Source organism: Marmota monax, unplaced genomic scaffold, assembly GCF_021218885.2.
Source record: "Marmota monax isolate L192 unplaced genomic scaffold, Marmota_monax_Labrador192_F-V1.1 WCK01_AAM20220418_F8-fsc00148, whole genome shotgun sequence".
Taxonomy (NCBI): domain Eukaryota; kingdom Metazoa; phylum Chordata; class Mammalia; order Rodentia; family Sciuridae; genus Marmota; species Marmota monax.
This window is the reverse complement of record NW_026693034.1, coordinates 712,683-843,179: the sequence shown is the minus strand read 5'-3', so window position 1 is coordinate 843,179 and position 130,497 is coordinate 712,683. Positions and strand designations below refer to the sequence as shown.

The following is a 130,497-nucleotide window of genomic DNA, read 5'->3' as shown; positions in this document are numbered from 1 at the left end:
TTCATCTCCAATGATTCTTTTCTTGATCACTGTGCTCTGGACCCTTGGATTTTGTTGTCAAGTATTCCAAGTTTATCCCTACGAAGGGCCTTTGAACAAGTTGGTCCTCCCAGAATCTTACATAGCTGGCTCCTTTATATTCTCTCTCAGTTTCACACATAATCATCACTGAAAGCCTCTCTAAGAATCGAAGTCTCTTCCCAAACAGTCTATTTTCTTACCAACTTTTACCACTACCTACTGTTTTCTAAATTTTTAATTTGTTCATTTTAGGTATACATGACATTAGAATGTATTTTGACATATTATACATACATGGAATATAACTTCCTAATTTTTTCTCTATCTTCCTCCCCCTACTTCCTAATTTTTTTCCTCTATCTTCCTCCCCCTACTCCCAATAGGACCATCTGTGTCTTAGGTTCTATTAGTCCATTTTCCATTGCTGCAACAAAAGACCTGAGGCTGAGGTACTTTATGAAGGAAAGAGGTTATTTAACCCAGTTTTAGAGGCAGAAAGTTCAAACATCTAGCACTAAGGTGGAGGAACCATCTCAGACATCTCCCTATGTTCCCAGAGATGCAAAGTATCAGAACGAGAACTTCAGCCTGGATCTGACACAAGCATCCATCTTTTGACCACTAAACCTGGCAGCCGATAACCTGTAACAAAGTCTGATTAGGAAGGCAGGAAGTTATCCCTGTGAGTGGCCCTAGATATGCGGGGCTACAGGTTGGAAGATGGGAAAGTGACCATTTTAAGCAACAGGAATAATGGAATCCTTTTCTGAAAACTCTCTGCCATGTGCTGCCCCCTTGCCTCTCCCCACTGTTCAAGGTACTGCTCTCAGCTCCTAAGTATCCCCAAATGTGCATAAAGTAAGAGGTTAGTTAGGGACAAAGAAAGGCTTCTGCTTCTGGAGAGCCCCCAAGGCACTCATCCCCCTGCGCTCTTCTAGAAGGTGCAACTATAACCTTGGTGGTAGATCCAGAGGTTTAGGTGTTTCCCTCCTTCCTTTGAAACCAAATATGAGATAACACAGAAAGCTCATCTGCCAATCAGAGGGTCCTCCCCTAATCCTGGGGCATCTTTGGGGAGCATTTGAAAGCCACAGATCTAGCCAGATCATTTCCTGATGACAGGAGTAATATTAGCTGTAAAATCAGCTTCAAAGCCGATCCTTGCTCTCAGTTTTCCCTAGTTCAACACCTGTGTTCCTTGCCCTCACATTGTGATCTGCAGGCCCCCAGGACAGCTGGCTGTGTGCTTCCCCACCAGCACCATGACAGAGCCAAGGCAGAGGCTTTGAGACGCGTGCAAAAATCAGATAAGACCTTACTTCACCAGTTTGCCACTGTCTGAAATCCAGAGAAAGCCACACTGGTGACGCAGGCAAATGTCACCTACTGAGGGGCTCTCTACTCCTGGAGTCTTGGGCCAGCACTGCTGCTGGGTGGCAGGTGGCAGAGAGACAGCCAAGGAACCTTGGGCACATTCAAGGTCACCCAGGCACCCAAGCAGCTCTTGCCCTTTGAATCCTTTTGTATAAGGGGACATTGGGAACTTCCAAGTCTTATTAATGGCATTGAGTAACTCTCTGGTTGGGGCATTTCAGGCAGTTTTGTTTTTCCTGTACTGTTCTAAATTTAGCCAAGCTTTTACTGTGAGCATCTTTCATGAACCAAGAACAATTTTAAATTAAGACATGTCTCATCATCCAGGAGTTGGCTTCTATATAGTAATTTTTTTTTTAGATTTTAAAGTGATATACTCATGGCTTTAAAAGAATATAAATACAATACTCCAACTTACAATGGGCTCACAACTGAACAAACCCATCCTAAGTTGAAAATACACATTTAAATGCACTTTATAGCTGGGTATGTTGGCGCACGCCTGTAATCCCAGTGGCTCAGGAGGCTGAGGCGGGAGGATTGGGAGTTCAAGGCCAGCCTCAGCAACTTAGCAAGGCCCTAAGCAACTTAGCAAGACCCTGTATCTAAATAAAATATAAAAAGGGCTGGGGATGTGACTCAGTGGTTAAGTACCCCTGGGTTCAATCCTTGGTACCAAAATAATAATAATTATTATTATAATAATGCATTTTATACACCTAAACTTAGCCTAGCCTACCTTCAACTTACATTAGTTTGAATTAACAAAGTCTATTTTTATAAAAAGGATTGAATTTCTCATGCAATGTATTGAATAGAGTGCACTCCAGAATACAATGTCAGTTGTTTACCCTTACGATCCCATGTGCTGATGCCCAGGATCCCAAAGAAATGTTGTACTAAATAAAGCTGTCTAGCCCAAGGAAAGATTAAAATTCAGAAGCAGAGTTTTTACTAAAGGAGTAACATTTTTGTATCAATGTAAAACCATAGAGTTGAGACACTGCTAAGTCAAATCATCCTACATTGGGGACCATCTGTAGTTCAGAAAAACACTAAGCCTTAGGTCCCAATATCTCCACTCCTCCTGCAAGTTCACCTTTAAAAACTGCCAGCTGGGCTTGGTGGCGCATGCCTGTAATCCCAACAACTTGGGAGGCCAAGGCAGGAGGACCACAAGTTGGAGGTCAGCCTGCTTAACTTGGTGAGACCCTGTCTCAAAAGGGTTGGGGGTGGGTAGCTGATTGGTAAAGCATCCCTGGATTCAATTCCCAGCACCAAAATTATATAAATAAAAACCCGTGCCATGCTCTGCATGTGCTCATTGTAGAGGGGATCTTGATGGACACCCTGTTTTGCATCACATCTACTCATCTGTACCTGGGACGCTGTTTGACTTTAGTGTGTTCAGCTCTACATCACTAACAGCCATTTCTTCAAAGCAGGATTGGGTTTAATTAAGCTCAAGTCATCCATTGAGTGGGAGCCGGTGAGGCTTATTCCCCAGGAAGAAGAGCTTGCGGGATTCATGCCACCTCTGCTCCAAAGCCCCTGAGGTATACGGGTTCCACAGCTGGGGCTAGGTGGAGGTGGGGACACAAGGACAGCAACTGCCCAGTGTCAGGAGGGGTCCAGGGAGAGGTGGTGTCCCTGGGAAGGGAACCCCCTCTCATTGTTCTTTGGCTCCTCAAGGGGCTTTGCCAACATGGACAAGACACCCTGTGAGTTCCAGACACCTGGTTCAAGGCCAGGAAACACACAGCAAGCACCTTCCTCCAGAGCTCCCCAGAGGGGAAGCAGGTAATACCCAGGGAGGAGGGAGGAGATCAGGCCCTGTACCTGGGCAATTAGGCCTCCCGGCTAAGGGGGTGCTACTTGGGAGGGGGGCTGGATGAGTGGACACTTCCCACAGGTGAAAGTGTTCTGAGGAAAAATCTCCTTTCGAGGGAGCACAAGCCAAGGCCTTGCGCCAAGAAGCATTGTTCTAAAGCTTAGGAACTTTAGTAGTTTAGGAGCGCTCAGGTCTATGCTCGCTGTGGGTTAGACTTACTCCAAGATCCTTGCAAGCCCATGTCCGGGCTCAGCAAAATAGACACCTAACAACGTCTCCTTCCTCCATATTCATCCTGAAACAAAAGCCAAGAGCCACTTAGCATCGTGTCTATAAGTCAAGGCTGATTCCAACAAGGGGAGACGGCAGCCTGGGACTTCTTGGAATTTCCGTGTGGGTCAGGCTGCCCAGCTTTGGAGAGGACCATGAAAGCCACCTTCATTGTTAAGGGCAAGGCCACGGTAGCCTCCCTGGAGAACCCCAACAGCCACCTGGCTCACTGTCTGAACAAAAGCAATCAACACCCAGACAGAGGGCTCAGAGAAACACTCTGAGAGCCCCGACACCCATCCCTTACTCACCTGGCAGGAAACTGCTGCCTCTGGCCCCTGGGTCAGGCTTAAATGCCCTCAGCAAGCAGCAGGTGCTTCCGGGTGCTTGGTTCTTCCCCACAGGGCTGGCTGCTGCCCTGATCCGTGGTTCTTAGGCCCAGATGCACATTGGAATCACTTGGAGAGCTTTGAAAACCTTGCTCACCTGGGCCCAGGGACTGGTTGGGCTGGTCAGGAGTGGGAAGCCCAGGTCTCCCAGGTGATTCTCATGGCCAGATGAGTACCTAGGAAGCACCAGGGACCTGTAGCCCCTGCAAATGCACTTTTTGAAGCCCTCAAACTATCGAAGGAGGTATGTGTCTCTCTCTGGCTAAGGTTTGCCCCTGGAAGTTTAAGGCTCCTGACATTTGGCTTGGACCTCTTTGTAAAATTGGGTATTAGACCTCAAGCTGCCAGTCAATGAGCACTGACTCCCCAGCAGGCAAGGAGTTTGGGGGATGGTGAGAAAGTTTCAAATTGAAATGGAAATAGGAACAAAATTTCAGGTATATATTCAGCAATTTTATTTATTTTTTTATGGTACTAAAGATTGAACGCAGGGGCACTCGACCACTGAGAAACATCCCCAGCCCTATTTTTTATTTTCTTAAAGACAGAGTCTCACTGAATTGCTTAGCACCTTGCTGAATTGCTGAGGCTGGCTTTAAATTCGCAAGCCTCTTGCCTCAGCCTCCCGAGCCGCTGGGATTACAGGCGTGCACCTCTGCGCCCGGCTCAACAAATATTTTGAGTCCTTTCTATGTGCCACATGACCATGCGACAGCAAACAAACCCTCCCAGCCTTGGAAGACCAAGACAGCCATTGGAACAACACAGATCAGGGGAGGTCAGGAGGACTTCCTGGAGGAGATGATACCTGAGGCAGGTCCTCTGGAAAAACATGAGTTCGCAGGCGAAAAACTGAGAAAGATGCTCTAGGCGGAGGAAACCATGTAGCAAAAAGTACTGAGGCAAGAGAAAGGCCCAGGGCTTCCCTGGGAACAAAGAGCTGGCTCATGTTGCTGGAGGGATGATGGAGCCAGGTCTGGGCCAAAGATGGTATACAGGGGAGAAGGAGTAAGGGTTCACAGTGTCCCTAGGGATGTTAAATCAATAATGAAATCAACTGAAAGTCTGTTTGCTTTGTATTAACATCATGATCCAGGAATTTTGAGGAGTGTCTGGAAGATGCAGCCGCCTAGACAACACCCACCCCGCCTTGAGAATGTTTGGCTGTTGTCCTGAGAGCACTGGGGAACGCTGAGGTCTTCAGCAGAGATCCGGATGGTCATCTCTGGAGCCCTAGTCACTTGGCCCTGTGATCGAGGGCAAGCATCTGACCCGCTATGGTGTGCTGTGCTGCTCAGCGAGGGTGTCCAAGGCAGGGTATATTAAATGCATTTTTACTTATAATATTTCAAACTTACCCTGGGTTTCTTGGGATGTGACCCCATTATAAGTGAGAAGTATTGCATGTCTTTCTAGAATATCCAGGCTAGCCTTTCAGAGGTAAGGGGAGGAGTATTTCCAGGGTGGGGCTGGAGGAAAGGTAGGTTAGGAGGTAGTTGGAAATTTCTGGGTGAGGGATCTCAGTAGCTAGCAGAGGTCCAGGCTGGGAGTGGGAAAGAAGGGGTCTGGTCCCCGTAACCTTTGGTTCTGGATGGGGAGGGGCACGGGGTGGCCAGGACTCTGGGTGGAGCTGGAGCTCAGTGTCCCTCCTCACACCCAGCTACCTGGGGGACATAAAGGTGAGAATGCAGCAAAGCATTTGGGGTACTGAGTGGAACGGCAGAGATGTTTCAGCGGATGCTGTGGTTCCGGGCTGAGGTGGCAGCTGAGCGGTAGAGTCAGGAGGAGGGTTTGGGAAGAAGTAACCAAGCCCTGACCCCCAAAGGTTTAGCCCTGGAGGAGTCTCAAGGGATGACCCTATTCTTTCGAGGCATTTGACACAGTCACCATCTTCCCACCTCTGTGGTGACACATGCCCAAAGGTGTCCCTCTCCCCTCATATCAGGTATCCCTGCTTTGGCAGGTACCTCTGCAGACTATTTCCCACATGCAGCAAGAGGGATCTTACATACAATCAAGTCAGGTTATACCTTCTTGCAGCTGCTCAGCCACTCTAGTGCTTGCCAATGTCCCAACGCGGCCCTACAAGGCCCTTGATGCTCTCCTCACACCCGTTCTGTTCCTTCTGACCTCACCCCCCCCCAACACCCTGCTGTAGCTCCAGCCATTCTGCTGTCCTCACTGTTCCTCAAGCACACAGGGCCCATGCTGCCTCAGGGCCTTTGCACCTGCTATACCCTGTGCCTGGCACAGACCTCCTCCTCTACTTCCTTTAGGACACAGTTCAGATGTTGTCTTGTTAGAGATCACCCTTCATGCAGTAGGCAGTACTCCATATCTCTCAAACAAGCATCAGGCTGGGAGCCTTTGAGTAAATCTTATCAGCCAATCGTGGCAGTGCCCACAGCGGCTACCCAAAGGTGTCAGAAAAGCAGGAGGGAAGGAAATTTGGATGCATTCAGAGGAATCAAATGGAATCCGCTGCCCATCTCCTCAGTCCCTCTGGGTCTCTGCTCCAGGCTGAGTATTGGGGGCCCACATGCTCACTAGACTGGTGGCACTTCTGTTTGTTTAACGCCTCTCCAACAACATGTACTTTCTGTTCGCAAGAATGAATTATTGATCTCAGGAGCCATGGTACACCCAGTACTCAGGAAGTGGAGGCAAGATCCCAAGTCCAAGGCCAGCCTCTGCAACTTCACAAGACCCTGTCTCTGCGCAGAGAACCCCCGGGCCCAAACCCCAGTGCTGGAAAAAAAAATGATTACAGGGAGTTTATTTTCCTGGTTTATTTACCAGCCTCGACTCTTTTGCTGTGGTAGGAATTTGCAGTCTCACTTTACAGAGAAGGAAATGGAGGCTGTGAACGTCAAGGTGAGCAGTCCACAGTCACAGGATGAGGGAAGGCCGGACCTGTGTGGTCCTTCTTCACCCTGATGCTCTGCTGCCCAGTGCTGGGATTGTGCCTCCCTCCCTTCCCTCCTTCCTTCCTTCCCTCCCTCCTTCCTTCCTTCCTTCCTTCCTCCATCATTGAAAAATATACACACAATCATTTTAAAGTGGACATGCTGGTGGCATTAAGGACATTCTTTGTGCAGTCATCGCCACCATCCACCTCCAGAATTTTTCCATCTTCCTAAATTGAAACTCTGTCCCCATCAAACTTCAAGTCCCTACATCCTCTGTCCTCTGTCTCTAGGGCTGTGGCTGCCCTAGGGAACCTTCTAGAACAGGGAAACCGCATGAGGCTTGTCCTTTTGTGTCTGGCTCGTGTCATTCAGCATGACATCTTCACGGTTCGCCATGTTGTAGATGGTGTCAGAATTTGCTGCCTTCTGATTTCTTTCTTAAAACCACATTTTTTCCTGTTTCTGTGGTTTCATTAATACTGTTATTCACAGTGGTCTCCCAAGAGGGGGCTGGGGAGTTGCTCCTCCCCAGCAGGGAAGGATATTTATCATTGTCATTGTTCATAATTGCCAGAGCAGGGCAAGTTAAAAAAAAAAAAGCTGAATAATTTCTGCTGTTTTTAAAAATTGTCTTTAAATCCTCTAAAGCCAGTGTACCTCTTGACGTGCACAGCCCTGACCAACTACTCTTACTGTCCCCGACTTGGTACATCACTAGTTATTAACATATAAGCACCTTTTACTTCTATCATTTATAGAATAAAATGAAATTTTTTTAAACCTGAATTGGAGAGTTGATGTCATAATTCCTCAGGGGATTCAGGAAAGATTTTGTGCTTGAGGTCAGTCTTCGGGAATCTACTGGCTCCTGAAAAATGCAGCTGTCAACATCTTGGCCTCTGCTAGAGTGCGTGCGTGCGTGCGTGTGTGTGTGTGTGTGTGTGTGCACATGCTCTCACTGTGCCAGTGTCAGGAAGTCCCCAGGGTATGGGGAAATTAGACTTCTTGGGATGCTGTCCCTTAAGGAACTTATTTTAGATTCTTGGTGGAAGCCATTTGTCACAGAACCAGGAGATGGGGAGGAGAGGGGACATGAAGGGAGGGAAAAGGAGGAACATGGGGAAAGCCAGCAAGAGGAAACTAAAGGCTGGTTACTGCTTAGGTCTGTGATGTCTCATAAAACCAGAACCCAAATCCCTCAATATGGAAGTTATTTCTTAAGAATGTGTTTTAATTTACAGATTGCTTGACTCTTATTGCTCTGCCAGATTATCTGAAGCATGTTCTCTTTGGAGTGTAGAATCTACTCCTCGTGGAGGACTCGGAATAGCAGAAGCACAAACCATGCCCACGGTCCAGGGTCACACGTGCTTTCTCCTGTCCCCCTCTGACCTCAGACACTAGGCTGTGACAAGGATCCATCGGAAGGCAGGTCCTGGGTGCCTCTCTGTGCTGACCCCTGTGGGGTGTGGGACTGACCCAGATGTGATCACTGAGGCCAGGGAATCCAGAACTCACTGCTCCCTGAGCTTCAGCGCCTCGTCTGGGCTGAGGGTCACATAAGGGACTTATTGTTCATTGTTAACACATCTATGTAACAACTTTGTGAGGCAGATATTACAGGTGGTCCTCTGTGTATCCATGGGTTCCACATCCAAGGACTCAACCAAAATTAGATAAAAATATTTTTATATATGTCTGTACTAAATATATCCAGATTCCCCCCCTTGTCATTATTCCCTGAAGGATACACTATAACAACTATTCTGCCTTCTGATTTCTTTACATTGTATCTTGCATTATAAGTAATCTAGAGACAACTTAAAGTATACAGGAGGAAGTGCAGAAGTTACATGCAAATACTGTACAGAAGAAACTTGTGCATGCATGAAACTTGGCATTCGAGGTGTTTCCCAGAATCCTATGATACAGAGGGACACTGGATTATTATCCTAGATAAGAAAGTGGAGCTCAGGGAGGAGAAATTATGTCTCATATTCTGCAGTGAGTAGTTAAGCAAAGTTTCTAAAACTCGGGGCTCTTATCTAAAGGCCACGACATGGTGCTGGTCATTCTCAACCACATATACCCTAGGCTGCCTGTGCCCGTCACAGGGCCTGGGACGCCCCTCCACTCTCCTCTGTGCTGCCTTCTGGGTTCTCTCTGGGCTTTCTCGGCACACTCGTCACACTTTCTGCTGCTCCCTTGCTTCCTTGTCCAGCTGTTGTATCTGGTCCACATCTGTACCATGAGCACCTAGACATCCCAGGTGCTGGCCCCATCTGCATTTTGAAAATTTCACTGGAGACTCCAATGGACTTAGATCTGGGTAGGATTCTCCAAGTTCTTTAAAGGCAACACAAGAGCCCTGTGAGAGCTTAAGAGAGATGGAGAGATGAGAGACAGAGAGAGAGTACACGCCCCTGGGCTGCAGTCAGGGATCTGTCCAGGGTGGGTAGATTTTATCAGGCAGGACGTGCTGGGGACAGGTCAATTTTGGATGCACCTAGTGTAAGAGAACTGGACAAAGCAGAGGTCCTGTTTGAACAATGGGCAGCAGTTCAGCAAATACATTTGAAGAAGAGGGAAAACCTTGACTCTCTGACCCTGAATCCTCCTGTCCCTGATCTCAATAGGTAGTGGGAGCCATGGGGCCTGAAGCAGCAGAGATATATGGTCATTGGAGAGATGCTTCTGATGGGCAGCATGGAGGATCTGTCCACCCTGTGATTAACTCAACCTGCTCTCCAACAGATGTGCTCGCGCCGAGGAAAAGTGGTGGACAGGGAATCTTTTTTGCTCTCACAGAACTTAAGATCCGCTGGGTTTCCAGCCACAGCTAGACTGTAACAGAGGAAGTCCATAGGAATCTGGGGAGCTCACCTGGAGATTTTCGCACACTCCCAGGGAGACGATGGGGAAGGAGGGAAGTGTGTCCTTCCTGTAAAGCACTCCTGTTTGCACTCTAAGAAAATGGAAATTCAAGGGCTCCTGCCTTCCCTGTAGGGATGACAGGGAGGGGGCCTGGCTCCTTACTGAGGCCACCCCTGTCTGTGAAGAACAGATGAGCCAGAAAAAAGGTGGAGAAGGTGGAATTGATTTCCTAACCCAGATTGACTTCGCAGAGCATCGTAGTAAAGATGGGTCATTTACAATCTGGTCTCTTGAGGATTTTCAGCCTTCAAAAAGATGAACAATCTAGGGTCCTGCTCTCCAGCCCTGGGCTGCAGCCTGACATAGAGGGGCAAGGCAGGAGAAAAGGGGCATCAGAAGACCATGCCCAGCCAGCCCATGACACCAGTGAATACCAACACTTACCCAGCACTTACGGTGTCTGAGACAATGAACTTTGTCAACCACAGATGTGATACAGGTGATATATGTATTCTGCTGCTATCACAGGATACTTTGGTTCATGGTTCTGGAAGCTGAGAAACCCAAGAACATGGCACCTGCGTCCACTTGGCTTCTGTGAAGGGCTTCAGTACCTCTGTAGCTCAGAGTGGAAAGTGGAAGGACAAGGGGGCTTGTGCAGAAGAAGAGAAGAGAACCAACCTCCACAGCTAATCCACTTCCGCGAGAAGGGCATCCATCCACCCCAGGACCCAACGCTTCCCACCAGGCCCCACCTCTAACACTGCCACACTGAGGAATTAAGGTTCCAACACAGGAATTTTGTGGTGGGGGGTGGGTACACTTAAGTCATAGCAGGGTAGGGGTGAGAGTGTAGCTCAGTGGTAGAGCCCTAACCTAGCAGGTGTGAGGCCCTGAGTTTGATCCCCAGAACCGCCCTCCAGCCAAAAAACATGGCATGGTGATTCACGTACTTATGTCACAGATGGGGTAATGGAGGACAAGGAGGTTAAATAATATGCTCTGGGTCACAGCAAGGAAGATATAGGGCTGGGTCTTCAGGACAGGGCAATGGTCCTAACCCATACTATGTTCCATGGTCGTACCTGTCCAGGGCCTTACAATTTGCAATATCCTCTCATTCCTCTTCCTCCTCTTCCTCCTCCTCCTCTTCCTCCTCCTCCTCTTTCTTCTTTTTTCTGGTACCAGGGATTGAACTCAGGGGCACTCATCCATTGAGCCACATCCCCAGCCCTATTTTGTATTTTATTTAGAGGCAGAGTCTCACTGAGTTGCTTAGTGCCTCACTTTTGCTGAGACTGGCTTTGAACTCGCAATCCTTATCTCAGACTCCTGAGCCACTGGGATTACAGGAAAACCAGTCAGTTTTCACAAACACTCCTGTGAGGCAGGTCTTTAAAGTTTCATTCCCTGTGATGTCTCGTGGAGACATGGTGTCTTCATAGAGTACAGGAAAATAAAGCTAAAGTTTGTTCGAGTCTAGTCCCAGGCCCTAGATAGAGTGTCTTAAGTAGGCACTGGCTGGATGAATGGGAGCTCACCCCCACTGAGTGGGCGTTTGGATCCACTTAAGATTTCCAGACACTGGCTTGATCTGACCTTGAGAGATTCATGGGAAACAAAGAGACTCTCTCCTTTGAAAAAATAAGACTAAACACTTCCTGACAAACAGCAATGATGTTGGGCTGGTGGAGTGAAGGAGAAGAGGAAAGGTCATAAAAAATTGGAAAACTTTTTAGGTATTTTCAAGATAATAAAATGAAAATGGCAATCCCAAGTAAAATAAAATTGAGATATAGATTTAAATGTGGTATGGGGGGCCGGGGAGGGTGGACAGGAACAAGGTGTCTGTATACCTGAATAAATCTTCAGCAGACTTGATTGCCATATTTCTGGGAACCCATAGAATCCACATTCTTTAGGAAAACTCCAGTTAGCTTGGAAATCCTTCAAGCTGAAATGACATTGGAGAAGTCCTTGCCCAGATCCCAGGCTTGTCTCTGCCCTGACTTGGCTTCTGTGAAGGGCTTCAGTACCTCTGCAGCCCTTGTCCCAGGCCCCATTTTCCCTTTTAGAGCCAGGAAGGAAGTTTCCAGCAACCACCTGCTTGGCTCTTCCCTCTCTGAGATGACCCTGCAGAATTCCAAGGGTCTCAGGGGCAAGGGGCTATTTCTGGGCCCAGACTTTATGTCCATGTTTGGTCTTCAAGGAGCACACAGTGCACATGCCAAGGCTTCATCCTGCACCCCTCCTGGGAGGGCACGGATGCCCTCCTCCCTCCTTCACTGGGCAAACAACAGCTGGGAATGTGCCTTCTTGAGCTTGCCAGGGGGGACCCTCCCACTACCACCCCAGGGGTAGAAACCAAGGACAGAGTCTTGGCATCAACTGGTATTTCTTTCCCCCTTCATTAAAAATAATTTCAGATTCTAAAAATAGTTCTCATTAAAAAAAAAAAAAAAGCCATCAGGCAACATAGATACATAAAAGAATGTTTTTTAAATTTTTTTTTTTAAATCACCTGAAATCTCACCTCTCCTTGTCTCCCTGGCTGGGCACCCTTTCAAATAAACCCTCCTTGATCTTAGTTATCTTTCCTTATTTTGTTCTTCTTATTTTTACTTTTCTTGTGTTTATTTATTTCATTCTTATATCTGACCTTATCTTGGTTTCTAGAGAAGCCCCCACTGCATAAAAATGGATTTGAGTTGTTCTAGAGACCTTTGCTCCATGACAATGAATAGGAATTAACATCCTCAGTTTAAAAAAAAAATATTCCCCTCTATGGAGACACTGGCTTTTATATAACTAATCCCCTATGGATGGACTTGGGCGTTGTGGGTTTTTTGTTTTTGTTTTTGTTTTTAATTATAGGACCTTTTTTGGGGGGATAGGGCTGGTATTGAACCGAGGATTTCCCGCATGCAAACACTGAGCCACATCCCAGCCCTAATTACAGGATTTTTAAACTTATTTGTCTCTTATGAAACCTTGATTTTTAACAATAACCATACTTGAAGTTTCTGATTTTGCTTTATTTAGGTCCATGCCGCCAGTGTTTACATTTTCTTTTCTTTTTTTTTTTTAAGAGGGGGAGAGAGAGAGAGAGAGAGAGAGAGAGAGAGAGAGAGAGATTTTTAATATTTATTTTTCAGTTCTCGGCGGACACAACATCTTTGTTTGTATGTGGTGCTGAGGATCGAACCCAGGCTGCACGCTAGGTGAGCGCACTACCACTTGAGCCACATCCCCAGGCCAGTGTTTAAATTTTCAATGGCTTTAGTATGATGCAAACTCTGTTGGAATTTTAAATACCTAAACCATGGTTCACTGAATGAGGCGGTTAATTCCTGAGGATAAACATCTAGAAATTGAAGAGCTAAGGCAAAGACTTGATTCAGTACAAAAATATGGACATTGTTTCTAACTTTTCATTCCCACTCTTTGTTTGACAATCCAGTGCCATTTCCAGGAAGTTTCTCCTTCTGGTCCTTTCAGAAGAAGCCAGCTCAGAGCCACCTGACTCCATGCGGGGTTTCCCAAGGCTCATGGCAGCACGGGGTTTGGGCAGCAGCCCAGGGGTTTGAGAGATTTCAGCTGCCTGTTCTGTGCTTGAGCTGCCACTTGAATCCAGTAAACCAACTTCTAGAAACAACGTTCAGACAGACAGTGTTCCAGGGGAGCAGACTAGCAGGCAAGGGAGATTATTATTAAAATAATGTAACAATAGGCACGATACATTGAATATGGACTATATTCCAGGTATAGCCCTAGAACTTTCCCCAAAAGACCATGTCCCTGTGACATAGCCTGGAAAGGCCCCCTTTCTATGACTCTGAATGGAAGCAGTGGATGTTCCACAGGGCAGGCCTTTCCAGCCTAGGAAGCACGCCCCCCGCCCCCGACCCCGTACACTCCATTGTCACCCACTCCACACTCTTCCTGAGCATCCAACAGGGCCAAGCTCTAAGCAGGGTCCTACAGCTTCAAAGACTGACCTGTCCATCCAGGGTGGTGGAGGGTGGGATAGGAGCCTGGTCTTCTCTCCTCTCTTGACATCAGAAATGAGGCCTTGTCCAATGGCCTGCCAAATGGCTTGCTAAACGTAGAGACAAAGTCACTAGTCATGCACAGCCATACGACCCGCAGAGCATTTTCCAAAGACTGCCTCCTGACAGGGTGACCACTTAGGGATCACTCAGAACGTGTGAAAATACAGATTCCTGGGGCCTGTGTTACACTAGCAGAATGTGATAAGCTCCTAATCAGCTGCTGAGGAAATCCTGAGCCTTGCTCTCCCTCAATAATAATTGGGGTCTGGAAGCCCATTTTAAGTGGCAGGGGGTGGTAGACTCCAGCTTGCAACCTGGGGTCAGGACCCACTAGAACTGTGTGCTGAGGAAGTGGGGGAAGCTTAAAGGTCTGGGTCCAAGATCTGGACCTTCTGTGGTCCAGTCTAAAAGGGTCTTCTGTATCAAGACACTGTCACCTGACTATGTCTCAGCCTAAGACAGGAGTTGGACCACAATGCTCTGCTTAAAGCCCTTTAACAAAACTCCCATTAACTCCAGCATTAGCCCACGCTCCACTTGCCCTATTACCCCCACCTCTATGCTGTTTCCCCAGTACCTTGAGCACACTCAGACCCACAGTCCCAGGACCCTTGCACAGGTTGTTGATTCTGCCCAGGTTATCCTTTCGCAGTCCTTCCATCATTCCACCCAGGCCCCACCCAAATGTCACCTCAGAGAGGCCTGTTTAAGGTCACAGTGCATCCCCCAGCATGCTTACTCTCCTTCCCTGCTATACTGTCCCTAGGGATGTGGCTCAGTGGTCGAATGCCCTTGAGTTCAATCCCTGGTACTCCCTGTCCCCCCAAAAAGCATTCTCCAGACAGGCAATAGACCAGGAGAAAATGTTGACACATTACGTTCTGATAACGGTCTTTTTTTTTTTCTAGAAGATACTGTATAAAGAACTCTCAAAACTCAATAACAAGAAAACAAACTGATTTAAAAAAATGGACAAAGATCTAAACAGATACTTCGCCAAAAAAGATACATCAGTGGAAAGTAAGCAGAGAAAAGATGCCCAACATGGTTAGTCCCCAATGACAAGCTGAATTTTTTTGTTGTTGTTGTTAAATATTAGTTGTTGGTGGCCCTTTATTTATTTATTTTTATGTGGTGCTGAGAATCGAACCCAGTACCTCACACATGCTAGGCAAACGCTCTACCGCTGAGCCAAAACCCCAGCCCCAGGAGCTGAAATTTGTAAACAGCATTTTCAAGTCGGTCATCCCACTTGATCCCTTCCTTCATCAGGTCTGTGAGGTCAGCTATGGTTATTATATCATTATTCCCATTTTATAAGGAAGAGATGGAGGTTCATGGAGGTTGAGGCGTTTGCCCAAATTCAGAACTGAAACTCAAAGTCATACAACTCTTTCCACCTGGGAGACTTCTGGGTTCTAAGAAGGTTCTTGAAGCCAATTTAGCAGCCCATTGGACAAGGCCTCACTTCTGATGTTAAGAGAGGAGAGAAGACCAGGCTCCCATCCCACCCTCCACCACCCTGGATGAACAGGTCAGCCTCTTAGGCTGTAGGATCCTGCTTGGAGCTTGGTCCTTTTGGATGCTCAGGAAGTATGTGGAGAGGGTGGCTGTGGAGCGTCCCAAGGCAGGGGCTCCCTAGGCTGGAAAGGCCTGCCCTGTGGAACATCCACTACTGCCATTCAGATTCATAGAAAGGGGGCTATTCCAGGAGCCCTGGGGCTAGCACACAGGAGGAAATCTCCAGCTTTGGCTTCCTGGCTGTGGACCTGGACAGGGGTCTGACTTACTTTGAAACGCCTTGCCTGAGAACTGAGTTCTAGCCAAGGCTTAGGGCGTGGTTCAGCATGGGGCGGGGGTGGGGTAGAGCGGGGACCCAGGATTGATCCTCACCTGGCCACCTTTATCTCCCTGTCTCCTCATCCCTCCCCAGGCTGTCTTAGCTCAGCATTTCCCCACCAGAGGCCAAGAGGGAATTGCTACAAATTTTGGAAGGCAGAGGAAAGCATCCAGTTAATGTCTAGCAAATAACTGGCACAGAGCTCAACAAGGAACTGAAGAAAGACAGGAAGAAGGGAAAGGGAGGGGAGAGATGGACACCCAGGGGCTGCTAACAGGCCTACTTTCTGGTCTGGCTGTAGGGGCAGGGCCCAACCGTCTGCATATGCCAGGTCCAAGGGTTTCTAGATATGGGCACCAAGAACAATTCCTATCTTGTCCACCTCCCAAATGGAACAGTGCTTGAAGCCATTGTTTCCATCACATGGATCTGGCTTTCACTCTTTTTGTAAATATTCACTACTGTTGACCGGGTACTAGGCACGTCACATGTATGGACTCTTTTAATTCTTCTAACAATCCTATTTGATAAGCACTGTTGTAACCCCATCTTGCAGACAAGAAAACTGAGGCAGAGCAGTCACAGAGCTAGCAAGGAGCAGAGCTGGGGCTCAAACCTGGGGAATCTGTCTCCAGCTTCCAAGTTCTTGATCACCACATTCTCCTGCCTATCAGTAAGGAGATCAGATGTGACATTAAAAAAATAATAATAATAATAATAAAATATATATATATATATATATATTTGATCTCTGCCCCTGATTCTTAGCACAGAGCTCCTAAAGCCCTTGCAATTTCCTGGCAACCCTTGGTGGGCTTTGGATGGGGGCTGCTTCGAGGAAGACCACACCGTGGTCAGAAACTTGGAACTTCCAGCCCCATGTTCACCCCCTGGGATCCAGACATCGAGCTAATAATTGATCATATCTACATGATGAAGCCTCTGAAAATTCCTGAACTACTGGACGTAGAAATCTCCCTGGTTGGTGAACAGGAACACATTCACATGCAGGAAGGGTGATGGGCCCCAGCTCCACAAAGACCGAAGCTCTTGTTCCTGGACCCTTCTGTATGTCACCCCATGTATATTTTTGCCTGGTTGTTTATTTATGAACTTTTAAAATATCCTTTGTAAACTGAGTACAGTGGTACATGCCTGTAATCCTGATACATGGGAGCCTGAGGCAGGAGGATTGAAGGTTGGAGGCCAGCCTCGGCCATTTAGGGAGTCCTTACACCAAATTAAAAATAAAATTTAAAAAAGGGGGAACAGGGATGTATTTCAGTGGTGGAATTCAATTCAAACAAGCAATAATAAGTAAACTGCTTTCCTGGGTTCTGTGAGCTCCTCGAGAAAATAATTCAACTCAAAGAGAGGGTCATGGAACCTCTGATTTGTAACCAAATGGGACAGAGGCTGTGGGTATCCTGGGAACCTCTACTTATGATTGGCATCTGAAGTGGGGGGTAGTCTTATGGACTGATCCCTTAGCCAATGGGGTCTGTGCTAACTCCAGGTAGTGTCAGAAAAGAGGTGGATTGTAGGACCCCAAGTTAGTGTCTGCAGAGAATGGAGAAAATAGCCTAATGAGGGAAAAATGTCCCCATACAGCTGGTCACAGAAGTGCTTTGTGTTTAGTGAGTGTGGGAGGAAAAACCCCTGCCCTTGTACACTTACATTCTAATGAGAAAAGGAGTCGAGAAATGATCTAATGGATTTATCACGCATTGTCAGATGGTGATAAGCACTAAAAAGAAAAATGAAGCTGTGTCTCAGTGATGACTCACTGTGTGTCTTTGGGCAAGTTGCTGCACCCCTCTGAGCCTCTGTTTTCTCATCTGCTAAAAGGGAGCCCTTACTCACCTGCCCCATCCACCTTCCCAGGTTGTCAGAAGAATCCAAATGAGTTAATGGACCCAGGAACCCTTTGTTTTTACTGTTGTACCAACTATAACCGTGACTCCAAGGACTTTTTTCCTCCAGGGACCTAAGCTCTTGCTTTCTATAGAAGAACACTAAACTCTCCCCAGATACCATGAGCTGCAGGTTCCACCCAGTGCATGCTGTGTTTTAATTTTTTGTTTTTGCAATGCTGGGACAAAATACAGGGCTTCAGGCATGTTAGTCAAGCTCTCTACCACTGCGCTACATTCCCAGCGCTATCTATTTTTTACTTTGAGATAAGGTCTCACTAGGTTGCCCAGGCTGGCCTTGAATTTACAATCCTCCTGCCTCAGCCTCCTGAGTCAATGGGATTACAGGCATGGGCCACTATGCCTGGCTCTGACTGTGTTTTTGAAGGAGGAAAGTGTATGTTTGCCTACTTATTGGGAGGTGGTCATCATCTGACTGCTACCTTGGGAGCCTTCCACAGACCAACACATTTTCCAAAATAGAACTTTCTAGAATGCTGACCATAAACACCCCCACCCCACCCCTGTGAGAAGCTCAACCCCACAAGAGACTAAGGAGCAGGTTTTGCCACATTGACCACCCATTGGATGCTCCTGTTTCAGATTCGTTTGCCACCCTTGGCCCCCCTTGTTCTGTGTCCCAGGAGGCTGACATCTACTGGCACCTCCAGGACCCCACTCTCTGGCTTCTGGCTGGGTTTGGCCAGGGGAGATGCTGGGAGGACATGGGTGAGCAGGAGGGAGAGGCAAGCTCGCCCTGGGCTGCTGGCCTTTTGGGGCTGTGGCTGCTCTGTGCCCCTGAGCGTCACAGATTTCACTGCAGCCAGATCCAGGGTGCAGTGGCTTTTCCTGTCACTTTTCCAGGGACTGCCTCACCATCCCCTGTTGGATCCCCTTAACCTGCCCTTGCTCAGTAAATTCTCTTTATTAATTTGGTGACCCCACCAGAGTGTGCTTTTTCCCATGAGACTAGGACTGGGGCAAGAAGAAAACCTCATGCTCCTGACCCGGCACATCCCTTCCTAGGATCTTGGTGGGGCAGGATCCTGTTTCTGCTCACTGGCTCCTGCTCCAGGTGGGTTCCTTTCTCCTTTAAGAGTGAATTGTGGGGACTGGGGTCGTGGCTCAGTGGTAGAGCGCTTGCCTGGGATGGTTGAGGCCCTGGGTTGGATCCTCAGCACCACATTAAAAAAAAAAAAAAATACACATCAACAAATAAATAAAGGTTAAATTCTTGAAAAAAGAAGTGAATTGTGGGGGCTGGGATTGTAGCTCAATGTAAGAGCATTTGCCTAGCACATGTGAGGCACTGGGTTCAATCCTCAGCACCACAGAAAAATAAATAAATGAATAAGGGTATCATGTCCATCTACAACTGAAAAAAAAAAGGTGAATTATAAGATCAACAACCTGAATATAAAAGCAAAAAACATACAACACTAATAACAAAACACAGGAGCAAATCTTCAAGACCTTGAATTTGGCACTGTTTTCTAAAATATGACACCAAAAGTACAAGTGACAAGAGACAAAAATAGATAAATTGGACTCCATTGAAACTTACTTTGCCTCAAAAGATATCAAGAAACTGGAAATGCCTACGGAATGGGAGAAAAATATTTACAAGTCATATATTTGATAAAAGTCTAGTACCCAAAATATTAAAGACTTATAATTCAATAACAGAAGGACAAACAATCCAATTTAAAAATGGGTGAAAGAAGATGTATGACAGGATGTTCAACAGCATCAGTCATTAGGGAAATTAAAATCAAAATGAGGTACTTCTCTATACCCCCTAGGATGGTAGAATAAAAAGAAAGAAAGAAAGAAAAATAGATGTGTTGGTGAGGATGTGGAGAAATTGAAACCCTTGTGAATTGCTGGCGGGAGTGTAAAATGATTCAACTGCCGAGGAAAACAACTTGGCACTTCCTCAAGAAGCTGGCTAGAATTATCATACGATCCACTGATCCCATTCCAGATAAATATCCAAAAGAATGGAAAATGAGTGCTTCAATAATACAGGTTCATGTATGCTCATGGCAGCACTATTCACAGAAGCCCAAAGGTGGAAACTTACCCAAACATCCATCAACTGAAACAGCAGAATATCCACCAGCGGATTGTTATTTACTTTTATTATTATTATTTTGGTACTTGAAATTGAACCTAGTGGTGCTTTACCACTGAGCTACATCCCTAGTCCTTTTTGCTTTTTATTCTGAGATGGGGTCTCACTAAGTTGCTTAGGATCTCCCTAAATTGCCTAACCTCGCCTTGAACTTTGGATCCTCCTGCCTCCGCCTCCTGAGCCACTGGGATTACAGGAGTGCGCCACTGCACTTGGCCGTAAATGGATTATTACTCAGCCATACAAAGGGAAGAGGTCTCGAATTGTGCTTCAACGTGGATGAACTTGGAAAACATGCTAAGTCAAAGAAGCCAGGGACAAAAGTCCACATAGTGTAGATCCCATGTATCCAATGGCCAGAACAGGCAAATCCAGAGATAGAAAGCAGATTGGGGATGGCCAGGGTACTAGGTTTCCTTTTGGGCTCATGAAAATGTTGTGAAATTCGAGGTGGCAATTTTACAAAAGCGTAAATGTACTAAATACCACTTAATTGTTTGCTTAAAGTAGTGAATTTTATATTATGTAAATTTCACCTTAATTTAAAAAAAAGATTGAATTGAGGGATAGATATGGCTAATAGTGGATGCCAGGAGGAATGACCCCCAGGCAGTTCTTCCCTCCAGTCCCAGAAGCCATCTTTGAACTTGAGAGAGCACAGAGGACCCCTAGAGTCTGTAGGTCCAGCCACCCATTTTACAGATGGGAAAGGCAACCTGGGAGGGAGCAGGGACTTGCCACAGAGAAATCCATAGAGGACTTAGAGGCGGGGCTTTGGGGTTCGGGGCTGGCATTGAACCATGATGCCACATGGCCTCTACTGGCCACTAGGGCTGAAGGAGGCCCATGGCATGATCGGAGAAGTGAAGTCTGAGCTGACATGGGCCTTCGGCCCCGAGCATGTGGAAGGGACCAAGTCATCAGCCGGTTGGTTCCCTGGGCTCAGCCATGCCAAAGGCTGCAGCTGAGTCAACCCAGGTTTTGCCCCTTGAGAGTCAGCCCCTCCTTTGGTGCAGTTATAACTTTATCTTTGAGAGGAAAACTCATTACCCAGCTGTTCTATTTCTGCCCTCAGCCTGCACCCCTGGCTGAGGTCATCAGTTTCCCCACAAGGGCAATGGGAGGAAAGTAAATGTCCTGGATTCAGGACATTCACCGATCCCCCCACAGGGACCCAGGAGCATCCGTCAGGCCCTGGAAGAGGAAGCCAGCTGGGCCACTGGGGCCCTGAGGGGTTCTTTTCTTTCTCAAGATTTTGCTGGCTCAGATCTTTTGGGCAGGTTTAAAAGGAGATGGCCAGGCTCTGCAGGACACCCAGTCTCTTCTGGTGTGGTCTCAGGTAAGTACCGTGGGGCTGCTGGCGGAGACGGAAACCAGGATGGGGTGCGATAGAGAATGGACAGGAAGTTCCCAAGGAAAGGGGACATAGTGATGACAGGAGAGCAAGGGGCAGTGAGGATGAGCATTTTGGGAACACCAGCCTGCCCCAAGGGCTGCAGAGGGGACTCTCAATCAGTCCTCCAAGTGAGCTGCCCTCCACGTCCACTGGATATGGGCTACTTACTCTATAAGACATCTTTCCCTCTGAAGTCACTTTCATCTCATGAGCTAAATTTTTTTCTGTTTTGTGTTTCATGAATTTTAAACATGGGTCTTGGTTATTAGAGACACCTGCTAGAAACTATTTTGCTGGGGTGACAGGAGTGGTTTGGATGCAGGGGTCCCGGGAGGACAGAGCAGGAGGTCAGTGGCCACCGAAAGGAACCGAACATGATGTCAGAGACCTGCATGTCCCTCGGGGAAGTGACTGGCTGGAGGGATCTGTGTCCCAGGGGACAACAGCAATGGCATTTTAGCTTGTGGTTCATCAAAGAACTACAATTAAAAAGAAAATAAATATGAGCAAAGTGAGGCACAGTGGTGCACACTTGAAGCCCAGCTATTTGGGAGACTGAGGCAGGATATTGCAAATTCGAGGCCATTCTGGGCAACACAGTGAGACCATGTATCAAAATTATATATATTATTATATGTATATATTATATACACCTCCTAACTGGTATAAAAAAGGAGAATCTCTTATCCCCATTCTTCCCCTTAGAACAACCAAAAAGAATGTGGGCAGATGTTTTGTCTTTTTTTTTTTTTTTTTTTGTACTGGGGACTGAACCCAGGGACACTCTATCAGTGAGCTCCATCCACAACCCTTTTTTATTTTGAGACAGGGTCTCCCTAAGATGATGAGGCTGGCCTCCAATCTGTGATCCTCCTGCCTCAGCATCCTGAGTAGCTGAGATCACAGGCGTATGCCACCTCGTCCGGCTGTAGATATTTGGTCTTAATGACAAGTTGAGTGAACTTAACCTGACTTTGCTGATATGTGTATTTCCTTTCCATGTGGATTTTGGTTTCATCTATGTTTACTAGAACAGAGAAACTAGACAACAGAAAGATGATGTAATTGAGCTGTCCTATCAGGGAAGACAAATGACAAAGGGAAGTTTATGTTGAGCAATTGCAGCTTCCAGAAGGGGAATGGGGAGGGGGAAAGCCCAACAAGGGGACTGAGCTGCTCAAAGTGACTTTGAGGTCTGGATGGTGGGCCAAGACTCTTTGATGCCATCAGCAAAAGCCAGGGCTTTGCTCCTGAAGACAGACCCAGAGAGGCTGGCAGGAGTTCTTAGCCTGGAGTTTGGGGGTCTTCAATGAGAAAGTGACTCCATCATGATTTCTCTACCTTTAACTGAAATATATCCTATCTGCCACCCTCCATAGCACAGGCAGTAAATCACAGTCCCACAGCAGTACTTGTGACTTTCTCTGCAGTGGAAGTCACTATTTTTGTATCAGATTGCAATTGTTGCAGGTATCTTGAAATATCATTAATTCTCACCACTGCTTCAAAACAACAGCGTTTGTAGACCATGTTATTTGATGCATTTTTACAGAAGCATTTATATTACTATATTGTGAATTTTTAATACTTTGGTAATTGTATCCTAATATCCTTTGTTTCCTTGGTATTTCTATGGGTTTTATTACCCGAAGTTGAAACATTTTGTCCAATGAGACCACACTCATCCTCAGGTGGCCAAAGGGCTCCCTAGCCTGTGAAGGCACAAGCCCTCCACCCCCGCCTTCCTCTTCTCATGCAGCTGATCTGCCCAGCCTTGGAGGTGTGGGATTCAGGGAGATGAGGAGTCTGGCTTGACCTCCACACTTGCCTGTCCCAACTCAGCCTCTTTTGGAGACACCAAAAAACTCCATAAGAGAGGAGGAGGCACTGTAGAGCAGAGGTCCAACATTCAGCCAGAAGCCCTCAATCTTCCACTGGGTTATTTAAAGATGGAGGCTATACTCCTGGCCTTGAGAACAGCATTGTGGAAAAACGTCTCAGAACCTCACTGACTTTGAGATGGTTCTTCACTCCCAAGGTAAATTGGGGAGGCTCCTGGCTTCTCTGTCCCTAGAGCCCCTCCTTCCTAATCAAACTGGGCTTAGAAGCCAAGGGACCTAGGCATAAGCCCAGGCTGACCTTATTTTAGGAGAGACAATCATTGATCCAGGCCGCCATTTTGTACCAGAGAGATCCTTGACATCTGGTAAAGCCAACAGACCCTCAGACTAGAGAGGCTCCTCAATTTATGATGGGGTTCCACCCTGCCAAACCCATCACACATTGAAAATATCATAAGTTGAAAATACATTTAATACACCTAACCCACCCAACATCACAGCGTAACCTTAAACATACTCAGAAACCTTACTTTAGCCCACAGTTGAGCAAAATCATCTAGCACAATGCCTATGTGTTCCGGTTTGCGTCATCCCAAAGTTGAAAAATTCTAAGTTGAACCATCATAAGACAGAGACTCTTCATAAGTATTTTAAATGCATAAAATAAAACCCACAGGTCTGCAAAGGAAATCAATAGTATTGGAATGCTGCTACTGAGACATTAAAAATGAGTGTCCTTTATAAATAGATTTAAATAACAATATCTGAGGGTCTCATAGTTTGAAAGTTGAAGGGAGGGTAATATTTTGACATGTCTGTGACTTTTCTAAAATGAAAGGGAAACAGCTGTAATTTCTGTGAGGAGCAAGGCATAGGCCATGTGGTTTGTGGCCTCTGTTCGTATCTGAAGGAAAGTGAACACCTAGTGATCATTGTTTCTCATTGCATTCATTGAACCTTGATTAAAAACCTTTGATTTAAGCTGGGTACGCTGGTGCACACCTGTAATTCCAGCTGCTCAGGAAGCTGAGGCAGGAGGACAGCAAGTTCCAGGCCAGCCTGGGCATCTTAGGGAGACCCTGTATCCAGCTAAAAAATAAAAATGTAGCTCAGTGGTAGAGTTTCCCCTGGATCCAATCCCCAGTACAACAAACAAACAAACAGCAACAGCTTTGATTTAACCTCTCCCAGCCCAGTCTTCTCCGTATCCCTACCTCACAGCCTTATGTGAAGAACATTCGATAAAAGATGCAGAAGCATTTTGTGTTAGTGATAAGGATGTGACTGTGAGGAATTTAGCTTATGTTTTATTCTTGATTATGAAGACTTAATGTCACCAAGACACCCAAAGTGATGTAAGAGAAGCCAGCCCTACCTTTGTTAGGATATTCCTTCAAGCTGATCAATCAGCCTCTGCAGCCTGTCCCTGTTTCCCTCCACAGCTCCCGGAGAAGTCCTGATTCCGGCCATCAATTCCTTCCTGATTCTCCTTCAACTGAGCTGCCATGCCTGGTGGGTACAAAGGGGAATGTGGGGACGATGTGGACCCAATGCCCTTCCTGGCACCTCCTGACAAGGAGAGGATAGAAGCCATGAACAAGCCATACGATATCAAGAGGTCCTGCTGGGTCAAAGACGAAAAGGAGGGCTTTATTGCTGGGGAGATCCAGTCTGAACAAGGTGACCAAGTCACCGTGAAGACGATCACCAACCAGGTGAGTGGAGAATAATCTCTGGGAAGAAACCGAGCATTAGGGATGGCAGGGACCCAGGCCTCTGCTGCATACACTTTTACTCAGCAGGCAAAAAGAGTAGATGTCCCTGAGTCCCCCATCCTGGCTTTGAGTCCAGACTCAACTATACTCAAGATATGTGGCCCTGGGTAAGACACTTTCTGTCACTAAGCTTTGGCTCCATCAGACTGGGGATTCCAATGAGATAGGATATAGGAAAGTACTTGGATACATGAATGTAAGGGACTGTGATGATAGTCATTTATCTTTAAAGTTCCAAGCACCTCATACATGGAATTTATTTTCTAACAGTAAAAGTGAACATCCCACCAACATACAGTCTAACTGTGTGTTCCATGTCCCATGTTGACATAAGAAATGCAGGGCAAGGCTCAGACCACTATGGCTCAATGAGCTCTTCAGCAGCATGAGTGACAGGTGGTGGCTCCTGAGCCCTTTGCTGCTGCTGCTGGTGTGCTAGACCCAAGCTGGCTCACAAAGGACCAACAGGAAACATTCAAGGGCTTCATGGCCAGTTGTTAAAACTTTGGTATCTGATATCAACCATGGTGGAAGTATTTTCACCACTGAAATTGGCAAATGCTACAAAATCATGGATTTCTACATATATACCCTCCTCGGTTGGTTTACCAACACACCACTTTCTCTGCTAGTCCATACTATGTCTGATGATGAGGTATGACTTGAGAAAGTAGATAGAAAATTTGGTTTATTAAACCCCTAACTCACTACCTCCCGCTTGGCATATTCCTGGGAAGACACTTGACAGTTTTTGAAATCCTTTTGACAACTATATGTGGTAGGATTTATTGACGCTATTTTACAGGGGAGGGAAAAGAGGATCAAAGTGTCTTTAAGTAACTTAGTAACAAAGACAACAAGTGATGAGCTTAGAGTCAAACCCCCAGTATTTGGTTCAAATCCCCATGACCCCTCCATATCACTATGTCAGTTCTCCATGGTGGACTCCCAAGAGCAAGTGTGAGATCAGTCCTTGATTAATTTCTTAAATAAAAGAAGTCAGAGATCTTTGATGACCAGGACATGCCGCCCTTCTCTCTGTGCCTGCATTTGAGAGGCCTGGCACCAGAGAGAAGAGGCCATAGTTGGCATAAAGCGGGTTTGAAGGCGAAAGTCAAGATTGACTCTCATGGGAAACATTTTTCAGAAGGGAAGAGCATTGTAATGTTGCAAGAAATAATGGACAATAGGAGCAGGGCCTCTGGGGCAGTTTGGATGCAAATTTAAGGAAAACAATCAATTTATTTGAGCATCCGCAGTGGACAAGCCAGTCAGCCAGGTGTGGGGTAGAAAGAACAGAGCCTGTCTCACTACCTGGCCCCTAAGATGAAGCCAAAGTCCTTCTCCTCTGTTGGAGCTCAAAGCATGTGGGCGAGGTCCTTAGATCTGGAAACTACTGGACAAGAATTCTGATTAAAACCCAGCTTGATTTTCCAGAGGGGTGGTGTCCATTACTGGGCAGATTTTCCAGAACCGTCAAGACTTCAAATTATCTGCCTATTGTACTCATAAATTATTAAAAGTCCCAGAAATCCCAGTATGTATTCAGGCCTCACATCTAAGGCTGCCAGCTACCAAAAGATATTTGCTTTTTGGATCACGTGTCTTCCTCTTTGGTCTCAGATTCTGAAACTGAAAAGCTGGTGCTAGTTTTCATTTACAGATGAAAAAAATCAGGGTGCCTCACCCAGGAGTTAACATACCATTCAACAGCATTCTTTGCTGTTTTCATTTTTTGTCTTCTCTGCTTGCTTGTTTTCAGCTTGATCCTTCAAGGTGATTTGGTGGGAGCAGGGAAAGCCTCCTCCCCCCACTTCTCTCTCTCTCAATGGAAAGTTCTTTAAACTTGGTCTTCAGGGAGAGTTCCAAAAGACATCTCTACAAAGTGTCTCTGGGAGTAAAGAGCAAGCTCTGATCAACTCCCAATATGAATTTAGCTGGCAGAGAACGCATGGCCCAGAGGCACTCCGCACCATAGGGAGGGAATGTGATAGCTCACAAGGTCTTTTTTCATGACCCCACTTAGGTCTGTATCATTCTCCCAACAACCAGCTATTGTCTTCCCTACTTCAAAGGGGACACAGTTAAGGCTGCTATGGTCTCTGAAGTCCTTCCCCATCCCAAATCACACAGTGGGATGTGTCTGGATCAGGAGCTGGACCCCCTGGATACCTCACCCCAGCTCCTTCCAGGACACCAGAGGGTGTGTGGGACCCTGTGATGCTGTCTTAGCTATGAAAGCACTATTTCCTAATGCACATGCTGCTGTGTCTTGACCCTCCAGACACTCACTATGAAGAAGGATGACATCCAGCAGATGAACCCACCCAAATTCTACCAGGCCAGTGACATGGCAGACATGACCTTCTTGAATGAGGCCAGTGTCCTGGACAATCTTCGCCAACGCTACACCCACATGAGGATCTATGTGAGTAGCAGAGTTTGGGGATGAGGGTGGGGAGGAGGGAACGTGTCTTCCGCGCCTCTTTTGATGGGGTGGGGCAGCTACTATACTCTTCCAAGCTCCCAATGTACATTATGACTCAGAAGAGGGCACAGGGATCATAGTTTTGTTGTTGTTACAACTTCTGCCTCAGGCTTTCAGTAAACTCAGTGATGGCACTATCCCCATAGATAGCTGAAACCTTTCAGCCAGAAATCTTCTTCCTCATGTCCTCCAATCCCTCAAAAGCTCCAATAAAAATACCATTTCCCCCTAGTGATTTCAGACATTTTTTAAAAAAATTTTATTTTTTTTAGTTTTGGGTGGACATTTTTAATTTTATTTTTAATGTGGTGCTGAGGATCGAACCCAGTGTGTCATGCATGCTAGGTGAACACTGTACCACTGAGCCACAACCTCAGCTCCTCGGACATTTTATTAGAAGTCCTTTTCCCTCTATCCATCTGTCCACCCATTTATTCATCCATCCATCCATCCAATCACTCATCTATCCATCCATCCAGTCACCCAACTTTCCATCCATCTATCTATACATCTATTCATAGATCTATCCACCCATCCCTCCATCCATCTACCTTTCTACTCATTCATCTATCCATCCATTTCTTCAACAAACATTGAGGAAATGTGACTTAAATGCAGCCCTGGGTCAAGCATGAAGTGCATGCCTATAATCCCAGCAACTCTGAGGGTTAAGGAGGGAGGATCACAAGTTCAAGGCCAGCCTCTGCAACTTAGTGAGACCCTAAGCAACTTAGTGGAATGCTGTCTCAAAATAAATAAAAAGGGCTAGATATATGACTCAGTGGTTATGCGCCTGAGTTCAATCTCTGGTACAAAAAAAAAAAAAGTGCATTCCCCGGGGGACTTAGGAAGAACAACAGACTGCATCCTTGAAGAAGTTCAGTTTCTGTTCATCTGAGGTGATGAGAAGAGCAAGCTACAAGCAGTCTGCTGAGTGTGTCTAAAAAAATCCTCAGACAAAAGGATTTTTTTTTCCCTGAAAGTGTCAGTAGCTAAATTCCACAGTGGGTTGTCTAAGGAAGTTTGATGTTTTCCTCTTTAGATGTGGTAGGAATGAGTGAGGTGGGGCCTAATTGCAAAGTCAGGGTTGCTGGGGATCTCCCCTCCCCAGGTCTGTGGTTATAGCTAAGATGGCTGCTGTGCTCACCGGTCTTGTCCTACTTTAATACTATTTTGCTTCTGGATTCAGACCTGTAGAAGCACCTAGCCCCAAGTGGTACTGAAAGATCTCTGGGAAACTGTGACAGATATTTTCTGGGTCTGGAGGTTATGGAGTGTCCCTGAAACTTGGGTCTGGGAAAGAACTACATCCATCCCTGGCTAATCCTGGAGCCTGGGCTGAGGATGTTGGTGGGTTTGATGGTCAAGCTTGGGGCTGAGGCTTACTTTGGACCATTCTATAGTCAAGCCCTTGATCCTGGTGGGTAGACACACCATGTCATTGGGTTAAGGAACTATAGACTCTGTGGAATGTGTCCTGAGGGACTAAGGCAGGGAGACACCCCTTAAATTAAAGCACCCTTTAAATTAAAGGCAGGTGGGGGCTCAACCCCAACTACTTCCCTCGGGTAACCCTCCTGACCAGGACAGGGACACAACTGGCTTCTGGGCTGCTGCCTGCCCCACTCCCAGCTGATACAGAGCTGGAGGTAAAAAGTGACTCAGTGGCCACAGTTCCAACATGAGACACCGTGTGTCATGCTCTCGACACGTCAATGGGTTTTCTTTATCTCATTTCTTTTTCTTCCAGTTCTATTTAATATTTCATTTTAAAAGCTCAACATATCACAGCTATGCTAAAGATAAACTAGATTTTTTAGTATTTTTTAGATTTTATAGATTATTTTTAGATTATTTTCACTTGGGCTCAAGTAGAAGGTCAAGTAGAAGCAAATGAGGTTGAATTGAAAAGAGGCATAGAGTAGAGGCATTGGAGGTTATTGTGACCACCAAACAAAGGAAGGGAAAATTGGAGACCCATTGATTTGGCCATTTTCTGTCCTCATTTATTCTCCCTTCCCTCCAATAATTTCTTTTACTACATTGGGTTTTTTTGTCCTTTTTTTAAAAGTGGAACTATTTCTTACAAAATTGCAGTCTTGGAGCCAAAAGAGAAGTTGGGGTTTCTTTTCAAGAATAAATTAAACCCAGTTGCCCACCAAAAGGGACCTGGGTCTACAAAGTGCAGACTCTTGTGTCTGTTAAAAACACCAGAAATCTCTCAGGGAACTCTCATGGGAAATCGCCTAGATAATTAAGTGGGAAAAGCAAGACATAAAATAGCATTATAGAGCATTATTTTTGTTTGAAAAACAGGGAGAATGTGTCTCTGAGTTTGCTTGCATATACATCCACAGCCATAATGGAAAATATATAAAAAAGATTTAACAGCAGCACTTACCTGTGGCAGGAGAAAGTTGGGCACCCAGCAGGTTGGGGGGACTTTTTGCTGTGGATGTGTCCATAGAGTAACTGTGTTACCTATTTATATAATTAACCCAAAAGAAAATGAAGCAAATAAGTATTAAGGAGAAGTTTGGTTTTGCTTGATGAAGAGATTGATTTTTGCTCTCCACTTTATCTGTCTCAGAGAAATCAGTGGTTCTCTCAGTCTGCTCAGAGATAGATAGGCTGGGACCCTGGGGACCTGAGGGAAGAGGGTACCAGGAGGAAGGGTCAGCTAACCATCTTCCTTCTCTCTCTTCACCAGACCTACTCGGGCTTGTTCTGTGTGACAGTCAACCCCTATAGGTGGCTGCCCATCTATGGGGCCCGTGTGGCCAACATGTACAAGGGCAAGAAGCGCACAGAGATGCCACCCCACCTCTTCTCCATCTCTGACAATGCCTACCATGATATGCTCATGGGTGAGTGGGGTGGGGTCTTCTGGTACCAGGGGGGTGGGAGACAAGTTTTTCTTGGCCCTTGTGGCTCCAAGTACATTAGGACCTGATCCCAGCCTTGACCTTGAACTTCCCCCACCTTCCCATTCCAGTTGAGGTTCTTTGCCAACCTGGAGCAGCAGCTGCTGCCTGTGGTTTTAGTACTAGGTACCTGTCTGTACACTGGACACTCACCAAGCAGCAGCCCCAACTTATGCCCTGTCTTCACAAACCTATGGGATGCTGTCAACACTTTTTTTTTTGGGGGGGGGGGGTATCAAGGACTGAACTCAGGGGCACTCAACCACTGAGCCACATCCCCAGCCCTATTTTGTATTTTATTTAGAGACAGGGTCTCACTGAGTTGCTTAGTGCCTCACTAGTTGCTGAGGCTAACTTTGAACTCACAATCCTCCTGTCTTAGCCTCCTGAGCCACTGGGATTACAGGCTTGCGTCACCACGCCCGGCTAGGTTGACACTCTTAACCATTACCTGTATGATCTTTGCTGTTCTTTGCTGGTAGACTGTCTCCCTTAAGTTATTAAAAAAAAATTGTACTTGTAAATGGACAGCATGCTTTTATTTTATTTGTTTATTTTTATGTGGTGCTGAGGATCAGACCCAATGCCTCACACATGCTAGGCAAGCGCTTTGCCACTAAACTATAGCCCCAGACCCCTTAGGTGATTTTTATGGCCATTTATCTTGATGTTGATAGTGACTGGATAGTTTTCTGACTGAAGAAAGCAGCCTGGTAGAAATGGAGTGGCTGGTAAATTCTTCACCCTTTCCACAAGAGTATATGATGTAGAGATGGGCATATGGACTCAGATGCCACAGGATCCTGGGTTTTTGGCTTCCAAGTGTGGACAAGGCCACTCTCGAAGCTGGGTACAACCCAAAGAGGGCTGCTTGGTTAGGCTACTGTCAAATGCCTAGTTTCTAAATGTCTCCTAATTACATCTTCCTCCTTGCTGTTTTCTTCCCCACAGATCGTGAAAATCAGTCTATGCTAATCACGTAAGTGTCTCTTCTGTCTCTTAGTCTATGTACATATAATTAGGTCTGTGCCTTACACATATAATTAAGCCTTCTCAGAATTAATTGGGGGACTTTGTATGAACTCTGCAGGCAGTGAGTGGGCTTGACAGGGCCACCGAGGCTGTGCCTGCTAAACCTGTGGGAGGATCCTGTCCCCCAGGCCTCCCCACCTGCTTGAATGTCCAGGCTCGAGCGTGAGATGGGAATAGAATATGCACTTTTCTATGGTTTCCCTTGTCTACGATCAACACCCCTCTCCTACTTTCATGTGACCACTGTTGTTTTTCACCTGCAGTGGAGAATCTGGTGCTGGAAAGACTGAGAACACGAAGAAGGTCATCCAGTACTTTGCCAATATTGGAGGAACTGGAAAACAGTCCCCAGATAAGAAGGTAGGGCCTACCGGGTAAATTTGGGGTCAAGGGCACCATGTAGCAGAGCCCATTTCATTCTTCTCTGCCGTTTCACTGTTGATGAGACGGAGCTTAGAGAGAAATGACTTGGCTGGGGTCATACCAGGAGGAGGCAGCCACAGACCTTGGTTCCTGCCCCAGAAGGATAGAGGCAGAGGAGAAAGGGGAACACAGCCTCTTCATTAAGCTGCCTCCGTAGGCCCTGGCTGCCCCCAGGAACACAAGGAGCATTACCTGGGACAATGACTGCTTTAAAAATCTGACAGAGAATAGCAGAGCCTTGGAAGCAGAAATACAGAGAAGAAAGGTTTGGGGGTTCACTCAGTGGTGTCTTCACCATCAGCAAAATATGGGAACAATAGCTAAGAATCAAGGTTGTCAGTGTCCCCAGGCAGCCCCCTTCCAAGTCACAGGGCCACAGAGGGACAGGTTTTCCTCAGGAGTGGCCCTCCTCCCAGGGCAAGATCTATATCTGTCCCCAGCCCTGATTTCCCAGCCTCCCTATGGTCATTCCCCCTCCTTGGTTCTGTGCACATAAGCCATTGCCCTTTGCAAGCTCAGCCCCTCAGCCCTGGGTCCCCAGACAGCAGCTGACTGATCACCCCTCCTTGGGTTTCTTTCTGGGCCAGGGGTCCCTGGAAGATCAAATCATCCAGGCCAACCCCGTGCTGGAGGCCTTTGGGAATGCCAAGACCACCAGGAACAATAACTCCTCTCGCTTCGTAAGTGTGAGCAGTAGCGTGGGCTTCCCTGGGGTGTAGGGTGGGAGTGGTGAGCCCATTCCAGGTAAGAAAATGGAAAATTAAGGTGACAAGGATGAGGCAAGTCAGGGCATCTCCTTCCCAGAGGTTTTAGGGAGTACCGCTCTGGGTCTAATCAGCAAGAAGAACCCACTTGCATTTGATCAATGGCACCAGACTTGGCTACAGGGTGATAGATGGTCTCAGGAGTCATGCAGGAAAGCCAGAGATTCATAGCAGCAGGAAGCTGGGGGTGGGGGCCTTCCTCCAGGAATGGAGGGATCTAGGAGAGGGTCCCTGGTCAGACCCTGGAGCTAGTGGCTGTAGGGTTAGGGTTCTGTGAGCTGAGTCACTTCCTGAGGTTCCACTCACGGCAGAGCAATCCCAGCCCATCTCTCCTCTGCCACTCCAGCCTCCCAGGGGCCCCTCATTGAGCTGAGGGACCCTAGAAAACAGGCAGAGATGGGGGCAGGTGAGAAAAAGAGATGATGGAGAACAGACCCAGGAGAAGCCTGTTCCCAGGAATGTTTATTCATGGTCCTGACACAAGTCAGGGAGAGGAATGGGATGTCCCTTGATAAGGAAACCCCAGGCCACCTGGTTGGCTGGCCCTATTTCCACAAGGCCTGGCCTCTAAGGTAGAATTCCAAAGGGTCCCAGCCTCTCCTGCTGAGCGTGCCTCTCCCCAACAAATAACCCAAGACTCAAACCCCGGATCTAGCTCCAACCTGTCCAACTCCTTCTCTGCCCATTGTCACGGGACATCAGAGCTCCAGGAAGAGCCTGGTTACATCTCCCTGGGAATCCATAGGGGCTGTTGACAAGTGTCCCCAATCTGAGCCGACTATTGTCCTACAGTGTGAGCCACCTCCCTCACATCTTCTCCCCTGTCCTTCCTGCTCAGGGCAAGTTCATCCGAATCCACTTTGGGACTACAGGCAAGCTGGCTGGAGCTGACATCGAGAGCTGTAAGTCAGGCTCCTCCAAGGCAGGACCAGCTGTGTCATTTTTGAGATTCTTCATTTTTGAAGCCTTTCCTTTTGAGTACAAAGCAAAACTGAAAGATCATTGTTTTTGTTTTTTTTTTAAATAAGAAATTCAAAACAGCCACAGAGAAGCATTAAACAAAATGCATCAGAGGCCCTTTCTGAGGGCCACCTGTCAAGGGCTCTGGGCTCCCCTCTTTGGCAGACAGGCCCCCCCAAGGCTGTGTGTCTTGGGGAGAGGGAAGAGTGGGGCCCCCACGGGCAATTTCACTGGGCTCTATGGAGACGGGAGTGCCACTTTCCATGGACCTGAACTCCAGGTGGAATGGTCCTCACATACAGTGTCCTTGCTTTTCAGATCTCTTAGAGAAGTCTCGTGTCATCTCCCAGCAGGCAGCAGAGAGAGGCTACCATATTTTCTACCAGATTCTCTCCAATAAGAAGCCTGAACTTGTCGGTAAAGATCATGTGTCCATCTGCCTGCCCCAGAATTAGCGTTTCTCTCTTGTCCATATGAAAGGATTCCCATGTGCGAAAGGTCTTGGGTTGCCCCTGTGGTTCGTGGTGATCCTTTTGATTTAGTTACAGGAACCACAGGGAGCAGGGAGCTTCCTCCAGGTTCTGCTTGTACCTCTCATCCTTATAAGAGTTGAGGGTCACTGTACACCATGGTTGGCCCATTTCACAGATGGGACCTTGGCATGCCTGTGATTCATGGCCAAGGTGTAGACCTGGGAGATAAAACTCTAGACTCTTGTCTCCAACCTGCTGCCCCTGAGCCTGATGGTCAGACAGCAGCACAGGGGTCAGACTGGGACCACGCTTATCCCAGGACCAGTGCTTGCATGAGCCATAACCACAGACCCAGCCCACACTGGTGCACAGCTTAGAGAGCAGAGTAACTCACCCACTCAACTGGATGCCCTCATGCAGGCACTGACATGCTCAGAAATCCATGGCAGACCTGCTCAGGAAATAAGGTGGGAGGAGGGATGAAGACTTGATCTCAAACACACACTTTCTAACCCGGGTATTGGGTCCACAACCCACCCACAGGTAGGCTTTATGTGTGTTGAACCAAGTGGACTTTTAAATCAATGGATGACATTTTGAAATTGGGAAATTTCACATTAAAAAAACCAATTTTCTGGTTTCTCTTAGAACAGCAGAAGAGCCAGTACCTCAGAGCCTGTCCTCCTACTAATCTAGGAAGCTGAGTGGTGGTGGCCCCCTGGCTGCCGCACCAGCTCTCTCATTTACCATGCTCCCCACCAAGCCCTGTTGCCTCCCTAACATTGGAGCAAAGTGGTAGCCATCATTTATGTTCCTTCCTGTGCTATAATTTTTTTAATATAGTAGAGATACAATGAAAGGAGAATATTTATTGTACTAGCTCCTCTTCCAAAAGTGAACAATTAAAAATGTGAGACCAAGAGAGGCACACATCTGAAGGAAGCTAGAAGCGAGCATGCATTTTTGTAAAAGCAACAACCTTCTCATGTGCACTCTATGCGAATGGTGGTGTTGCTCAAGGTCGTCGTTGTGTTACCTTCTGCATTAGAATGTGACCTGCTTTTTATAGGAGAGGAGGGAGAAAGATATAAGTTTGTTTATTCCCCAAATTATCTACTGGGTGCCTACTAGGGGCCAGTGACAGAGGACACAGCCAAGTTCCTGCAACCCTCTCATGGCCCTAAAGCTCCTTTTGTGATGTTGTTCCAGTCCCTCTGTGACTCCGGGTGATCCCAGAGGGGCAGTACCACAACACCCACCATCATGGCTGGCCTGCAAAAGGCGTTAAGAGACAGGGATTAGAAATGAAAGAGAAGATAACCAGAGGTCACCAAGTTGCTAACTTGCTTTGCTGTTCTCGGCAGAGAGTTTGCTGCTGGTCCCCAACCCCAAGGAATACCACTGGATCAGCCAAGGTGTCACCATGGTGGACAACATGGATGACGGGGAAGAGCTGCAGATCACAGATGTGAGTGGGTGTGGCTGGCAAAGAGGAGGGAGAACCAGGACAGAAGCTCTAGGGCCTGGTATGCACCAGAGCTAGGTGGGGGTGAGGGTGGGGGTGTCAGACAGCAGCCCAAAGTCTTGCCTGTAGATTTCTGAGGTGGCACCTGGCATTCATCCCCAGCCTGTTGTAGCAAGTAGAGTTTCTCTTTCAGACTTGAACTAGGATTCCACAGGACTTAGTTGTCCAACTTCTCCTCCTCCCCAGCCCAACTGGAAGTGACTCTTCAGTCCTTCCAGTCCCCTGTGTGTCTCCTTTCAGGACACTAAGCACTTGGGACTCCTGTTAGGATTAGTCATACATTGCTTAACAATGGGGATACCTTCTGAGAAAGGCACTAGGCGAAAATGAGAGAGTGCTCTTGCACAAACCTAGGTGGCGTGGCCTAGCACACACCCGGGCTGCTGGTATTTACATAACGCATAGCTTATTGCTCCGAGGGACACGATAAGCAAAGTGATGTGAAATTAAGTCAAGCCAAAGAGAAACGAGGCAATCAAGACAGCAGTAAACACAGATGCACGAGGCTGCTACCAGCCTAACATACATACTGCTTCACAGAGAACTTTTTTTTAAATGTGTACAAGGAGTGCACTCCAAAATAACCGTGAAAGGATTTTTAAATTTTTAAAATTTCTTTGGTACCAAGAATTGAACTCAGGGGCGCTCAACCACTGAGCCACATCCCCAGCCCTTTGTATATTTTATTTAGAGACAGCATCTCACTAAGTTGCTTAGGGCCGCCCTAAGTTGCTGAGGCTGGCTTTGAACTTGCAATCATCCTGCCTCAGTCTCCTGAGCCGCTGGGATTACTGGTGTGCACCGCTGCATCTTTACAAATAAGTGAACAGCACATTGCATCACTGTTCCATTGGCTACAGTGTTACTAGGTTGCAGGAGATTTTCAGCCACACTATGATCTTATAGGACCACTGTCATATTTGTGATTTGACACTGACTGAAACATTATTATATGGCTCCTGACTGTATTGTGTAGAAGGTCCTCTTTCTGGCCATAGAATAGTTTCCCGATTCATCTTGACCTTCCTCTCTTCAGTACCTGGCATGAAGCCTTAATGACAATAACAGTGGTTATAATAATAATAATAATAAAATAATAATAATAATGTATCCCCTGATTCCAAACTTTCTGTGTGTCAAGAACCAAACTAAACATTTTACACATCATTCAGCTCTATGCTTATGACCACTGACTGTCACCATCTTGCAGATCGCTAAACAGAGAGTGGAGAGGTTAAATAAAGACCATATGGCCAGGCACGGTGGCATACACCTGTAATCCCAGTGACTTGAGAGACTGAGACAGGAGGATCACCAGTTTAAGGACAGGCTCAGAAACTTAGTGAGGCTCTCAGCAACTTAGTGAGACCCTGCCTCAAAAAAAAAAAAAAAATTAAGGGTAGCGGTTGTAGCTTAGTGGTAAAACACCCCTGGGTTAGATCATAATAATAATAATAATAATAATAATAATAATAAAAGACCATATGGCAAAGAGTCTGTTCTGAACTCCCTGGAGGAAAACAGACCTCTCCTCATTCAGGGTGTGTCTGACTCTAGAGCCCACACCCTGTGCAGTGACCCCTTGGGGTGGCCCTGCAGTGGCAGTGCCCCAACCTCCATGGTGTGGAATAAGAAGCCAGGAGTCTTGTGGTTTTCTCCGTCTGTTGCTTGGCAGGAGGCCTTCGATGTGCTGGGCTTCAGTGCAGATGAGAAGATTGGAGTTTATAAGCTGACTGGGGGGATCATGCACTTTGGGAACATGAAGTTCAAGCAGAAGCCCAGAGAGGAGCAAGCTGAAGTGGACACCACTGAGGGTAGGTGTTTGGCTGGGTCTGTACAGGGGTCAGGTGGCTGGTAGCAGGAGTTCTCTGCTCTCCCAGCTTGGTGGCCATTTCAGAGACATGTTGGGGATTCTCGGGCTCTCTGATGGCTGTAACCAAGACGTTCCTTGGACAGTCAGACATGGATCTTCTCAAAGAGGCAGAAAGAGTCAGAGCATGATTCCATTTTCTATCCCCTACTTTGCCACTTGACCCTGAGAAAGTAGGGAAACCATCTAAGAAAACAGGGACTCCCCCATGCTCCCTTTTCTCTTTCCAAGACCACGCAGGAAGGTATTGGGTGTCTCCTGGTCTTGGCGTCATCTTCCTTTCACTCATTCACTTTCTCCATCTCCACTCAGTGGCCGACAAAGTCGCCCATCTCATGGGACTCAATTCCGGTGAACTCCAGAAGGGCATCACCAGGCCCCGGGTCAAAGTAGGCAATGAGTTTGTGCAGAAAGGCCAGAACATGGAGCAATGCAACAACTCCATCGGGGCTCTGGGCAAGGCCGTCTATGACAAGATGTTCAAGTGGCTGGTGGTCAGGATTAACAAGACCCTGGACACCAAGATGCAGAGGCAATTCTTCATCGGGGTGCTGGACATTGCTGGCTTCGAGATCTTTGAGGTATGCCTGGCCTCCTGTTTGGTTTCTGCTTTGAGGTGGCCATCCTTTTGTGAGCTCCCCTTCACCATGGTTGTCTTGTTTCTTGCCTGGGAGCCCCAGGGATGGGACAATCTCAGATTGCCATTGGATCTCTGACTTTTGGACTCTAGAAATTTCCATCTCATTTCTATGAAGCCAAGTCATAAAGAATGGTATAGACTATGGGCTGGGGCTGGGGCTCAATGGCAGAGTGCTTGCCTTGAATGTGTGAGGCTCTGGGTTCGATCCTCAGCACCACATGAAAATACATAAACAAAATAAAGACACTGTGTTCATGTATAACTTAAAAAAAAAAAAGAATGGTATAGACTTAATGGATAGAATGAGTAGGTGCCAGAGCTGACATGTCCTGGCTCACAAGAGCTGATTGTTGAATTTTCAGGAATTTCAGGAATTCTGAAAGTTGACATTGTGTTGATCGCTTGAATATTTACCTCATGGACACTGACAAACACTCAAAATCAGAGTGTCTTCTGGTTTAAGAGACAGGACTAGCTTATCAGTATACTACAATTATTATATTTTTGGATATTGAGGATTGAATTCAGTGGCACTCGACCACTGAGCCACATCCCCAGCCCTATTTTGTATTTTATTTAAAGATAGGGTCTCACTGAGTTGCTTAGTGCCTCACCATTACTTAGGCTGGCTTTGAACTTACAATTCTCCTGCCTCAGCATCCCAAGCCACTGGGACCAGGCGTGCACCACTGTGCCTGGCCCTACAGTTATTTTTGTTCACCGTGTGGGCTAGAGTCTAGGTGCCTGGGATTCAGGTCTCAGAATCCCCACTGCAGAGAAGGGGAACAGAATCACATCTCACTGGGCTGCTGGGACCGTGATCTGGTTGGTGTCAAGGCACGGAGGGCCGTGCCTGATTCTGGTGGGCCCTCCACGCATCCTTGTTCATGCATGGCTTCCTTACCCACTCCTGGGAGCAGCTTTCTCTGAGCCTGGGCTGATGATCTCTCTCTGTCCTCCCACCACAGTTCAACAGCTTCGAGCAGCTATGCATCAATTTCACCAATGAGAAGCTGCAACAGTTCTTCAACCACCACATGTTCGTGCTGGAGCAGGAAGAGTACAAGAGGGAGGGCATCGAGTGGACCTTCATTGACTTTGGCCTTGACCTTCAGGCCTGCATCGACCTGCTGGAAAAGGTGACCTGCTTCTCCGAGAAGGGGCTTGGAGAGAGGCCATAGCCCTAACTGGGACATGACTCAGGAAAGGATGTCACTGGGGCAGACAGGAAGGTGGCAGTTGGCCTTGGGGCAGTTAGCAATGACCTCAAGAATATATATTGTTTATTTCAATGTGGAAAAAAGATAGGAAAAGGACATAACAAAATTTGAACAAAGTCTGTTCATAGTACTATATTCGTGTTAATTTCCTAGTTTTTATCATTGATCACCTGGTGTTTAAATTCACATTCGGAGGGGTTGGGTCAAGGGTCTATGGGAAGGCTTTCTGTTATATGTGCAACATTGCAAGCCTGAAATTATTTCAATGTTAGAAGTTTTGTTGTTGTTGTTGTTTTTAAAGAAAGGAAGAGAGGGAGGAAGGGAAGAAGGGAGGAGGGAAGGAAAGATTGATTCTAGGCTCACCCTCGGCCAATTGTATTTAGGCATCAAGGCAACCAAGGGTCTCCACCGTGGGCCCAGCCTGAGCCTCCCAGGAGGGCAGACTGTGAGCACAATCCCTGCACCGCTCAACACCTACAAATACTTTCCTGTTCAGCTATCCCAGAGCCTGAACTATCTTCATTCTTGAGCTTTGGGGTTAGGTGTTGCCCTATTTCAACAGTCCTCTTTTAAATCCAGACCCCCCTCCCATGTATAGGGGGCAAATGAGGTCCCTAACAGCATTTATAAGCACCTCATTTTGTGTGAAAAGAGACTTAGAACAGCATGAGGCCCCTGGTAGAAAGAGATAAAAGAGAATCAAAAGAAGGGCATTAGGTGTCATTGACTTCAGCATTTTTCTGAAGATCAAGTGCGCCCAGGGCCACTGTTCCCATGGGTTAGCTTTCGAGGAGCTCTCTGGCCCCTTCAGTCTTCGGTCTCCCCTTCGGTTGGATTCAGTGGATTCCAGCCTCCTTGGTGTCTAAATGGCCATAGTGTTTGAAGATGAGGACATGGAATACCAGGAGCTGTTCCCAGCTGTCATTGCCTAGAGTTCTGCTTCCTGGCCCTCCACATGGGTGTCTGGTTCATCTCCACCACTAGTCCCTGGCCCAATACCAGTGTGGTCTCTTTGGGGTTCTGTGGCTTCTCCTAACACCATCCTGTCCTCTTCCCTCCTAGCCCATGGGTATCTTCTCCATCTTGGAGGAGCAATGTGTCTTCCCCAAAGCCACAGACGCCACGTTCAAGGCAGCCCTGTATGACAACCACCTGGGCAAGTCCAGCAACTTCCTCAAGCCCAAGGGAGGCAAGGGCAAGGGGCCTGAGGCCCACTTCGAGCTCGTCCACTATGCAGGCACAGTAAGTTCCAGCCTGGTGCCTTCTGGGACCACCTTCTGGCTGCTGGCCACCCCCAGCATTGTAGGACCTGATCTGCCCCTCCAGAGGTTCCTTCCATGATGTATAGGGGTTCTCAGCCAATTAAATGGACTCTGGCTCTTTCCTCCTCATCACTAGTCCATCAGAGAATTCCAAAGCAATCCAGCAAAGGACTGGGGATCAGCCAGTAGATCATGCCATCAAACCTACCAGGGATGCGACAGTATCTATGGCCCTCAGTCTGATGGCTGAATGTCAGTCTTGGCCAGAAGTGACAGTACTTTACCTTCCATGAGCCCATGAATTACTCCCAACTGAATAATTTGTCCCTCTGACAGCAGGTACAGCCAAACCAATAAGGCGACATCTGTAGAGTAGCTTTTTTACTCATGACAAATGCAGTTCTTGGGAAAGAGGGAAATTAAGTGCAGTCAGGACTCAGGTTCTGTTTGTATAACTAAAAGGGGTTGTAATGTTCGTCCAGCCAGCTTATAAGAACATGTCTGATTTCCTTGGGATTTTGATATTGCTAGAAGGGCCAACACTCTTGTTATCAACAGAGTTTGTTGGGCCTCTGTGGGTTTAACTGCAGGGAAACAGCTGCCTGAGGATAGCACTGTCAGGAAAGCCATGATTGCATTGGGCATCAGGGCCAAGATTTTATATCATCAACCATAACAACACCAATTACTCTCAAAATGGATCAGGCTGATACTTTGAGCAAACAACAGGCTTGGAGCCAAATTGTAGTCCTCTGTCCTCGCCTTTCCCCACTGAATGAGAAGAGTTCCATATTTATAGCAATGAAATATTTATTTAAAGTCAAGGCCCTAGAATAAGGCACTAAGATGATTAATGTTGATATGCTGAATAGCAGTTGGAAAACCCAAAGGTTGTGGCTTCTCATCTACTTTCTTGAGTCTTCTGTGCTTAGTGGAAGGATCTGGGGCCACATGGCAAAATGGAAAATAGAAATTAGTACATGTCCAATTACCTGCATATATGGAGCCCTCAATCCTGGGGCTGCCTCCTTCCACCAGGCAATGACCCTACAGCATTGTCATAGGGAACATATGCTCCTCAGAAAAGAGATACCTGAAGCCTCTGGAGAGATTTCTTCATGTAGGTCAGGATTCCTCCTGTCATGGCCAGTCACTCACAGCAAGCCCAGAAGACCTGAGACTAGGGGAGGCTCAGTGTGGCTGTCAAAAGGTCACAGCCCAGGAGAGAGTAGCCAGGGAGTCCTGGTGCATGGGCAACACTGAGAGATGGAGTGTCCTAGACAGACAACTGCAAATGCCCAAGAAACCAGATAACGAGGTCCCCAGCTCAGACTGGGACTCAGCCATCCCAGGCACCATGAAATGCATCAGAACAAGAACCAAAGCTCCAAGAGAGGGGACAGAAGGCTGGTCCTAGGATCCCATAGCAGGCAGAGCATTAGGTGGAGGTTCCAGGTATAGGACCTGGAAAGGGGAGGCTGGGCCCCAAGCTTACCCACTGGCATTTGCCCCTCCCTCCAGGTTGGTTATAACATCACGGGCTGGCTGGAGAAGAACAAAGACCCCCTGAATGAAACAGTGGTGGGCTTGTTTCAGAAATCAACTCTGGGAATCCTGGCCCTTCTCTTCAAAGAAGAGGAGGCTGCAGGTATGACTGGCCTCTCCTGATGTCCAGTCTTCCTGGTCTGTTGCCCTTTAATAGCCAAAATGGGGAGAAGGAAATAAAACTCTGTTATTCAACTCTTGTTGAATGAGGAACGAGTAAACGAATGAATGACAAGAAGCTCAAGGTAGGCCACGGGTGATCCTACAATAGAAAGATGTCGAAGGGTGGAGCCTCCATCAGCTGAACTGATCACTGGTCCTGCATCAGCTCTAGGCAGAACGATGCTGCTTTGTAAAAGTTGACACCCGAATGCCCTGTGCTTATTTTTTGTTCCCCACTCTCTTGTCTGAAGCAAATGTCAAGCCCAGCACTACTCTCTAGCCCCCATGTAGCCCAAAGGGGAACATCCCAGGTGGAAGCTGCCCCAAGGGATTGCCACTCAATTAGGCATAAAATGCCAGTCCTCTTGGGCTCAGTGACATTTCATCACCAATAAGCACATGCTTCCTCCTTCATGGGAAAAGTCTCAAAGACCTTGTGCCAGTCCTAAAGTACAAAGGGCTATATGCTTTTCTGGGGGCACAGCATCCCTCTGAGAATTAAACCACAGTCAGCTCATCTGCCCACTCCTTGGTAGATTTCATTTTCCTGGTGTCAAGGGTTTTACCTCATTTAGTCCCATGAAAAGTCTCTTTTGGGAGGGGGAGATTGAACTCAGGGCACTCCACCATGAGCCAGCCACATCCCCAGCCCTATTTTGTATTTTGTTTAGAGACAGAGTCTCAGTGAGTTGCTTAGCGCCTTGCTATTGCTGAGGCTGGCTTTGAACTCGCGATCCTTGTGCCTCAGCCTCCAAGCCACTGGGATTACAGGCGTGCGCCACTGTGCCTGGCCATCCGAAGAAAAAATTTTTTTTAACTTCAGAAAATGCATATGATTTAGCCCAGAACACTTAATGGTGCTACTGGCCCCTGTGCTGGGTACTGATGCAAAACATGCTTGTCTCTTCCTCAGCTGGAAGCAAGAAGCAGAAAAGAGGGTCCTCCTTCATGACAGTCTCCAACTTCTACAGGGTGAGTAGGTGCTGCCCAGAGGCCTCCTAGAGTCCAGTGCCCCTATCCCTCCCTTTCAGTGGTGTGATGGTCTAGCTGCTCTTTCACAGCCAAGGACAGTTTTATTTCATTTCTTTGCCTTTGAATGGAGAGGTGTCTTATTTAAGAGTTTGTTGGGCCTCTGTGGGTTTAACTGCAGGGAAACAGCTGGGTTATTTCTTTCTTTCTTTTTTTTTGTACAAGGGATTGAACCCAAGGGTCCTTAATCATCCCCAGCCCTTTTTATTTTTTATTTTGAGATAGGGTCTCACTAAGTTGCTTAGGGCCTCGCTAAATTGCTGAGGCTGGCTTTGAACCTGCAATCCTCCTGCCTCAGCCTCCTGAGCCACTGGGATTACAAGTGTGCAACACTAGACCTGGCTTTTTTCCCTTCCAAAGAGGCCACAGAATCATAGGAACACCAGATGGGAAAGACCCTTAAAGAGGGTCCTGTCCAGTTATATACTTTTCAGACTGAAACCTGGAGAATTAAAGGAATTTTTACAACATGGCAAACAAAGATATCAATGCCCAGTCCAGGACAGTGGTATATGCCTGTAGTACTACCTACTCAGGTGGCTTACCAGGTAGGAGGATCCCTTGAGTCCAGGGAGTTGGAGCCAGCCTGGGAAACACAGAAAGACCCTGTCTCAAAAAAAAAAAAAAGAATGTTAAGATATTAGCGCCAAGACCTTGTGTCCAAGAAGTGACTGACAGGACTTCTGAGCTGGCCACAACTTCCACAAAGTTTGGTCATTACTGGAAATATGTGACAGAGTGCAGATGTACAGTCAACAAGGAAAGGCTGAGTGAAGACTTCAGTATTTCCCAAGGTTTAGGCTGCCCCCGGGTCGAGTGGGCCACCTCACCAGTCACAAGCCATGGAAAAGGGGCCCTCTGTTGGGGAGGTTTACAGAAGGCAGGATCTTGCCCACTCAGACCCTGTGGTCCTTTCTAATACTGAGATCCTGCGTGAACCAGCCCTGGATCAGGAGAGGCCTTGTTTCTGAGAAATCATATCCCCTTGGACCTTGAGAATAGCTCCAACAGAATTTTCTGCAGGGGTGGAAACGATCCCTTCAGCACTGTCCAGTATGATGGCCACTAACCCCATGTGGCTACTGAGTACTAGAAAAGTGGCTGGTGTGACCTGAGCACTGATTTTAATTTTAACTTATTTAAACTCCAACTACTTCTGAGTGTGAACTGCCCAATAATACCAATGCTGAGTCTTACTTCCTGTTTTTCTTTTTTCTCCATCCCCAGGAGCAGCTGAACAAGCTGATGACCACCCTTCACAGCACTGCCCCCCACTTTGTCCGCTGTATTGTCCCCAATGAGTTTAAACAGTCAGGTACATGGTGGGGTCATGTCTCCCTGCTGAAACACCGAGGGAGGGTCTGTGAAGTCAGCATTCATTCCCAATTATGTCCACCTTTAATCGCCAGGGCTGATGAGGACCAAAGAAGGCTCAGAAAGAATCCCCAACAACAGTTCATCCAAAAATCATGTTCTAGCTGCTTTATAAAGCAGAATGGTGACTACCCAGCCAGAAATCACAGTCAGGGAGTAAACTTTAAGCACTGGTTAAATTGTGGGGGATCTGGGGACCCCCTGGACAGTGATAGGAGAGGACTGGAATTGACAGCATAGTTGCCTAATTCAGCTTCCTTGGGTGGCAAGGACTGGACTGTCTCACCCCAAAGCAGTGACTTTCCATTCTGTGTTTCCTCTCTTGGCAGGTGTGGTGGATGCCCACCTGATCATGCACCAGTTAGCTTGCAATGGTGTCCTAGAAGGCATCCGTATTTGCAGGAAGGGCTTCCCAAACAGGCTGCAGTACCCAGAGTTCAAACAGAGGTGAGTGGTGTGTCTCCCTGACGCCTTGCACGCAGAGCTCCGTGTTTGAGGGATTGACTAGCAGATCAGTAGAGTCCCGTGATAGCACTGTGGACTCCCTGCCTCGTTGTTGCTGCTTTAGTGAGTGTTGGCCCAACTTTCAGCTACCAGCGCCTGCACTTCTTAGGCTCCTGGAGCCTGTTTTGTCCCTCCCTGGAAGACTGAAAGTCTCAGGAATAACAAAAGTCTCAGCTCCCTCCCGCTCCCAGTGGGCTAAGTCTGGTTTTTAGACAGCAGCATACTGGAAAAGGTTGAACAAGGGTTCTTTGGGTTTCAAAAAGAAGAAGTCCCAATAGGTAGGAAATTTGATGTAAATTTCCATGGTGTAAATACTGGCCATCTTCCTCAGTAGCATTAAGATCCTATTGCCCAGGCTGGGGATGTGGCTCAAGCGGTAGCAGGCTCGCCTGGCATACGTGCGGCCTGGGTTCGATCCTCAGCACCACATACAAATAAAGATGTTGTGTCTGCCAAAAACTAAAAATAAATATTAAAATTCTCTCTCTCTCTCTCTCTCAAAAAAAAAAAAAAAAAGATCTTATTGCCCATTGAGACCCCTACCTTGATAACATGGCTTTCTGCCCACTTCCTGATACTACCACTTACCAAATAAATGACTTATACTTGAATTTTTGTCTGAAGGTCTGCACCTGGGGAAACTAAGCTAAGACCCTCACCTTAGCAATGACCTTCTTCCATACCCCAACTTCATAGAACATATGGCCACAGATGGAAGGATCAAAAAGATCACTAGTAGTCACCTTGTCAATAGAAATTCCTCCCTCTAAAGTTCTCAACTGGGGAAAGACTTGTCCACTATCACAAAGGAGGCTACTGACAGTTCAGGAAAAGAATGTGTCCTCTGCCTGGGCCAGTGCTCTTTTCTGTACTCCCAGCTCTATCAGGAAGGAAAGGACTTTGGTTTCTTCATTTCTTGGAATACTTCTTCTAGGAAATCCCAATGCACACCAACACTCACCCCCAAGTTGTAGCCCTTGTGCCAAATTCTATCATCCATCTGCCTAACCTGGATATCTATAAATCAAGCCTAATGCCTGTTTGCAAGACTCTCAAAGATCGGTGGATAATGCATGGATGTACTTTGTGTGCTGCCCGTTTGGGTATGATGATAACTACCATCCTCTCTCTCCTGGCAGGTACCAAGTGCTGAACCCCAACGTGATTCCCCAAGGGTTTGTGGACAACAAGAAGGCCTCAGAGCTGCTTCTTGCAGCCATTGAACTGGATACCAATGAATACAAAATTGGACATACGAAGGTAGGTGTTCTGGTGGGTGTGTCCTCCCAACACCCACTCGGCTTTGCCCCAAGAAGGTGGGCTTCAGAATACAAGCTATAGCTCAGTCGCTGGGCAAGCCCCTCAGCCAATAAGAGCCTCAGTTTTCAGCTCTGAAAAATCAGAGCTGACAATACCAGTTTCACAGGATTTGAGGTTATTAGTGGCAGCTCACATAGAACCCAGCTCAGCACAAAACGGTACTCAATCAATGACAGGATATTTCTTAGAACTGCAGGAAGTCCCAGTTTCTAAAAATAAAAAGAGCCTATCAGAATGGAGGTCCTGGATCTGATGGAGCATGGCAGTGTGTGTGGGAAGGGCCTGGCTAGTGAAGCCCCATAATCCCAGCTCACCCACACGGGGAGTCCCAGTCCCTGAGCTGGCAGGTGACTCAGGCAAAGTGGCCTCCTGATCCTGAGTCATGGGGCCTGGGCCACCCTGTGTCTGTCCCATTTCCTGCTCTTCTAGGAAAAAAGGAAAAAGTCCTGTCAGGATGGTGAGGACCATTCAGGTCAGTGGTACAAGATACCCATCTATAGTGGCCTCACCAGACTGCACCCCAACATGAGTCAGGAGTACCAGGCTCAATGCCTGCCTCTGTGGGACCACAAGTGGATCACTTCCTTCTCCAAGTCTCACGTGTGATGTGGGTCTGGTTTGGGAGCTTCTAACCTGCATAGACCTCCAATGCATCCGGTCACTCTATGAATGCTCATAGAGCACCTACTGTGTGCCAGGCAAGGTTACAGACTTGAGGGATCCATGGTGAGGACAGGATGAGTCTCCAGCTCCCTGGGCTTGCTTTACAACATTGTGTGTTTGTAGAACTATAACACAGCCAGAACGGCTTGCTCTGGCCTCCTTCGTAATTAGAATGTGCTGTGTTGACTTATGGAGGACACTTGAGGTTTTGTCACAGAATCATTGAATACTTGAGCTGAAAGAACCTTGGATACCAATGTGCCACTCCTTTCCCCATCCACCTTTGACAGATGGGAAACTTAAGAAAGCCTGGAGATGGGGGTGGAGGCAACGTCACAGAACTAGGCAGGACAGTAGGCATCTAGCCCCATGTGGCCTAAAAGCTAGAATCTGACACAGTCACTGGCTGAACAAATGGCTGTACCTTGGTTCCAGGGAAAGGCAGGGCTCCTGGGGACAGCTTTGCTCCCCAAAGACCAGGCAGACTCTGGCAGCAGGGGCAGAACAAAGAATAGGATGGTTCTACCTGCAGACTCTTTTCCTGTCCTTGGTGGTGGCTCACGTGAGCTCCAAGCTCAGCCACAGGCTTGCCCCCAAGACCACACCTCAATGCCAATTAGTGTTGAAATATCAAGAAACACTTTATGACACCAAGATCAATTTCTCTGTGCTGTGATGTCTAGCTTATTGGAAGGGGTTTCTTGAAGAGTGGGGGATAGGACACTTTCCTATTCTTTTTCCATTGGGACTCATTTGGGAGGGTCTCATGTAGAATTGCAGACTCTTGGAACTGGGGGATTTTGGGGTTCTGTAATTAGCACTCTCGTTGGAGAGGAAGGAGGCCTAGAGAAAGGTTTGACCAAGGTCACATAACACATTGAAAGCCCACTGAAGCCAGCATGCAGGTCATCGTACCTATTCTTCTACAAGTTTCTACCGTTCTATTTTAAATATGTAAAAATATATTACATTATCAAACATAATGAAAGAGCACCCACAAATACACTTAAAAGCCCAGAATGTAACCTTTGCTCCCCGCTCCCAGAGTAACCCTTGTTCTGAACTTTTACATTAACCATACCCTTGCCTTTTAAAACATAGTTTTCTTGCACATTCAGATTGCCCCAGGTGTTGCTTGGTTTTGAGTTTCATGGAAATATCATACTTGGTGTCCACTTCTATAACTTTCCTCTGTGATGTGATTTCATCACTTAACTGTTCCTGGGATTCATCCTTGTTGATACATGACCTTCATTCATCGTCACTGCCACACCCTGTGGCCTTGGACAATCACATTTTCATTTTTTTCTCAGTTACCAACAATGCTGCTATGGTCATCCTTGCGGGTGGTCCCTTATAGGAGATTCTCTGGAACAAAGCCATGCCTTAGAATTATCTGGGGGGATTCTAAAAATCACCAAACCCTGAACCCCATCCCCAAACTTTTATTTGAAATCACCCACGCCCAGGCCTCAGCATCTTCCAAAAGTCCTGCCGACAGGTGTGATGCGCATCCAGGGTTGAGATAAAGGCCTGTGGTACGTGCAAACACCCAACTTGACGAGGGAATGCCAAACTGTTTTTCAGAATGCTAGTACCAATTCACCCTCCCCTCTGTCTACACCTTGATGAACACTGTTTTATCACAAGTCTTAAGGGTTGCAGGTTCGGGCTGGGGCAAACGGTGCCTTGTTGACCTTGATTTGTGTTTCTCTGAGGGTGGGTGTTTCCTGCTCTTTCTAAGACATTGCAAAGCTGAACTTGTTTTCCTGGGGATAAGTCCCACTCACCCACTGCTACTTGAAGCCTGAAGCCGTGTAGCCCTAGTAAAACTATCTTATTTTCATGAGAAATTTAAGTCCCCTCCCCGCAAACTCTCCCCCTCTCCCTTCACCCAGATCCCATGGGGCGCTGATGCAATGATTCTGTCTAAAGTCTGCTTTACATGATGGTGAAGAAAGAAGGCCCCTTGCTGCAGGGCAATCATCATATTATTTAAGAATCCATCACATTTTACTTGAAGCCTTGCAGAACTCTTCCACCTATTATCTCATTTAATCTTTATAGCAACCTTCTAAGGGAGGGATTTGCATCCCCATTTCACAGAAGAGGAATTGAGGCTGAGATGTGTCCAAGGTGACCCAGCTAGGAAATGCAAAGCTGGGACTGGAGCCCAGCTGACTCCCAGAGAAGCCAGGGACACACTGACAAGAGGAAGCTGCTGCTAATGCTGGCAGAGGTGTCCAGGCCTGGCCAGCTGTTTCCATGGGAACTTAAACATCAGCACCAGCACCAGCAGGACTCTTAATTTTAAGACATGATGGCTCTTTGATTTAAAACTTCCCCAAGTAGCTGCCATCAGGAGATGGCTGGACGTTTTTCAGACAAGCGCCTCTTCTCCAGGTGTTCTTCAGAGCGGGCATCCTGGCCAAGCTTGAGGATATGAGGGACGAGCGTCTGGCCAAGATCATGACGTTGCTGCAGTGTCGACTTCGGGGTTTCCTCATGAGGGTGGAGTTCAAGAAGATGCTGGAACGAAGGTAGCACTCACAGACACCCACAGGGAAGGAGCACCACAGGCACATGAGGTGGTCAGCACCTACGGCTATACCACATGGTGGGAGAAGGGTGGATGCTAATGTCCTTGTCAGTGCCCAGAACCCCATTGAGGGGCTCTCTTAGTTTCCTGAGGCTGCTATAATTGAGTACCGCCCTCTGGGTGGCTTGAAACCATGGGAATTCATGCTATTCCCATGGTTCTGGAGGCCAGAAATCCAAGTCAAGGGATGGACAGGGATATGTTCCTTCTGAAGCCTGGGTGGGGAGGGTCCTTTCTTGCCTCCTCCAGTCCTGGTAGCCCCAGGTGTTCCCTCGCTGCAAAGCTGTATCATGCCAATCCCTACCTATGTCTCCATTTGGGATTCTCCCTGTGGGGCCATGTCACTGTCCCCCTCTTTTCTTTTTTTTTTTTCATACCAGGGATTGAACTCAGGGGCACTCGACCACTGAGCCCCATCCCCAGCCCTGTTTTGTATTTTATTTAGAGACAGGGCCTCACTGAGTTGCTTAGCGCCTAGCGATTGCTGAGGCTGGCTTTAAACTTGTGATCCTCCTGCCACTGGGATCACAGGTGTTCACCACCACGCCTGGTTCATCATCCCTCTTTCTATAAAAACACCAGTTACCTTGGATTAAGGACCACCCTCCTCCCACATGACCTCGTCTTAACTAATTACATCTGCTCAGACCCTATTTCCAAATAAGGTCACATTCACAGGCACTGGGGGTTAGGGCTTCAGCATATCTTTTCGGGGGGTGGGGGGGACACAATTCAACCACTAACAGAGAGCAACTGATACAAACCCTTCTCTCCCCAACCTACTGAGTCATGTTCACAGCCTTTGCCTTACTTGATCTATATGATGGCTCAGTAGGGGGATGTGGTAGGACCAGCACCCCCATTTTACAGATATGGAAACCAACGTCAGAGTGGTTAAGAAACTGGACCAGATACAGAATCAGGAACAGAACTCAGTGTTTCTCATTCCAAATCCCTACCCTTGGAATTTGTTTTTTTCATCATTTCCCTAATGTGGTCATTTAAAAATTGCTGGGTCAGTGGCAGTTGGCCTGTGGTTGACTCTGGCTCTTTGGGGTCATAGTATTAGTTATGAATTCCTGTTACCCACCAGCAGGTCCTCTGTGACCCTGGCTGAAGGCAAGGACACCTCAGTTGGGGGCCAAGAGGAGGGATGTTGACCCTCATACATATCAACAAATGGGGGAAGCCCTCAGAGAATGACAGTCTATTTGAATGAAGCCACAGAGGACAGGGAAAGGGTGGGTTCCAGAAACTTTGCAGATTAAACGGACTCAGAGACTAGTGGGTGATTTCTGATAAGAAAACTGAAGGAGGGAGAGTGCGGGAGTAAACCAGGGGTCTATCTCAGCCTCGAGCTCCGTCAGGGTCCACCTCACCTCTCCTAACCCATTGTGGGGCTTGGATCCCAGCCTGAGCCTTGCTGCCCCAGACCACGTAGGCAATGCTGGGTCTTGAGAAAGCACTTTAGTATCTAGAGAAAATAAATCTATGGGCTTCTCTGCCCCAAACTTCTTGCCTGGGGAGACCAGGCCCTGACCCGTTTGAACTCATGAAATCCTGGATTTATTTTTCAGATTAAGCCTGAAAGTCATCCAGCGGAATGTGCGCAAGTTCCTGCAGCTGCGTTTGTGGGGCTGGTGGAAGCTATACAACAAGGTAAGGGCTGGGGGGCAGGACAGTGGAGCGAGCTGCTGCCTGGGACTGAAGAAGTGGGGGAAAGCTGGATCCTGGGCAGCGGTGCCCCTCGGGGAGGGAGGCCTGGAGGCTGCAGGAACAGCCTAAAAATGAGAACCTAAGAAAAATCATGCTGTGCCTTCCCACCTTCCATCTTATCCCTCTAAATAAAATCACTTAGGATGGAGAGAGCCCCCACCCACCCTATCCTACGCCACCCCAAAAGTAGTTTGAGTTATTAACCAGATGCCCCTAAGTATGTTGTGGCTATTTAAATCCTTTCAGTGAGTTCTTGGCCTCAGAACTTGAGGGAGCTCAGGAAATGATGGAATGAGACCTCATCCTTCCCAGGTTTTCCCAAGACAGTAGTGAGGGCATTGTGAGCAGCCAGGTGGCTCTCAACCCCCCGCAGGAGGTCACAAGCCATTCCACCATGTGGGAGTCCATTCATGTCTACTGTGGAGTCACCATTAAAAGGAGCATACCCGGGCTGGGGTTGTAGCTCAGTGTTGGAGAGCTTGCCAAGCATGTGTGAGGCACTGGGTTCAATTCTCAGCACTAATATAAATAAATAAAATAAAGGTCCATCAACAACTAAAAAAAAATATTAAAATAAAAAAAAGGAACATATTACAGGACACAGTCGGGCATACATCCCAATGGCTTGGGAGGCTGAGGCAGGAGGATCACAAGTTCAAAGCTAGCCTTGGCAACTTAGCACGGCCCTAAGCAACTTAGTGAGACCCTGTCTCAAAATAAAAAATAAAAAATAAAAAAAAAGAGCTGGGGATGTGGAGAGAAGCATCTTTGTAAGCTACATTTATGTATGTATGTATGTATTTACTGTACCAGAGATTAAACCCAGGGGCACTTAAGCACTAAGCCACATCCCCAAACGCCCCCCCCCCGCTTTTTTTTTAGTTGTGTATGGACTCAATGCCTTTATTTGTTTTTATGTGATGCTAGAATTGAACCCAGTGCCTCACACTTGCGAGGCAAGTGCTCTACCACTGAGCTACAACTCTAGCCCAACCCTTTTTATTCTTTTTTTTAAAAAAAAAAAATATTTGTTTTTTAGTTGTAGTTGGACACAATACCTTTATTTTGTTTACTTTTATGTGGTGCTAAGGATAGAACCCAGGGCCATGCACATGCTAGGCAAGTGCTCTACCACTGAGCCACAACCCCAGCACCACATCCCTTTTTATTCTTATTTTGAGACAAGATCTCACTTAAGTGGCTGAGGCTGGCCTCAAACTTGCAATCCTTCTGCCTCCAGAGCTCCTGGGATTACAGGTGGGCCACCATGCCCGGCTCAAAGGGTTTTTATGTAATGCTTGGATCCATCTCCTGCCCCTTACTATATGTGTCACCCTTTGGAAATCTAGATCAACAGCCTTTAAGGGTCCTCCTGTGCAGGACACAGTGACAACAGATGAGGAGGAGGCTGAGGCTGGGAGTTTCCCTGCTTCTCACTAATTAAATGTGACAGATCAAGGTCCTATTCTAATTAGTTTTTCAAAATCCTTTACTTTTAAGTGTTTTAACTAAGCTCTAATCTTATTTAACTAAGCCAGACAGGATGGGTCAATGTGTGTGAGGTGGGGGAGGCAACACTTGAATCCATTTCCACAGATTAAAAAGAGTTGCATGGCTGCAGGTTGTGGTGCTTATGATGACCTCCAATGTGCACATGGCCACTGTGGCATCCCAGATCCCCACCTTTACCTGTTGTCTTCCCTGAGAGGCCATGCTGCCTGGCAAATCCATTTCCACAGTGTCTGACATACTTGGAAATGGATCTATTATGCTCCCTGGTGGCCTTTGTCCCTGGCTCTCCTCAGTATGGAATGAGCAGGAGGGGTAGAAGGGAGATCTTTGAGAGGTCCACACACTAACAGGACAGAGGAATATAGGTGATGCCATCTCAGGACCCTGGCACTCTGATGCAGGGTGAGAAGTGCCAAGGGAATTGAGAGGTCCAGATAGATGTCGTGGTGCAGGCCCAACAGCAACTGCCCAACAGTAAAGAATGGCCAGCCCTACAGACATGGGGACATCCAGCATGGGCCAGAGGCAGGGAATACCTGCAAGCCAGCACATGGGATAAGCAGGAGCTACTATGTGGAAGGCCTGGGAGGCCAGGTTGAGAGTTGGGACTTTGTGTTATAAAGAAGATGAAGCCGGGGGCAGCAAAGAGGGACACACAGAGAAACAAAGTGACAGAGAAACAGAAAGGATAGAGAGAGAATATGAGAGAAAGAAAGTATACAGAAGGTACCCAAAAGGCATAGCAAAGGTACACATAGGGGCACCTGGATAATGAGGAACATCTAACTTCATGTCTCTTGGGATTAAGGAGCATCCTAAAAATTGGTCCTAAAGGGCTGGGGATATAGGTCAGTGGTAGAGGGTTTGCATAGCAAGGATGAGGCCCTGGGTTCAATCCCTAGTACCAAGGGACGGGGGAGAATTGGTCCTAATCAAGTATGGGCCTTCTCTGTGGGGAGAGAGGTACTTTGTGGCAAGGAACTGGGACTGATAGCATCTGTAGAGAGGCACTGTTCCTGCAAAACTATAACCACAGTGGTGTTCTGAGGTCAAGTCTGAGGCAGACACAACATGGCCCATCACCTAGGCCCCTGGCAAAGCCCACCCTCCTAACACTCTAGTGTTGCCTATTGCCCAGGTCAAGCCACTCCTGAATGTGGCTAGACAAGAGGAGGAAATGAAGGCCAAGGAGGAGGAGCTGAGGAATGCCATGGCCAAGGCTCAGGAACTGGTAGACAAGGTCAAGGATCTGGAGGAGAAGACAGCCACACTCAGCCAGGAGAAGAAGGACCTCACCATCCAACTGCAGGCCGTATGTGGGGTCCTGGGGGTTGCTTCCGTCAGACCCAGGGAGGGAGAGAGAATGAGCTCTTTGAGAAGCTTTCCCTTCATTACAATAAACTCCACAGCCTTCTCTTTCCCTTCACTACATATCACCACTGATGCAACCACCAAAAAGTTTCCATGAATTATCTGCACACTCAGCCAGCTGGGCCCATTTCACTATGGGCCCTGCGCATGAAGACTGTCTATCCAGGAATGGTGACATGGACACATGACATGGACACACAGCAGGGGCAGCAGATACAATGGCAAAACATGACTGATTATGGGGAGCTTGAGCTCCCTTGACTTCCACACCACCCTGCTGAAAACTTAATCTCCCCTGATAACCTCGGGTCTCAATAAAATGCAGATTCAGATGCAGAAAATCTTAGGCAGGGCCTAAATTTGCTTCCATAGGCTGAAAATATAACTCTGTGGTAGAACCTTGCCTAGCTTGTGTGAGGCTATTGGGTTGATCCCCAGGACCACCAAGATATAAAGTTTTGCTTCCAGACCAAGCTATTGCTGCTGGCCCAGGAACCACATTCCTAGACAATGCTCTGTCGCATATCTCATAAAGAAGCTCAGAGACAGCCAGGCCCCTCCACTAACCCCCAGGGCACATGCCGAGGGTCAGGAGCCTGAGGCTTGTCCACTGTCTTGGGATAGCTCTTTGAGTCCCTGTGGGTAACTGGACTATGTTTGACAGGGACCCTTTCTTCCAACAGGAGCAGGAGAACCTGATGGATGCAGAGGAGCGCCTGACCCAGATGATGAAGTCCAAGATGGAGCTGGAGAGCCAGATCTCTGACATGCGGGAGCGGCTGGAGGAGGAGGAGGGCACATCGGCCTCATTGAGCGCCAGCAAGCGCAAGCTGGAGGGGGAGCTGAGTGACCTCAAAAGGGACCTGGAGGGCCTGGAAACCACGCTGGCCAAGACAGAAAAAGAGAAGCAGGTGAGCAGCTTCCTGGGTCTGTCATGCTCCTCTCAAGCTAGGGCACCCCTTAGCCCACTCACCTGCAGGGGCCACACCTAAAGTCCCCACAGTGACAATGCTGGGTGCCCTAGCCACTGGCCACGTGGGACTGTGTAACTTCAATGAATTTGAGAAGACTTAAACACAGCTGCGCTAGTCACCTTCCAAATGCTCAACAGCCACACAGTTAAGTGCTTCCATATTGGAAAGCACAGAGAACACTCCCATCATTGTAGAAAGTTCTTCAGGACAGAGGAGCTGAGTGAGGGACAGAGAGCTCTTCTCATAATGGTGACAGGGCCACCATTATGTTGGATATTCTGCCCAAACAAGCATTTTCTGCACCCCACCAGGTGCTCCACTGACTCCTTGGCCCTGAAGCCCCCATCTTGCCCTGCAGGTGGGTGGGGTTCACAAGCTGGGTAAGGTGCAGTTGGCAGGACTGCAGGGCCTGAAGGGTCCTTGTTTCTAGTGATGTTCTCTGCTGATGCCCGAGGACCATGTTTGAGTAGAAGAGGGCTGAACTGTTGGTTTTCCCTGCTCCCCTCCACCCCTGACATCCAGCCTTGGGTGGGCTGGGACATGCCCCTGGTGTTGATATTTCCCAAACTCCCTGAAGACCCCAGGGTGCAGTCAGGCAGGTGGAGAGCTCCTTCTCTCCTCCCCACTGAGGCCATTTCCCACTTTAAGGACCCCTCTCTCTCCCTGCCTGTTTCCAGGCTCTGGATCACAAGGCCCGCACCCTGTCAGGAGACCTCTCCCTTCGTGAAGACAACATCGCCAAGCTCCAGAAGGAGAAGAGGGCCCTGGAGGAGCTGCACCAGGTGGGTGCCCCCTGCCCTTCTCCTTGGCAGAGCAAGTGGAGTTTGTCCAATACATTTTGCACATGGAGACTAGAGACCACCTTCAAATTCTGCCATTGCCGCCCCTCAGCTTGGGGCCTCGGGGAAAACAAGGCATCTCCCTAAGTCTTAATTCCCTCATCAGTGAGGTGGGTGTGATTGCCTCCTGCTGCCTGCCTCCTAGGTTCATTCTAGGTAGGATGACTATTTAATTTGTCACTCAAACTAGGAGAGTTTTGAGAATGAAAGGGGGAACCATTAATTATCATGAGTCAGGTAGGTCTCAGAAACACTGAAGCTGATAGAAATGCCCTGTGAGCTCTAAAGCCCCAGGGTCTTCAATATACCATGACAACGGCAGGCCACAAGTTCTTTAGGTCATGGGGGAGCCCCATTTTACCATCCCAAAGCTGCTGTTACAGAGGCTCCTGAATGCAGAGCCAGTGCTGACTGACCACCAGTGCTGACCAGGGCACAGAGTGCCTCTGCAAACAAGGGAAAAGAGCAAGTCAATGCCCAGAGCAGACAGTGGAGCCGTATATTAACTGACACCATGAATCCAGTGCATGTTCCTGGAGCTCCTCTTCCTGCTGCCTCTCAGACTGCCTCCCATAGGCTGTGATTCTCAACCTATCAGACCCAGCGCCCCCTTTCATAACAACTATAATTGATCCTTGCTATTTGTGGTAGTTATGGTCAATAAAGTTACCACAAGCATCAGACTAGCAAATACAAGCCACCACTCCTAGGGGAAATGCAGGGTTAGCTGCTGTGAGCCTCTGGTCCTGATATTTTTGTCAACATAACACATACAGTTATAACCAATATGTTACTTTGTTTTATGTGTTTTTGTTTTAAAATGTCTTATTTTGATACCATTCCTGACTCATTAATATCAAACCATGGCTAATATACTGCAGCTTAGGCCTGAACAAAGCTTACCTAATTCCTGTGTTTTCTCTACAAGGCACTCTGAAGCCCTCTTCTGCTTAGGACACTAAGCAGACAGCACTGGAGAACTATGCTTGGAGCCATTTTACACAAAAAGCAAACAAAAAAATATGGCACTCTGTGGAGCATAAAAATGAGAGCTGAAACAAGGGCAGGTGTCACCTTGTTCAGCCACAGCTGGGAATGTGCACATTGGGCAATTCAAAATTTCCCCACTGTGTGCATATTTACAAATGACCCCGAGAGCTCCAAGAGTATTGATTTGTAATTACAGCTACATTTTAGCATGTAGGCGAATGGGCAAAGGGGGGATCCGAGTACTGAGGCTCAAGTATATTTTGGAAAGCTCTCTTAGCTATCCTGAACTCAAAATTATAAATAACATATAACTCCAAAAAATCGATAGCATGCCCTTTGATATAAAGGAGAAATTAAGGGAAAGTAAATTATAATAAATAATGCACCTATCAATATGTAAAAGCTCTGGCAGATGGACCAGGAGGCATCTTTGATGGTCGCAGGCCACACAGGAGGATGCGCTACGAGTTGGCCACCAAGGTGCAGCGGCTGTCAGCGATATGGATTTTACAGAACTGGGAACAGTCCCTGGGAAATTCTTTGGAATAATAACAAATCCTCTCTCAGCTTCCATGGCAGATCATTCTTGAAAAATGACTAAATGAAAACGATTGTTGAGTTACGTGTAAAGTGGGCTTGGGTTTCAGGTTTAGGTGAATATAAATGGTTATTTCACTTAGGTGACTTCCTAGGTGGGACATCAGGCCTGTGAACTGCAGAATTGTTCTTTATGGGCCCAGATTGTCCGGAGGAAGATAGGATGTCCAGGAGACCTGGAATCACCCAGAGATAAATGTCAGTGGAGACTCCAGTCATTGTGACAAGCAGAAGCATTGTATAGATTTCCAGTGTCCCTTGGAGAACCAGGGCCTCCAATGACCCCCCCTGAGAGCCACCTATGGTTGATGGGTGCTCAGGTCTGTCTTTCCTGGCCTCCCCCACTGCCCAGGAGCAGCCCCCAGTAGCTGTTCACTGAAGTCAACTCGAGTCTCCAAGGCCTGGGACCACAGGGCTCAGAACTCATGACTAGAACCAGGTCTGCGCAGCCATTCTCGATGTGCCTCCTGGTACACAGGTATATATCTTTCTTTCTAGAAAACCCTGGACGACCTGCAAGCTGAGGAGGACAAGGTGAACCACCTGACCAAGAACAACAGCAAGCTGAGCACCCAGATCCACGAGGTAACACCCCCACTTTCTGAGGCTATTCCTACCCCTCAGGGCCAGGTCTATCCTGAGGAATAGGGTCCTTGGCTAGAGTGACACCTCTCCTAGGTGTAGGGGCCTTTCTGATGCTACAGCTAAGGGACTGCCCAGACTGCTTCCTTCTTGCAATCTAGCCTAAAAATCCCCTTTTCTACCTTCCCGTGCTTTTTTTTTTTTTTTTTTTTTTTGACTCAATAGCTGGAAGATAATTGGGAGCAGGAAAAGAAAATCCGGGCGGAGGTAGAAAAGGCTCGCCGGAAAGCTGAGGGTGACTTGAAGATGACCATCGATAACCTCAATGAGATGGAGCGCTCCAAGCTAGACCTCGAGGAGGTGGTGAAAAAGTACGCCTACGCAGGCATTCATCTCCTCTGTGCCAGGCACTGTTCAGGGCCTCATGTATATGAATGAGTGTCCCAAGCATCTGCCACGTGCAGGGTCTGGGCCCAGCATGGAGGGCAGGCAAAGGTGTAGGTACTGCCCTGACTGCAGGGAGCTCCCAAACTCTCATAGTAAGTGCCTCTTGGGAACAGGAAAACAGACTAGAACCACTGCCCTGGGGCCAGGAGTTTCCATGGACACCAGTGAGCTTGCTCTTGAGGATAGCAAGGAGTCGAGAGAGTGTTTTATCAATATCACTCTGATGATAACATGGAGGACAGATGGAGTGGAGAAAATCTGGGGAGGAAAAAAAGTATGAGGCTACTGCAATGGTTCAGACAAGAACCTGAACCAAGTAAGTACCCAGAGGGAAGAAAATGTAGAGTTGGATGGCGAAAGATTTTAGGGAGCAGAATTTGGAGACTGTATCTTGGAAATGCATTTGACTAAAGTAACTTTAAAGCACCAGAGACAGCCAGGAGGAGCATGTGCAGCTAAATCTATATCTTGGCACATTTTCCCTGTGGCATTCCCAGGAGGTGCACAAGGCCTTGCCCATTTTCCTCATCCACTCAGTCCCAGGCATCCTAGTTTTCACATGCAGCTCACACATCTGAGCACTTTATGGGAAGTTCTTAAGGGACAGTTTTCCCTAAAAAGGCAAAGCATCACTGTGGTTCTGGAGCCTCTCGAATGCAAGCTACACTAGAGCTGTCCAGCTCTGTCCCTAGAGCACAAAACAATGTCTGGCATAATAGATGCTCAATGAACATATGTGACAATAATAATGTGTGAATGGGTGAGTCGGTCAGTGAGTGAGCAGATTCTGAGGTCTGACTCCTCCATTGGGTGACACTGAAGGCCAGAGGTTGGGAGAGGAGTAGCTTCAGCCAGTCCAAGCCCTCCTCTGGCAGCCCAGGTCCCACTCTCTTGCTAGCTTACTGGGACCCTTTCCTCAGGAAAGCAAACCTTCCCTTGCAGGAGGGATATGGAAATAAATTCTGTCAACTCTAAATATGAGGATGAGCAATCTCTGAATTCCACACTGCAGCGGAAGCTAAAGGAACACCAGGTATGTCCAGGACCCAGAAGCCTGAACTCTCTGTTTGAAATGCACCCCTCTGCACTCTCTGCACTCTCTGTTCACATCAGCTAAGGAGGTTTCTTGAGGATCAAGACTGCCATGAAATCCTTGGAATTCGACTCCTGTTACCTCACTCAGAGTCAAATCCCCCTGGATCTTGCCACCTACTGTTCCCTGCCCCCCTGTCCAGCCATGCCAGCTCCTCACTGGGTCTTATATATAGCAGGCTCCCTCCTGCTCTGGGGCCTTTCCACTTGCCCCCTGTGCCCTGCATCTCTCTGCTTTGGACAGTGGCCATCAGATGCTCTTGTCCCTATTTCCCATTCTGCAAGGTTAGTTAGTTAACTTCTAACCCGCCCACCTTCCCCTACACCATCACCACCCTTATCTGTCTCACTGTGTCTTCTAGGCTCGAATTGAGGAACTGGAGGAAGAGCTGGAGGCCGAGAGGGCAATGCGAGCCAAGGTAAATGAAGTCCTTTGACATCTTCCCGAGTCAAAGGACCCAGTGCCAACCACACATCCAACCAAGAGTAAAAACTCCTGCCCAGGAAGCCAACTGGGTGGGCAGGCATCAAGACCAGTTGTCTCTTGAGCACCCAGTACGTGCCAGGCACTGTGCTACAGAGCCACGTGTAGGATGACATGAAATACAAAGGTGCTGTGTGCGGTCCAGAGGCTGGTTCTGCCCGGGGCATTTGAAGCAGGAAACATTTGACTGCAAAGATTAGATTCACCAGGCTGATGCAGGAGGAATGTATAAGCAAAGGGAATAAAATCGCACCTGTTTCACAGGTACAAAGGTGTAGAAGGAGGAAGCATGTGTTAGGGAGAACAAAAAGAATGGAGGCTTGGGGTAGGGATCCTGCAAAGGGGCTGAGGCCAGGATCAAAAGGTGCCTAAACTCTAAGTTCAGCCAAACTGGCTGGAAGTGGGGTGGGTCCTAATGCCCACCCAGGGTGGGGAGGATGAACATGTGGGAGGGCAGGCAGGGTGGAGGGCCCCCAAGAGCAGAACCCAGGCTCTCACACATGATTGCACTCTTTGCTTGGGGACAGGAGCTCTTGGTGGGTCTCAGCAGCACCACTGACTCTCACCCTAGGTGGAGAAACAACGCAGTGACCTGTCCCGGGACCTCGAAGACCTCAGCGACAGGCTGGAGGAGGCTGGAGGAGCCACATCTGCTCAGGTACCCGTATCTGGGGGCCTAGGAACCCCAGCCCTGCCTGCCTGCCTGCAGGGATTAAAAGCATTGGACTATGAGATGTGGAATAAAAATCAGTTCTTGCTGAATTTCTTGGACTAACTTGAGGAGAAACCAATTAATTAATAATAAAGGGCAAGCATGAAAGTCCCTGGTTCCATCTACTTGTGGTGGTATTTATGGAAGCAGGATATGGACTGGATACAGAGAGCAGGTGTTTTAAATACAGTGCATTTATAGAAAAAGTGCAGGTGTTTTAAGTACAGTGCATTATTGAAAAAGTGCAGTTATACTGAGGTCAACAGACCAGGAGACCCCACACACCATTGTGCTTCACCATCACTGGAGGGCTGAGCACACGCTCCCTGTTGTTCCAGACTCTGAGTCCACTTCTTCACCAGCCTGGCCAAGTCCTCTGTAAGGGAGGGTGCATGCTCATAACTGGTGCCTAGCTGTGCCCAGCCATGCTTCAACCTGGTAGGAAACAAAATCATCTTAGATGCTTGATTGACCTGGCATTGATGAAGGGATACTTCTACCACTGTAGGGAAGGGTTAAGAGAACAATAGGGTGCTGAGGTCCCAACACTAGCAACAGTGGCCCTTTACTTCTCCAAAGAGATGGCAGGAAGCAGGGTTATGGGGCCTTTGGAAGCTGGATCCTGGGAGGAAGGGTTGTCTGGTGGGAAGTGGATGCTGAGGGGTCTGGGTAGAGAATGAATGCAGAAGTTGGGTAGATGAGGAATAACCAGCACCCAGGAACACTGGTCAAGATCAGAGCTCCTCCAACTCTGGGGCATGTGGATCACTGGAATCTCATTCAAACATAGATTCTCATTCCAAAGATTCTAGTTCCCATTTCCCATGAGTTCCTAGGCAATGCTAATGCCCCTGGCTATGGTCTGCACTTGGAATGGGGAAAGCTCTAGAAGTTACACAGAGGTGAAGGGGAGAAACAGTCAAGTTCAGGTGCTGTCTTCGTTAGTCTCCTTGAGCCGCTGTGACAAAGGATTACAACTGGCTGGCTTAAAAACAATGAAATGAATTCTCTTACAGTTAAGAGAACGGAAGCCTAAAATCAAGGTGTGGGCAGGGCTGGTTCCTTCTGGAAGCTCTGGGGATAATCTGTTCCCCACCCCCCCCACACACACACACACATAGACCAGCCAGCTGTGCTTGGTGCACCTGACAGGATGCATCACTACAATCTGCCTTTGTCATCCCGTGGCCTCCTTCCCTATGTCCCTCTGATCCAAATTTCCCGCTTCTTAAAAGGAATTAGAACCTACTGTGATCCAATATGACACCTTAACTAATGCGTCTGAAAAGAGCCTATTCCCACATAAGTGCACATTCAGCGGTTCCTAGGGTTAGGTTTTGAATCTATCTTTGTGTGAAACCCAGTTCCACACACAACACTGTCTACACAAATCCTCAGAGCAACCCTGGAGAGGCTAAGGGCTGACATTTCCACCAGGACTTTCCTCTAGTGGGGTGTAGGAATATCAGGGGACTGAGAAGCAGATGGACAGTGGCCAGGACAGTTCTGCTAAGCTCTCCTCCTCTTCTGACACCAGATCGAGCAGAACCGCAAGCGGGAGGCTGAGCTGCTAAAGCTGAGGCGGGAGCTGGAGGAGGCGGCCTTGCAAAGCGAGGCGACAGCCTCCACGCTGCGCAAGAAACACACGGACTCCATGGCTGAGCTGACGGAGCACGTGGAGAGCCTGCAGAGGGTCAAGTCCAAGCTGGAGAAGGACAAGCAAGTCATGAAGGCTGAGATCGACGACCTCAATGCCAGCGTGGAGACCATACAGAAATCTAAGGTGATGTAGGCCCCCTCCCAGAGGTACCCCTTCACTTGGGGATGCTGTGGAGGGAAACTGATCACAGAGCCCCCAGATGGCGTTTAACCACCTTGGCCAAGTTGTAAAGTGGGGATGATAACAACAATCTCTACCTCATGGGGCTATATTAGTGCCTGGTACTAAGAAATGTGCTAGTATGCCGGGTGCTATGGCGCATGCCCATAATCCAAGCGGTTCGGGAGGCTGAGGCAGGAGGATCGCAGAGTTCAAAGCCAGCCTCAGCAAAAAGTGAGGCACTAAGCAACTCAGTGAGGCCCTGTCTCTAAATAAAATACAAAATAGGGTGGGGATTTGGCTCAGTAGCCGAGTACCCCTGAGTTCAATCCCCAGTACCATACTAAAAAAGAAAAGAAAAAAAATGTACTAGTACAATTTTTATTACATTAGTATTACTATGTTCTCAAGGAATTGGAGACTAGTAGGAGTAATAAGACAAATGCCTACATTGTCACAATTCAAAGGCAAAATGTGAAATAAGCCATTCAATATGCGTTTATTGAGCATCTACCATGTAAGAAACCCTCTTGTGATACCAGAGAGTCGGGGCTCTGAAGATAAGCAAAGATGATGCCCCAGGAGACCTTGTCCCAGACAACTACACTGTCTCTAAATTTCAGATGCTCACAAGGTGTCTTTCTAGTACCCATTTCACCTACCGACCCAGAGTTAATGCCAGTGTTTTCCCTTAAGTTAGCCCACAGCACTTTCTTGTTGGTTATGGTCTGCAGGAGTCCAGAGGAGCTAGGAAAGGGAAATGAACCAGAGAGTGAATGGCTGTGTGCCTACCCAAAGGGCTCTGGGTCTAGGTTGGTAGAAAATGGCAATTTTCTATCCCCATTTGATAGAAATAGGACATTCTTTGAGTATCAGGCAGGTGGCCTAGGAGGCCATGCAGGAGAAACATGACAGAGGGCAAAAGTTCAGGGGGAAGCAGGGGGCTCTTCTCCACTGAGTTCATTCTTTCTGAGCAGCTGAACGCCGAAGCCCATGTCCGAAAGCTGGAAGACAGCTTATCAGAAGCCAACGCCAAGGTGGCCGAGCTAGAGAGGAACCAGGCAGAAATAAATGCCATTAGGACCCGCCTCCAAGGTGAGCATGCTTTTCCCTGCAGCTCCCAAAGGAGCTGTGCATGGAAAGAAATTGGGATCCTCAAGAGGACAGAAAGAAGAATGCCCGGTCTTCTCCCCAGAGCCTTCTTGGCTTTGGAAAATTCATATCCAATCCCCTTGTGTATGATGAGACAGGAGATTTCGTTCCTATCTGCTGAGTATTCCAAGTAACATCTTTACAATGTAAACCAGGGGACACTATTTAAAGACTTTTCCTATCTGCTCTTTCACTTACCCAGTGACAGCAGCAAGAGGGACATTAATATTGATGAAATACAATTCTCAAACACTTAAAACAGGGTCCACATACTAGTATAAAGTGAACACATGTCAAGGATTTATTTAACTCATTATTGAAAAAATCAGAAAAATGCCACTTTGAAGAGCAGAGATTTATGTCGCCAACTGGGAAAGAGATGCTAAAATAAATTTGCTAAATTAGATGTAAAAATGGACATTATATTATCCTATAGGACATTATCCTAATGTCCTATAGGATAATAATACTATAGGCCTCTGGGATTGTTTAGTTTTGTTTTCTTCTCTATCAGAAGAAATCCTTTGCATCTCTATGACAAAAATGATTTTCAGTTTATCAATATACAAATTAACATCTAACTTTGCAGAGGCTGCGTTCTAATCGGGGTTAAACAGTCAAATGAAGGTGAATTTCCTTGAAGAACTAAATCCTTCTGCCCAATGCCATGGCATACACCTGTAATCTCAGCTAGGAGGATTGCAAGTTCAAGGCCAGCCTGGGCAACTCAGCAAAACCCTGTCTCAAAATAAAATTTTTAAAAGAGCTGGGACAGGGTGTGGGGGGTGCATGTCTGTAATCCCAGTGAGTCAGGAGGCTGATGCAGGAGGATAGCAAGTTTGAGGCCAACCCAGGCAACTTCACAAGACCTTGTCTCAAAGTCAAAACAAAAAAAGGAGGGCTGGGAATGTGGGAGAACATTTTCGTAGCATGTATGAGACCCTGAGTTCAATCCCCCGTACTGCCAAGACAAAACACTAAGTCCCCCTCAGTGGGCTTGTTAAATTGTGCTCCAGTGGGACATCAAGAGAACTTGAAGGTCTTCTTTGACCTTATTTCCCGAATTCTGAATATTTTTTATATATTCCCGGGGATTGAACCCAGGGCCTCACACAGGCTAGGCAAGCACTCAACCACTGATCTACATCACCAGCCCTTTTTTATTGAATTCTGAGACAGGGTGTCCCTAAGTTGACCAGGTTGGCCTTACACTTATAATCCTCCTGCCTCAGCCTCTCAACTCACTGAGATTCCAAGTGTGCATCACCATATCCAACCTGGATACTTTTCAAAATAAATACTTCCATTTGATTAATAAGAAAAGTGAGATGAAGTGAGTTACAGAATAGAACTAGAAATACTTCTCTTTATCTCATGAACTTCTTGGTCTCTGGCTCCGTAGTCATTCCACAAATGATGGGAGAGTAGGTTATAGGACAGTGATGAGTACATGGTAAAAACTAAATACTCTGTCTTGCTTTTTTCACCAAATTCCTTTGCTGTATCTCCTATCAGACAGACCTGGGGACTAGTCCCTTAGATATTGGCAACCCCTGGGCCCTTCTGCCCTCCTGGACTCACCCTGGGCGACTGGCATGGTGCTTCTCTGCGCTCCCCATTCTGGTTCAGTTGGCCAAGCTACCATGTTTGTTGGGCACTTGAGCAGCAATGGCTTAGGAGACTTCAGATCTGGTTGAGGAACAAGTTTACCAGTTTTTCACTCATTATTTCTCCCATTCCTTTCTCACCCAGCGGAAAATAGTGAACTGAGCAGAGAATATGAAGAATCGCAGAGCCGACTCAATCAAATCCTACGGATAAAAACATCTCTGACATCCCAAGTGGATGATTATAAGAGACAGCTGGATGAAGAGTCAAAGGTTTGTTGAGGGGTTGGGTTAGTAGTGACAGAACTACTTCCTTAAAGAAAGTTATAGGTTATGAAGATGCAGAAGGAACACAAAGAACATTTTACACAATAGCAAGTGAAAAATTTAACTACAAAACTATGTGATGTGTACAACTAAATGAGATTACATATCCTCGGGGACAATAATTAGAAGAAGGAAAATAAAGCCCTGGTGGCTTTTGCTGTGGGATCATGTGTCTTTCCCGCCCTCTCTCTGCAGTCACTGTTAATGCAATGTTATGTAGAGCTAAGTGACGGCCCTGGAGCCTATACTGGCCCCCCAGGGGCAGTGACAGGCTCATCCCCGCATCATCCCCACAGTCTCGCAGCACAGCCGTAGTGAGTCTGGCCAACACTAAGCATGACCTGGACCTGCTGAAGGAGCAGCTGGAGGAAGAGCAGGGAGGCAAGTCGGAGCTGCAGCGCCTCGTGTCCAAACTCAACACTGAGGTGACCACCTGGAGGACCAAATATGAAACTGATGCCATCCAGAGAACTGAGGAGCTGGAGGAGACCAAGTGAGCATCAGCCTGGGATGGGAGAGCCAGGAGGGCTGGGTGTGGTGGCTCATGGCCTGTCACTGCTGAGGACAGTGCCAAGCCCAGGAGAAGGAAGTCCATGGGCTCCTGGAAAGGGAGGACAGTGTCTGGACAAAGGAACCCATCTATGCTCTCAGTGGGCTATCTGCTGCATGCATTGCCCGTCCTCAGGGTTCACCTGTAATCAGGACTATCTACCTGTGTTCTCTGCTTTGATGCATCCAGGTTGCCTGCAGGGGCTTCAGGAACCAGGGCTCTAGTTTCAGGCAGGACTCAAGCATCTGCTCAATCTGCTCAAGCATCTCGGGTCTTGCTAAATGCACGCTCCCATGCAGTGGGCTGGGCTGATGTTGGAAGGACACTCAATGGCAAAGGTTTCCCCTCTGTGGGCTCACCAGCTTGGTAGCAAATGTTCTCAATTCCTTTGAATTTTCTTCCTTATTTACTAAGTAGAGAAGTGGATACCATGCTTAACAGCCTGGGCTAAACCAAATCTCAATACCTAAGCATCCATCTCTGCCTGAAACCCTCTCCCCAGGAACTCCCAGGGTCCCAGCTCCCTTTCTTGAGGTCTTTGGTCCTCTATCCTCTTCCCAAAGAGCCTCTCCTGACATCTCATTTAAAAATCGTAGTCACCCCTCACCTTCTATCTGTCCCCTTTCCTGCTTTATTCCTCTCTATAGCACTCAAGTTCTACGTGTGATATAACATTGCAAAAGTTTCATGAGGGCAGGGATCTTGGTCTGGATTGCATATTCTCAGAACAAAATGGGGCAAAAAAAGTATCTGTTGAATGAAGAAGTGAATGGACAGTGACCGCTCTCCTCTAAACACTCCTCCGCATCTGCATCTCTTCCCACATTGACACCAGAACTCAGTGCCATACAACCCTGCCCCCAACAATGTGAGGCCATGCCTGTGGGCTCCTAGGTTTCCTTGATGACACCTCTGTCCCTCATCCACAGGAGAAAGCTGGCTGCCAGGCTCCAGGAAGCAGAAGAGGCAGCTGAAGCTGCCCAGGCCCGGGCTGCCTCCCTTGAGAAAAATAAACAGAGACTCCAGGCAGAAGTCGAGGACCTCACCATTGATTTGGAGAAGGTTAGAGGGTCAAACACTCAAAGGCTGCGTGTTTACGGGGCAGATGGCCCATAGCAGTATTGGGGCAAGACTGCCACATGTCTGGGGGTATCGGGAAGAAACTCATGGCCTAAGAGGGTGGAACACAGATCCTGTCTTCAGTAGTGCACTGGACACAGCTCCTGTTGGAGTACCTGTTTATAAACTGAGACCTGAGGTCCTAACACTCAATAAGCCACAGCATTTTCCCTCAGTATCTGCAGGGGCTTGGTTCCAGGACCTCAGAGGATACCCAAATCTGTGGGTACTCAAATACATTACTTAAAATGACATAGCATTTGCACATCCTCTCTAGATTACTTATCATAACGGATACAATGCAAATGCTATGTAAATAGTTGTTATATTGTTTTAGGGAATAATGACAAAAAAAGTGTCTAGTACAGGTGCAATTTTTTTTTCAAATATTTTTGATTCATGATAGGTTGAATCTGCAGACACAGAACCCAAAGGTAAGGAGGACTGACTGTATTAGATAGATAGGTCCAAGAGAAAGGTCAGATTTGTCCCCAAGGTTACATAATACCCCTTTCTTCTTCCTTCTTATGCAAACCATATGCTGCACACCTTGTGTAGCTAACTATTTCATTTTGCATTCTTGGTTCATGCTGATATGCTGTCTTGAGCTGAATTAAATTAGATTTCCATTAGCACACACCTCCCTGATCTTGGTCTAAAAAGGACCTTGAATCATGCCAGCTGGACCACGTGCAATTGGTTCAGAAAATGTGGCCTTTTCCAGTGGCTACTAGGAAGCTCACATCCACATGAGAGGCTCCAGAGAAAAATCCTAAACCATCTCCACCTTGCCCCAGGCCAATGCTGCAGCAGCTGCCCTGGACAAGAAGCAGCGAGTGTTTGACAAGATGCTGGCCGAGTGGCAGCAAAAGTGTGAGGAGCTGCAGGTGGAGGTGGACAGCTCACAGAAGGAGTGCCGCATGTACATGACAGAGAGCTTCAAGATCAAGACCGCCTATGAGGAGTCCCTGGAGCACCTTGAGTCAGTGAAGAAAGAGAATAAGACCCTGCAGGGTAAGTCTGAGGGTGGGCAGAGTGGGTGGGCCTGCAGGGATGGGGACAGCCAGAGCCCCTTCCTCCTGTGTACATCACTGGCTTGAACACAGGTCTGGCACATTGTAGGTGCCTAATAAGTGTTTGTTGATTGGCTAGCAAATACCTTCTAGAGGCACTTGAGAATGTAACTTTAGGAGAATCACGTAAGCTTTCTGTGCCTTGGTTTCCTCATTAATAAAATAAATAAATAATACTACTTCATTGTGAGGTTGTCACTATAGAATAAAATAAATGTATGAATTCTTAACTCCAAAGAGCAGCTGACACAAATAAGAGCTCAAAAGATTTTATGTTTTGAGCCCTTACATGTATCATATGTAAACATACATACGTGTGTGTGTGTGTGTGTGTGTGAGAGAGAGAGAGAGAGAGAGAGAGAGAAAACATGTGCTGGGAGTCAAACCCAAGGTCTTGCATATGCTAGGCAAATACTCTACCACTGAACTACAACCCCAGCCTCATATACATTTATGAAATATAGGACCCTCAGGCTAGAATTCCATTCCATTAGATATTGCTTTTAAAATGTTGGCTGTCTTTTGCAAATCATTTTGACATATAAAGATTTGACTGAGTCATTATTTGTGTGTGTGTCATAGGCACACATTTCTAACAAACCCAATTGTGCAAGAGACGTCACTCTTTATATTAAAGAACTGCTTTTAGGCCCCTCGTTCTAGGGAACAACAAAAAACAAATCTTGGTCGTTGCAGGATTTCTTGATTAATTTTGGGTTCCCCAATCTGCTTTCTTCCTTGAGTTGTATCTTAATTGCATGTGATAAAGGGTCACTACAATGGAGGGTGAAGGCAGATGATGTCAATGGTCCCCAAACCTGCCCAAGGTGCTATGAGTCCCTCTCAGGAGATCTCTCTGCTTAGAGAAGAGAATCTTGAGAATCATGTGTTTGAGATGGAAGGGCTCCATTGTCTTAACCTCAAAAGTAAAGGACTTGATCATAAATACATGAGGTAAGGATTAGGGAGCTGAACCAAATAAAGGCAGCCTGGGATAGGAGAGCAAAATCAATAGGAGTGGGGTGATGGTCAAGCACTGGTTCAGCCAATAGATCCAGGCCCCCCTTACTCACATACAGATGAGGAAGCTCCCTGGTAACCTGGGGGTTAAGAGCAGAGAAATATGTAACTCACTGGCAGATGAAGCCCATGTGCGACCATATCTTGAGAAGTAGTCCCAGCCTGGTGGCAGTCAGGGAAGAGAATGGCTGAGCAGCCTGCTGGGGTCGAGAGGTTGTGACGCAGCACACAACTCCTCACGGTCCCATGGCAGTGCAGTGATGTTCAGGGGACAGCCATGGGGTCCAGAGATATAGCACAGGACTATGTGAGCCATGGACTTGTCATTAATGCCAGCACAGGTGGACTGCAACAACTGAGACTTAGATGACATCCTCTCCAAAAGCCACCTGGAACGTAGAACCCCAATCTTGGATTAAGAGAGCTTTCTCTGTACTCCAGGAGACATCATCTAGAAGTTGAGTTGTGGATGAGTCAAGACAGTTGTATTTCTTGAACATCTTTGGTCATAGGCCTAGATCTTTACCTGCCCCAAGGTGCAGTGTGTTCCCAGGAGTTCCTCTGGGTAGGCGACTGAGGGGAGGAGATGGGAAAAGGCTCTAGTACTCCCCAGTGGGTTTTTTGTAAGTTGGTTTTGAGCACCAGGTAGGACTCTGAGAAAGGAAGACCTAGTGTGTAGGACTAATAGGCCTTAGCAGGGGGAGTCCCCTGGGCCTTGGCTCCTCATCTGTAAAACGAAGAGCTTGAATCCAGTGTTCTACAGTGTCCAAACCCTGATATTCCATGAGTCTGTGATGTGAAGAAAATTGCTCTTTCTTTGATTCCAAGATGCTAGGATTATCTGCTTCTCACCTATGTGATGCCAGGACCCTGGATTCTAATGATCTTTGTTTACCTCATTTACATGAATATTCTTTTCTCAGAGGAGATAAAGGAGCTCATTGATCAGCTGGGTGAAGGAGGGCGGAGTGTGCATGAGTTACAGAAATTGAAGAAAAAACTGGAGATTGAGAAGGAAGAACTTCAGGTGGCCCTGGAAGAAGCTGAGTCTTCCCTGGAGGTAACCATGTGGTATCACTTGGAGCTGGACCCTTGGCCAGGGACTGCACACCTTCTTGGCCAGGAAGACTGATGGTTATATTCCTGGTAGGTTGAAGAGAGCAAAGTGATTCGGATTCAGCTGGAACTGGCTCAGGTTAAAGCTGACATAGACCGGCGAATCCATGAGAAAGAAGAGGAATTTGAAGCTACAAGGTATGGGATCTGATTGGGTGGGAAGCTGACTTTAAGCAGGATGCTGAGTGGAGTCTGAAAATCTGGGTCTCTGCCATCTATTAATGTGACCTTGGTCAGTTTAGGTGAACCTCAGTTTCCTCATTTGTTAAATGGGAGTAATGGTGGTACCCTACACTGGTGGCCCTGTCTGGTTTACAAACACTTTAAGAACAAACTAGCTTAGCTACAAGGGCTAATAATGCTGCATATCTGTTGTGTGCTTACTAGCCATTTATATAACTTTTGGGGGATAAATGTCTAATTTTTTCCCATTTTGAAAATTGGATTATTTGAGTCAGGCACAGTGGTTAATACCCATAATGCTAGCAACTTGGGAGGCCTAGGCAGGAGGATCCAAAGTTCAAGGTCAGTTTGGGACACTTATTAAGACCCTGTCTTAAAATTAAAAAAAAAAAAAAAAGTTTTTAAAGGGTTTGGGATGTAGCTCAGTGGCAAAGTACCACTGGCTTCAATTCTCAGAACCAAAAATTTAAAAATAAATAAATAAAATAAAAATTGGGTTATTTGTACTTTTATTGTTGAGTTTTTAAGAGTTCTTTGTATCAGGGATGGGTATATAGTTCAGTTGGTAGAGTACTTGCCTAGCATGCACAAGGCTGTGGGTTCAATCCCCAGCACTGCCAAAAAGAAAAAAGAAAAAGAAAAGAGTTCTTTGTGTCTTTGGGATACTAGACTCTACCAAATATGTATTTATAAATATTTTCTTACATTCCATGGGTTATCTTTTCACTTTTTTTTTTTTTCTATTACTGGGTATTGAATTCAGAGGCACTTTACCATTGAGGTACATCCCCCACCCTTTCAAAGTTTTTTTTTTTCTTGAGATAAGGTCTCACTAAGTTTCCAGCTGTTTTTGAATTTGTGATCTTCCTGCCTTCATCTCTCAGGTCACTGGGATTATAGGTGTGTACCACCATGCCCAACTTATCTTTTCACTTTCTTGAAAGTGTTTTTTTTTAAGTTTTTGTACTTTGAAAAAGCTCTAGTAATCTATTTTTTTCTTTGGTCACTTGTGCTTTAAGGGTTATATTTAAAGACCCATTGCCTAATTCAGTCACAAAGATTTATGCCTATATCTTCTTCTAAAGAGTCTTTTAGTTTTAGGTCTTATAATTAAGTCTTTGATCCATCTTGAATTCATTTTTTAATATGGTGTGAGGTAGGGATCCAACTTCATTCCTTACATGTGGATGTCCAGTTATGCCACCACCATTTTTTAAAAGACTTCTCTCACCATTGAATGGTCTTGGAATCCTTCTTGAAAAAGAATTGACCATAAGTGTGAGTTTACTTCTAGATTTTAAATTCTATTCCACTTGTGTATATGTTTATCCTTATAACAGGACTGTACTGTCTTATTATTATTTTGTAATAAGCTTTGAAATTAGAAATTATGAGCCCTATAACTTTATTGCCTCATAACAATAGTAAGTCTTTTGATCCATGAACATATATATCTTTCCAATTATTTAATTTTTTCAACAATATTTTGTAGTTTTTTCTGTATTTATTTTTTTAACTCACTATTTTATTCACTTTTGCAAATATCTTGATATTGTGTCCAATATCTGGAAACTGAAAGCCCACAGGTTGGGGATCTAAAAAGGGAGGTGATAGAATCTTTACATTCTAACCACTTACTTGCTGTGATTCAACATGTATTTATTAAACACCTCAATTACTTCCTCTGATCTCCTCCTATAAAAGGAGATTAATGAGACTTATATGAAGGTTTTATAGAAATATTTGAGTTGATTACAATAAAGATATTTATTGGTTATACACATTAAATACCACCAATTAATAGTTTTGGTGTATGTGTGTATATGTGATACTGGGGATCGAACACACATACACACGCACACATGCTGAGTAAGTGTACAACCACTGAGCCACTTCCTTGCCCCATGACTATTGTTTGTAAAGAAAGATGCAAACCTGACTGTTTGGCCAAAGCCCACACATCTTCTAATGGAAAAACCAAGGACTTTAGCCTCTGGATTTGAATCATGATTCTATTGAGGGGGAAATGGGTGGACTTTAACATACTTTTACTATCTTGGAGCCTGGGTTTCCCTGAAGGTCTAGTTTGCATGGTAAATGAATTGAGATCACACAAGACACATAGTAAATGTTAGAAAATATGACCCTCCCTTCCTTTCCCCAAAGCATTGTACTCCCCCATTTAAATGTGTTAAGGTTTTGTTTAATCTCACAACATGGTGGACATATCCATCCTTATGTTCAGAGACAGTTTATCTAGGGAGGTTTGGCACAGACTGAGCAGTGGGCACATTATGCCAAGGTCTTCTTCTCTGCTTGTACTTACAGGAAGAACCACCAACGGGCCATCGAGTCCTTGCAGGCCAGCCTGGAGGCAGAGGCCAAGGGCCGGGCAGAGGCACTTCGGCTCAAGAAGAAGATGGAAACAGACCTGAATGAGATGGAAATCCAGCTAGACCATGCTAACAAGAACAATAGTGAACTCGTAAAGACACTGAAAAGACTGCAACAGCAAATCAAGGTAAGCAATCTGAACGACGAGGGATTAATCCCAAAGCAGGCATCATTGGTCAAGATTGAAGCCTTCAGGGAGCTAGCTTCATGTGTCTTCAGCAAGGATAAAGGCATGAGAGTGAGCATGCAGTCTAGGGAGCAGGAGACTTGGGAACTGTTTCTCCAACAGGAGCCCTTCTCCACCAAAATTCATATTCTGGACAACTGGAAAGTGGGAGGAAAGGAGGGAAACATAAAGTTGGGACTGTCTGAATTTTAAAAATCATTTTTGACTTACTATAAACAATTTCAATTATAGAAAAAATAAGGAATAATGAACACCCAAATGACCACCACTCACCTTAGGAAAGAAACACAAATAGAGCTGAAGGCCCTTTTATCACCCTCCATCATGGGAGCTAGTCGTTAAAGCATACGGAGCTGGATCTATGCATCCAGCACTTGTTACTGGGTACCTGCCCATCCAGGCACTATTTTAGGTATGAGAGGTAGAAGAGTAGACAAGAAAGAAATCATCCCTGCAGATAGACAATAAACAATAAATAAATAAAACTATAGCATTTAAAAATGGCAATAAGTGCCTTGGAGAAAGAAGAGGGCAGAGGAAGGGAGCCAAAATTAGCCAGTCAGAGTGTAATTTTCCAAGGTTGTCAGAGAAGGCTGCCTTGAGAGGGCCTTCCCGGGAACATCAGGTGCTCTACCATTAGGAATGCCCCGAACTTACATTGTCCTTTTGATGGACAAGTCTCTGGACCACACTGTGAACTTCCTGAGATACCTGTATCTCACTCTCTCCCTATGGCCTCACCTTCAGTCCCTGCCCCAGCTTTCTGCCTAACCTGGTTCGCAAATGTCATGGTGCCCTCGTGGTCCAGCCCCAGCTCATACCAGAGCCAGAGGAGGCTCAGGCTGGGTCCTTTTGCCCTCCAGGACCTACAGGTCCAGATGGACGAAGATGCCCGGCAACACGAGGAGCTGCGGGAGCAGTACAACCTGCAGGAGCGGCGCCTGAGCCTGCTGCAGACGGAGCTGGAGGAGGTGCGCTCGAGCCTGGAGGGCAGTGAGCGCTCTCGCAAGCTGCTGGAGCAGGAGGTGGTGGAGATCACCGAGCGGCACAACGAGGTCAACATCCAGGTAGGACAGCATCTCCTGGGTTGGTGCCGCTCGGACTCACTCACTTGAGCATGGGAAAAGGTGGGTGCTGGGGTGAGACCAGGAGGGGGTGCAAACCACAGGGGCTTCTGCAAAACTCAGAGGCAGGCAGTGTCCCCACTTGGCAAATCCTCAGAATTCATTTGCTGGGCTTTTTTAAAAAGTTGTGGTAAAAAAAATCCCCAACATAAAATGTATCGTCTTAATGATTTTTAGGTATACAGTATAGTAGTATTAATTATAAAGTGCTTTTCAAAGATAGATTCCTAGGCTCTGCCCTGGAGATGTCTTACCCCAGAAATCTGAACTTCTAGAAGCTCCCCATAATTTTGAGGACTGCTATTCCCCACAGCATAGCTGAGAATTGAACTTTGAAGTGGAAAGGACCTAGAGTATTCTGTAGTCTTACATTCTTTGTGGTGTTGGGGATTGAACCCAGAGCCTCACACATGCTAGGCAAGTGCTCTACCACTGAGCTATTTCCCCTGACATTCGTTTTTTTTAATATTTATTTTTTCCTTGTAGTTGGACACAATACCTTTATTTTATTTATTTATTTTTATGTGGTGCTGAGGATCAAACTCAGGGCCTGGCACATGCTAGGCGAGCGTTCTACCACTGAGCCACAACCCCAACCCTGTGACATTCATTTTTAAAATGAGAAATGATGGCCCATAGTCAGCATCTAGGACCCCCACCTGCTGCCAGTGACAACACTTATACTGCTTCTGCTCACAGTGCACTCCTTTATCAGAACAGCTAATTCCTTATTTACATCATCTCTTGTGAATTACCAAAAGAGTAAATCTGGGTGAGACATATGAGGGTTACAATGCCATTTTAGGGATAAGAAGACACAGAGATCTAAGGGATTTATCCACACAGGTAGAAGTGCATTTGATACAAATTCTATTTCAAAACCCAGAGAAAAATTAAAGGGAGACCCTCACGCATGCAGAGAGCCCAGGACCATTTCCTGCTGGGGATTCTGGCCAGTACTTCTGGGAGAGGGCCACTTTCTTTCCTGAACACAGGAAGGGCTATGCAGACCCCTGTTTCATGGCAGTGACTCTGTTTCCTCCTCCAGAACCAAAGCCTCCTCGTGGTCAAGCGCAAGCTGGAGTCAGACGTCCAGCGCATCTCCAACGAGCACGAGGAGCTCATCAGCGAGTTCCGCTCTGCCGACGAGAGGGCCAAGAAAGCCATGACAGACGTAAGTGCTGGTGTTGCTAGCAGCTAGTGGTGCCCAGGGCCTGGCACCTGCTGAGGACTATGCCACACTGCACTGGAAGGACCAGAGTAGATTTATTCATGGAGTCTGCAGTGGGGACAGGGCCCTGCTCTGGAGGAGCCCAGGGCTTTTCTAAAAAGTCAAACACAGGAGAGTAAGGTGGAATTACAAACTACTCAAGATCTTGTGAAAGGTTACAGTGTGAGTTCAGAAGACTCCATCAAAGGAGCCACTGAAGTAGGCTCATCTGGGCAGGCTTCTTGGCAAGTGGGCTGGAGGCAGGTGGAATGTCAAACCAGACTCAAGGCAAAAGGTCTCAGAGGTGGATATTGGCAGTATGTACCACCAAGTATTTTTACCCCAACATCCCTTTGGGTACTCACACCAACCTTAAGTGATAGTTTCTGTTTATTTCCACGTTGAAGATGGAGGAATACAGATCTTTAGTGTCAGGTTCCTCCCACTTGATGGAAATTTCTAGAGCTCAAGAACATTGTTAGTCACTGTGTAGGCCTCCATGAAAACTGGTGGAATTAATGCAAGAACAAGGGGGCTGAGAGCAGATATGCAACTTGCTGAAGGCCACACAGGGACTGGACTCAGTCCTAGGTCTTCCAGCTCTAAATGCTATGCCCCCTTCCAGGGTGACAGCAAAGGGTTTTGCTTGAATGCTCCCAGCTAGCAGGAGGGAGGAAGCCTGGCCGTGCGTGTATGAGCTGCCTCCCTCTTCTCACTCAGGGGCACATGGAAACATGGGGGACCCCTCTCCCCCAAACTCATCAACACATCAGCAAAGAGCCTGTTGTCTACCACTTTGTTCCTCAGAGACCAGCGACAACTTCCCTCATCTCTCAAAGGCCCTTAAGACCCTGAGTGGCAGCTGGGCACAGTGGCATATGCCTGTAATCCCTGCAATTCAGGAGGCCGAGGCAGGATGATTGCAAGTTGGAGGCCAGCCTTAGCCACTTAGATCCTCTGACTCAAAAATTTAAAAAACAGAGGACTGGGGATGCAGCTCAGTGGTAAAGCACCCCTGGGCTCCATCCCCAGTCACTCAGAGAGAAAGGAGGGAAAAAAAAAAAACGTGGCCCCCAGCTCTAACTCATGCTCTTTTCCTTTCTGCCTGCAGGCTGCGCGTATGGCAGAAGAACTCCGGCAAGAGCAGGACCACTGCATGCACCTGGAGAAAATCAAGAAGAATTACGAGGTCACCATCAAAGACCTGCAGGCCAAGATGGAGGAGGCTGAGCAGCTGGCTCTGAAGGGAGGGAAACGTACCATCATGAAGCTGGAAGCCAGGGTAAGGGCAATGCTGGGCCCTCTGTCCCTGCAGGTCAGCATGTCTATTGCAAAAAAAAAAAAAAAAAGCTGCGTGTTTGATGAGGTGTTGGATTATGCAAGTGCTAGGAACTAAAATTAAGTGTAGACAACAATTCTAATTTATTTATTCAAAGTTCTCCTATCCCCTGCCCCATCATGTTTCTTCCCAGAATGCACTTGGCCCTGGAGCAGAGCAGTTCCTCCTATTCTTCCTCTGCATCTGTGTCCAACATTATTCCTCCCTCTTAGTACTCGAATGGTTTTTCTAAGGCCTTCATCTTTACCCTGTGAAACATCAGAACTGGAAAGGCCCAGAAGGTTTCGTTGACCTGTCCACTTCCTGACTCTTCCACTTCCCAGATGAGGAAACTTGAGACCCCAGAAGACAGTGACTGGTGACCCATAGCATGGCCCATGAAAGGCAAAGCCCACCTCGCTTTCCCATTCAGGCCTCATTCACTCACCTCTGGGCAAGAGGTAGTCACTGTAGCCATGACAAGCCCATCTAATGTCTCTGAGCTCCGAAGTTCAAAAACCTGTGTCCCCTCAACCACACTGCTCTCTTCCTCCCTCAGATCAAGGAATTAGAGACGGAGCTGGACGGGGAGCAGAAACGACATGTGGAGACAGTCAAGACGCTGCGCAAGAATGAGCGCCGCCTCAAAGAGCTGGTCTTCCAGACGGAGGAGGACCACAAGACCAACCAGCGCATGCAGGAGCTAGTGGAGAAGCTGCAGAACAAGCTGAAGGTCTACAAGCGGCAGATCGAGGAGGCGGTGAGTGCTCAGCAGGCCCCCCCCCCCACCTTCCAGCCCTCACACTTACTTCCCAGCCCAGGTCATCATCTGCCTCCATTAGAACCAACCATTGGGAAAGGGTCAAGTATTCATTCAAAGATGACTTTCATGAGGCTTGTGTCCTTGGCACCTTGTCAGTATTGTGTGGGAAGGGGAACAGATACAGCATGTTGAAGATAAGAACACGTAAAAAGCAAAAAATAACCCCCACAAATACTTCCATTAACTGCAGGTGCCATCTGGAGAGGGTCTGGGCTACCTCTGTCCTGCTTCCACTGACTCCAGTGGCTCTGGCAGGGCTTTTCTTTATCTCCTGGTTGGACCGTAGCAAGGACCTTCTCTCATTTGATCCTCCTGATGCTGAGACAGGAAAATTAAGATTCTTAGTCCATTTTATAGGCAAGGAAACAGATCTAGAATAAAATACTGATGTTAATGTTAGTAAAAGTCAACTGGTTAGCAAATGGCAGTTTCAAGTCTCAGCCCTACACCTCACATCCCACACTTCCCCTTCCAGGACAGCGTGACTCTGATGTCATTTGCTTTAGGGTCTGGAGCCACCACACTAAGTCCATCAGCTAAATGTGCACCCAATGCTGTTTCCGAAAGGTTCAATAAAAGCCAGACTGACAGCAAATCAGTTCTAACCCTGGAGAGGGGGGTGGGGATGGGGACCCAAACCATGGTTGTAACCGTGTAATTTCCCAAATTACTACAACTCTGTGAGAAGACCAGGAGAAAGGAGATGTGTGATTGGGTGGGAAAAGGGCTAACCTTCCATGGTGGGACACAGGTGATGCCTAAAACCACCAATTACAGAGCAGCCACAGAAGCACATTTCATTTAAAATATGGATGACAAAGCAAAAATAATCAACTAAAAGTGTTGCGAATGGTTGTCCCTGGCAAGGTGAAGGATGGCCCCCACCTAGGTCTGCTGTAATGACTGGACCCCTGGATGTCCCTGCAGAACTAATAAAACACACTCAACCAGGACAGGCCAGGTTTACATACCGTGCTCTTATCACAGGAGGAGCAGGCCAATCAGACCTTGGCGCGATACAGAAAGACAGTGCACGAGCTGGATGACGCAGAGGAGCGGGCTGGCATGGCGGAGACTGCCCTCAACAAGCTGCGTACCAGGCACCGCGTGGCCGGCAAGGGCATCACCTCCGTGGAGATCATCCAAGTGTCCAAGACAGGTTCCTCCAAAACCCTTTCTGAGGAGTAAGGTCCTCCAAGTCCGAGGCCACAGCCGGTAGGTGTGAACGCCACTCTCACTGCCGAGGTTCCAATCTCACCTCCGCAGCACCTGCTTTGCTCCTGGTAGTGACCAGAGTGCCACCTAGTGGTGCTACCTATGCTTTAAGGCTTGCAGTCTCTTGGGTCCTAATCTCCTGCAACAGGAACCCTGTAGCTTCCCCCATGCCTCAGTGGCAACACTCCTCTGGATTCTCACACCCTTCCACTGGGTGCTGTCCACCTGTGTCACAGGTGCTGGTAGTGGAAGGTGCTGTCTGAGTAGAAGGCAGCTTCTGCATGTGATGCCACTGACCCTAGACCTGGAACACAGGTGCTCAGGATACATTTGCTTCTTTTTTTTTAGGGGTGGGGAGTTTACTGGGGATTGAACTCAGGGGGACTCGACCACTGAGCCACATTCCCAGCCCTATTTTGCATTTTATTTAGAGACAGGGTCTCACTGAGTTGCTTAGCGCCTTGCCATTGCTGAGGCTAGCTTTGACTCGAAATCCTCCTGCCTCAGCCTCCCAAGCCACTAGGATTACAGGCATGCGCCACCATGTCCAGCCAACACACTTGATTTTTTTTATCTTTTTCTTTGACATGCTGGGGATAGAATCCAGGGTCTTGAACATGCTAGGCAAGTACTATACCACTGAGCTATACCCCCAGCCCTCAACATGCTTGTTTTCACTGGAGAGCCACAGGGGATATTGATAAGCACAAGGGACAATGAGCAATCTTCTTTCACATCCCCCACCATAGCATTCTTCATGGAGATTCTTTCGAGACTGGATGAATTTCAGTTTCTAACATTAAGAAAATAATCACCCCTGTTGCAGCTACCATTCCTTGAGCACTGAGTACAGGTGGGATTTCAAGAGGACAACTTAAAATAGCCCTTTCCTACTCCCTTTAATTCAAAAACATTTGAGAAAAAGATATAGGAAACAAAAATATAAAATTCAAATGCCCATTCTATGCTATAATTCTAGATGATAAATCTAGAATTATAGCATAGAATAGGTTCTGTTGTGTGTTCACACAGACATCCTTGTACTTCACCTCAGAATTCACAGGCCAAGGACAGGTGGATCCAAAGGCAGAGCAGATAGGGCTCCGCCCTGTCTTCCTGCCTCCTCCTTCCAAGCATAGGTTAAATCTCTCCTCTCTCCATGCAGAGATGCAAGGGAAAGATCAGGAGAGAAGTAAAGGACATTATTCTAGAGCAGTGTTTCCCAAAAACTTGGTCCCCTGGACCAGCATCATCCAGGTCACCCAGAAAGTTGTTAGAGATACCTACTGGGCTTTGCTCCAGACCTACAGAACCAGCATCTCTGGGGCTGGGTCCAGCATCTGGAGTATATATAGCAAGTCCTCCATGTGACTCAGATAAGTGAACAAGTCTAAGAACCACTGATATAGCTGGAATCTGCCCTTCCAGAAACAGAGCCAGGGAACAGAGGTTTCTCCTACTTACACAAGAGCCAGGGACATGGCAAATGCTGCTCACTATCTTATTTACCCTATGAGGTGGGTATAAATATCCCCACAACTCAGAGAAGTCTGACTGCCCATGGTCATGCAAACCCCATGTTCTGAAAAGGCAAATTCTTTGTTTTTAATTTGAATTATTATGGATATTGATAAGGTTGCCCTCTGCTTGGGATTAACCAGAATAGCTCAAAATCAAGGGCTTGATTCAGGTTGCGGAGGGGGGGGGGGCAGGGGAGACAGATGGTGTTTGGAGCATAAACATCAACCTGCATGGATTCTGGGGATTACTTCTGGTCTTCTGCTTACATCCAACAGGGCCTTTCACAGTCTCATCCCTGCCTATCCTGCTGGCTTCGGCTCCTACCACTCTCCAGCTCTCTCCCTCATCTGAGCCCCTCTGCTGTAGTCATGCTGTTCCCTTGTGAGAGTCCCACTTCTGCACTTTTGTGTGTGCGGGTCTCCTGTCTGGAAGGCCCTTCTCTCCTTTTTTTTGCCTGGTGAAGGATCAGTTTTATTTATTCTTATGTTATATTTACTTGGCCTTATGTTCAAACATCTGGTTGAATCATACTTACAGTTCACAATCTCTCAGGATCAACCCTCTGGCTTTTAGCCAAAAAGTGATAACCCAGATGACATCTGAATTCAAGCTTAGCCTTATCTTTCCACTTGGTAGGGAGGAAACAAAAATAAGGCACAAAATCTTTTTTCTTAATTTTCTAATTCTGAAATAATAGCTCAGAAAGTTAAGGAAATCAGAGGCTATCTTTTGGATAAGTCCTATAATTAACATGTAACCAACTCCTTTAAGGGCATTAATCTGATAGGTATCCCTCCTGCTGGGCTCTCACTTGGGTGGGATTATTTAGGAGGCCACTCAATTGGCATTTCAGCCTCTCGCACCTAAGTCTTAGCTTCCAAGATTAAATAACTTTTAAAGCAGATTACCCTGCCCTGTTTTGGGGTCTTTATTCCTGGGGTCTGCTGGCCTTGGGGGTCCAATTGTTCTATCATAGCAAGGCTCTGCTTCCATGGCACCAGGCCAGTACTGCCACCAGTGTCCAGAGGTGATGAGGCTGGGCAACTGGGGTCTGCTCTTCATGTACTGATCCACTTCCCTCCTTAGCCATTTCCTCTTATTGGTTACAGGGATGGATACATCATCTGTGCAATGGAATTCCTCAAGCAAACTAGCAAATGAGCCAGGACCCTGCCTTCATGTTCATGAGCTACAACAGAATTTAATTTCTTAAAATGGCATCATATCTTTCCCACACATATTGACCCAGCTCTGAATATGGGCTAGGCCTGTGCTCTTGGATTCAGAGGTGAATAAGAAAGAATGTCCTCCCCTGAGATACTCAGAATCAGGCGGAGCAGTAGATGTATGCATCAGTCACGAAAAGCATGCAAGCCAATGTTCCGTGATATACTGTTTGCATTTCATGGGAGGGGATCAAAAAACAGGAGTGACTGGCTCAACCCAGAATGGCAGGGTAGAGCATTTCCACAGAGACATGACCTGTTCTAGGTCACTCACTATTTGTTAATCCTCATGACAACAGAAGTGCAGAAACTGAGAGGAAGTTTTTAGAAATTTTTAGAGTGATTTACACGATGACATCCAAATACATGATTGATGTATTTTACAGAAAATCAGTCTCTAATATAATTACAATTAAATAAATAAATATGGTACTTTAAAAGAAATTTAAAAGAGACTGATCCTTCACCAGGCACAGAAGGAGAAAGGGAATTCCAAAGAGAAAGCCCAACATATGCAAATGTGCAGAGGGGTATCAGGCACAATGGCACACACCTGTAATCCCAGCTACTCCCCAGGATGCTGAGGCGGGAACATTACACGTTTGAGGCCAGCGTGGGCAATTTAGTGAGACCCTGCCTCAAAATGAAAATAATAAAGGGCTTGAAAAGTAGCATGGTGGTAGAGTGCCCCTGAGTTCAAACCCCAGTACCACAAAACAAAAATGGTACAAAAAGAGAGATTTTCACAAGGGCACAGCCTGACTGCAGCAGAGGGGCTCAGGATGAGGCTGGAGAGCTGGAGAGTGGTAGGAGACAGCAAGAAAAGCAGGGGTGAGGCTGCGAAAGACCCTGCTGGGTGCAAACATACCATAAACTTTGTATGAAAGTCTCACTGATTTTTAAAATCCAGTTGTGGGATGTGATGAGGAGCAGGTTTTCTCTTTGGAGGAGATATTCATGTCACAATAGCAAAGCAAGCCTTTGGGCCCCTCATGAGAAACCACAGGCAGGCTCTTGGGAATACTCTGGCCCTCTCAATGGGCTGTGAGGCATTCAGGCCTACTTAAATGTCCAAAGAAAGTGTCTCTAAACCCTCATATCATGCAAAACAAGGTAGGTGTGACCCAGTGGTATCCATGACAAGGAAGCCTGGGCAGCAGCAGCCTAGGCGTCTCAGGGAGTTTGTAGCAAGAAGGAACAAAGATGTCAGAATCCTCAGCACTGACCCATATGGACCTTCTTTCTCTCTCTCTCTCCCCCAAGGTGATACAGATTTCAACAGGAGCCCACTGAGAGGAAGAAAATGTGAAAATGGAAAATTGGGTCTATCCTGAGAATGTTTACTATGCAAAGGAAAGTACAAGCCAGAAAAAGTCAAGTGCTGAAGAATAAGAATAGCAATGGGGGAAAATTATTTTGGGGATATAATATCCAGTCATTAGAGAAATTAAACTTAGTGTGGCTTCTTTGGGGCTGCATCAAAAATTTGGATTACAATAACAATTGGTCTGTTTTAGTTGAGATCTTACATGTTCATGTCAACGACAGAATATGTGACCTGGCTGTTCTCTAGAAAGAATTCCTCATGTTGATAATTGTAATGCCTGTCTCTGTCCCCATATAACCTAAATAAAAGAAACATGAATAAGGGATTGAGTAGAGCTTGTTTTTAAATGAAGGAATTTTGTTGTTTTAAGATTTCCAAATCCAAAGGCAATTTTTACAATTGCCACATACCTGATTTCTGTTGTGTACCTATATTCACAGGTTTGCTTCAATTGGATACCATAATCCCCATGCAGTCTTGGTGAGGTTCTTTCCAAACTCCAAAAAAGTATACAGAGTACTGAAGACAAACTAGGCTTATTAAGGCCAAAAACATTGTAGAATCCCCTGAGGGATATTAAGATTTATCCAGGCTAACATCCTGTGAAGCTGATGCATATTCTGCCTCAGTGTCTCCCAGAATGTTTGAACACAGGCAAGTCGGCTTCTGAACGGCAGCTTTGTGTGTTTTGTTCATGGCTGTATTCTCAGCAACTACTGAGTGCCAGGCCTGAAGAGGTCACACTGTAAATATGTGTAGAGTGACTAGATGATAGAATGAGTTGACTTCCAAGGTAAATCCTCTCTGATGGTGCCAAAAAGTTCATTTTCAAATCAAGCTGAGACCTGGCCCCTGATGGTCAATCTCCTGATGTCCCTGGTTTTGAAACCCAGAGTCCTGGGTTTCAAATGGAAGACAATTCTCACAGTTCCTCCAAGTTTTCTCTTCTCAAGGCTGAATACTCCTGGATCCTTCAGCCTTCCCTGGTGTGGCAGGGTTTCTATTATGACCTTCTAATACTCCTGGACCCTTTTCTGTTATGACCTTCTAATACTCCTGTTCCTTTCCTTGCTTTCCTAGTCTTCAGAGTGCAGCTGTAGGGCAACCTCAAGGAAAGATTTCCTGCCACTTCACAGCCCTGGGAACCCTGGCTCTCTGGAAATGGTGTGTCCTTCTTCTGACTTCCAGCACTCTGACCTCCTTCTAATACACTGGCAGACAGAAATCATTGTTGAGGAGGCTGGGGTTACAGCTCAGTTGGTAGAGTGCTTGTTTAGCCTGCACAAGTCCTTGGGTTCAATCCCCAACACTACCCCCCCCCCAAAAAAAAAAATTTAAAAAGAAAGAAAGAAAGAAATCATTGTTCAGAGCCAGACATGGAGGTGCATACCTATAATTCCAGTGACTCAGGAGGCTGAGGCAGGAGGATTGAAAATTCTAGGTTAGCCTCAGCAAGACTGTCTTAAAAACAAAAAAGGGCTGTGGATGTAGCTCAGTGATAGAGTGACCCTGGGTTCAATTCCCCAATACAATAAAAGAAAAGAAAATAGAAACCATTGTTCAGGGCGATGAAGGGAGGGATACTATTTCTTGGTGAGTCTATCTCCATCATCCCCTAGGTCCACATCACCCTTGTGATGGTTCTAAACTTGGCACCTTCTAGATAGCTCTAGAGGGAATTTTGTTTCCTTTCCTACAACTGAATCAAATGTGAAAACATTGCCCTCTGGTGGCGGGGTCTCTAAATGCTATGTGTGAATTTCCTGGGAGATACCAAATCACAGAATTTTGGAATTATTTTAAAATTTTAGGGCTGGATGGGATATTTAACAGAGTAGCTAGCCAATTCTCAGTCAGGTGGGAATTCTCCATATCATTCCTCAAAAACTGGTAATCCGGCTGGGGATATGGCTCAAGCGGTAGCGTGCTCGCCTGGCATGTGCAGGGCGCTGGGTTCGATCCTCAGCACCACATACAAACAAAGATGTTGTGTCCACCGAAAACTAATAATAATAATAATAATAATAATAATAATAATTTTTAAAAACTGGTAATCCATCTTTTACTTGAACCCTGCCAAGGAAAAAAAGCAGTCTGTGCCAATTTTGACTAATGATATGATCAGAAAGTCCCATTTGATACTGAACCAAAATATTCAGGGGATGAAGGGAGTACTAAATACTTTGCATTGTTTGTTCTAGTTTTCATCTCTATAGTTATCTAAGTCTAATTCATACACTCTGATTCATACACTCTGAAGTCAGAGAGGTTCCACTTGTGATCTGAAGCAACTTATCCTATCTAACCTGTTTCAACTATTAAATGAGGAATAATAGACGCATCTGTGAAGTTTAAATGAGATAACTTGACAAAGACATTACGATTAGACACTCAGCAACTTTTTCGAGCATTCTGCAGGACTTCAACACTTGTCCTCCGGTGGAGCCTTAATCAGGTCTATCACTCTAGTAGATGACAGCTGCGAGCCTCCTGCAGGAGAAATGTGAGGGACATTCCATGAGGCCTTAGGTCCCCATTGCGGGCTGGGGATGCAGCTCAGTGGTACAGTGCTTGACTAAATGTGCTCGAGGTTCCATCCCCAGCACAGAGACCCCATCATTGTCTCCTGGCAGATGGTTGGCCCAATTCTCCCTAAACCCAGGGAATTCCAAAGAAGCCCCTTGCTTTGCAGCAGCGATGGGTCCAGATGTAGACGGTATCAGTAACTTGACCAAGATCATAATGGTAGAGCTAGAAATTCCTTGTAGCATGAGGTCAAATTTCTTAGTATCTGTAAGAAAGCTGTTCTTTTCTAAGGATGTTTATTTTCAGAATGGCTTGATATAAGGTATAATGTGTGGCCTTGAAAAATAATGACGTTAAGTGGTATTCACAATGATCAAAACTAGGGCACTGAAACCATGTTCTGCAGAGAAAATGGACCAAAGATTACTTAAATGGCTTTGTTAAATGTCTTGAGTCAGGTTTCAAGGCTGCTATATTTACATCACCAATTTCCTTTCTCCTCTTTTTTTTTTTTTTTTGTGGGAGTGGGAGTGGGGAGTCCTTGTGGGGAAATCAAAAGGTTCTGAGTCTTTCTCAAGGAGCATAACCCATGGGTGTTTCCAGGAACCAGGAAGTCATCACAAACACTCCCAACCCTCCCACCCTCAAGCTACCAGGAATCAAGGCTAGAGATTTATTATAAAAAGGTCAACCTTGAGTTAGAGTTGAATCAAAGGTTGGATGGGATCAGGCTGGCTATTATAAGGAACTATTCTTCAAACCTCTTCCCGTTTCCTGAGTTAGGTTAATAAAAAAATGAGTTCTATAGAACTATTGCAGCAATAGTTCTATAAAACTTTCCTAAATAGAAGTTTTTAAAACCAACTTCTAGCTGGTCGTGGTGGCGCACACCTGTAATCTCAGTGGCTCTGGAGGCTGAGGCAGGGGGATCGAGAGTTCAAAGCCAGCCTCAGCAAAAGCAAGGTGCTAAGCAACTCAGAGAGATCCTGTCTCTAGTCCTCAGAATTATCAGTGGTCAGAGACAAAGTGACACATATCTGTGAAAGATATCAATCTATGGGTGGTGATGGAAGCCAAGCGCCTGTGAGGTTACTTAGAGGGTGTGTCTGGAGGGAAGCAGAATATTGGGCTCACTAGCATCTGTGGTCCCGGTCCACAAGCAGGAACCAAAACAGGAGCCATTGTGCTCATAAGTAAAACAGGTATTTTGTTCAGTGTTTCATGGAAATAATTATTAGACTTACAATTTTCCATTATTTTAAATTTGTCCCTAGAGACATTCTCACATTGATTAACTTCTCTCCAGGTATGTAATCACTAGAATTTTGCCAATATCTTCATTTGTGAATGTGATATGGTAAGATGCCCATACATAAAGCACATAAAACAGGTATCTATATGCCATGATTAGAACTAACTATAGTCATTCCAGATTAATCCATTTCTGAAAATGATTCTTAGATCAAAGGAGTCTATGCTACATTATTTTAAGTAAGAAAGAAGCATGTACTCCCAGCCTGTTCCAAATTCCAACCAATGTATCCAAATATCACTAAGACCCTCTTAAAAACCTTCAAACAGTTCTATATAATATAAACATTTAAATACTAATTACCCAATTATTTAATACTTAATGAACTCCCTGATTATGTTTGCAGGCAGTAATGATGATATACACTCTGGGTGAGAATTAAACATTCCTTCTAACTGGCAACAAATATGTATGGTAAACACAACATAGTATGTGTCAAAGATATATAATTGCATGGTGGTGCACCTAGTTCCAGTTATTCAGGATGCTGAGATGGAATAATCATTTGAGCCCAGGAATTCAAAGCCAGCAAGGACAACATAGTGAAACTCCATCTCCAAAAAAAAAAAAAAAAAGATATATAATTAATGCAATAGAATTTAGCAAACTAAAACAGACAAATATGGTAATATTAAAAAATGGTTACTGATCAAATTGTTCGGCTACTGGAGGACTAGGGCAACAAACAACAATCCTTCCACTAGTCATAATTAGAAAAGAGGACAAAATATGCAAAAAATTTGCTCAAAGATAAAAGAGACCTGAAAATGTAGTAAGACCTACCAGGTCAATATCCAAAAGTAAAGAGAACATAAAAAAGTGAGCCCAGTATTTAGGACTGCTTACTCCACAGGTTACTCACTGATTCTACTGTGCCTTTTTAATTTTTCCCCTTGAAACAGGGTCTCACCTTATGACCCAGGATGAACTCAAACTCCTCCTGCCTCAGCCTCCCACATAGCTGGGACTACAGGTAAATACCACCACACGAAGCTGATTCTACAATAGGTAGGTAAGAATAAGATTCTTGGGGCTGGGGTTGTGGCTCTGTGATAGAATGCTCGCCTAGCATGTGTGAGGCACTGGGTTCGATCCTCAGCACCACATAAAAATGAAATAAAGATATTGTGTCCACACCTACAACTAAAATATAAATATATAAAAAAAGAATAAGTGATTCTTTTAACAGACTTTCAGGACTATGAAGATGAAAGTTGAGAGGACCAGGGCCCTTCAAGGATGGGGAGTCAGCCTCAGCGACTAAACAAGGCCCTCAGCAACTTAGCCAGACCCTGTGCCAACATAAAAAGGGCTGGGGATGCAGCTCAGTGGTAAAGTACCCACATTCAATCCCTACTACAAAAAATAAAATAAAATAAAAAAAAAAGATTGGGAGTCTTGCTAAATACTTATTGTATTAGGATTTTTCATAGAAATGGAACCCATCTCCAATAAACCATAAAGAAATAAATAAAAAGATAAGCAACTGGGTCACATGATTATGGAGACTGGCAAGTCTTCTGCAGTTGACATTCAAGTTTGAACGCTGGAAACTGCTGTAGAACCAGAAAGAGATGATGTTCCAGTTTGAAGGCTGACACACAGAATTTACTCTTACTCAGAAGGTCAGTGATCTATTTTATTCAAGCCTTCAACTGACTGGACAAGACCCAATCTAATCAGGGAGGGCAATCTCCCAAATCTGCTTTATTTAGTATACCAGTTTAAATGTCAATCTCATCCAAACCCCCCTCCCCGCCCCCAGAAACACCCAGAATAATGTTTGACCAAAATACAGGTGCTCTGTAGTCAAGCTGACACACAAAATATCTGCTTGTGACAAAAGAAGAAATACAGTCATTATCTTACAATGGTTCAACTGATTTATCAACTTTATAATGATGCAAAACTGATAAGGCAAGCACCAACAAAACCAGCCCATACTTCAAATTTTGAGTTTTGATCTTACCCAAGTAATATGTATTCCATTTTTTATTGTAATGTGGGCCAGCAGATGTGAGCTGCAGCTCCCAGCCAGCCATGGGATCACAAGGGTAAGCAACCAATACTCTACAGTGTATTGTGTTGCTAACCTAGGACCTAGGTCATAACCTAGAACCCAGGTGTATTAGTATTTTATACTTAGAATATATATTCAATTTATGATGGGATTATCTGGAAATGATCTCCATTATAAATCAAGGATCATCTGTACTTGGCAGTTGGTAAATACTTATTAAACACCTAATGACTTGGGCTAGAGATGTAGCACAGTGGTAGAACCCTTGTCTAACATGCTTAAGGCACTGCTCCAGGCCCTGAGTTCAATCCCAATTACCCATTCCCACTCTCCACACCGCCCCCTAGCCCAAAACAAGAGTCCTTGCATAAATATCTGATGACTTGAATTTTGACCAAATTCCAATCCAATCCAATTCCAAACCACTCTGGCAAGCAACCAAAATCATCCCTCAGCAGTGTCCAACCCCTCTCTTCCTCTCACCCTCCACTTCTAAGTATTACAAGCTAATCTAGATGTTGCATGACCCCAGAGGTCCATTTATTGGTTCCCAGAGTGGTGCTCCTGGGAAATGATGGAAACTTTAAGATCCTGGAACTTAGTAAGAGGTTCTTTGTGCCACGGCCTTTGAAAGGAACCGTGGGATCCCGGCCTCTTCCTTCTACTTTCTCTTTTGCTCCCTGGCATTGAGGTAAACTGTTTGCTACCTCCCATGCTCTCTGACATTACCATCCAGCATACCCACCACAAGCCAAAAGCAATGGGTCTGCCCAATCTTGAACTGGACCATCCAAAACAGGAAGTCCAAATAAACCTTTTCTTCTTTGCTAATTATTTCAGGTTTTGTCATAGTGCCAGCCTGAGTAATACAACCACCTTTCCTGATACTTTTTTATTTATTATTATTGTTGTTGTTAGTATGATTATTATTTTATGGTGCCAAGGATTAAACCCAGGGCCTTGAGCACTACACCCTAATCCTTCTGATACTAAATTTTTAAAAATCAGACTTCTTATTTTAGATACTAAATCAGGGTCATCACACACAAGTCTAACAAGGAAAACACTGTAACTCATCACTTGTCCTCCTTGGAACTCCAGTGGATCTTACACAAGCCATAATGAAAAGGTCAGCCCTGCTCCTTCTTTTTCTCAAAATCTTCAAGACTCAAAATTCTCTGGCTTTGAGCTGGGATTGTGGCTCAGTGGCAGAGTGCTTGCCTCGCAGGTATGAAGCACTGGGTTCAATCCTCAGCACCATATAAAAATAAATAAATAAAATAAAGATATTGTGTCCATCTACAACTAAAAAAAATATTTAAAAAAATTATCTGGTCTTGTTTCCTCAGTTTCAAAAATAAGGTGGTTAAAGATATCATTTAAGTTAAGAATTCTGATTTCTGGCTGGGGACAGTGGCATACACCTGTCATCTTTAGGCAGGAGGATCACAAGTTCTAGGCCTGCCTGGGCAATTTACTGAGACCTTGTCTCAAAACAAAAACTAAAAACGGCTGGGGATGTAGCTCAGTGGTAGAGTACCCTGGGGTTCAATCCCCAGTTGGGGATAGGGGAATTCTGCTTTGAAATTCATAAATGGTAAGCTTTTAGGCTAAAATGCAAAATATTCAAAAGATAGAACCAGCGATTGATAATGAAAGCCCATTATTTTTTCTGGAGTTAGATTCTTTCCTTTTTTGTCACTGATCAGAGTCTGGTACTAATTTGTCTGTCATTCTCATCTTCCCAGGTTATAAATTCCTTCAAAGCAGGAACTGTTCTTAGCAAAGAGGTGGAAGGCTCTAAATAATATGCAGGTGTTGTTTCGACTCTGGGTACCAACTCTACATACTGAGGGATTAAAGGAATCCTTGCTTTCTTTTTTATTTATTTATTTTTTTGTAGTTGTGGATGGACAGAATGCCTTTATTTTGTTAATTGTTATGTGGTGCTAAGGATGGAACCCAATGCCTCAGGGATGCTAGGCAAGTGCTTTGCCACTGAGCTACAGCCCCAGACCTCGGAATTCTTGCTTTCCACGAATGCTGACTTTCCTTTTGCCAAGTTGTCTCTCGGGGGCGGTTAATTTACAATGATCCTTCCAATCTGTCCTTGCTCCCCCATGATCAAAGACTTTTTTGACCATGCCACAAAGTAAAACCAGTGTCTTCCTGCTTTAGCGCTCCATGAACAGCTGAATTAATTAAATCAAAAGAACACAGCATGGATCTGAAATTGGGAGTCTGATAAATTCACTTTTGTGAACATCACCTTACCATCAAGCGTTGGGGGTCAAACATGTAAACCGAGAGAACGAAACAAGCACTAAGTTAGTGACCTGCAGTGGGATGGGGGTGCTGCTCCAGAATCTCTATGGGTTCAAGGACTGGTTGGAAGTGGGGTCCTGGGGTCTGCGATGGTTCTTAGAAGCTGCATCTGCACGGCAAGCACCCTGTCTCCACGTGCTTCGGGAGAGCTGCCAAGTTCCCCCCAACTCTTTTTCGCCGTGGCGCCATGTTGGGAGCAGGGCACAAGGGGTCCTGACTGAGGAAGGGTCGAGGAGGTTCCTCGGTGGAAGAGGTTCCCACGGGCTCTGACCCGGACTTTCTAAAAGGACAAAAACAATCATTCCTCAGGTCCACACAGCTCGAACGACCCCAAGCCTCGGTAATTCCTGTCCTGACAAAAGCGCCTGTGAAGCGGCCAAGGCGCCACACCTTGGTCCATTATTCTGAGAAAACTTTTCGAGGTGAGGAGTGAGCCGCCCCACTCTGCTCAGCCCGCATCTTCCAGCTTTTTCAAAGCTCCGAGGCTGCGGGGGCAGCGAACCAGCTCCGACACCCAGCCGTGGCCCCCTCCCTGGCCCCGCCCCTCGGTGCACGCCGAGTCTGTGCGCGTGCGCAGAACGCCCGCGCGGCCGCGCTACGCAGGCGCAGTGGTCATTTCCGGAATCTGTCAGCCGCTCCCTCTGGGCCTCGGTCCTCCGCCCGCGCCCGCCGGAGCCTGTTCGCGTCGACTGACCAGAGTCCGCGAATTCTCCGCTCCGAGCCCCTCCGGACTGCCCCGACCCCAGGTAAGGAGCAGCAGGGGCGAACGTCTGACCCTGTTGACTCCATTGTCCTAATCTCGCACCTGTTTGGGACCCTCGGCGGCGGGGAGCCGGGGGCTTAGGCCGCGGGGAGCCGAGGCTTGGGGGCGGCCGGGTCTCCCTGCCCGGGCCTCGGAGTGGGCACGGAACCCCTGTTCTCCCGGAGCACCTCTGAGCCCCTGGCGTCCCCCCGCACATACAGATCGATCGCTTCTCGCGATTTTCTAGCTCTGGGCCACCTCGGATCTCTGGAGTCCCCAGGGCCCTGTTTGCACCTCTCCTGTGGGCATCTAGCAGAGTCTGTAAAATTGAGTTAAACGGGATGCTCTCCTCCTAAAGGGTCGTCAGGAGGCACCATTCACCTCTTTCTTTAGAATCTACAATAAGTCCCTGCCCGCAGAAGGCGCCCCTGGAATATTTGCCTCCTATCCAGGGCAGCCTTCAGTCCTTTAGTTATTCCAGGACCTACCCCAACTCGAGGAGCGTCTTCCCTCAGAGTTCTTAAGATTTCCCTTGCAGGAATCTCCCTCAAGTCAAAATTGCACCTTTCTATGTGCTCCTATTCTCTTGGTGGAACCCCTTATGTAGGGACGCCGCAGTTCCTGCCCAGACACCACCACTTTGTTGGGTGATCCTAGGAAGATTGCTTCTCTTTGCTCATCTGCAATGAGACAATTCTTAGTTGTTTTTTTTTTCTGAGAATCAAGTGAGTTTATTTGCGTAAATCGCTTAGAATAGTTTCTGGCTCGGAATAGGTGTTCAATAAATATTAGCTGTTATTACTGTTTCTGGGCATTCTATGTCTTTCTTTCCTCTCCTACTCCCACACCCTACCCAGACTTGAGGAACAGAATGGTGTCTGATTTATTTATATTTTTGGCCCCATCCTGGTGCTTGCAACACCGTTGGGAACATAGTAGGCACATAATACTTGTGCTTTAGAATCTTTAATTATAAAACCATCTGTTTTATAATACTGTGCCTTTGGAGTCTTCCATTTTAACTCATTTGTCTAAATTACTGAAATTATCTTAGTTCTACCCACTTTTACCAATTTAATCTACCTTTTTTGGTTTTGGTAGGCCTGGGTTTTCATCTATCTTAACATGAAGGAGAGGTTATCATTCAGGAGGGTCTATTTACCCTATTAGAGAGTGGGTATCATTGGCTGTTCCTACCAGGTGGTATTTAGGGGCCTTCTGGAATTCATCTGTCTCTCAAAATTAGAGGAGGAGGAATCATCTTGGAAAATTAAAATTGCTGCTTTGGAGGGAGAGTGGCAATAATTTTGATCTAGTTATCTAATTCTCTACTGACACAAGTCCTGCATGGTGAGACTGGAATTGGGGCCTGCCAATCGTTGGGAAGGTGTGGTGACCTTGTTGGAGTACTGATATTCCTGGGTTGGGTAATGAGAGCAATTAGAAACTAGATGAATCACAATCTTGAAAACTGACCCTAAACAAGGAACTGAAATTCTCACTGATGACTATTTTAAAGCCTCACCTGGAGCAAGGCAAGAATTTATAGCATGTTAACTTACCAAGCTCCAAGGGTACTTTTTAAGGATGGTTCAAAAGCCTCCAATCAAAGGAAGAAAGGCAACCAGCTTAGCAACAACTAAAACAGTTGTAGTATGGGCTGGACTCTGCACTGCATGCTTTCCCATGTTATCTCATTTCACCCTCCTGCCAATAGCCTTGGGATGTCAATAGTAGATCTGCTTTACATATGAAATAAATTAGATTCAAAGAGTGTCTTATTAGTATTGTATCAAAGCAAGGATTCAAATCCAAGCCCCCCTGACTCCAGAGCCCATGGCTAACCATCTATCAGAATTATTATGCTCGAAGTGATAGGTAAAGAAAAGAATTGGGGAGTCCCTGGGATCATAATATGCCATAAATCATTTTTATCTCCCTCAGTGCTGGACAATGAAAGTAGAAACCTGCTAAATTTAATGTCACCATCTGTTCTGTTTTCTCCTCTCTGGTCCTATTACTACAAAAGTTTTACTTAAATATTAACCACAGTTTAGAAATAATTTTCACCCTATAACAGAATATATGTTTTTCTTGGTACAAAATTCAGACTATTATGAATTTATCCTGCATTTACTGAATTTGGTAAATACAGGCTATGTTTACTAGCTACAATATAAATTTAAAAAATTTTTTTTGTAGTTGTACAGAATGCCTTTATTTATTTTAATTTTTTTAGTTTTAGTTGGACACAATACCTTTATTTTTCTTATTTATTTTTATGTGGTGCTGAGGATCGAACCCAGCACCTTATACGTGATAGGTGAGCAGTCTACCACTGAGCCATAACTCCAGAGCTTGCATTATAAATTTGACAAATGTAAATGTTGACTTGGCTTTCAGATGTAAAATAGCCACATGATTATAAAAGAAGTACAGGTCTGGGTATATGTTCAAATATAGAACTTGAGTGATATAACAAAATTAGAAATGCAATTTTAGAAGTAATTATGCCATTGTGTGTGTGTATTAAAAAATTATATTTTTATATATATATATATTTAGTTGAAGATGGACACAATACCTTTTATTTATTTTTTTTGTGATGCTGAGGATGGAACCCAGTGCCTTACATGTGCTAGGCAAGCGCTCCACTAAGCCACAACCCCAGCCCTACTTACTTATTTTATTTTATTTTGTTTTTATTTTTTGGTACCAGGGATTGAACCCAGGGGCACTTAACTACTAAGACACATCCCCAGCCCTTTTTATTTTTTATTTTGAGATAGGGCCTCTTTTTAATCTTGCTTATAAAACTGACTTGAAGAATGAAAAAGCCTTTGTATCTGTACCTTTTCAGATTACATGAAATATGTGCTTTTATTACACATAGATATTCACATTAAATTATTAGTTTGCATCGGGGCTGGGGATGTGGCTCAAGAGTAGCGCGCTCGCCTGGCATGTGTGCGGCCCGGGTTCGATCCTCAGCACCACATACAAAGATGTTGTGTCTGCCGAAAACTAAAAAAGAATTAATAAATATTTAAAAAAAAAATTATTAGTTTGCAGACCAATTTTATTTCAGTTAACAAAAATGTCAAATTTGGCTTTTAAATTAAATTGGCTTAATTTATTTATTTTTGAGATGAGGTTTCCCTTTGTTGTCCAGGCTGGTCTCTAACTCCAAGGCCCAAACAGTCCTGCCTCAGCCTCCAATGTAGCAGGGACTATAGGCACCTACTCCCCATCTTGCTCTAAACTACTTTTAATTAAAGAGAGATTTGTGACATGTTGATGGGTTATTTTGAGTAGCTCTGAGTAAAATCTGTTGTGACAGAAGAATTTAGGGTAAGCATCAGATATCAAGAGACTAGGAGAAAAGTATGCTGTGAGTCTCTGAAAGTTTTTATTTTATTTTTTGGTACCAGGGATTGAACCCAAGGGCATTTAACTACTAAGACACATTCCCAGCCCTTTTTAATTTTTAATTTGAGATAGGGCTTCGATAAGTTGCTGAGGCTGGCTTTGAATTCACAGTCCTTCTGCCTCAGCCTCCCAAGCCCTGGGATTAGAGGCATATGCCACCATGCACGGCTTGAAAGTTTTTATTTTTAAAAAAGCAAATCAAACAGTCTGTTAAATTCATTAAATTTTTAAAAATTTTCAATCACAGGCTTTTTCTTTATTTATGAGTTGCCATTTGCTTTCTAGGACATGTAAAAGAAAATAATGACTTAAATATCTTACTCTTGGAATAAAATGTGAAGCACTGATATTTCTCTGGCAGTTTAAGATACTAGGTGCTTTTTATTTGAGGATGCCCTCTTTTTTTTTTACTTTGAGTTTCCTTTAGCGGAAATATTTCTTCTGTTTTCCACTAATACCATTTCTCCTTTCCTAGTTGAATTTTTATTGTTCATTCACAACCCTCTGGGGGCTCTTTTTTTTTTTTTCCTTCCATTTGTTTTCTACGGTGTCAGAATTGTTCCCTCACATTTCAGGCGCCACCTGAGCCAACAGGACTTAAGTGTGTTGAAACTTCAGTTTGTAGTGAGTGCCTCTTAGAAATGCCAAAGCTGGGGAAAGGGGAAGGATGGTTGCTTTTTTGGAAAATTTCCCCATATTTGAGGTAATGGTTACTTCTTTAATGGATCTAGATTTGGGTACCTATAAAGTAGAGAATTTTACTTGATTTTAAAAAATATTTTTAGTTGCAGATGGACAAAATACATTTATTTTATTTATTTTTATGTCATGCTGAGCATCAAACCTAGTGCCTCATACATGTGAGGCAAATCCCCAGCCCTTGATTTTTAATTTAATGATATTTTTCACATTTCTGCTTTTCATCTAGTTATAGTAAGATGTTAAAGAGTAATGTCACAAACACCTGCATAATATTTGCCTAGATTTACCAGTTGTAATAGTTGTTTGTCACATTCACATTTTCTATATTTTCAGGCCCAGACAATCGAAAATAATTAAGTGCTGTGGCATACACCTGTAGTCCCAGCAGCTAGAGAGACTGAGGCAGGAGGATGGAATCTGTTGCCTCTGGATTCAATTCCCAGAAGAAAGAGAAAAGAAAGAAGGATAGAAAAGAAAGAGAGGAAGGAAGAAGGAACAGGAGGTGGGAGGGAGGGAAGTTACAGAAGACATCATGACGTATCATCCCTAAACATGTCAATATCTTTATCTCCTAAAAGCTAAGACAGATTCCTACCTAATGGCAGTACAATTATCAAAGCTAGGAAAATAAAAATAATTCCATGTTATTATGTAATATCTAGTTCAAATTCAACATTTCCTTGTACAATGTATGTCTTAGGTTATTTTAAAATATAAAGATTATAATCAACTTCATTTATGGAATTGGCTTTCATAGTTCTTTTTAAAATGTGGAACAGTTGCTCTCCCATGGTGCCTTTTTTGTAGTCCAGGCCCGTTATTCTATAGAAGGGCACACATCTGGTGTTTTATTTCTTCCTTTGTTGTTTAGCTAATTCTTACCCCTTTATTTCTTGTGAACCAAAATTAGATCTGGATCTTGTTTCGATTTAGAGTAAATATGTTTGGCATTAATACTTCAAAGGTGGTTTGACCACGCCTCAGGTTTCTCTGGGATAGTCCTGTGACCTGTTATCATATCGTAATTATTAATAGTGCCCCTTTTTGCTCTCAAAAGTAGTCTGGTTGGGATGATAAATTAGTTGCTATTTATAAATGATGATGTGTACTTCCACTTTGTCTCTCTTCAAGAGGCCGATCAGGTTGGATTGTTCCACTATCTGTGATAAGAAATTTAATCACTTGGTTTAAGATGGTGACTGCCATATTTCTTTATTATAAAGGCATGTTTTCCCCTCTGTAACTATTAATTACTGTGTGGAATGATCATTTGAGACTTTGTGAATATCCTGTACCAAGTCTTTCACCCATGGTTTGACAACCCATTGATGACCTTGTCAGAATAAATTCTAGACTCATTCTCCCTCCTTCCCTTTCTCTTTCTCTCTCTCTTTTTTTTTTTTTTTTTTTGTACTGGGGATTGAACCCAGGGATTCAATTTTTTGGTTGTAGTTGGGCATAATATATTTTAATATATTTATTCATTTTATGTTGTGCTGAGGATTGAACCCAGAGCCAAGCCTATGCTAGGCAAATGCTCTACAGCTAAACCACAACCCCAGCCGCCCCCAGCGCTTTAAAAAAATATTTTATTTAGAGATAAAGTCTTTCTGAGTTTCTTAGGGCCTGGCTAAGTTGCTGAGGCTGGCTTTGAAATTACCATCTTCCTGCCTCAGCCTCCTGAGCTTCTGGGATTATAGGCCTGCACCCACACCTGGCAAAATAAATTCTCTATTGGGGATTGCAGTGCTTGTTCTACTTATTTATTTGTGGTGTTGGGATTGAACTCAGAGGTGCTCTACCACTGAACTCTACCCCCTGCCTTTTTTACTTTTGTTTGTAGGTTACTGAGGCTAGCTTCTCACTTGCAATCCTCCTGCTTCAACCTCCCAAGTAGCTGGGATTACAGGAGAATACACACACCCAGTGATAGTACTTCTTAAGTGATTAATTTGTGACATTGATTTGAGTCTTTTAAATGATAGTACAGTATTTTATTTATCTCCAAACATTTCAGGATCTTCAGGCAACTTAAAAATATTGGTCACCTGCCATTTTAAGTGCTTTATTTCTATTGTTTGTTGCAGCTTTCTATTCTCTGAAAACACTAAGAATAATGTCCCTGCATCAGTTTTTACTAGAGCCAATCACCTGTCATGCTTGGAACAGGGATCGTACCCGTAAGTATATTCTATTAACATTGCTTCTTTATTTTGTCACTGTAGATATATTTCAGATTTACAAATTTTTAAAGTTCACATATTTCAGTGTCACATGTGAAAAGGACATAAGATTCACTCTCTTAAAGAGCCTCCATACTGATTTCCATAGTGGCTATACTAAATTACATTCCTACCAACAGTATATAAAAGTTCCTTTTCCCCCTAAATCCTTGCTGGCATTTACTGTTATTTGTATTCTGATGATTGCTATTCTAACAGGAATGAGATGGAGTCTTTTTTTTTTTTTTTTAACATTTATTTTTGTTATTGTTGTAGGTGGACACAATACCTTTATCTTATTTTATTTTATTTTGTGGTGCTGGGGATTGAACCCAGGGCCTTGTACAACCGAGTCAAGCACTCTACCAACATGCTAGGCAAGAGCTCTACCCCTGAGCCACAACACCAGCCCCTTCAGTGTAGTTTTGATTTCATTTCCCTGACAGCTAGAAATGCTGAACATTTCTTCCTATAATTGTTGGCCATTTGAGTTTAGTTTGAGAAGTATCTGTTTAGTTCATTGCCCATTTATTGAATGTGTACTTTAGGTTTTTCTGGCATGGAGTGTTTTCAGTTCTTCATGTATTCTAGATATTAACCCTCTGGCTGAAGGAAGAGTAGTTAGCAAAGATTTTTCTAACCTTCTATAGGTTCTCTCTTTATGCTGTTAATTGTTTCCTTCACTATGCAGACTGCTGTTTAATCTGACACCAGCCCATGTATTGATTCTTGGTGTTCTTTTCTGAGCTATAAGAGTCCTATTGAGGAAGTCATTGCCTACTCCTGCACTGGGGGTGTTGCCACTGTATTCTCTTCTAAAAGTTGTGCAGTTTCTATTCTTACTCTTAGGTCTTTGATCCATTTTGAGTTGACTTTGTGTAGAATGAGAGATAGGAATCTATTTTCATTCTTTTATATATAGGTATCCTGTTTTCCCAGCACCTTGTGTTTAAGAGGCTGTCTTTTTTCCAATATAAGTTTCTAGTACCTTTGTCAGGAATCAGATAAATGTAGCTGGATGAGTTTTTCTCTGTGTTTTCTAGTCTGTTCCGTGGGTCTACATGTCTATTTTTATTCCAGTACCAAGCTGATTTTGTTACTCTTGCTCTGTAGTATAATTTGAAGTTGGGTATTGTGGTGCCTTCTGTGTTGCTCTTCTTGCTCAGAATTGCTTTGGTTATTCTGGGTCTCTTGTTCTTCCAAATGCATTCAAGGAGATGATCATGTGATTTTTGTCCCGGATTCTGTTTATGTGGTATTTTGTGTTTGTTTATTTGTGTTGAACTATCCTTTCATCCATTCATCCCTGGAATGAACTCAACTTCATCATGGTATACAGTCATTGTGATGCTTTTAAATCCAATTTGGTAATATTTTATTAAATATTTTTGTATCTATGTTCATCATAGATTTCTTTCCTTAATGTGTCTTTATCTGCTGTTGGTATCAGGATGGTACTGGCTTGATAGAATGAATTTGAAAGTGTTCCCTCCATTTTATTTCCTAGAATAATTTGAGGAGCACTGGCATTAGTTCTTCGAAGATCTAGTAGACCTCAGCTATGAATACATCTGGTCCTGGGCTTTTCTTTGTTGGAAGACTTTTTAGTGCCGCTTCAATCACATTGCTTGCTATTGGTCTGTTTAGGTTTCCTGTCTCCTCTTACTTCAATTTTGTAGGTAATATTTGTCTAGAAATTTATCCATTTCTTCTAGATTTTCCAATTTATTGAAATGTAAGTTTTCGAAATAGTCCCTAATGATCTTCTGGATTTTAGTCATGTCTGTTGGAATATCTATTTTCTCTCTGTTTTGGTTAGTTTGGCCATGGGTTTATCAATCTTATTTATCTTCTCAAAGAACCAACTCTGATTCATTGATCCTCTTTATTGTTCTTTTAGTTTCATTAATTTCAACTCTGATCTTTATTATTTCTTTTCTTCTACTGATTTTGGGAATGGTTTATTGTTCTTCTAAAACCTTGAGATATGGGGCTGGGAATATAGCTCAGCTGGTAGAGTGCTTGCCTAGCACGCACAAGGCCCTGGGTTCAATCCCCAGTACTACAAAAAATAAAAATAAAACCTTGAGATGTATCATTAGTTATTTCCTTGGAAACTTTCTGATTTTTTGTTTTTTTGGTACTTGGGATTGAACTCAGGGGCACTCAACCACTGAGCCAGCCCCATTTGTATTTTATGTAGCGCCTCACCATTACAAAGGCTAACTTTGAATTCAGAATCCTTCTGCCTCAGAATCCGGAGCTGCTGGGATTATAGGCATGTGCCACCACACCAGCCTGATATTTTTATGAAGCACTCTTAGCTATAAACATAAACTTTTTTCTTAGAACTGGCTTCACTAGCTGGTTACAGTGGCGCATGCCTGTAATCCCAGCTACTTGGGAGGCTGAGACAGGAAGATTGCAAGTTCAAGGCCAGCCTTAGCAACTTCATGAGACCCTGTCTCAAAATAAAAATAAACAAACAAATAAATAGGGCTGGGGATATATCTCAGTTGGTACAGTGCTTGCCTTGCATTCACAAGGCCCTGGGTTCAATCCCCAGCATCAATAAATAAATAAGTAAATAAATAAGTAAGTACTGCTTGCTTTCAGCTTCTATTTGCATGAAATATTATTTTCCATTCTTTCACTTTCAGCCTACAGATGTCTTTACCTAGAAGATTTTTTTTTGTGTGTGTAGTGCTGGGGATTGAACCCAGGGGCACTTTACCACTGAGCTACATCCTCAGTCCTTTTTTTATTTTTGAGATCAGAGGTTAACCTCAAACTTGCAGTCTTCCTGCCTTATTCTTCTGAGTAGCTAGGATTACAGGCATGTGCCACTGTGCCCGTGAGATGTTTTTCTTGCAGACAACATATAGTTGGGTCTTTTTAAAAACAAATTCAGTCTGCCAGTCTGTCTTTTAATTGAAGAATTAAAACCATTTACATTTAGCATTATTATAGACAGAGGTATATTATTTCCTGTCATTTTAATTTATTTCTAATGTTTGTTTCAATACAAATTCTCAGTTGCTTATCTCTTTCTTTTACCTCTAATACTGGGGATTAAAAACCCAGAGATGCTATACCACTGATTTACATCCCCAATTTTTTAAACATATTTGTATTTTGAGACCGTCTTGCTAAGTTGCTGAGGCTGGCCTCAAACTTGTAGCTGGGGTTATAGGCATGCAACCCTGCTCCTGGTTGCTTATCTATTCTTCTAGTGAGATTTATTCTTTCTTGGGCTCTCTTGGTATCTTCTTATGTTTGTAAAAATCCTTTAAGGATCTTCTGCAATGCTGGCTTAATGGTCATGAATTCCTTTAGCTTATGCTTATGTTGAAAAATCTTTATTTCATTTTGATTTTGAATGATTGGATATTGTAATCTGGTATATCCAGCTGGTAGTTTCTGCTAAGGAATCCAATGTTGTTTTGATTGGTAGTTCTCTAAATGTGAACCCTTTTTTGTTGTTGTTGTGGTTGTTGCTATCTTTTGTTTTGTTTTAGGGGGTGTGGCTTTAAATTTTTTTTTTATCTTTATTTTTGGCATTTTAATTATAATGTGTTGTGAGGAGTTCCTTCGCTTGTCTTGTCTAATTGTGGTTTAAAATGCTTCCAGTATCTGGATGTCCATCTTGTTCCCAAAGTTTGGAAATTTTTTCTGCTATTCTTTCACTAAATAGATTATTAATGTCATTAACTTGGATCTCTGCTCCCACCTCAATGCTTAATCTAATCTATTGGTGAGACTTTCCACTGAGGTTTTTTTATTTGGTTAATTGAGTTTTTCCTTTCCAGAATTTCTGGTTCTTTTTCAGGATCTCTTTCTTTATTGAAATGCTATTCTTTTAAAAAAAAAATTTAGTTGTTGATGGACCTTCATTTTATTCATTTATTTATATGTGGTGCTGAGAATCAAACCCAGTGCCGTACATGTGCTAGGCAAGTGCTCTACCACTGAGCCACAACCCCAGCCCCTGAAATGCTATTTTCTCTCCTGTATTTTCTCCCATAGTTCATTCCTTAGGTCTTCTTTTAATTCACTTATCATTTTAACCTCAACCTTTTATATTCTTTGTCCAGCATTTCCACTTCTGTGATGTCTATGAGTTCAGTTATTGGAGGTTTATGGACCTTTGGAGGCAGCTTATTTCCTTGTTTTCTTGTATTTCTTGTCTTTCTGTATTGACATTTGCCCATCTGCTGTAACGGATCTCTTTTCCGCTGTTATATGAGGATCCTTAGTGTGCTGCTTTGACTTTACTGTGTCCTGAACCAGGGGTTATGTCTCTATGTTAAAGCACCTACTCTGTGTTTTACAAAGCTATGATCAATCCCTGGCATACTTTGGGAGGAGATGAGGATCAAGTCTCAAGTGCAACTACCTGAGAGCATATATACAAGTAAGCCATAAAAATGTACTTAAAAATGTTTTCTACAACTCCACTAGTCCAGAAGTTGGAAAGGGGAGTTATATTCTATAATAGACTGAAAAATTAGTTTTTAAATAACATAAATTGATATTATACTATATGGGACATGAGGAAGCATAAAAGGTAAAAGAAAAAAAGATAATAAAAACAGGGAAGCAAGAGGGAAAAGAAAGGAAGTAAAAGCAAGAAGGAAGAAAACAGGAGAGTACAGAAAAGAGAAAGAAGAAAAAGATAGAACGAATAAATCCATTCAACACATTATCTCATTAAAAAAAGAAAAAGAAAAAAGAACAGGAATATGAGGGAAAGGAGAAAAGGTGATGAGAAAAGAGACACAGTATAGAAAAGAGGAAGAAGAAAAAGGAAGATTTAAGGAATGAATAAATCCAACTCACATATTACCACATTGGGGAAAAAAAAAGCTTTATGTGGTGGAGCACAATCCATAATCCACCTATTCAGGAGTCTGAGGCAGGAAGATCACAAGTTCAAGGTTAGCATCAGCAACACAGTGAGACGCCATCTCAAAACAAAAGATAAAAAGAACTGGGGGCCTGGGGGTTGTAGAGTGCTTGCTTTGCATGTGTGAGGCCCTGGGTTCTATCCTCAGCACCACATAAAAATAAATAAAGGTATTGTGTCTACAACTGGGAAAAAAAAAAAAAAGAGCTGAGATGTAGTTTGGTGAGAGAGCCCTCCGGTTCAATCCCCAGCACTAAACAAACAAAACAACAACAAAAAAAGAAGAAGAAGAGGTAGGGGGAGGGCAACAGAAAAGGAAACAGCTGCAGGTGTGCAGTGCCCACACCCTGGGGGCTTACAGTTGTCCCAGCACCATGTGTTGAAGACTCTTATCTTGGCACCTTTGTTGAAAATCAATTGAACACAAATATGAGAGTTTATTTCTGGACTGTCAGTTCTATTCCATTGATCTTTGTATTTATCCTACTGTAACTCTGCAGGAAGTTCCAACTTTGTTTTTTTTTTTTTTCGAGATTGTTTCAGTTATTCTGTGTCTCTTGCATTTCCACATGTATTTTAGGGTCAGTCTATTCATTTCTGTTAAGAAAACAAATTGAGATTTTGTTAGGGTTTGCTTTGAATCTATAAATTCAACACCTTTTTAAAGCATTTCAAAGTTGGGTGTGGTGGTGCATACTTGTAATTCCAGTGACTTGGGAGGCTGAGGTAGGAGGATCCCGAGTTCAAAGCCAGCCTCAGCAACTTAGCAAGGCACTTGCAACTCAGTGAGACCCTGTCTCTAAATAGAATATAAAAAAGGGCTGGGGATGTGGCTCAGTGGCTAAGCACCCCTGAATTCAATTCCCAGTACCAAAAAAAAAAAAAAAAAAGCATTTCAGATATTTTCCACTCTTATTTTTAAGTAAATCTTGGTACATGAACAAAGTTCACTCCAGTTATTGTGGGATGAAGTGAAGACCTAATAAGAGCATTTGATTGGGTACTTACACAGGTACATTCTGCAATACACTGAATCCAGAGCTACTTCGGAACTGAGCTTCTTAATGTCTTCTGTTTCCACTTTCTCATATAAAAATAGGTTTTGGAAATATTTCAAATTATTGTTAATACAGATCCAAATTTTTATGATACTATAATTTAAAATTTATAATTCTGTCTAGGTTTCTATTTGGATTTGGCTTTTGAAAACTCTGCCTCTTAAAAATTTGGAGAAATATATAGCTTGTTTCCAGAAAATACTAAAAGCCTTAGGATTTAAAATAGATCTAAATATTTACCTAGTTCCATAGTGTCACTTCAGCTTTCCTGAGAAGAAAGTGATTATATAGATGGGAAAACTATATATCCTTTTTAAAAATATATTTATTTATTTATTTTTGTGTGATGCTGAGGATCGAACCCAGGGTCTCGCATGTGCTACCACTGAGTCACAACCCCAGCCCTATATAGCCTAATTTTAAGAAATCAATGTTTAAGAAGAAAAAGAATGGATGAACTAGGAAGAAAAACATACATATATACCAGTAAGATCCATTTCTCATAATATTTTGGCATGGTTCAGGAAATTTGAAAACAGAATTTTATTTTGTGACTTATATTGACTTTGTTGTAAAGGAAAACTTCCATGTAGTTTATCAGCAGAATCTGATTTTGTCCATGACAATAGTAATGGAAATCTATAAACTATTTTCAGCATTTCAGAAAGTAACAGAAATTAGATATTTATCTCTATTAATGTAAAACATTTTCACTGTGATCTGAAGTTATTTCAGCTAAATATAGTAACATTGTTTATTTTTTGCTAGTTAGACTCTTTAGTTGACAATTAATTGTATAAGTTTCTGGAAAATTTAATTTCTAAATTTAGTTTTCCTATACAACATTTTAAAATATAGGGTACAAGTAGAAGAGATAAAATAAAGAATACCCAGCGCACACACAGACGCACATATAATAATAACAAAAGAATTTTTCAGGGGTGAATTTGGGAAACACTTTTTCAAAACAGTTTTCCTATTCTGTCTTTTTAAAATCTAACAGTGACATCCTTTTTCTGGTTTTGGGGGGGTTTTGTTTGTTTCTTTGTTTTGGTGACAATATCAAGATCAGGTGTTAACAATTATTCTGTCTTCTTTCCCCAGAGATTGCCCTTAGCCCCAATAATCATGAAGTGCACATCTATAAGAAGAATGGGAGCCAGTGGGTGAAAGCTCATGAACTCAAGGAGCACAATGGACACATCACAGGTAAATGAAGGTAGCTGTAGGCTTAACACGGTATTTCCAAATTAAGCCTCTATTTAAATGACAAGCTTAATAAAGTACGTGGGCCATAACATTTAAAACTATGCAGTTTTTATTGCATTTTTTAAGAGTTTATGGGTTTTTTTTAAATATTTATTTTTTAGTTGTAATTGGACACAATACACTTATTTTATTTATTTGTATGTGGTGCTAAGGATCGAACCCAGGGCCCTGCACATGCGAGGCGAGCACTCCACCGCTGAGCCACAACCGCAGCCCCTACTGCATTTTTTTTTTTTTTAAGAAATTTTGAGAAAATATCATAATATTTCCCTCAGTTGTTAATTGCTTCTTGTGGCCCAGCTGTTACACAGTAGCTACTACTACCTATCCTCTGATCAGGAGATAGACATGAACACCAAAAGTGTACCATGTTGAAAAGGTAGACACCATGAAAACATGAGCCAAAAATGTGTTCCCAACTGCTTCAGGATAAATTCTCTTTGTGTTGTTTTTGGGTGAAAGAAGACTTACCAAAATATTGAAAAGAGTAGTATAACAAACACCTGTCTCAGATTATCTTCCACCATAACTAACAACAATTTTCCTATACCAGAAAATACTATTTTTCTTACATCAAGAAATTTCAGGGAAAAAGAGATATAAAATAAGGAATATTATTCCAGATATTGATAAAGTCCCTCCCACCACTAGTCCTTTTCTGTGCCTTCAAAAGGCCGACTGTAATTTGCCGTGACATCATCTCAAGTGTTTTGGTTTATTTTTTTGGCACTGGGAATTGAACCTAGGGGCACTTTTACTACTGAACTATATCCCCAGCCCTTTTAATTTTTTATTTTGAGATAAGATCTTGCTAAGTTGTTGAGGCTGGCTTCAAACTTGTGATCTTCCTTCCTCTGCCTCCTGAGTTACTGGGATTACAGGTGTGTGCCACTGCACTCTGCATCCCACGTAATTTTTAATATTTTACATACGTTTTAAATATTTTACATAAATTTGTAAGCAATTTTTGGTACTATCAGCTAGTATTTATAAATTCTACATTAAGTGGCATTTAATTCATCTCCTGCAGGTTGCTTTTGTATTTGACATTATTTCCGAAATGTATCTACGTTGGTGTATCTAGTCAGGTTTATTCCTTTTAGCTTCTAGTTAGCACTTCATACCTCACTTATTGACTCTTTCCTCTATTGAAGGACATTTAGGTTATTTCCAGGTTTTCCTTTTCACAGTGAAGGGCTAAATCAAACATCCCCATACAGATCCCTATGAATCTACATGTTTTTGTGAGGAGATAGTATAGTACACTTGATATACCACAGGAGAGAAGTGAATTTTCCTGATTAATAGAAATAGAAAGGCTTAGCATATTTCAGATCATATTAGCCATCTGAGTTTTGTATTTCTTTTTTTGAAGTTTCTCCCATCCAAGTCCTAACCATCCAAGATCAGATGAGATCGGATGTGTTCAGGCTAGTATGGCTATAGACTGTTTTTTATGATGTTTCTGATTTCTAACTCCTGACCATCTTTTCACTGAGTTCTTGTTTTTTTTCCTTGTTGATTTGTGGAAGATTGCATTTATAGCATGTGGTTTGGGCAGGTTCCAGAATACACATTTTTTTCTTGACAAAAGCTGTTAATGAATAGATGGATAAATGTGGTAAGCACAGTTCTTTTATTTTGTTCTGTTTTGTTTTGTTTCTGGTACTGGGAATTGAACCCAGGAGCATTCTACTGCTGAGCTACTCCCAGTTCTTTTTGTTTTATTTGGAGACAGGGTCTTTATCCAGGCTGCCCTCAAACTTGTGATTCCCCTGCCTCAAAACCCTACCTAGCTGGGATTACAAGCATGCACCACCATGCCCTACTTAGGAAACCAAATTTAGATACCAAATTTCAGGAGCACTTATTGCTTTATTAAGTTAGATCTGGCTATTTAAAACAAAAAATATATTCACTTATTTGACTGTTTCAAGAGAATTTTTGTTCTTTGATTTTTACTATCACAGTTTCTTATTTCCTGGCAGAGTAATTGACTTGCTCTGAACGATTTGACCAAGCAGATCAAAACTTATCAGCCAGGCCCAGTGGTGCACCTGGTGGCTTGGGAGGCTGAGGCAGGAAGATGAAGTGAGGTGCTAAGCAACTCAGCAAGACCCTGTCTCTAAATAAAATACAAAATAGGGCTGGGAAGGTGGCTCAGCGGTTGAGTGTCCCTAAGTTCAATTCCCAGTACCCCAATTTAAAAAAAAAAAATCAGACTGGAGATGTAGCTCAGTGGTAGAGCAGTTGGGATAGTGTGCACAAGGCCCTAGGTTTGATCACCAACACCACAAAAAATGAAGGGAGAGAGGGAAGGAGGAAATATTTTTCATAACTTTTCAGGTACAAATTTCTCACTGCCATCTTGGCTTTTCCCTCTCCTCAAAATGACATTTGCATTTCAGCAGTGATTTTTTTTTTTTTCCTTTTAATTGCAACTAAAAATACTGATTAGCTTAAAAATGTCCTTGTTCAAGTCAGAGAAAAATTTGCCATGTTTTTGTCATTCTGCATCCTTCAAAAGTTGTCCAGCATTCCTCAGGAAAAACTCACAACCACTCTTCTTGCTTTTTACCAGTGATTTGTTTGTGGTACTTCTGTGCAGGTCACCAAAGCAGCACCAAAGACATCATTTCTATTTATGTTGCTGTTGCTTTCCCACGACCTGATTTCTGTTAGGTTTGGCCTATTTTGCTTAAGTTCCTTTGCCAATGGCTTTATGACCTATGAATAAGGACTCTCAAGTCTTTAATTGGAACTTTAGCATTAGGAAATGCTTTTAAATAAGAGAAGGCTAAGATGAGGGCTGGGGATGTAACTCAGTGATAGAGCACTTGTCTAGCATGAACAAGGCCCTGGGTTGAGTCCCCAGTACCATTTAAAAAAAAAAAAAGTCTAAGATGAAAGACACCAAAAATAGCCAAAAGTGTGAAATAATTATAGTCTTTTCCTCCCCACTTTTCTTTTGGGGTCTTTTGAACTTGGGCCTGTTTTCTATCTACATACTCAAACAGCATATCTTAGATCTGAAACAACTGTTGTTGGAAAAATCTAAATATAACTCTGTGACAGGAGACCAAGGATCAGACATTTTCTCAGAAGGATAGTAACTGCAGGGGAAAAAAAGAGATCTGAAGTATTTTAGAAGAAAAGACTAGTATTACAGAGAACAGGAATATGGCCAACATCAAAGGGATAGAAGAATTCTAGTTTTTCCTTTGAATTTATTCTTCTGCATTAAATACTTGATTACTCCCACTTTTACAAAAACATTTTAATATGGAAAATCTTAAACAGATAAAAAATAGTATAATGAGCCCTTTATACTCATCGCCCAGATTCAACAATAAACAACTCACAGCCAATCTTGTTCTTCTGAACTCATTTTCTCCATGACTTTACTATTTGAAGCACATCCTAGACATTTTATCGTTGCATATTTCAATGAATATCTATAAAAGGTAAGGATTCTTCTTTTTAACAATAGCCAATGATTGTTTAATAATAACCAATAACTTTTTGTTTTCTTTTTGCTGCTGAGATTGAACCCAGGCCTCAAACATGGCAAGCACACACTCTACCGCTGAGCTACACCCTCAAATGTTACTTATAACTTTTGAGATCCAAATAAGGTTCCACACATGATTGTGATTAGTTGATATGTTTCTTAAAGCTTTTGGTTTTTTTTTTTTTTGTGTGTGTGTAGGTTCCCTTTCTTCTTTTTTTTTGCAGTTTATTTGTTAAGAAAATTAAGAGGGGCAGGGGCTGGGGCTCAGTGGCAGCACACTTGCCTGGCACATGTGAGGCATTGGGTTTGATTTTCAGCACCACATATAAATAAATAAAATAAAGGTCTATAACAACTAAAAAAATTTTTTTTAAATAAAAAGAAAATTAAGAGATTGGTTTGTGTTCTATTGTATATCCCAGATCCTAGATTTCCTGATTAAAGGCTCATGGTGTCTTATGTATCCCCCTGTACTCTGTATTCCCTACAAGTTATAGCTGAAGTTAGATTAAAAGTAAGGGAAAAAAAATCAAATAAAATTCCTTCTCAAATACAGCATCACAAAACCATAAAAATTTTTCCTAAAAATCTTTAGTTTATGGTTTCATAAGATATGAACTTGATCTTTTCATCTGTAGGTATCTACTGACTTTACTTTTAGTCTCTAAGATATAAAATTGAAATTATAACAAGTATTTTCCCAACGCATCCTTCAGATAGTCCTGCTTCATTAACCCTGAAATTCCAATGTTATCCATTTTAACAGATGACTTAGGAAATCATGATATGATCAGTGTTCGGAAATAATGTTTTTAAAAAGTAGGAGAAGGGCCAGGGTTGTTGAGCACTTGTACTTGTAGAGCGCTTGCCTCATATGTGTGAGGCCCTGGGTTCGATCCTCAGCACCCACATAAAAGTAAATAAATAAAGATATTGTGTCCATCTACAACTAAAAAAAATTACAAAAAAAGTGGGGGGGCTGCTGGGGTTGTGGCTCAGTGGTAGTGCGCTTGCGTAGCATGCATGAGGCACTGGGTTCAAGTCTCAGCACCACATACATACAAATAAATAAATTTTAAAAAAAGATCCATCGACAACTAAAAAATATTTTTTAAAAAGCAGAAAATGTGGGCTGGGGATGTGGCTCAAGCAGTAGCGCGCTCGCCTGGCATGCGTGCGGCCCGGGTTCGATCCTCAGCACCACATACAAAGAAAGATGTTGTATCCGCCGAAAAGTAGAAAATAAATATTAAAAAATTTAAAAAAAAAAAAAAAAGCAGAAAATGTTTGTCATGATATTCATCCCATTTTGAAGCAGAAATGTGTATGGGCATAAAGAATAGGGACAGGGCTTTCCTAAGTTTCTGCAGGTTGCATTGTGAGGTTTGTCTTCTACTAATGTGTGGGTATCATTTTGGGAGTAAAAATAAAATCTAAGCCAGGTAAGGTGTTGCATCCCCCAGTCAGGGGGATCACAAGTTCAGTGCCAGCCTCAGTAATGTAATGAAACCATGTCTCAAAAATTAGAAAGGACTAGGGATATAGTTCAGTGGTAGAGTGCCCTGGGTTCAATCCCCAATAACAACAACAATAATAAACTAATAGAGTGGACTGCAAAATTATCCTAAATTGAATGGGTGTGAAGTCTAAAATGTATATCATTTAAAGAGAGCACCCATATTTTCTTTTTCTTCTTTTTTTTTTTTCTCTTGTACTAAGGATTGGTACTTAACCACTGAGCAACATCCCCAGCCTTTTTTATTTTTGACTTTAGGATCCTTCACAGAGTTACCCAATAAGTAAAACTCTGTTTAAATTCAGATACATATTAAGAAAATTTCCTAGTTTAAGTGTAAAGAATCTTAAGGACTCTTTGACAGAACCTGTTTCGTGTAGAAAAGGTATTCAGAGCTGGGGATTAGCTCAATCATTGAGCACATACCCAGCCTTGAGTTCAGTCTCTAGTGCCAAAACAGAGAGAAAGAAAGATGTGTGTATTTAGATTAGTTTATCTGACAGTGACCTTCAGAAGAATATATAGTGAATCACAGTTTGTATTTTTTCCTCTTTATAATGAAGATTATTTTTATTTACCCAGTGTGCTATTTTAGTTCAATGCCATATAGCAGAGTGTCAGTTAATATAATGGAATGAGATCTGTTAATGAATAAAATTTCTTTTTTTTTTTTTTTTTTTGGTACTAGGGATTGAACTCGGGGGCACTCAACCACTGAGCCACCTTCCCAGCCCTATTTTGAATTTTATTTATTTATTTATTTATTTTTAAAAAATATTTATTTTTTAGTTTTCGGCGGACACAACATCTTTGTTTGTATATGGTGCTGAGGTTCGAACCCGGGCTGCACGCTTGCCAGGCGAGCATGCTACTGCTTGAGCTACATCCCCAGCCCCTATTTTGAATTTTATTTAGAGACAGGATCTCACTGAGTTGCTTAGTGCTTTGACGTTGCTGAGGCTGTCTTTGAATTCGTGATCCTCCTGTCTCAGCCTCCCAAGCTGCTAGGATTATAGGCAAGCGTCACCACGCCGACTTAAAGTTACCTTTTATACCAAAAAAAAACTAATAAAGGGAAAAGTAAAAGATCTTTAGGATGGGTGGAAAGAATACCCTGCTTGGTTTTTTTACACTTTGCAATTATAAAACTGCATTAAAAGCAGCTCTTGTCCCACTCAGCCTCATGGGAGAATCCTGTGTCCCAGACATTTTGCAAAAAAAACCTTGTTGCCTTTGTGTGAGATGGCAATCAGGGCCATAAATGGGGAAGACGGACTGGAGGAAGCTACCAAACTCACATATGGCCAGTACTCACACTCAGTCAGTGATCAAAGCAGATGACCCATATCTCATTTGCAGGTATTGACTGGGCTCCCAAGAGTGACCGCATCGTCACTTGTGGGGCAGACCGCAATGCCTACGTCTGGAGTCAGAAAGATGGTGTCTGGAAGCCCACCCTGGTGATCCTGAGGATCAATCGCGCAGCCACTTTTGTGAAATGGTCCCCTCTAGAGAATAAATTTGCTGTGGGAAGTGGAGCACGACTCATTTCCGTTTGCTACTTCGAATCTGAAAATGACTGGTGAGCAACATCAGAGCTTTTCCTTCTCAATGGAATTGACATTGGACCGCCATGTTCTTGGTGACGTCTGGTGGCACTGTGGAAGGCCTTAGCTGCAACCTAGGTTCTCCTCATCTGGAGATTGTGGATTTTTTCCCTCTAAAATTCTCCGTTCTCTCTGAGCATTTCTTCTCATGTGTACAATGAGTCAGATCTCACATCTATTGTTTCTAAGTTCTGATCTCTTAACTTTTTTTTTCTGCAACATGCTATTACTGTTCTCAGTCTCTACTGCTCAAATTTCTGTTTTCTTACTCTTATGTATAAATCATAAACTTGAAAGAGTTTCAGAGTGCCCTAAGGAATGATTTTTTTTTTTTTTTCTGGCCATATCCATTAACTTAAAAATATCTCGGATTCTTGAAGCTAGTAGTGTTTTCCTTTCTTTTAAGCTTATTTGCTAACCAAATATGGATCTTGGTATAATATTTTACTTGTTTAAACCATTGGTATAAAAATTCACCAGAATATTAGAAGTGTAATTAGGCTGTACTTTTTTTTTTTATAAATTTCTTGGTTTAAGCCAGTTAAAAGCAGGTTACTTTTATGGCTAAATAACTTTTAAACTACTCCTTCCTGCAAATTTTAATAAGAAAACTGTTCTACCTGGCATGCGTTCAGGATGGATGGTAAATATCCTTCAACATCAATTATCCTTCAGTATGAAACTGGCAGTGTTTGTGTTTCTACTAAAAATAGCAGAGTACACATTACTCTTTGTAGTGGAACTGTTTGTATTCTGCTGAAACAGTGAAAGGAACAGATTATCATGTTACATTATGTCATCTAGTAATACCTCGGAAATTTTTATTCTTTAGAAAGAAAGTCTGAGAATTTGCTAGAAGAAATTATAACATGTATTTTTCTTTCAGTTATGTATAAAAAGTATGACAAAATGTCGAATGCTAGAAATCATTCAGAAGGTTCATGGTAATGAGTAGATACAAACAAATTTTATTAATATTCCTTTATGGCTGAACTTTAAGTCAGAGATTACTAGTTGACATTAATTTTAATTAATTTATATGAGGAACTTTTCCTCCTTGCTAAACTTCAACCATAGTAATCATTTACAATTTTATTCATCAAGAGACATTCTCAAATATAGGTCAATTGGACTTTACTGTGGCAGAAGATATTATCTTGGAACAATTTGTATATTCAGGGCAGTTTCTCAGACATATAATAGTTCACTAGTATGAAGTGAGAGCTTTAAAACAACCTCTCAGAAGCCTAAAATTCATTCATTTGAACTACTTATTATTTTGTTTGATATTCTTTCCTTAATTGAAAAGAAAAACTGCACTGAAACAATTCAGAATATTATCTTTTTGAGAATGAACTAGTTATCAGATAGGTTTCCAACAAAGATGCTGTAAAACAGTAATCCAGCATTCAAGGAGAGGCATTTGGCTCCAGATTGTCTCAACACAAACAACTAGACATGGTTGGCTTTTAAACAGCAGTCTGAGAACAAAAATTAATTTAGTGAAGCCAAAATAATGAGTGATTTTAGACATAAATAATCTTTTTTGAATGGCACTAGAGAATTAGAGACTAATCCCCAACAAGAAGTTCTTCTAATTTCTTGGTTGTGATTTCTCTAGGGGAAAAAATAAGAATTTTTACCTTTGTGGAGATGTATAAAAGAAATTAAGCTTACAACCCAAAATTAACCCAGAATATAACAAATCATTGAATATATAAACATACATACATATACATATACATATATATATTACAGTACTGGGGATGAAACCCAGGGCCTTGCACATGCTAGGCAAGTGCTCTAGCACTGAGCTACATCCCAAACCCCACTGACTGTTTATAATAAAAATTCAAGTAATTTCAAACTTCAGTTTTGACTCTGAAGGTTAACATCCCATGTGATCCGATGTCCCGTGGGGCAATACAGAGTTCATCAGGTTCTCCTCTCTGTACTTCAGGCGTGCACCTCCTTTCTGGCAGGAGACTTGGTAGGCAATGTGAAAACCACGCTTAGATGTTTCCACCTGGCACATGTTTGGGCCTATTTGGGGACTGTCACCTGACGCGTAAACTAACCTAGGATTCCTCCTCTTGTAGGTGGGTAAGCAAGCACATTAAAAAGCCGATCCGCTCCACGGTCCTCAGCTTGGATTGGCATCCCAACAACGTTTTGCTGGCAGCAGGATCGTGCGACTTCAAATGCAGGTGGGAACGAATGAGAATTGATGACTTGAATCATTCATTTTTTGTCCTTCAGCAAATATTTGTAAGGTTTCTTTTCTATATAGGGTACTTGGCTGGGCACTCTGAGGGCCTCAAAAAAGAAAGGAAGTTGTGATCTAGAAAAGGAACTAGTGCACAGTAATTAAAGGAGCAAGTGTGTTAAGTCACTGGGGCAGACGGCCATAGACTTGGAAGTGGGGTGGGAGGGAGGAAGGGGCAGGGCCAAGAAAGTCTTTCTTATGGAATAGCCATGGTTTCAAGTACAGGGTGAGCTGCTGTCTGTCTGTCTTTCCCTTTCTCTCAGCCTGTCTCTCCTGACTGCAGTATTATTCTTCATTACATATTCCACACAGCAGACTCTGCAGATTCCTGAGTGAAACTAAGCTTAACAAAAAAGAGCTGAACGGTACACCACAGGGCTATTACTGCGCTGTCCTTTTCAGTTAAAGCTTTTTATTTGCCATTAGCATGAAGCTAGAAGAAAAACAGCCACTTTGCTAAGAGCTTCAAGGATCACACCATGTAATTGCTTTTTAGAAGTTGTTCTTTATTGAGAAGGCTTTTTCTCCCTTAATGAAAAGAAAAGCAAATGAATGTTGCTTTGTGTGGACTCCTTGGCTGGGAATCAGGATGTGCATTTCTTCAGTACCTATGTGGAAAATTCCAGAGAACCTGGCCAGTGATTTCTACACAGTAATATCCGAGGTTTATAAAGGGGGGTGTGCGGTGAGTATGGCTGCAAGAATGAGTGATGGCAGCATCAGGGCACTCTATATTCTGGAGTTTGGTTGTTTGTGATCTGTTATCCAGAGTCATCCTAACTCCCTTGGAAAACAGAACCGGGTGCAACTGCGCTGTACCACCTGGAGTTTTGTGGGGTGTCTAAAAGTCTGCTTGTGAAAATAGATTGCAGTTCTCTTGTTAATATTGATGTCCACAAACTTTTCTTTGATGTGCAGTCCTGTGGGTCGGGGTCTGTTCAAGAACCACCAGTCCTGGGTTGTTTTGTTTTTGTGGTGCCAGGGATTGAACCCAGGGCCTTGTATGTGCAAAGCAAGCACTTTTCCTTCAGCTACCTCCTCAGCCCACCGCCAGTTCTTTCTAAGCCTCTTAAGCAGCCCCATTGTGAGGCTGAGTTGAGCAGCTAATTTACAGATCACTCACTGGCCTCTGCCTCATTGAAGCCTCATATCTTTCAGGGTTTCCACTGCCATTGTCATTGGGGTTGGGGTTATTTTAGGGAGTTTAGGTTCAGCAGTTTATTTATTTGGTACTGGGGATTGAACCCTGGGGCACTTTACCACTGAGCCATATCGCCAGCCCTTCTTGTTTTTTATTTTGAGACAGGGTCTCACTAAGTTGCTGAGAATTTGTGATCTTCCTGCCTCATCCTCTGGAAGCTGGGTTCTAGGCGCGTGCCACTGCGCCCAACTAATTGAGAAATTTTCTAAAGAGAAAATGTAGGTGAACATGATGGCCCATGCCTATGATCCTAGTAAATGGAGAGGCTGATGCAAGAGAATCTTAAGTTCCGGGCCAGCCTCTGCAACTTTGCAAGATCCTGTCTCAAAATAAAAAGGGCTGGGGATGTGCCTCAGTGGTAAGGTACCCCTGGGTTCAATCCCTAGTACTAGGGGCAGGGTGGGGGACCAAAGAGAAGACAGAGTAGAAATACCATTAGGGTGCAGAAAGGACCCAAAGGATAAATTTTCAGCTGTTCTTTGTGTCTTCCTTTTTTTAAAAAAATATTTATTTTTTATTTATAGTTGGACACAATACCTTTGTTTTATTTATTTTTGTGAGGTGCTGAGTGTCCTAGGACCTTGCACGTGCTACACGAGTGCTCTACTGCTGAGCCACAACCCTAGCCTATGTCTTTCCCTTTTTAACTCTGGGCCCAAATATCTCTTATAGAGTTTCATGGAATTAGATAAAGAGTGAGTTAGAAAAAGACTTTGGACAGCATATATGAATGTCACAATGAATCCCGCTATTAATGCATAATTATAATTCACCAATAAAAAAAATTTAAAAAAGAGAGAAAGCTGGGTGTAGTGGCACACATGGCACACACCTGTAATCCCAACAGCTCAAGAGGCTGAGGTAGGAGGATTTTGAGTTCAAAGCCAGCCTCAGCAACTTAGGCTGTCAGCAACTCAGTGAGACCCTATCTCTAAATAAAATACAAAAAAGGGCTGGGGATATGGCTCAGTGGTTAAGCGCCCTCGGGTTCAATCCCTGGTACCCAAAAGACTGAAAACACTTGGTTGTGAAAGACGACCCTTCTCTCAGACTGTCCTGCCACAAAGACTGGATGATGAGCCTGAGGGTCAGGGGAGCCGGCCCATCACCTGACAGTGCTTGGGATCCTGCCCACTCTTTCTCGCCAGCCACCTTTGGTTTGTCTTTGGGTGTCTCTCTCTGTCTTATGCCATTTATATGTCACAGAGTGGCACATGGTTTTCTCTCCTCCATTGACTGGGCTTCCTGAAATACTGTGTTGAGAACGATGCTGAAGTAGACATGAAAGGACTCTGGTCCTTTAGCAAGGTCTGATGTGAGCCAGGGAAGGACCACAAGGTCTCCCAGAATGTGCGGTCCATGGGGGAGGGTTTTGTGTTCATTATGGAGAACAACCCCCGGAGTCTGGTTCCCTTGGGTGCCCCGTGTCTGTACAGACTTGACCAGGTTTGAATTGGCCTGTAGGCAGCTCTTTGAACCACAGTGACTTGCGGGGCTTGTGTACCTGAACGTGTCTGTCATGTTCTATTCTTTGTACAAGCCAGCCTCTATGTTCTGGGTTACCTTATGCGGCTGCCTGTGGCCATTTCTATATACCTATATTTTCATTTTTTTTTTCCCTCTCTCCCTACCCTTTAAACCGCAGAGTATTTTCTGCCTACATTAAAGAAGTAGATGAGAAGCCAGCCAGCACGCCCTGGGGCAGCAAGATGCCTTTTGGTCAGTTGATGTCAGAGTTTGGTGGCAGTGGCACTGGCGGCTGGGTCCATGGGGTCAGCTTCTCTGCCAGTGGGAGCCGCTTGGCCTGGGTCAGCCACGACAGCACCGTGTCTGTTGCTGATGCCTCAAAAAGTGTCCAGTGAGTATTTATTTACCTTGTGTGGAGGGGGAGCAGGTGTGGAATCTCTCACCCCACTGGGGAGGGCACCTTTCCCTGAGAAGGATGGACATGAAAATAAAAATCACAGCTCAAGGGCTGGGGATGTGGCTTCGAGGCAGAGCACTTGCTTGGAGTGTGAAACCCTGGGTTCAGTCCCTAGTTACTGCCCCCCACCCCACCCCCACACATACACACAAAAGATCCCAGCTGAACTACAAGCAGCCTTTAAAGTTACAGACCCAGATTTAAATGAGTTTGGGAAATATACAGAAGCGTTAGATCTTCCTTCCAGAAACACTTCTTAATAGAAGTACTGGCAGTGAGTCCTTTGAGGAACCCCCTGGCTTGCTACTGATAAGGGTGCCTTCGAAATGGCCAGTTTAGTGTGTGTTCTGAATTCTTTATGGTGAGTCAGTGTCACTCATTGGCCTTTAGTTAATTAGGAGATATGTTCTTCCTCTGTGTAGTCAGCAAACAGCGCCTCCTTCATGCCACCTCTGGTGTCTGTGGAAGAGAATTGCAGTGACTCACTTGTGCATGGTGCCTGCTCAGCTAACAGCACTCTCTTAGACTTCAGATTCTTAATTGTGCCAGGCGCCGTGGCGCACACCTCTAATCCCAGCCACTCAGGAGGCTGAGGTAGAAGGAGTTCAAGACCAGCTTCAGCAACTTAGCAAGACCCTGTCTCAAAATAAAAAATAAAGAAAGGGCTGGGGATGTGGCTCAGTGGTTAAGCACCCCTGGCTTCACTCCCTAGTACAAAAACAAAAATCTTATTTGCTTATTAAATCATTGAATTCTGGAGAAAAACACAAGACTGGGATCCTTTTCCTCTTATGAGTCTTTGGTCGTCACTGGTGAGTCCTTTTCCAATGGCAGCTAAAGGCGGTCACCTGTGAAAGTCTTAAGACTTTGAGACTTGCCAGCCTCTGTATGGAGAATCAGCCATGTGAGTGGCCCTTACTTCCTTGGCTGCACAGTGGCAGTGAAAGATGACATTGTCTTTCCTGACTGGACTGAATATGGGTTTTTTCTTAATTTTATTAAGTTTGGGGTAGTTTTCATAATTGTTGCTATTGATTTATTTTTTTGTGATAGTACTAGGGATTGAACCCAGAGGTGCTCTACCACTCAGCTATATTCCCAGTCCTTTTTAAAAATATTATGTTGAAACAGAGTCTCACTGACTTGCCCAGGCTGGCCTCAAACTTGCAATTCTCCCTCCTTAGCCTCTTTTTTTTTTTTTTTTTTTTAATATTTTTAGTTGTAGATGGACACAGTAACTTTATTTTATTTAATTATTTTATGTGGTTCTGAGGATTGAGCCCAGTGCCTCACACGTGCTAGGCAAGGGCTCTACCACTGAGTCACACCTCCAGCCCCCTCCTTAGCCTCTTGAGTAACTGGAATTATAGGCATGACTGACTGCATGTGGATAACTTTATTATTTTTTTTTTAAAGATCCCACCATTAAAAAATAGTAATTAAAAATAAGAGATCCCACCGTTATAGCCTTTCAGAAAAGTTTGTACATGTATAGGCACTTATTTATCTTTTCATTTTTAACACAGTAGTTCTATATTTTGTATAGCAATTTGCCTTTTGTCATTCAGGAATATTTTGATGTCAGTGTTGATTTTTTTTTTTTAATATAGTTGTAGATGGACACAATACCTTTATTTATTTATTTATTTTTGTGTGGTGCTAAGTATCAAACCCAGTACCTCACATGTGCTAGGAGAGTGCTCTCCCACTGAGACACAACCCCAGTCCCTCAGTGTTGATTTTATACAATCTAACACACAATTAAGTTCTTAGCAGATGCTTATTACAAGTCCTTGTCAACCCTCATATTGACTTATTATTTGCCTTTTCCAGTCCTGTACAAGTCAGATTACATGTCTCCTCTTCCTTTTCACCAACATAAATATTTCAGATAGCAACATATACCACAGTAAGGGCTTAAGATAATGCATTAGTTCTAAATTCCAGTACCAACTTGATTAAGGGGTCTTCTGAGACCATAGAGTTACATATACTTTGTTTTTTTTTTTTTTTTTAATATTTATTTATTTTAATTCTCGGCGGACACAACATCTTTGTTTGTATGTGGTGCTGAGGATCGAACCCGGGCCGCACGCATGCCAGGCGAGCGCGCTACCGCTTGAGCCACACCCCCAGCCCCGAGTTACATATACTTTGAAAACATGTCACCTTTTGTGTAAAATTAGGTGCTCCTAATTCATCCTTCAGTGTTTGCCTGCCATGTCTGCAGCCTCTTTGTCAGTTACAAAAGTAGGTGTTACACACACACACACATTCATACACACACACACACATGCCTCATTTGAATGTGAGCTCTTGGCTAAGACCAGGTTTGGTTCATGTTGGTAGCTCTAGCTCTTAACACAGGGCCTGGCTCTCAGTAAATACTTGCATAATACCAGGCCCCAGGGAAGATTACATCACGGACATTAACTCAACAGCCATAATGACATTAAGAATTCCAACAGGCAAGAAGGAGGAGTAGCTGGTTTGGGTCAGAGTTTTCTGGGAACTCCTCGTGGAGGTGATCTGGTCAGATCCATGTTCCAAAGCCTGGAATGGCTTGGATAAGCAAGAGGAGCAGAACCAACCCTGGGGGTAGAAGTACATGAGGGCAAAGGTAGAGACAGAAGAACCGGTCTCCTTGGAGACCAGCATGTTGTGAGTTGAAGGGGCCTCAGAACAGGGCAGAGCACAGGCTACAGAGAAAGCTGAGGCCTCAGTTAGTTCTTTCCTTCCTTCCTTCCTTTCTGTATATTGGTGATTGAACCCAGGGCCTCATGCATGCTAGGCAAGTACTCTACCACTGAGCTACACAGCCAAAACTTTTTTTTTTTTTTTTTTTATGATAAATAAATGGCTAAATTGCTGAGGCTGGCCTCACATTTATGATGCTCCTGCCTCAGCCTCTCAAGTTGCTGGGATTATAAGCATATTAAACCACCATACTTCACCTGCTCTTCTCCCACCCACCCACCCTGCTTGTGATGTTAAGGATGGATCCCAGGGCCTTCCTGGTACATGCTAGGCAAATATTCTACCCCAGAGCTACACCCCCAGCCTGAAGGCCTGTTTCTGAAGGTCACCTTGGAGTTGTGTGGTGCTTGAGATTCCAGCAAGGAGAGGTCAGGAGGCTCCTTTTAAACAGAAGTGTTCGTTGACACTGCAGAAACCCCCAAGAGAATGGGTCCTTTGTCATCCTGCAAGTCTATAAACTGCGTGGTATGGTTCCGCTCAGTGTAACAAGTGTTCTTGTGTTCAGGGTCTCAACTCTGAAAACGGAGTTCCTGCCACTCCTGAGTGTATCATTTGTCTCGGAGAATAGCGTTGTGGCAGCTGTAAGTATCTCTCTTCTTTCTTCCTTGTAGCACGCTGTGTGCAATCTCCAAACCAGGAACAATGCATGCTCTATGACACTGGCACAAAGTACAGCAGCCGCTTAGAGGAAACAGAGCTAGCTTGTAAGATGAAGAGGTGCCTGTCCCAGTGCACATTCTGCTAAGGAGCCTCCAGGGCTGACTAACATCTTGTTGCAGGGCCATGACTGCTGCCCGATGCTCTTTAACTACGATGACCGCGGCTGCTTGACCTTTGTCTCCAAGCTAGACATTCCAAAGCAGAGTATCCAGCGCAACATGTCTGCCATGGAACGCTTCCGCAACATGGACAAGAGGGCCACCACTGAGGACCGCAATACAGCCTTGGAAACGCTGCACCAGAATAGCATCACGTAGGTGCCACCAGCCAGGGCCCTGGGAGCCCCCGTAGTCAGTGCGCTGGCCTCCTTCCCTTGTTTCCTCACTGAGTCCTGCAAAGTCCCTGTATACTGAGGCCTGGACAGCCCCTCAGAAACGAGAACAGTGATGAATCTCTGTCTCCCCCACTGCCAAGTTCTTGTTTTTAGCTTGTGACAGAGAGTGAACTGCTACCACCTTGTCACTTCTGTCCTTCAGGGTGCAGGTAGCATGAGGCATCCAGCAGGAGGAGTGAGGATCCTGTTAGACTGGGGTGGCAGGGCCTGTAGGGCAGCCTCTTCCCAGGCTCACCTTCTCAACAGGGGAACAGAGTACTTTGCCAAGGGCCATGTTCCTCTGGAAGAGAGCACAGAACAGGAAATATTGCTATATTCTGTTATTGTTCCAACTATGGATTTCAAGTAATGTAAATAGGATATTTAATTTAATCACAGAAACCAAATTATCCTATGATAGCCAAGAAACCTCTTGACTGACTTCTCACCAAGCATATGTGATTATAAAAGGCGAAAAAGCTACATGTGGTGGCTTATATCTGTAATCCTAGCTCCTCGGGGGGCTGAGGCAGGAGGATATCAAGTTTGAGGCCAGCCTCAGCAACTTAGTGAGACCCTGTCTCAAAATTAAAAAATAAAAAGGGCTAGGGGTGTAGCTCAGTCATAAAGCACCTCTGGGTTCAATCACCAGTATCCCATCCCCACCAAAAAGACAACAGAATTATGTACTGTCATGTGTAACTAATTAAAACAAATAAAAAAAAAAAAGAGGATATTACAGTCCAGCATGGTGGGGCACACCCATAATCCCAGCTACTTGCGAGGCGGAGGCAGAAGGATGGCAAGTTCCAGGCCAGCCTCAGCACCTTAGTGAGACCTTGTCTCAAAGTAAAAAATCAAAAGTGTTGGGGATGTAGCTCAGTGATAAAGCACCCCTGGGTTCAAATTCCCATGCCCCCCCCAAAATATATATATATAATATTTCTCCTCTAGACTTACAGAAACATCAAACTTTATGGACTAAACAGAATCAGATGGGATATAATTTCTCATTTTTCTGAGTGTACAGGTTGTAGCTCAGTTGGTAGGGCGCTTGCCTGGCATGTAAGCCCCTGTGTTCAATCCCCAGCACCACAAAAAAAAAAAAAAAAAAACCCTTTGCAGAGTGGACAGCTACTTTTATTTACAGAAATCAGGTCTCCTTTGCCCTAAAGCAATGCCCGCAAACTTGTTCTGTGACGGACCAGATAGAAAACATCGTAGGCTCTGAGGGGCCAGAGAGTCTCGGTTGCAGCTACTCGGGTCCACCCTGTGGCACAAGGCAGCCGGGACAATCTAGAGAGCTGGCAGAACCTGTAAAAGTGATGCTCAGCTCTACAGAAGGCAGCGGCTCTACAGAAACCGCCAGTGTGGGCCGTGGTTTGCCATCACCTTCCCAGAGGGACAAGTTCTAGACGTTTCAGGGGAGAAAGAGAATAATATTGTCTGAGCTGTGGAGTTGATTTTTCTCGAACACTTTCCACATAAGTAGGCCCAGACAAGTTATTTCGTTTATCTGTTCCTCAGCTTTGCTTGGTGGCATCTGGAGAATCTGCCCACTGTAGCATTTGCAGTGATTCATTTCAGATGCAAGGAGGGCTCTCAGCCTTAGGCTCTGGCTGTCCCAGAGGCTGACTTGGGAGGTTTTGTTTAGAGCAAGTTGGATCTCAGTTATGCTCTTGACAAGCCTCTAGTTTAACAAACACACACACACACACATTCTTTCAGTTTCCATTATTGCTGTGGTCCTGCCCACGAGCTGTTCCCCACACATTTATTTGCATGCTGTGAGCGCTGGGTCACCTGCCTCTTCAGGTCTCTCTGATTCACGCAGGCTTGTGACTTTTCCCCCTTTTCATTTTTGCCTTTCCTGAACATCGGGTAATAAAGCCTTCTGGATGTTTTCTGGGTGGGGTTGCTGCTTCCCAGTGTTGACGGACAGGTCCAATCCAGGAGTGGATGGCAGTTCATTTCCTCAAACATTCCTCACACACTCAGTCAGGAGGGCCATGTTCACTCCCCACATTCTGCACAACCACTTGTTTTTGCTTTTTTTCAGTCAAGTGTCTATTTATGAGGTGGACAAGCAAGATTGTCGCAAATTTTGCACTACTGGCATCGATGGAGCCATGACCATTTGGGATTTCAAGGTATTTCTACCTTTCAGAACAAATCTTGTGTTCAAACTCTTCATTTCTGGAAACGGTGCCAGCTCCCGTCACAGCAGAAGGACAGGCTGTTAGTCAGACTATGATTCTCCTGGCATCAGAAGGGAGCCACCATTCCCAGCGGCCTGGGTATCAACTCCTTGATGGCATTTACTCCCTGAGGAAAACTTGAGTGCTTTTGTTGGCAGCAGGCCCTGTGCTGGACACCAGCCTGTTTTAACTGTATAGTATGTGTTTATGGTTTGCGCTAATTAGTGAACACCCACTGCATACCTGGTGGGTGCTGGGCAGGGTGCTGGCACTGAGAATGTGGAGAAGAAGAGTCCTTGAGGGGCTTTTCCAGGGGCAGGGGCTGGGTGGAGCTCTAAGAGAGAAGCCAGGGCCCCTGTTTCTGTAGAGGAAGGTGGGGGGGCGGGGTGGACTCCCAATGCTGTGGGGAGGAGGTGGCACCCAAGCTGCACATCAGACGTGATGGGGGGTAACAAGGGGGTGGGGAGTTAAGAAAGCAGAGGTGGGCACCCCCATCTCCTGGAGTAGCACGTGCAGACCAGCCATGGCTCCCAGAGCACTCTGTGTTCAGGGTGCTGCCTGTGGGGTGTGCTAAAGAGAAGAGCCATGCAGGGCCTAGGACAGGGAGCCGGGCTGTCGGGAGCCAGCCAGGAGCTGCTTCAGGATCTGATGTAGGTGACAGTGGCCTGGGCTGCTGCGCCAGAGAGCATTGTGGGGACATGAACTCCTGCGGTGGCTGGGGCTGGACAGGAGGCGCCAGGCTGGGGAGACCCTGAGGGTGCCAAGTGGAAGGGCACAGAGACAGTGGGGAACAAATCCAGGAAGACCTTGCGCTCTCCAGTTGGATGGCAGGTGAGACAGGGAACCCAAGAGGAGGAGCAAGGGCAAGAGAAAGCTTAGGCTTCTGCGTGGCTCTGAACTGAACTTCTCCTGAGCAGCTCAGCATTTATAGCTTTGCCACCACCTGAGCATTTCCCTGGTGTCCCATGCCCCACCCCACCCTGTCACCTTGAGTCAGATACTCCGAATGGAAGAGGTTCCATGGTGCCCTTTGGAGAAATCAGCTGCCCTCAAATCTCTCGCCTCCTTTTTACCTTCGGCGCCTGATGTTCTGGCTCCTCCACCCCTGCACCTTTCTCACCACCTGGAAGTGACAGTGCCACCCTTGTCTTGGCTCCCCCACCCACAGCTTCTTGTCTGTTGCATAAGTGCAGAGGTCTGGCACAGTCCGCTCTGCGGGCCTCTCAGTGCCTGCTGTGTGAAGGCTGCCTGCCATTCGGGCATTCAGAGCAGGGAAGAGGCAAGGCACATGCTCACAGGCGGCCTTATCCTGAGGGCCAGTGATGCAGGAGGAAGTTTGTGCTTATGAACATGGAGGAGTGGGGGTGGCCCAGCACCCATGGCTGGGCCGTGGGCACAAGGGCTTATAGACTGCGAAGAGCCCGTGGGGGAGCCCAGTCCTGGGGAGTCTGAGGGTGGAGCCTGGAGCTCATGGGTGGGAGCTGGATGGGGTGAGGCCTGCACTCCTTCAGGGAGGCAGAGTGCTAGCACAGAGCCTGGGGGAAGCACAGCTCTCAAAAGTCACCATTGTTCTCTCTGTTTTCTCAAGACCTTAGAGTCTTCAATCCAAGGCCTCCGGATAATGTGAAGCTGTGTGAGCCTCCCCGTCCAGCAGGAGAAACATGGCTGCCTGACGCTCTGCCCCAGCGAGACGGTGAGGAGAGCCGCCCCAGGAAGCACTGTAAACACGTGGCGCAAACATCGTGTGTCTTTGTTTAAATATAATTGGTGAAAGTGTTGGTTTTTTAAAGGCAACAGTGGTTTTTTTTGTTTTGTTTTTTGTTTTTGCTATTTCATTCCATTCTTGACCAAAGCTTCTGTTCAAGTAGTTTATTATGGAAAATTGTCACACTAACTTAAAGGAAAGGGTGAGGGAGGTATGTAAATTGTCAGCTAGAAAATTAAATAAAAATCCCAAATGTGTTTTTGGTTTTGTTTCCTTATAATATTTCCATGTTTAATAGAAAAATATGGATGAATTCTTCATTAGATTAGCTTGTTTTTAGGGTAAAATCTTAGATTGCAGTTTCTTGTATTGCATCGTACCATCGATCGTGGGGGCAGAACCATTTATTGAATGCTCTCTCCACATGACAATGCTTCTGCAAGTAAGTGCGCTGCACCTGGCAGCTGAGCAACAGAACAGCTTTCTCTTCTGAGCAGCCTGCCTTGTGGGAGCCTGCCCAGGGGGACTCCAAGGTCCACTGTCTAGCCTCTGCCCTGTGCCCACCATGGGGCAGCCCCCTGCTGATAGAGCCCCATGCAGTGGGGGAAGGGAGACAGTATCATCTCAGTTTAGAGATTATTGTGCCTAAAACAAGTTATTTTCATCCTAATTAGACATGAACTTTGAGAATCTTATGAGGTACAGGTATAAATAAGTAGCAAAATAAATAAACATAAAGTGGGCCACAGCCTGGCCACGTGCTTTTTCTTTTTTTGGTACTGGGAATTGAACTCGGGCACTCGACCACTGAGCCACATCCCCAGCTCAATTTTGAATTTTATTTAGAATCAGGGTCTCACTGAGTTGCCTGGCTCCTCGCTGAATTGCTGAGGCTGGCTTTGAACTCGTGATCCTCTGCCTCCACCTCCCAAGCAGCTGGGATTACAGGCATGCGCCACTGTTCCCGGCCTGGCCACATTCTTGATCTCACTGCTCAGAAAGTGATTCTAGCAGCTCTCTAGGGTGCTGGTAAAATGTCTGTCAGAGGACATTATGAGATTTGCAAAAGATTGATTTTGCCCTTTTGGCTATTCGCAGGAAGATTTCTCATCCCCAAGAAAGTCGAATGCCAGGGGTGTTGGCCTGGTGGCCTGCCCCATCCCCTGTGCTGTGGAGCCCTCTGCATCCCATGGCAGGAGCTCTTTGGTGCACACGTTTGCACAAAGTGCATCAACCAGGCTGTCATTGTGGAGAGGAGGATAGGCAGAAGCTGGCCCTGAAACAGGAATGAGCTCCAGCTTTCCTTTTAGGTTCATGATATGACTTGGTTGGACTAGCCAGAGAATTTTAGAGAGACAGTGTACCCCGGGAAAGAATCTTACTTACTTTGACTCCAAAAACATAGTAGACACACAGTTATTTTATTTTTTTTTAACTCACACCCAGGAAAGAATGTCTCCCCAGTCCCAGCAGCCAGATGCCTTCAGTGCTCTGCCATCAGCCCTCTGAATCTGAGGGTTCTGAAACCCTGGGTTCTGTATCCACAGTGGGCCACATATGATGGTGATCCCATTCCATTATAACAGAGCTGAAAATTTTCTATTGTCTAGTGACGTCGGAGCATGGTAAGGTCATAGTGCCACGTACCATTCACATTTGTGGTGAAGCTGGTGCAGACAAACCTACTCTACTGCCAATTGTGTTAAAGTATGACTCATACAGTTATGTACAGTACATAATATGCGATGATAATAAAAAAAAAACTTTGTTTATGTACTGCTTATTTAGTTACTATGCTTATATTTTATTGTTTATTTATTTATTATTATTGTTTGTGTGTGTGGTAACTAAGGATTGAACCCAAGACCTCGAGTGTACTAGGTGAGCACTCTACCATTCAGCTACATCCCTGGCCCTTTTTGATTTTTTGTTTTGAAATAGGGTCTTTGTAAGTTGCCCAGGCTGGCCTCAAACTCTGAGTCTTCCTGCCTCAGCCTTCTGAGTGGCTGGGATCATAGATATATACCACCATATCCAGCTTTATCGTTACTTTATAGTATACTCCTACTTAAAAAAAAAAAAATGTTAGCCGGGAGCTGTGGTGTATACCTGTAATCCCAGCAGCTCCGGATGCCGAGATGGGAGGACCATGAGTTCAAAGCCAGCCCAAGCAATGGCGAGGCACCAAGCAACTCAGTGAGACCCTGTCTCTAAATAAAATACAATACAGGGCTGGGATGTGGTTCAGTGGTCAGTGCCCCTGAGTTCAATCCATGGTACCCGCCCCCCCCCCAAGAAAAGGGAAAAAAATCATTTACTGTAAAACAATATGCCATGATACAGCAGCAGTTGGCAGGCAGTCTGACACATCTCATTTCCCGTGTCTCCTTAAGTGCATCAGGAGGCCTCTGCCAGCGATTCACACATACCACCCATGTTTGAGTACATTCACTCAATGTTTACACAACAAGATCATCTTTCTTGTTTTGTTTTTTGTTTTCTGATACTGGGGACTTGACTCCTGGGTGCTCTACCACTGAGCTCCATCCCCAGCCCTTCCTTTAAAGTTTGAAAACCACTAATAGAGAGTCAGGAACAAGAGGGTCCCTGAGGAAGGGTGTGTTAGTTACACATTAAATGCAGTATGTTACTGGAAAAACTTAGCTTACTGTACCAATGAAAGCAGTCATAGCATTAACTACTCATAATACAGTAGGGCTGTACTATTATTGCCACATTTTGTAAATGACAAAACCTAGGATACAGAGGGGAATGACCAGTCTGCAGAGCCCCAGTGGAAACTATGAAGCATGTTCCCCACTGGGCAAGAGCAGGGAGAGGAGATGCTATAGTAGCCACCTAGTTCAGCTCACCCAAGCTCAGAAATGGGAAGATGTCCTTGGAACTGAGGGGAGAGGACCCCTCTTGACAGTACTTTAAGGGAACTGCACTGACACATAAGTCTCTGGCGGAAGACATATGGGACGTGGAATGCTGAACCTCCATGGGCCTTGCTTCTAGTGGACATCTGTCCTTGGGGCCTTGGAAGGGGTCATAGAAGTTCCCCCTCTTCTCTCCCACTAACAGTTATCAGGTGGTGATGGATCCTTTGGCCTCAGGGAAAGGGACCTATAGTCCCCAATCTGGGGTAGACACATGTCCTTGTTCTGGCCAGGGAAACAAAAAGTAGATTATGCTGGAAGCTCCTGGGAAAGGTCATCCTCCCTTTTCTCCCACCCTCCCAGCCAGCCCTCTGCTTGCTTACATGGCTGTAAGCAGCCTGCGACCAGGAGGCAGCCAGGCTCACACAGGGAGGAGGAGGACCTTGACAACCCAGCCTGAGACACTGCCTTCCTCCAAATCAACTGGGTCTGTGGCTGCATTTCTTGGAAACCTGAGATCAGAAAAGAAAGGGGAGTGTAGCATCTTCATCTCAGGGCACTGCACACAGATTCCAGGAAGAAGCAGAAAGCTGTCCAAGTGGTTCTGGGAACTCCAGATGAAATCCCTCCATCCCCAAGTTCCCCTTCCCCAAGGAGCTGCTTCACTTAAAGGCTTAGAAAACACCACCACCACCCCCACACACAGGGAGCGATTTCAAATAACACCCCCTTCACATTGCAGTCACGTTCGCTCCCCCATTCTTTGGGCCTTCCCTCCATGCTGCAGGCCTGGAGGTGGGGGACGGGGCCCATCAGCCTCCCTTCACAGATGCAGAAGCTGAGGCACAGCAAGAGTGATTTGCTGGGGTTACACTTCAGTTTAAGTAGCAGAATCAGAATCAGATTGTTTTCTAATCATTTATTCATTTCTGATCATTTATTCATTCATTCTGCAGATGGGTACTGAGTGACTCCTATCTGCAGCCTCTCCAGTCAGCCCTGGGGATGGCAGTGGACAACACAAACATGGTTGCTGCACACATGGACTTTGAGTCTTTTCATCGAATTAGGCTACTTCAGTTCTGTTTTCCACGTTAGGAGAAAGGAGTCCTCTATGCAGGTTGGTTAGGGTGCTTCTGGCAATGAGTAGCAGAAAAATTCAGTGCAAATCAGTTTAAACATTAAGCCAGTAACTTGGGACTGAATTATGGGCTGACCAGATCATTTGTCCAGATTGTGCTGTACTTTCATCCAAACTCATGCAGCTCACCCAGAAGGCAGTTCTTTGCCTTGGATCATCCTCCAAAGTCCTGGGCTTTGCTTCAAATGGGTCATCTGAAGTCAGGCATTGAGGAAAGGAAACACCACAGGCTGATGGAGTTAGACCACTCAGGGCCTTCTGGGGTCATTCCCTAGACATCTGTGGAGCTACAGAGGGGTAGAATGGAGTCCATGGAAACAGCTACAGTGTCATTCTGCATCAAATCACACTTGTCCCATGGGAGGAGGGCTGCTGGTACAGACTATCTGAAACTGCTAAGGAGCAACAAACGTGGGAATTTGCATCACAGCCCCCCCACATCTCAGGAAAATTGTCATGTCAAGAAGATCTGAGCTCCAGTTCACTGGGCGAGGACAATGCTCACTGTGGAGAAGTGCTCCACTTGTTAATACAGGGGATCCTTCAAGCCACTCCTCAGAAGAGCTGTCTCTGTAAATAGAAGCCCAGGATGGTGACAGGAGATGCCAATGGGAGTCTAGGGGTCACTTCTAATGGGGGTAGTTGTGGGGGTTGGGCAAAGTGACCTCAGAGACACTCAGCTACCTCCTGGTGGGTGAGCCCAATTTGGCAGGTGGGGGGGGGTGTTCTAGGCAGACAGAAGAGCATGTGTTTAAAGCTCTAAGACCTGACAGGGTGAGGGTCTGGCCACTCACCTCCTGAGACCATGAAGCCCTCACACCCAGCTTAGAGACAAGTTCTGGAGAGTATTGTCACCGGGGTCTCATCTACCTGACAAGTCTACCTGATGGGTCACATCTGCACTCGTGAGGCAGAGGGTCAGGACTCAACAACCCCTGGCGACCACTTGGCCTAACATCCCAAATAAGGTGGCTGGAAGGCCACCCGGATAATTCAAAGACCTGAAGTGGGCTGTGGTGGCCTAGAGGAGCAGGAAGTCACTGCTGGTGACCCGTGTGCATCCCTGCCTGGAACCAGCACCCCTGTTAACAGTAAGGAAAACGAGGGCGGGGCCGGCAGCCGTGGTCACGGCCTCGCTGCCCACACCCAAGCACTGCCTGCACCTACCGACCGGGGGCAACCTGGGAATGACCGAGCGCTGAGGACCGAGGACACAGGGGCT

The 130,497-nt window shown here is 45.0% G+C and overlaps 2 protein-coding genes across 2 annotated transcripts; both read left to right on the top strand.

Moving 5' to 3' along the window:
* Nucleotides 1–24,349: 24,349 nt before the first annotated feature.
* Nucleotides 24,350–83,348, top strand: LOC124098769 (myosin-16). Its single transcript, XM_046453716.1, has 43 exons — nt 24,350–24,559; nt 26,904–27,047; nt 29,818–29,974; nt 30,983–31,010; nt 31,327–31,423; nt 32,074–32,166; nt 33,089–33,152; nt 33,529–33,627; nt 35,048–35,151; nt 36,884–37,022; nt 37,391–37,659; nt 38,687–38,857; nt 40,001–40,180; nt 41,722–41,848; nt 42,821–42,879; nt 44,164–44,251; nt 44,640–44,757; nt 45,954–46,074; nt 49,201–49,337; nt 50,974–51,055; nt 53,763–53,936; nt 54,679–54,906; nt 55,647–55,751; nt 57,894–57,980; nt 58,203–58,348; nt 59,367–59,457; nt 59,879–59,935; nt 60,572–60,658; nt 62,250–62,495; nt 63,509–63,626; nt 65,436–65,563; nt 65,914–66,110; nt 67,097–67,229; nt 68,084–68,300; nt 70,303–70,439; nt 70,530–70,633; nt 73,007–73,199; nt 74,123–74,326; nt 75,432–75,557; nt 76,705–76,875; nt 77,471–77,671; nt 78,722–78,949; nt 82,960–83,348. Exons 1-42 carry the CDS (start codon nt 24,350–24,352, stop codon nt 78,920–78,922), a joined length of 5,838 nt encoding a protein of 1,945 aa, XP_046309672.1. The 3' UTR covers nt 78,923–78,949; nt 82,960–83,348.
* An 8,452-nt stretch (nt 83,349–91,800) lies between these two features.
* On the top strand, nt 91,801–125,509 carry Arpc1a (actin related protein 2/3 complex subunit 1A). Its single transcript, XM_046453715.2, has 10 exons — nt 91,801–91,952; nt 98,167–98,259; nt 105,370–105,474; nt 111,921–112,143; nt 114,268–114,375; nt 117,281–117,493; nt 120,822–120,897; nt 121,096–121,289; nt 123,409–123,499; nt 125,136–125,509. The coding sequence occupies exons 2-10, from the start codon at nt 98,196–98,198 to the stop codon at nt 125,172–125,174; spliced, it is 1,113 nt and encodes a 370-aa protein (XP_046309671.1). The 5' UTR covers nt 91,801–91,952; nt 98,167–98,195; the 3' UTR covers nt 125,175–125,509.
* Nucleotides 125,510–130,497: the final 4,988 nt, after the last annotated feature.

What these genes read in the sequence shown, in the direction of transcription:
- LOC124098769 (XM_046453716.1), top strand. Translation starts at nt 24,350, where the DNA reads ATGCCTGGTGGGTACAAAGGGGAATGTGGGGACGATGTGGACCCAATG. An exon ending in AGACAGAAAAAGAGAAGCAG is followed by an intron (nt 54,907 to 55,646) that starts GTGAGCAGCTTC and finishes GCCTGTTTCCAG; the next exon opens with GCTCTGGATCACAAGGCCCG. An exon ending in AAGCTGAGTCTTCCCTGGAG is followed by an intron (nt 70,440 to 70,529) that starts GTAACCATGTGG and finishes TATTCCTGGTAG; the next exon opens with GTTGAAGAGAGCAAAGTGAT.
- Arpc1a (XM_046453715.2), top strand. Translation starts at nt 98,196, where the DNA reads ATGTCCCTGCATCAGTTTTTACTAGAGCCAATCACCTGTCATGCTTGG. An exon ending in GCACAATGGACACATCACAG is followed by an intron (nt 105,475 to 111,920) that starts GTAAATGAAGGT and finishes TCTCATTTGCAG; the next exon opens with GTATTGACTGGGCTCCCAAG. An exon ending in TCGTGCGACTTCAAATGCAG is followed by an intron (nt 114,376 to 117,280) that starts GTGGGAACGAAT and finishes TTTAAACCGCAG; the next exon opens with AGTATTTTCTGCCTACATTA.